The sequence below is a fragment of the Peromyscus eremicus genome, chromosome 16_21 (genome assembly GCF_949786415.1).
Source record: "Peromyscus eremicus chromosome 16_21, PerEre_H2_v1, whole genome shotgun sequence".
In the NCBI taxonomy this organism is placed as follows: domain Eukaryota; kingdom Metazoa; phylum Chordata; class Mammalia; order Rodentia; family Cricetidae; genus Peromyscus; species Peromyscus eremicus.
The window spans coordinates 7,502,286-7,644,444 of record NC_081432.1 but is presented as its reverse complement, the minus strand read 5'-3'; the positions used below and the strand labels follow the sequence as shown (position 1 = coordinate 7,644,444).

General features: G+C 50.0%; 5 protein-coding genes and 1 pseudogene across 5 annotated transcripts in view; 5 read left to right on the top strand and 1 right to left on the bottom strand.

Annotated features, from left to right (window-relative positions):
- The window catches only part of Tff1 (trefoil factor 1), a 30,431-nt gene extending 10,170 nt beyond the window's left edge, over positions 1-20,261 (top strand). Inside the window, exon 3 of the mRNA XM_059243888.1 lies at positions 20,197-20,261. Coding sequence (XP_059099871.1) covers positions 20,197-20,261 — 65 coding nt within the window. The remainder of the gene's footprint in view (positions 1-20,196) is intronic.
- A 103-nt stretch (positions 20,262-20,364) lies between these two features.
- On the top strand, positions 20,365-29,874 carry LOC131893796 (trefoil factor 2). Its single transcript, XM_059243887.1, has 4 exons — positions 20,365-20,443; positions 21,007-21,156; positions 22,022-22,168; positions 29,810-29,874. Exons 1-4 carry the CDS (start codon positions 20,365-20,367, stop codon positions 29,872-29,874), a joined length of 441 nt encoding a protein of 146 aa, XP_059099870.1.
- Positions 29,875-29,977: 103 nt separating this feature from the next.
- On the top strand, positions 29,978-39,657 carry LOC131893794 (trefoil factor 2-like; annotated as a pseudogene).
- A 103-nt stretch (positions 39,658-39,760) lies between these two features.
- On the top strand, positions 39,761-41,633 carry LOC131893793 (trefoil factor 2-like). Its single transcript, XM_059243885.1, has 3 exons — positions 39,761-39,839; positions 40,405-40,554; positions 41,413-41,633. The coding sequence occupies exons 1-3, from the start codon at positions 39,761-39,763 to the stop codon at positions 41,631-41,633; spliced, it is 450 nt and encodes a 149-aa protein (XP_059099868.1).
- A 14,725-nt stretch (positions 41,634-56,358) lies between these two features.
- On the top strand, positions 56,359-58,945 carry Tff3 (trefoil factor 3). The gene is made up of 3 exons (XM_059243884.1): positions 56,359-56,440; positions 58,301-58,447; positions 58,854-58,945. The coding sequence occupies exons 1-3, from the start codon at positions 56,359-56,361 to the stop codon at positions 58,943-58,945; spliced, it is 321 nt and encodes a 106-aa protein (XP_059099867.1).
- A 9,639-nt stretch (positions 58,946-68,584) lies between these two features.
- Positions 68,585-126,994, bottom strand: Abcg1 (ATP binding cassette subfamily G member 1). The gene is made up of 15 exons (XM_059281635.1): positions 126,876-126,994; positions 120,170-120,413; positions 91,477-91,594; positions 88,734-88,866; positions 85,621-85,671; positions 80,980-81,125; positions 79,489-79,612; positions 79,029-79,143; positions 77,176-77,324; positions 76,963-77,064; positions 75,990-76,158; positions 74,451-74,551; positions 74,105-74,263; positions 72,382-72,500; positions 68,585-71,311 (listed from the first exon to the last, which is right to left on the bottom strand). Exons 1-15 carry the CDS (start codon positions 126,915-126,917, stop codon positions 71,083-71,085), a joined length of 2,001 nt encoding a protein of 666 aa, XP_059137618.1. The 5' UTR covers positions 126,918-126,994; the 3' UTR covers positions 68,585-71,082.
- Positions 126,995-142,159: the final 15,165 nt, after the last annotated feature.

The window sequence follows — 142,159 nt, the reverse complement described above, 5'->3', positions numbered from 1 at the left end:
CTGAATTACTTTATTAGTGGCTCTCAGATCTGTCAGAATTCTCCAATTACCAGACTTCTTTCTAATAACAAATATGGAAGAATTCCAAGGGCTGGTAGATGCTGTGGGATGTTCTGTATGGCAAATGTGTTGCTAATTAGTCAATAAATAAAACACTGATTGGCCATTGGGTAGGCAGGAAGTGTAGGCGGGACAAGGAGGAGAATAAAGCTGGGAAGTGGAAGGCTGAGTCAGAGAGACACTGCCAGCCGCCACGATGACAAACAGCATGTGAAGATGCCGGTAAGCCACGAGCCACGTGGCAAGGTATAGATTAATGGAAATGGATTAATTTAAGCTGTAAGAACAGTTAGCAAGAAGCCTGCCATGGCCATACAGTTTGTAACCAATATAAGTCTCTGTGTTTACTTGGTCAGGTCTGAGGCTGTAGGACTGGCAGGTGATAGAGATTTGTCCTGACTGTGGGCCAGGCAGGAAAACTCTAGCTACAGGTAGATTCTTCATTGTGTTGAGCATTTAACTGCTCTTAAAGCTTGTAGTTTTGTAGTTTCTCTTTTGTCAGAGGCCATTGTCCAACCCAGACAGGTTTATCAGTTAGCCATTTTAAAGGTAAGGCTGTTGATACCTGAGAGTTCAATAGCATTTGTTCTCTGTTTATGTACAACCTGAATGGTTGGTGGCTGTTTTTTTTATAGTATCTTATAATGTTATTCCTAGAAACATGCATTGGTCTGCATTCCATTTCTGAGACTGCAGAAATTTTAATCTGGGTATTCCACTGCTGTAACAGATCTCAGCCCCAAAGATTCACTGCTACATTTTCCACATATGGCTTAAGCCTTCCTCTCTGTCCTTCTGGCCCTATGTGATGGGAGCCATAAGCCTAAGTGACCCTTGACACACATGCTGCCATATCTGGGCTTCTCTCCTCTTTTCCTAGATCTAGGCCTTGCTTAAGTCTCCATAGCACCAGAACCTCTTCTCAGAAATCAGGTGACTGTGCTGCAGTTAGGCAGTTAGGCAAGAATAGATAATCCCCATAGCAACATATTCTGTTGGCTGAACAACCCATGACTAAGAAAGTCCCCTCCCTGCTTACACTTCCCCTTACCCTCACCTATATATGCCTTAAGAGGAAAATAAAATTTTGGAGCTTGATCAGACATCCTGTCTTGCTCTCATTCTTTGTGTCTCTTATCCCTCTCATTCACCGCCCCCCCCCCCCAGGTCTGTGGGGCGTTTACCCAACCACCCCCACAGTTTCCCCAGAGTTTTCTTGAGTGCGAGCAGCAGGAAATATTAGATAGAAGGATTTATTGCAGAGAATATCGCGGAGATAAACAGATAGAAAATAAAGGATAGCCTCGAGAGGGCCTGGAACCTATTCCAACGGGCCCGACTGTCTCTGCCCCAGGGTTTTTAATAGAGATGCCAAGGGGTGGAGCAAAAGACCTCCTCCCCCAGCACAGCTAAGTGCAGACCATCCCAGACACCTGCACTCAGGTCCGTGGTCTAATCATCCTCTATGAGGACCTGCTGAGTAAAGCCACGAGGAACCCGAGAATGGGCTCCCACAGGTCCCCCTTTCTTAATATATAAAAAATAACTATAATGGCTTACAGCAATCTCCATAGCTGTTACACCTCCCAGTATGGGAGTAGAGGATGATATAGATGGCATTTCTCTTTTGAATTAGGTCCAAGGTGACTACAGCAGTCTTAGCTGCCTCAAGCCCTTTCTAAGCCAAAAACTCTTAAGGTAACTACAAACTTAAAGAATCCCTTAGCTTCATCATTACCATTAACAGGTTAACATAAACATTGCTATACATAGCCACAATTCTCTGTCTTACAACTCAAAGCAAACTCTTAACAGAACCATTTGAATTAGCATATATGGTGCTATATATAGTTAACAATTTTCTCCGTCTTACAACTTTAACTCAATCATTTGAATTTTCTTGTTAACAGAACATAGGAAAAACTTCGATGTATTCACATCAAACTTAAATATTTCCTTAACTCCACAAAACCAGGGTGCATTAATATCAATAGGGTAAATATAATTTCTGCAAACATAATTCAACCTCATAACTCCTCCTTTTCTTTATAATTTTTTAAACAAAATCTCAAACCTAGTTAGAAGAACCCAAACTCATACAATTCCTACAAACCCATATTGAAAAGCAATCTTCTCAATCTAACCATTAACACTTTGAGAACTTAGCAAAACATCCAAAAGCAGTTTCTTAATAAAACTCTTTACACTTTAAAAGCAGTCTCTTAATATACCCCATTTGCATTTCTTACTAACAAAAACATGACATTAATCCACTCAAACAACTTTTGAAATTAGACTAAGGAATATTAACTCTCCCCCTTTTCTTTATAATTTAGGCAAAATCTCAAGCCTAGTTAGAAAACCCAAACTTTTCCATTTAAACAGTTCCATTTGTAACACAAACCAGTTCCATAAGTAATTTCATTTTTACATAAACAGTTCCACAAAACAATTGCATTTTTAACACAGAATTCATGAATCACCAATTAATAAAGCATATATGCATACACATCTTGACTCTAGGTAGAAATAATAAATTTCTTTATTTAAACAGTTCCATTTTTAACCCAATTCCAGAAAACAGTTCCTAGGTCATTACTATAAGTAAACTCAAAATTGTCCCATTGCAATGAAATCTCTACTATTCATTTCATTTCTTAAGTCCCAAAATTCAAATGATAAATTCTGGTACGAGCCTTCCAAATATGAAGAAATCCATAACCAAAGTCTTTTTGTAATTTTATCTCATTTTAAGTTCAAAAAGTTCAAACAAGAAATAAATTCTGGTATCAGGCTTTCACTTCCAAATATGAAGAGACTTTTTACAACCAAAACTTTTTGCAGTTAATAATTTTAGTTCAAACAAGCGTCTCTGCAACTTTGGTTCTCACAGACCGACCTTTTTAGGTACAGTAGTAGTCTAAACTGCACCGTTTTTTGATGTTAGCTCAGGTTTTTCTGTGTTGCGTCGATTTTCCATGGATCTCAGCTGCGGATGCCTTGTGCTGGTTCTGGCGTCCACCATTCTTAGTTTCTTAGCGGCTTTTGGAGCTTTTGAAAAACCGCTCAGACTGCCTGCTTTGCAGTCTCCTAGGACACTAACTTCTGTGTCCCAGGTTCTTTCACCATATACATTAAAAATAGACTCACACTTAACATTTACACTTTTTCACAAACTCACATATAACCTTTTTTGCCTTGCAAAGCATTTAGACTCACATTCAACATTCTACAAACTCACATATAACATTAACATGTACTTATTTATACTCCTTAAGGAAACTAGAGAACTACTTTAGCAAATATATTTCTTATTACTTCTTATATACTAATATTCATTCCATCTTATTTCTTATTTAAACTTACATTTACAGCTAACATCTTTACTTCTTACAAGCTTATCACTACATGTCTTAAGACTACCTTAGATATTTCTTGCAAGCTTATATTCTTAAATGAACTCTATAGATCTATTTTACAAACTTATACAGGGCTACCATTAGCATATATTTAACTTAGCAAACACCTAAAGATTTCTTAACACAGATCTAACAAGATAATTTTTACAAACTCACATATCTTATTTTCATCTTTTTCTATTTCTTACTCTTAATTATTAGTACTATCTCTATTAGACAGATTCTCTTAACTAGACAGGAAGTATGTACATCATTTCTAAAGTTTAGAGTTTATAGTCAGCTTTGTTATAAAGCACTGGGATTTAGTGAGTGTTGTTGTTATAGAATTGTGATAGTTGTTGCTAGGGGACTGTAACCTTCCCAGGATGACGCCACACTCCAAAGTTGCCAGTTCTCTCAGTCGTTCCGGACCGGCAGAGATGCACTGTCAGCGGTAGACGGTTTTTAACTAGAGGCTGTCCCTTCACCCAAATTCATAATAGTTCCCCTAAGTACTTCAATTCAGACAAACATTTCTATTATAGCAGTACTCTTGGTTTGCTCTACCGAAAAAACTTCATTTCATACTGAGGGTGAAATTACCATATTTAGCTGCTGTAAGGTCTTTGCCAAATACCGCACAGCTATTAGGTGATATAAAGTATTTTTCCAAAGGAGCTAGTAAAGCCAAAAGCGGCACAGCTCCAAACTCTATTTCCTCACTGTTTGCATTAACCAGTGACAAAACCTCAGAAACACTAATTGAGCCACTTTCATTCTGGTTCCATTGTAGGAACATCATTGGAGCTGACCTTTCTTAGTTCCAAGCTCCTTACGAAACGCTCCGGTAATCACCGAGCTTCATTCTCCTCTTGTGAAAAAACACAAACATGTCCTCGACCCCATATTAACACAGGATCGGGACCCTTCCACAATCCCGAGCAGGGATCTTTCCATTTCGCATTACCATCAGCTAAAGGACCAGGAAGATTGGAGTGAACTCTAATATGGCCCACAAAGCATGGCAGCTTTCTTTTGTAGATAGCATAAGTTTCCTTCATATCTAAGACAACGTTCAGTGTATAAACTGCTTTCCCTTGTTTTAAGGATTTTAAAGTGGCTCGTTTGCTCTTATAGGTAGCTTTCTGTCATCCAACTACCGTTAAAACTTTGCACAGCTATTAGGGTAAATAAGTCATTTTACCAACCCCCAAACCGAGAAGTGCCTAGTTCCATATCCTTTCAATGTTTCATTGGAACTGACACTTAAAACTCTTAGATGATTTTCCTCCTTATTCTTTTAAAAGCTGTATTTTAAAGTTTACCATGAACGTATTTTCGAGCTGACAAAAGTGTTTCAGGGCAATGTTGCCATCTTTAGCAGAAAAACTACCTTTCCCAGAATGCATTTCCCTTATATCAGTCCATAATAGTATCAGTCCCTTAAATCAGTCCTTTATATCATTTCCCTTATATCAGTCATTTCCCATAGTTCTTTTTGGGTCTGAGAGTCAACTTTTAAGTTCTTTTTTACCAGACTTGCTTACAAATTCTTGCCCGGGAGGTTTGAACAAAGTTTTTTGCTTTTGCAATGGGAGATTTGAACAGGCATTTTACATTTTCAATTATGGGACATTGGGAGGTTTCTGGTCTCTCCTCAGCTGGCTTTAACAGGTGTCTCTCCTTTAATTGACACTGGCCCCCAAATCAGAACTGCACCTGCCTCGTTAGTGCGCATTGAGGTGGGCAATTTCTGATAGCAACTTTCCTCGGGGCTTGTGTTTGTCTTAGCCAGTCAGTGAAAAACATTCACAACAGAGTTTTTTCATAGCTCTTTCAGAGAGATTTTCTCCCATTGATCTATCTCATTTTGCTTGTTCCTTCCTTCCCCAGATGCAGAGCTTCAAGTATCTGCAGCTCTGTACCTCTGCTAGCTGCCCTTGGAAGTAGGGCCTTTTTTTTCTCCCCCCTGAATCTGCCTCAAATTCTAGCAGCTTTTTCAGGTCATATTTTTCTGGGGAGGAATCGGTCCCTTCTGTTTCTTTAGAGTCTTTTTCCCAAACAGTTCCCAGTTTGGTCTCAGTTTATCCCCTCTACCCCAGAAACAGTTTCCGACACTACAGTGGCGGCTTTCCCTGCTACTGAAGGTAGGGGCTTTAGTCTGTTTGTTTTCGGGGTCTGTGTGGTTTGCGTACAGACTGAAAATCTAACAAGGAAGGTTTTTGCCATTTCTAAACTCCCATTAGGACAGGCATTTTGTTTCATTAGGCCTTCACCTGGCCCAGTCCCCCAGTGGGTTGTGTTTGTCTGTCTGAGTGCTCAAGGACAGAGCTTATGCCAGAGGCAATCACCCCTTAGGGCTACACTCCCTCATCTGATTGGGAGTTAGTTGAAACAAAGCTTTTCTCAAAGAGATGCTTTCTCTGACAGAAAAGAAAGCTTTACTAGTTCTGTTCTGCCCTGGCTGGGCTCTTTCCCCAGACAGCGTTCTGACTCAGCAGCACAACTGCTTCAGACACAGTTCAGCTTTACTGTTTTTCCCAGAAAGGTCCTTTCTCTGATAGAAAAGCTTTTTTCTCAGGTCTTTTTTTTTTCAGCTGTGGACCTATCAACCCGGGACTTGTAGGAAAGTGGACAACTGTGCCGTTCCCACTGGCTTTAGTTTTGTTCATTGGCAATCTTCCCCTGGGTCCTGCACCTTCCTGCCTCAGCTCTGTGCTCCAGGAAGTTTACCACTGCAGGAACCCTAGTATCCCCGAAATGCACCCCAACTCAGAGACGCTGGCCAGTCCCTCTGGGTTTTTGGTCAGAAGCGAGGATACAATGCTAACAGTTTGCATTGCTTCAGGGGATCTTTGCATTAGGACCATTAGGAGCACTTTTTCATTCTGAAATGCTCAACTCAGAAACAAAACCCTTGATGCCTCAGCTCGGTTGTAACTGAAAAGCTTGGCTTTTTTGCTTTTCTCAGGTAAAGTTTCTGGCCCTTTTGGGCTCTCTGTAGCTCTTTACCCACACTCTCCCAAGCATTTCCCTCAGGGTACTCTGACCCACTGTCTTTTACTGGCTTGAAGAGACAGAGCTTAGAAGAGGTTTTTAGGAACTTGTCCCTGCCTCCTGCATTGCAGGGACAATTTTTAAGGCTTGAAAAACAGAACTTGGAGGTTTTGCTGTCTTAAGAGGTTTGTTGTTTTTCCCTTAGAGCTAATCACAGGTGGTCCCCATACTAATCTTCAGGTGATTCTAATTTTTGTCCTGAGAATGAGTTCTGAAAGGCTTTAGTTTTTAAGTTTGAGAGCTTTTGAGAAAGATGAAGGCTTTTTAGAGTTTTTTTCCCCAAAATTTTCCAAGAAAAGCTTTAAGAGAAAGGTTTTTCTCCCCCAAGAGAAAGAGCAACTTTTCCCAAAACTTCCCAACTTTAAACTGACTTCTTACACCCCCATTTTTGCCTCAGGGAGAAATCACTTTCTCCTGCCGCTTGGACTTAGCATTTCAGCTGTCCCCAGGACAGAAGCTTCCATAGGAAACTTATTCTTCCCCATAAGCTTGAAGAAGAGCTTTTTTACTACCCAAATAGCCCAAAGAAAGATTTTTTCCCCCCAGTTTGCATTCAGAGCCCCCAAGTTAGAAAATTGAAGAGTTTTTCTGTCTAGTTGCCTTACTTATTTTTTCCTACACAATCTTACACTTCTAAGTTTTTCCTACACTATTTTACTACCCTATGCCTTATACTTATTTTTCACAGATAGAAATTGAGAAAGGGATAGAAGATAGAAAATTTTGACAGAAGAGAATTTCGCTGCAGCATCGGACATCCTTCCAGTCCGCTTTCCTTTTCTCTCGAGGATAAAACCCCTGCCTCTCAAAAATATATATAAAAAATATATATTTTCCATAACACCGGCATGCCTCATCCACTGGCAGGGCTGAACTCAGCACTTTCGCCAAAAACTCTGTAATAAAACTATTATTTTCCTTTATCTTTAGTCCCTATTACTTTGTCTTTAGTCCCTGTTCATTTGTCTTTAGTCCCCCCTTTTTTTAGTCCCCTTTTTTTTAAGTCCCCTTTTTTTTCTTTTTTCTTTAGTCCCTGTTCATGGCGCCATTCTGTGGGGCATTTACCCAACCACCCCCACAGTTTCCCCAGAGTTTTCTTGAGTGCGAGCAGCAGGAAATATTAGATAGAAGGATTTATTGCGGAGAATATCGCGGAGATAAACAGATAGAAAATAAAGGATAGCCTCGAGAGGGCCTGGAACCTATTCCAACGGGCCCCGACTGTCTCTGCCCCAGGGTTTTTAATAGAGATGCCAAGGGGTGGAGCAAAAGACCTCCTCCCCCAGCACAGCTAAGTGCAGACCATCCCAGACACCTGCACTCAGGTCCGTGGTCTAATCATCCTTTATGAGGACCTGCTGAGTAAAGCCACGAGGAACCCGAGAATGGGCTCCCACACAGGTCCCTGTTAAAGACCCTGCTGGCCAGGGCACCTATGCATTCAATCCATCTCAAACTCTGTTTTATCTGAGATAGGGTTCCAATCCCTAGAAATTGGACATCTACCTCTTGAAGAGGCCAATTTGGATACCATGATTTTGGTGTAATTATAGTCACATCCACATCTGTGTCTACCAGGCCCTCCAGAACAATGCTATTAATTCATACTCTAAACTTTGGTCTTTGTTCATTTATGGAAGTTTGCCAAATATTCACTTTATGGTGTTTTTTTTTGGAATTTTTGATCCATCTATCAGAGTTGTTCTATCATCCAGTGCAGTATTGCTTTTTACATTAGACACTGGGTTATTTAATTGTCCTGGAGAGGAATTTCCTCCACAATGGCTAGAAATGTTTGGACTATGTCTAGTTTGGGGGCCTGTGTGAGGCCCCCAGAGGCATTTCCCACCAGTAAAGGTTGTCTCATATATCTATTGTTGGTCTACATTCATCGACCCAATGCCAGCCTTTGCCACATCTTTTGGCTGTTTTCCCTGGTTCTGGAAGTTTCCCCCAAGCATTTAAAGCTGTTGTATGGCATAGGGACACTGTATTCTCATGAAAAGTAGCTTGTGCATTTCTATCAGCAAATGTCCCTCACCAAGAATTTGATCTTGGGAGATCTCAAAACCTCTGATCTTACCTTGCTGATCCAGGAGCCTAGCTTTCTCTCTCAACTAGCCTTTCCATTGTAACTGCTAGCTATATTCTAGAACAGTTGAGATTAACTGATTTCAGTCATCTGGTATGATTCTATTTGTAAAAGGCCACATATTTAACATTTGTTTTACATATGTTGAGTGTATACCATAGGTGACCACTGCTTCCTAAAAAAATGTTTTTTAAAATCTCTCATAAGAATAGGTTGCAAAATATGTTCCAGTATGGCTCAGGACGTTTATCATCTGCTGACTTTTCACGAATGGTGACAGGATAAGCCATTGTATAAGAGCTATCTGGTGATGTTATGACTTTTATGGCCTTGCCCTTCTGCTCATCAGATTCATTGTCATCTTTACTGAGAGATTCTTTCAGAGCTTGTAACCAAGCACCTAGGGTCTGTTGCAGCATTTGAACCTCCTCTGTTGTAAAGAATTCTAGAGAGTTCATGGAATCATGCAACTATTTATGTTGGTCCAAGATCACAGCATCCAAAACCATGAGGTAGCCAATAGAGGGGGCATATGTGCATCCCAGGTCTTAAGGGTTCCAGGTGGCCATGCCCCAGGGGCAGGTGCCTCAAGGTCATAGGCAGGTGTAACAGCTACAGCTGCCTCACTAGGGGCAATGCTTCAGGGTATGGCTCAAACAGTCACCCACTACAGGCAACCAAATGAAAGAACACAGTCCTCTCTTTGAAACATCTTCACTTCTGCTAAGGGAGCCACACTAATGCCTTTACTGCTCCTGACAGAAACTGGCTTAGGATGTGAGCCCACAGTCACATATCTGAATGAGTTAATAAAAAAACAGTGTGGTCATGCATCAAACCCACCCCCAGCAAACAAAAGAACTGGAAAATAGAATAAGAGCCAAGAGATGCAGAGGCTCAAAGTCCCCTCCTCACCGTAGTTCTAACACAGCCCAAATAAAGAGACACTGGGCCATTGGGGGCTGCCAATGCCACTGCTGGTCTGGTATGGCCATGACAGATGAGCAGACTCATTGAGGGATCACAGGTGTCACTACCTCTAAGAGCTCTCATGGGGTGAGGAAAGGGTCCTTTTGGAGGCAGCTAGCCCACTAGGGAGCACAACAAAGAAGGCTGGAGCATCTGGATCCCTCCTCCCACAAGACTCCTGGGTGCTTAATGTACATGGTTCCCAAAAGGAAGAGGGGAGGACTGAACCCTGTGGGGCCCTCACTTTCTTTATATTAGTCAGACACCAGGATGAGGAGTAGAGAGATGAGAGCAGCCAGGAGAAGTACTTGGAACAGAAGGAACCTGTCCCCTATAACAAGTGTACACAGTCATCCCTCAGTGTCCCTGGGAGACATGCTCTAGAAGCTTCCAAGGACAACAAAGTCTGTGAACTCTCAATACCCTTAGATGGAATGGTGTGGTAACCTGCACACGATCTATGTTGTCCTCTTACATGGCTGAAATCACCTGTTACTCAAAATACCAGCAACTGTGGAAGCATAGTCCTAAATAGCGGTGTTACCACATCTTTTAGGAAATGATGACAAGGAAAAGGGTCTGTGCATACTCAGAATCAGAGCTCATGATTACCGGCAGCTGACGGCACCCATGCTCTGCAATCACATATTCTGTGTCATGCATGTGCTGTTAGGATTGGAGGGACGCTCTTTCCCTCTCCAGTATGTCTGGAGACTACCTAATCATACAGTCTGCATTTGTTATTTATCTTGTTGCTGTAAGAAAACACCTAACCAAAGCTACTTGAGGAAGGAGAGGTGTGTTTGAGCTCACAGTTGCAGGGCACACAGTCCATCCTGGTGGGAAAGGCATGGTGGCGAGAGCTGAGGGGTCACATTGCATCCGCAGTCAGGAAGCAGAGAGAGCTGCATGCTTCCACTCACCCAGCTTTCTTCTTTCTATTCAGTCCAAGACTAGCCCCAAGAACGGTGTCTTTCACAGTTATGGTAGGTCTTCCCACATTGGTTAACCTAATCTAGAAACTTCTTCATGGGCATGCCCAGAGATTTGTTTCCATGGTGATTCTAAATCTGCCAAGTTGACAATTACTTTTTTATGGCTGTCTGACCAAGGCAGTTTATAGAAGGAAATGTTTGTTGGACTTAAATTTCCAAAGGGATGAGTCCATCACGTCAGGGAGGAGGCAGAGAAGCAAGCTGCAGATGTGGTGTCAGGAGCTCCCATCTTCAAAAGCAAGCATGGAACAGAGAGAGCAAACCGGAAGTGGTACAAGGCTTTTAATTTCAAGTGACGTACTTCCTCCAGCAAAGCCACATCCACTTCCTAAACCTCCCCAAAGACTGACACCAACTAGGGACCAAGTGTTCAAATACCCCAAAGGGGGTATTTTCACTCACACCACCATAGCCCCTGCTGCTGGTGAGAAGTGAACTGTCTTTGGTAGGATCCCATAAACCCCAGATTGGGGATTTCATAAACCCCAGATTGGGAATAATCTACACAGCTTCTTTGGGCCACAGTCCTGGGACAAAGAGCTGAGAGTCTGCATCATGCCCTGAACTCTCACATTGTGCTGAGCCATGGGTGAAGTGACAGCTCCAGTGTCCTCTAGAGTCCAACCAGCAGGTATGCCTCATGCTGTCTTCTCCTAGTAATTCTTCAGTGGCAAGAAGGGGGCTTCCCATGACATCTTGCAGTTGGCCTGTTCCTTGGGTACCCACCTCCCACACCTCCCCTTCTTTCTCACTTAGCTTTCACTCATGGAGAATGAGGAAAAGTATTCCCTTTCCAAACTCTCTCAGCTAGAGGTGGTCCTGATCCAAGGGGGCATCTGTGTGAAGGCTGTGGGGAAGGAACTTAGGAATTTTCTACCTTGTTGAAGAAAGAGTGCCCTCTGACTCCCTGGACATCCCTGAAGCTTGCCTGTGGCTGCTATGGTAATGAAGGTATAAAGTGTTTTAGGCAGCCATTCTGTGATAATGAGGAAGAGCCCAGAGCTAGAGCCTGGACTTCCTCAAGCTATTGACTTGACCTCCCCACCACACACTCCCACACTTTGTGTTAAGTAAACTAGAGTGCTGCTAGAGCTGAAATCACTGCAGGTTGGGATTTCCATTGGAACTCAGCACATTCCTAACGCCAGCATCATCCTTCATAGTTGATGAAACTGTGGTTCAGTTTTGGGCAATGGCAGGTGCACTCCTGAGGTGAACAGATTTGGCAAGTCATATGGCCAGTGTGCCTGGCAGATCAAGGTAACTGAAGATAGATGGATTTTTTTTGGGGGGGGGGGCTAGGATCAGTATGTCTGCTTCCTACACTCAACCATCATGAAGGGTGTGGTCTGATGGTACAAATACATGGTGAATGTAGGTGAAGCCATCAGAGATTTCTTTTAGACTGTAGAGCCTGTACAGAATGGGAGCTGAAGCTGACCTAAGAGCCATCCTACCTCCAAAGTGCACAATCCCACAGCAAGCTGAGCTGCTGATGGCATCTGACACCAGTTCCTTAGGACTGGACACACTCGACACAGACCTTCTTTTGTAAAGCTGTAATGCACTGTTTGCATCCTGGTCTACCTGCTGATGGGGATCTGTGCTATGTGGGATCCTCCTTCCAGTTCTCATGAGAGAGTCTCCACTCCCAAGAAACAGTGCTTGGATTTTGCTTTTGAATTTCCTATTCCTTTCACAAACAGCATTACTGATAAAGCCACACTGCAGACCAGAATCCCATCTGAGGGGTGAATGTGTGCAAACTTTAATTTAAATTTAGTGCAAACCATTAATAATATAAATGCTTATGCTCTTTTTCTAAAAGATTTTACGTGTGTGTGTGTGTGTGTGTGTGTGTGTGTGTGTGTGTGTGTGAGACCTGTGTGCAGCTGCCTCAGGAGGCCAGAAGAAGGAGTCAGATCCCCAAGAGCTAGAGTGACAGGCAGTTATGAGCTATCTGCTGTGAGTCCTGGGCGCTGGATTTGGATCTTCTGCAAGAGCAGCAAGCACTCTTTATTGCTCACCCAGCTCTCCAGCTCCAGCTGGTTTTCTTTAGCAGCTGTAGAGAGAGCCCTAGGGTGCTCCATGGCTGTGCAAATTACTGGCATAAACACACATGTTGGTGCAAAGCCCTGGGAATGGTTTTTATTTTAAAATCGTATTTCAGTGAAATTGCTCTTTAGGCTCCTTGTCTTGTCGGAGTATGAGTTAGCTCTCCTCATGGCAGTGGAAACTCCCCCCACTGCCAGGACCACTGCTGTGCTATCTATTTAATTAAAGCAAACTGTTCCACCTTCCATGCACTTAAAGATCACGATTACAGCCATTCTTTCAAACACTGTGACTCGTTTCTAAAGGCAGAGTTTCCATTGGCATACACAATGACACACCCCCTAAGTACAGGGTGGCATGGCTGTGTACACAGGCCACCTCCTTGGGGATGCAGAAACAAGGTTCTGATTTTGAACAGCAATTAGTACCACAGTGCTGTTTAAGCTATTGATGATGAAAGCTAATAGTGTGTTGTGCAATTGCCGCGTCACCCAGTCATTAATCTTTGCAGCTGGATCGATCCTGGGGCGCACCCATTCTTTGTGGACAGAGCTCTGCTCTGTACTCACAGCCCCTCTGCTTTTCCGGCTTCTGTCCCCTACTTTGCAAGGAGGAAGTCAGCTTGCCGTCTATCGGCTTGTGCAGAATTCTCAGAATCGAGGACTTAAAAAAAAATTAAGATCCATTCAAACTAAAACACCTTCAACAGGTGCTGGAAGACATAACCCCCATGGTGGAATAAGTCAGACCCAGACACTTCCTCTTCATTTAAGTCTTCTTGAAGTCTGCCAGCACAGTCACACATGGGCAACCGATGCTGGCCCAGGGAACGGTTCCACAAATAAATCGCTTTGGAAACAGCAACAAGATGAATGAGAAGAAGTCACTGTCTCCAAATGCAGGCAGCTCAAAGGCACTAGAGTTGGGCTTCAGATTGTGGATCTGGGGGCCTGGAGGACAAACTCAGCCCATCCTAAGTCAGCCTGGTGGCTCAAACCTGAAATCACAGCTATTCGGGAGGCTGAGGCAGGAGGATCACTACCAGTTCAAGGCCATCCTAGGAAACGTAGTGACTTGGAGCCCCAGGGCCCTGATCAATGCACTCATCAAAGGTTTGGTGGTACAGTTGATTGCTGTCATTTCAGACTGGCTAACTCTCCTATGAATGGGAAGTCCGTAGAACTGAAGAAGCGTCAGTGTAGGCAGTGGGCACCCAGAGACGTGTGTGAGCGGTGAGTGACACACACGCCTAAGACGTGTTCCTTGTGGACGGTAAGCTGGTAATGTCTAAAATGTTGCACATGTCAAGGAGAAGGAAGGAGTCAGAAAGACAGACATGATGGAAAGGGTCAGGCGTCCATGTCAGTAATCACTGCTATGCTGGAAGTTGAGGCAGGAGCATGATGAGTTCAAGGCCCGTATGGGCTACAGAATGAGTTCAAGACCAGACCAACTACCTTGTTGAGACTTGTCTCAAAAGAAAACATACAATATAGGCTGGGATATGGTCAGTGGTGGAGTGCTTGCCGTGTACATGGATGGGCCCTAGAATCCCCAGCTCTGAAGAAATGGTGGGGATGGCATGGGGGGGGTGGTGAAATGGGTCACAGCTTTGCCTTGCCTGTGGCAACCTCACACCTGGGATCCTCTGGAGTGGCATTAGGGCCATGTGTGCTCAGCCTAACATTCGGAGTAGTAGCCCGGTGCTTTGTGGGTCACGGCGGTGACCAGGTATCCTTACCCGAGGCAGAGGTGAATTGAGAGCATGGCTCATGCTCTCGCTTGGACCTTTGACTTGAGTCTCCGCTCTGGTGCTTGAGACCACCAACTGGGGCAGGGAAGCACCCATGAGTGTCCCATTAAGGGTTCAGGTGTTCCCTTCCGGGCACCTGGGCCCCAGAGAGGGCTGTTAAAATCTTCTCCTCCATCTCTACTGTGCACTGAGGGTAACACAACACACCGTGTAGTTTGTACCCTCGCTTGGTCTGTGAGCCCTGCTGCTCCAGAGCACTGAATCCAGATAACACCCCACACAACCCCTAGGCTTCTCTTCAGGGTTAAACTGAGGCTCAGACCAGGAACTAAAGTTCAAGTCAAGTTGTGGCTTTTGATCGTGTTTGTAGGGTCATTTGTAACATTGGAGAATGATAGCGCTAACTTAAGAAAACATCCTTGACTGTGTGAAGGCGGAGAGGGGCCACGTGTTGAACTATTTACCTCTTGGGAGCCTGGCAGGAAACATAAGCTAAGGAGGAAGACTCAATCAACCTGGCAAGTGCCAGCCATGGAGTTTCCTGAAAGGTTTTGACAGCTACCAAGCAGATTGTGGTCACGGGTCCAAGGACAAAGAATAGATGTGTCTTAACCTCTTTTCTCAGTTCTTAACACTGAGCTGGTCTTTTCTGAGCGGCAGACAGATTCAATTAGGCAAAGCCATCACATTCACACACACATACACACACACACACACACACACACACACACATACACACACACACACACACACACACACACACACACACACACACACACACGTGCTGGGCAGGGTGTGAACCTCATCGGAGTTGGTAGAGAGCGTGGAAGGGCCTGTCTGAACACGTTCAGGAGGTGAATCCATTCAGTCTGAGAAAGGACAATATTTCATGTGGCTTTCTATATGCTGTCAAGTCAGCATGGCGGAGTCTCGAGAGCACTAGTGGGAGCCGGGCTGTTCCTGGGCTAGAGACAAAGGCTTTGCTACTTACTATCGAGCAAGCAGCACAAACCAAATCCTTGGATCTGAAACCACCTCCCCAAGATGACAGGCTCAGGGGGGAACCCCCAGACACAATAAATTATGTCTTAGGGCGGAACCCTGCCCTTGGGGACCCTTTGCTCTGGGAGAGACATCTTATCTACCTCCCAAGGTTATCTGCTCCACAAACATCCCTGAAGATAGTACAAAGATAAGACTGTATAGCTTTCTGGTGAGGGAGGGACCCCTTTCTAGAGTTATGGTGCTGGTCAGACACCTTTCACCCAAAGTAGAAGTGAGAACAGTGAGTTTGTGACTCACACTCACGGATGGGAGAGAAGGACGCAGCACACAGGCAGGGCCACATGGCGAGGCGCTCAGGCTGGTGTGAATGGGATCCAGGCTCTGCAGTGTCAAGGGGCGATGGCCAGTGTTTCTGTAGATGGACTGGATTAATGTCTTTAAGCTGTTCTGTGGGTGGGAAGTGGGCTGGAGACCCAACCAGCAACTTTTGGATGAGCAGGGAACAGGGGACTGGTCCTTTGAAGAGAAGTACCTGTAAGCAGGAGGAAGTGGCACTTGTGTCCGAGCCATTCACAAATCCCAAATCCAACCAGGATTCATTGAATCCTTCAACATTGAACATTAAGTTTAGGATTTATGCCATGGGAGCAGCTCTTCACACGCAAGACCTAGAACCATGAGCCAAATAAACCCCACCTGCTGTAAACAGCTTTTGCCAGCTGTTCCGCTGCAGCAAAACGCCAAGTCATTGACATACTGGCCTGAACCCACAGCACTAAGGGTCCTGAACAGGGTGTCAGGAGGGAGAAACAGAGATGAGAAATAAAGAAGACAAGAGATCAAGAAGACAAAAGAAATGACTGGGCCTCGTGCATAAGCTGGTGACTTAAGCCAAGCATGTTTATTAAGAAGCACAGCATCCTATATATTATTTGCAAGGGTCCAGGGGCGGGTGCAGGGGGGACAGATGACAAAATCAGCAGAGAGCTAAATCAGATAATGCTGGCAAAGAGAACACAGGATACCCCAGACATAGCTGCCTTAGGACTGATAACCACAACCCAGGGAGAAGAAGCTGCCACCTTGAGTCCTCGGAGGCCGTGGCTGCAGCCATAGACCAGCCTTCTCAAGTCCACTCCTGGACAAGGACACAGAACTAAAGTTCCTTCTGAGAAAGTCATGGGTCAGTCTGGCTTCCTGCAGTGTACAAACCAAATAAGAAACTGTGCAGATTCTATCAAGCTGTACATTGAAAGCTAGCAGAACTGAGCAGGTGCCACAACTGAGTCAACCCAGCCTGAGGGTTGGGGAGAAGCACTGGATGGGGCAATGTGGAGAAGCTTCAGCCTGGATTCCATGTGAAGTTCCTTGGAGGACAGGTTTGCAAATAGCAACTTCCTCTGGACGTCTAATAACAACCCTCTATTTTGAGTTTTCACAGAGTATAGTGCTCTGATTTGGGCCAGCCTTTTGAATTCATAGTTCCATCGCTCCTGCTTTTCATTGTTTTCAGGAAAAAATCAGCCATTATTTATGCGATGGCTTTCCTGGCCAGTTTAAGAATTTTCTTAATTATCATTTCCCAGTAATTTGATATATGTTTTTTTTTTCCTTTGAACTTATCTTCCTTAAAGTTATTTGAGTTTCTGGTATTTGTGTATTTTTATCTTTCTAATGACCGTTGGATGTATTTTCTTGCTTTGTTGTGTGTATAGTAGATTTTGATTTTTGTGTTTACACATTGTCATGGTTTGAGTCTGAAAAGTCTTCCACAGGCTCGAATGTTTGGTCACTTAATGGACATCTGGTTTGGGAGGCTGTAGAACATATGAGAAATAATGCCTACCTGGTGGAGCTAGGCTACTAGGAGAGGCTGTGAAGGAACATCACCTTCTATTTTAGCCTGAGCCCTCTGATTCCTGGTCTGGATGCCACATGAAGACTCCGCCCCACACTCTCACGTCCATGGAGTCGATACAACACGCTTGCCTTCTTTGCTATTATGTGCTGAAACCTTCCTCAAACTGTGAGTCAAAGTTAACATTTGCTCCCTGGATTTGCTTCTGTCAATACGTTATCACTCCAAGAGGGAAATTAACTAATAGAAGACTTAGTATGGAGAGAAATGTTATGATTAAACCTGACCTCATGGGTCACACCTTTGCTACTTGTTCAAGAACAATGTAGAAGAGTTTGTAGATGACATTAGACAAATCCTAGAGTCCTGCTAGCAGAAATTAATGAGACATTCTGGCAGGAGTTCAGAATCCCTGCCAGAATATAGATAAAAATGTTCACAGTGAACATGCTCATGGGAGCTCAGATGAGAAGAAACCTTCTTTGGAATTGAGTGAGAGTCCGTTGGTTTCTATTCTGTTAAAGAATTTGGACACATTCTGCCCATGTCCTAAACAATCACGTGAATCTGAATTCAAAGGCATGGACTAATTTTCTCTGGTGGTGGAAATTTCAAGACAAGATAATACTCAGGCTGTGGCATGGCTGTTGCTTGATGCTTTTATCCAAATTTAGGGTGAGAATCCAGAGCAAAAAGCAAAGCAAAGCGACAAGAACCATGTGAAGTTTGGCAAGGAAAGGAATGCAATAATATTGAAAGTTGTACACAAAGCAAGGTTGGAGGAAGCATCCAATTGTCAAGGAGTTTAGTGCCATTCGAAAAAGCCCTCACACTCTGCACTGGACCAGGAGAGAAGGTGACTGAAGGGCTGGATCCCGCCCTCCAAATACTCCTGAGTGTATCATGGCAGACTCACTTGAAAGACTTTCATTAGAATGAAGAGTCACTGCAAAGGGAGTCATTGACAGGATAGAGTCCCCAGGCCCTGCTGTTCAAACAGAGCCATGCAAGAAAAGGGTTCCCAGGTTCAGCTGTGAGGCACTTGGGGGTCATGGTAGCAGTGGTCCCAGAGATCATGGTTACCTATCAGTCTTGGTCACTGCTTTTATAAAATGCAGCATGTAAAAATCATGGGACCATGGAGGCTTGTTCCAAGTTTCCAAGATAAAAATCCTGTGAGGCTAGGCAGGTGTCTCTGAAGAGAGGCAGTTAAAATCCACAGCATCTTCCTTGTGGAACACAGGAAGATGCTCACAGGAAGATGCTGCCTTCTTCCTGTTGAGGAGGGCCTCACAAGGAACTGGCCCTGTGGACACCTTCATCTTGTGTTTCCAACCTCCAGAAGTCTGAGTACACATGAGCACTGTCAAAGCCCGGGTCTCTGGTCTTTTGTCCTGGCAACCAGAGCAAGCTAACTCAGGCAGCTCATTTACTTGCAGAAGAGCTTGATTCTTTCAAGACCTGCTTTGAAGTTCAGCTAGAATGGGTCTGGAGCACCCCCACTCTGGAATCGGTCAGTCAGTTCCTATGCTGTGCCTCTGAGTCTCTAACCCATTCTTGGGAGGCTCATAGACTTCCTCCAGCGGGATAGAGTCCACATGATTCTAGACTATAAGAACCACAGCACATGTTCAGCTCAGCCCCCTGGCCACCATTCCTTCCTCAATATCCCGTTTGACTGGCCTTCGGGTCAAGGCAGTTAAGGATTTGCCTAAGAACTCAGGTGACTCCCATTCACATTCTGGGGTTACATTTTCTCCCTTCTCCTACCTAGCTACACTGGTTCTGGCCTGAGCCTGGCAGCTCCTAATTCTCACATCTCTGCAACTTAACTAGAGAACTGGGCCAAGTTTGGTCTCCCCACTTCCAGGAAGAAAACGGGGCGGTGGGGGATTTACCTGGTTTTTCTTTTCGTGCATCCTTGTCATTGGAGAGTGTTTTAGAATCCAGTACTAGAGAGGTTGGTCTGAATCTCTTTCTATGTGGGCAGAAGGAGATGCCAGAGTTCCCATTTGTTAATATTCCTGGATGGATAGACACTGTCACCCTCAAGGTGTGTGTGGGGGGATATGATGGGGGTGGGGAGAAGGTGAAGAGTAGATGTGAGAAGAACCACATCTCTGCAGAGTCATGACTGATCTAAGAGAAGGCACTGAGGATTCAGGTCTGCCTGTAGAGCCTGGGATGAGGCCAAGGCTTTCAGATTCTGAATCCCGGTCACTGATTCTGTAGCCTGTCACCCACAGCTGGACACATCCCTTCAGCCCCAAGGAACACACACAGTCCCTCTCCTCTTTACTCTGTCATTTCCCCTTTGAGTTCTCATGAACCCCTGGCTTTTGTTCTCTGTGTCCAGTTTACAAAGGCCTTCTCCAGGGTGTCTCACTGTGGACATCTCAGTGCTGGGCACCATCCGAGGGAATGCAAAGGATGCCCGTGGGACAAAGGATGTCCAACTTCAGGGGTGATAAAAACTGCCTGTCCAGACTGCTCCTTAGGGCCCTGTCATCTGGTCTCTGTGGACACAGTCCTGAGGCTGGAAGGGAACAAGGTGAGGGAGGGTAAGTTCTGAATCAGGGGTGCAAACTACGTACACTGAAGGTGCCTCCCATAGTCCTGTGATTCCCCAACCCCAGAAACCTCTTATAGGGAATGTTCTTCTCTGTGCTGTTCATTTCCCATATAGCCTCACTACAAATATTAACAAAAAATTAGATGTCACTATGATAGTCACAAACTTTATCCAGGCTAACACATGGCTAATCCCTTCCTGGGTGTGACCCTGAGAGAGCCCAGCTCCAGCTGCACATGTGGCCCATTCCTCACGTCAGTAGCCTGGCAGGACCCTGCTTCCTGCTAAGGGCAGGGGGCAGCTATGCTTATGGAGGCCAGCCTGACCCAGCCTGGAAGCCTTGTGTGACTGCACTCTCAAGATTTTCTCCCACCTCCTCCAGGCCTCCACGTGGAGCTATGTCAGCTCTTCAGCACAAAGGATCCAGAGGGCTGGGGCCACTGGTAGGGGGTGGTTATCAGAGCCATTGAGCAAACAGAGAGGAGCCAATAAAACACCAGCCGATGGGAACAGGACATTCTGCAGGCTGCCCAGGTACAGCGGAGCAGACATGGGACCTCGAGGCGCCCCTCTCCTGGCAGTGGTCCTGGTCTTGGGGGTGTATGCTCTGGTGGAGGGCCAGAAACCCTGTAAGTAAAAGTCTAAGGCTGACCCCTCGGGTGGGAGGTGAAACCTGTTTGAGTCCCCATGAGTGGTGGGCTGTGGGTCACCCATCACCTGTACTAGGTGGGGTTTTTCTAGATGTTCCCTCAAAGGACAAAGGCAGGTGACAGTTTGCAAGGAGCTAGACAGCACCCTGCAGTCTGGGTGCTGCTGCTGTGTGGGGCTCAACCAGGGACTCTTATTCAGAAGGGCCAGGTCCACAGCTGTCAGCCTGGGTAGGAGGACAGCAGGGCCTGCTGCCCTGGGCTCATCTTGCTCACTTCTACCTTGATCTCTGCCCAGGTCCACAGGGCCATCATCTTTACAGAAGGTTTGTGTGGCCTTGTTTCCGTTTTTAACAACTGAAGCTGTTTCTATAAAATCCTGTGGTTTCCTCAGGAGGAAGTCAGACAGCTCTAACATGAGCAAAATAAGACCCCATGTCACTCCTGGGGACATTAGGACTTTGGGGGTCCCTGAGGGCCAAGAGCAGGTTGAGGCAGGCATATAGGACCTAGACAGGGTGGACCATGGATGGATCTATCCACAGCTCCCTGCCAGTGCTCTAGGATGACACCACATAACAGAAAGAACTGTGGCTTCCCGGGCATCACTACCGACCAGTGCTTCGATCTCGGATGTTGCTTTGACTCCAGCGTTGGTGGGGTCCCCTGGTGTTTCCACCCACTTCCAAAACAAGGTAAACTTTGGAGATCCGGCACCTCCTTCCAGCTTTCAGTTTAGGGCCGGGCCCTGGGCAAGGTCTAGAGCAAGTTCTTGGAAGCCTGGTTGTCTGTCTAGAGCTAGCCCAAGTTTATGAAAAGGAAGCCTTAGTGCCTCTTCTAGACCTTCCCTGACACCCCCATTCCCTGTATCTACACTTGCCTGTGAGCAGACCTAAATGTTTTCCACTTTATATATAAAACCATAGTTCCAAAGAAGCTTTGGAAAGGAAATAGAGACATCGGGTAAGATGGCATCACCATCCTTGCAAACAGACTTCAGACTTTAAGAAGGGTGTTGAGGCTTCTGGCAGCCTTTTTCAGAATGTGTTTCAAGCCAGGGCAAACTGTGAATACAGTTTGTGTGTGTGTCCACCCAGGCATGGACCTTGCTGTTGGGGTACACTCATGATAGGGAATTTTATCCCCAGGGTTCAGTGTACTTAAAAAAACAAAACAAAACAAAAAAAAACCCAGGTAGGTGGGTGGCCATGTGCTAGGTCCCTTTCACAATCACGTATGTCAAGCCTACTCTGGGCTGGGCACAGTGGGCTACTCACATTTCACAGAGCTCAACCCTGAGTCCAGAAAGGGTGATATGGTTTTTCCCAAGGTTCCGGTTCTGCAGATATTCCCACCTGTGATGACCTCCCTACACTCGTGTCCTCCTGTGGGAAGCACAGCCAGTCCCTAGCTATTACTGTGCTGAGAGATACCAACCCAAGGAGCTCCTTGGGACACACTGAGGGTGCAACTCCAGTGTCTCTGGGAAGGTGGGACTGGTGGCCCTCAGTGAGTGGCTAGCCTGACAGAGTCTTGTATGCTGCTTCCCCCCATAACCAGAATCAGAGCAGTGTGTCATGGAAGTGTCAGCCCGAAAGAACTGTGGGTACCCGGGCATCAGCCCTGAGAATTGCACTGTTCGAAACTGCTGCTTTTCCAACCTGATCTTTGAGGTGCCCTGGTGTTTCTACCCACAGTCTGTGGAAGGTAAATGGTGGCAGATGGGGGCCCACCTGGGGCCTGGCATGAGCTGCTCCCATCCCCTCTCACCTGCTGAGGATCCCTCCTGTCTGTCTGTGTGTGTGTGTGTGTGTGTGTGTGTGTGTGTGTGTATACTTTCACAGGTGTGTGGAGGCTGGAGTATGATATGGAATGTCTCCCTTAGCCCCTCTCCACCAGGGTCACTCTTTGAATTTAGAGTTCACTGATTGGGTAGGCTGGCTGGACAGTGAGCTCCAGGGGTCTGTCTAGGTCCACCCCAACCGACTCCCAACAGGAAGGTTATAACATGTCCCACCACACCTGCCTTTTTGTGTGGGTTCAGGGGTTCTGAACTCTGACACTCAGGCATGGGCAGCAGGTGTTTTACTGATTGAGTGACCCCCGGGTGGTTGTTGTGTGACCACACACACTGGTCCACAGGTTCCTTTGGGAAATTTCTAGTGTTTGGGGAGAACAGGCCCTCAGAGAATGCTGAGGCTTGGGTGTCATCCTTTCCCATTTTGTCCTTCCTCGGCACCTGTTGGTTATGAGGCGGCCACACTTCTGAGCTCAGGCACTTGTGGCTCCTTGGCATGCTTACCAACCACCCTGCATTTTCACCTCCAGATTGCCATTACTGAGAGGTCGTGCTGTCCTGCCGCTGGTTCCCTGGGAGCTGCAAGACAGAGGAAAAAGGTCTCATTTGGACTCCATCAATTTCTGAGTTTTGATAAACCATCCTGACCCTGTGCAGTGGCCAGAGACGGCATTTTTCCTAGTAAAGGAAACCTTTAAAATCTGGCAAATTTTATTTTGGTTTCATTGAGGCAGATGGATGATGGCAGTGTGTATGTGAATGTGTGAGTATGTCCAGGAGTGTGTGTGTGCATGTGTGCGTGCACGCTCGCATGCTTGGATGTGACTACATGGTGTGCACAAGTGTGTGAATACGTGCATGTTTGTGAATACATTGGTGTGTGCATGTGTGAACCACAGTGTATGAATGTGTGCATGCACCCATGTGTAAGAGGTACAGACTCAACACCCTTTCATCCCCTCTGAGAGCAGTAAGCCCCTGGAGACACTTCAGGGCACTGCAGCAATGTCAATGTTCTGCATCTGTGAACTTCAGAACCCACCATCTCTAGGGTCTGTGCACTCAGTTCTCTTTAAAGAACTCAAAGGACTCTGACCTCTGACCTGAGAGGAGCAACACGTGATTTCTGACTACAGGTCCCCAAACCCGTCACTTTCACCAAATGCTCCACGAGCTACTCACTTTTGACATGGGTCCGTGTCCACTGGTTGCCTCCCCTTCCTGATGTGAACAAGAGCAGGAGGACCTGGAGCCTGGGCCTGCATCCTGAACAGTGTTTCTTGGCCAGAGAGCATCCTTAATAACAGCTCAAATGGAAGTTACTGAAAGAGGAAACAGTGTTTCCACGGGGCAGCTCTGGGCAGGGAGGCTCCAGCACAACCTTTCCTCACAGCATTGTGTAAGGCATTGGTCCTAAACCTGTGGGTCGTGACCTCATTGACAAACGTCTATCTCCAAAGATATTCACATTATGGTTCATAACAGTAGCAACATTACTGTGACCAAGTAGCATCAACATATTTGGTTGTTGGGGGTCAGCACAACATAGGAACTGTATTAAAGGGTCCCGGCATCAGGGAGGGTGAGAACCACTGCTCTAAGGGCTGTTGATGGTATCCAGTGGGGCCAGGAGGGTGCCATGATGGCAGAAGGTTGGCTTCTGAGACATTTTTCATCTCCTTTCCTTTCCCCAGTCCAAGGCAACTGGTTAGCGCCACCCAGTGGCCGACTTCTGCTGCATGGGTAATCCTAAGGCCTGGACCACTGGTTTGCCCCACTCCAACCCTCCTCCTCCTTGGGAAACAGTAGAGAAAGGATGACTCCCTGTCCTGAGCCCTCATACTCAGCTGTGGCCGTCCAAGAGCAGTGTGAGAGTTTGCTTTTCTGTTGCCATGAGAAAACACTGGCCAAAAACACCTTGGGAGGAAAGGGTTTGTTTGGCTTATACATTCCTATAATGGTCCATTATGAAAGGCAGTCAGGACAGGAACTCACACAGGGCAGGAACCTGGAGGCAGGAGCTGATGCAGAGGCCACGAAGGGGTGCTGGTTACTGGCTTGCTCCTCCTGGCTTGCCCAGCCTGCTTCCTTATACCCCCCAGGACCACCTGCCCAGGTGTGGCAGCACCCACACTGAGCCAGGTGCCCCCAACACCAATCACCAATCAAGACATGCCCCACAAGCTCGCCCACAGGCTGATCTGACAGAGGCATCTTGTCAGCAGACCTTCTCCTGTAGAAATGACCCTAGCCTGTGTCAAGTTGACAAAACACAATCCAGCTGTCTCTGCTGGTCACAGGCTTGGCATCTGCTCAGTCTCTCCTAATCAATCTTGCCCCACACTATGCCTTAGCTGACTGTGTGGCATCTTGCAGACTTCAGATTGTGTCAGCCCCTGCCTTCCCCAGAGGGCCACCACCAGGCTCCTCCTGTTTCTGGAGCAATAGTGACTCTTGATTAAACAAACAAACAAATAAAAAAAAAAACCCAGATTCGCTCTCCCCCTTAATGCCACCCCTCATTGTTTCCTCTTCCTCATGTCTCTGTCCCCCTAAGATCCCTCAGCGGCTTCTGCCTTCTCTGCCAGTCCTTCTGTGCTATCTGCCTTCACAGGCTTCCACTGTGCCCACAGTCTCATGGGGTATCTCTGAGAAGCCCAAAAGGCAGGGCCTGGTAGGAGGGTCTCACAGCCGTCCATCTTACAAGAAGCAGATGAACAAGGGATTTGGGAGCCTCAATTTACCTACTGTGGCTCTGTGGGTGGGTCTTGGACTTGCCCATGTGTCCCTGCTTCTTGGTCATAGCACCCTTTCCCTTTCAATACTGTAAGCTGTCACCCTTCCCAACCCCCCCACTCCCCGGAACCCCCTTCCCTCAACCCTCGTCCACACCCACCACCACCCCTGCCCTGTGCCTGTGGAAACAACCCTGGGAGGGTGTCCTGGCTGTCCACAGGATAGCTTCGGCTTCCAGGTTAGTCAAATAGTTTGGGAAAAGGAGAATCCCGTTGCTCCACAGCCCTGCTGAAGGGGCACACCCCAAACCCTCTGGGTCTCCTGGAGGCTCTGAGGACAGGACACACAGTCCCCGGTCACAACTGCCAGGTTTCACCCAAAGGCTCATGGCCAGTAACCTCATATTTATATTTTTGCTCAGCATTCAGTTATTGTTTGACACTCGGACAGCTCAATAAAAAACGTGCTGAAGAAGGAAGGGCCAATTCATTTCTTCAGAGTCCTGCCCGGGATTGCCCACCAGGCAGCCACTGTTCTCTGGTGCCCTCTGCTGGCCAACTCAGGGAGCAGTCTGCCTCCAAGCTTCTCAGTAGCCAACCAGCTGCCAGGCACCCTGTCAGGTAGGTAACCAACCAGCGCCTTTTCGCTAGTGGAACTCGTAAGGGTAATAGTAATACCATGGAGTTTTATTGAAATCAGATGTATTGATGAGTGAGTGGTGTGCATTAAAATTTAAGTAAGTAGTCGGGTGGTGATGGCGCATGTCTTTAATCCCAGCACTCGGGAGGCAGAGGCAGGCAGATCTCTGAGTTCGAGCCCAGCCTGGTCTACAGATGGAGTTCCAGGACAGCAGGGGCTACATAGAGAAACCCTGTCTCAAAAGACAAAACTAATAAAAGGGAAGTAAATTCAGCAAGTGTGACAAATAAATATTATTTAAGTCAAGCACAGACTATCATTTTGTCCCCCAAGCAGAGTCCTGTGTCTACTACCCTGTGTCCACTGCCTGCCCCTCCAAGAACCAGGTAATCAACTTCCTTTCTCCCTGGCTCCACCTCCTTTAGAGCTTCCTGGAGGTGTATCCTGCAGCCAGTGAGTGTGCTTTCTCACAGAGCCCCGCCCTCCTTGCATGTAAGGAAGCTTCATTCTTCACTATCACTGAGCATCAGGGCAATGTGATGTGTTTGGGTGAGCTTTGAGTAGTGTCCAGATCTCAGTTAGGAAGGAAGCTGCCAGGAGCCCGTGGGTCCAAGTCTTTGGACTGTCTTTGGTAAATAATTGATCACTGGGATAAAATCCATCATTTTGAGGGCTCTGTTGAACTTGATAAGAGTCAGGACAATTGAGTTTGCACTGTTCTCCAGCCCACCTGCCATGGGCGAGTGGATCGGATGCTCTCTGTGTTGATCCAGCCCTTGGCTTTATCAGTGCATGTGATAGGACAGCTCCTTTTCATCATAATTTAATTATCTTAGTTAACGAATGGTGTTGGGCATCTCATGGGCTTATTTTTTAAGTTTTTTTTTTTTTTATAATATCCTCTGGCAAAGTGTGTAGATGTAACCAACGGTCTTATTAAATAAGAAACACAGAACCAATGCAAAGAAGAAAGCCAAGAGGTCAGAGCTAAGAGCCTTACCCGCCTGCTGCAGCTAGCCTCTTCAGCCAAGAGACCTCTCCGAAAGAGAGCTACTTCCTGTCTGTTTGTCTTTATATAGACTTTCTGTTCTGCCTTCTCATTGGTTGTAAAACCAACCACATGACTGCCTCGTCACTGTCTGTTGGCTATATCCTTGAACACACAGAGATCTACCTAGCTCTGCCTACCAAGTGCTGGGATTAAAGGCGTGTGCCATGAACGCCTAGCTCTGCTATGGCTTGCTATTAGCTCTGACCCCCAGGCAACTTTATTTATTAATATATAAATAAAATCACATTTCAGTACAGATAAAATATCACCATAAAAGTGTCTGTGTAGATAGTTCATTTTTACTTTCTTAACATGAAAAAATTATTTTTAGTTGGTCATGCAGATACCAGCGGCAGAAGAGCTTGATTCTTTCAAGACCTGCTTTGAAGTTCAGCTAGAATGGGCCTGGAGCACCCCCACTCTGGAATCGGTCAGTCAGTTCCTATGCTGTGCCTCTGAGTCTCTAACCCATCCGTGGGTGGCTCATAGACTTCTTCCTCAGGCAGGGTAGAGTCCACATGATTCTAGAATATAAGAACCACAGCGCATGTTCAGTTCAGCCCCCTGGCCACCATTCCTTCTTCAATATCCCTTTTGACTGGCCTTCGGGTCAAGGCAGTTAAGGATTTGCCTAAGAACTCAGGTGACTCCCATTCACATTCTGGGGTTGCATTTTCTCCCTTCTCTTACCTAGCTACACTGGTTCTGGCCTGAGCCTGGCAGCTCCTAATTCTCACATCTCTGCAACTTAACTAGAGAACTGGGCCAAGTTTGGTCTCCCCACCTCCAGGAAGAATTCGGGGTGGTGGGGATTTGCCTGGTTGCTCCTCTCTCGTGCATGCCTGTTGTTTGACAGTGTTTTAGAATCCAGTACTAGAGAGGTTAGTCTGAATCTCTTTCTATGTGGGCAGAAGGAGATGCTTGGCTAGTACCCAAGGAGTTCCCATTTGTTAATATTCCTGGATGGATAGACACTGTCACCCTCAAAGTGTGTGTGTGGGGACATGATGGGGGTGGGGAGAAGGTGAAGAGTAGATGTGAGAAGAACCACATCCCTTCAGAGTCATGGCTTCTCTAAGAGAATGCAGGGAAAGCTTGCATGGAGGTTTGCATAACCACGTTTTTGAGTGGGTGTGAACCCCAAGGCAGGAGGCAGCCAGGTGCCCCTGGAGTTGTAGCAGGGTGTGTGAGCCCTGTGGAAGCCAGGCTGGAGGAGAAGGGTGCAGACAGAGGGAGAGCTGAGTGGCTATGGATTAGAGGGTTAGGATTTAGGAAGCAGCTGCTGTGGCAGCCATATAGAAAGAGCTAGAAGTGAGAACATACTGAATAGAAGACACTTGTGTTTTGTTTTTGTACAGTCCAGGTTCTAAGTGAGAGTGCAAGGGGGAGTCCTAGAGTCCAGGAGAAGATACAGAAGATACAGAGCAGGGCAGGCATGAGTCTGGATGTGATATGCAGTACTGAAGCCATTTAAGATGGTACCAAGCTTTGGTTCAATGACCTTGGGAATGAGTCCGTGATGCCGGAGGCAGGTCAGGGAACCCAAGTGGGGCAGGTGCAGTAGATATGGTACAGCTCAGAGCCTGCATCCCACAGTACCCACCAGCTTTTGCACAAGTAGAAACTGAAGCCTTGAGATCATCCTGAGTCTCTGTTGTGGGACTACAGTCTGGTTCTATAGATACGGCTGTCTACTGTTGTACCCTCAGCTCCACATCAAAACAGATGCAATGGTTATCTGTAGGGCACAGGCTTCTACAGAGGAGGAAGGGGCGGGTGCTTAAGGGGAGCGGCAGAGTAGGGTGAGTGTCTCCTCAGCGGACAGGGGACTTCAGAAGAACCTCTGGCGGGGCAGGAGGACTTGGGTTATTATGTGGACCAGAGGGAGGAAGGAATGAGAATGTTTGAGATAATGGGTGATGGATCAGCTCGTAAATTTGATGATTGTCCTAGTTTCTTTTGCTGCCAAAAGAAACTTGGACAGCAAAGGGATTATTTGGCTTCCACTGCTCTATCAGAGTCAGTCATTGAGGGAAGTCAGGGCAGGACCTCTAAGCAGGAACCCGGAGGCCAGAACTAAAGCTGAGACCATGTAGAAATGCTGCTTGCTGGCTGGCTCCCGAAGGCTTGCTCAGCCTGCTTTCTTATAGAAGCAGGACCATGGTTTCCTCTTGCCAGATGACCCTGGCATGTGTCAAGTTGACAACAAAACAAAACAGCCAACACCTAGCAAGAATGTGAAGGTGTGGTGGGGCGTGCTGCAGAGAAATGGACTCCTGCTGGGTTTTCAGGACTGAGGGCAAAGACTCAGGAGAGGCACTGAGGATTCAGGTTTGCCCATAACGCCTGGGATGAGGCCAAGGCTTTCAGATTCTGAATCCTGGTCACTGATTCTGTAGCCTGTCACCCACAGCTAGACACATCCCTTCAACCCCAAGGAACACACACAGTCCCTCTCTCCTCTTTACTCTGTCATTTCCCCTTTGAGTTCTCATGAACCCCTGGCTTTTGTTCTCTGTGTCCAGTTTACAAAGGCCTTCTCCAGGGTGTCTCACTGTGGACATCTCAGTGCTGGGCACCATCCAAGGGAATGCAAAGGATGCCCGTGGGACAAAGGATGTCCAATTTCAGGGGTGATAAAAACTGCCTGTCCCAACAGCTCCTTAGGGCCCTGTCATCTGGTCTCTGTGGACACAGTCCTGAGGCTGGCAGGGAACAAGGTGAGGGAGGGTAAGCTCTGCATCAGGGGTTAGAAACTAGGTATCCTGAAGGTGCCTCCCACAGTCCTGAGAGATTGTCAATCCCAGAAGGCTCTTGTATGGAATGTTCTTCTCTGTGCTGTTCATTTCCCATATAGCCTCACTACAAATATTAAAAAAAGTCAGACGTTACTTTGAGAGCCACAAACTTTATTCAGGCTAACACATGGCTAATCCCTTCCTGGGTGTGACCCTGAGAGAGCCCAGCTCCAGCTGCACATGTGGCCCATTCCCCACGTCAGTAGCCTGGCAGGACCCTGCTTCCTGCTAAGGGCAGGGGGCAGCTATGCTTATGGAGGCCAGCCTGACCCAGCCTGGAAGCCTTGTGTGACTGCACTCTCAAGATTTTCTCCCACCTCCTCCAGGCCTCCACGTGGAGCTATGTCAGCTCTTCAGCACAAGGGATCCAGAGGGCTGGGGCCACTGGTAGGGGGTGGTTATCAGAGCCATTGAGCAAACAGAGAGGAGCCAATAAAACACCAGCCAGTGGGAATAGGACATTCTGCAGGCTGCCCAGGTACAGAGGAGCAGACATGGGACCTCGAGGTGCCCCTCTCCTGGCAGTGGTCCTGGTCTTGGGGGTGTATGCTCTGGTGGAGGGCGAGAAACCCTGTAAGTAAAAGTCTAAGGCTGACCCCTCGGGTGGGAGGTGAAACCTGTTTGAGTCCCCATGAGTGGTGGGCTGTGGGTCACCCATCACCTGTACTAGGTGGGGTTTTTCTAGATGTTCCCTCAAGGGACAAAGGCAGGTGACAGTTTGCAAGGAGCTAGACAGCACCCTGCAGTCTGGGTGCTGCTGCTGTGTGGGGCTCAACCAGGGACTCTTATTCAGAAGGGCCATGTCCACAGCTGTCAGCCTGGGTAGGAGGACAGCAGGGCCTGCTGCCCTGGGCCCATCTTGCTCACTTCTACCTTGATCTCTGCCCAGGTCCACAGGGCCATCATCTTTACAGAAGGTTTGTGTGGCCTTGTTTCCGTTTTTAACAACTGAAGCTGTTTCTATAAAATCCTGTGGTTTCCTCAGGAGGAAGTCAGACAACTCTAACGTGGGCAAAATAAGACCCCATGTCACTCCTGGGGACAGGGGACTTTGGGGGGTCCCTGAGGGCCAAGAGCAGGTTGAGGCAGGCCTATGGCACCCTGGACAGGTTGGATCATGGATGGATCTATCTATAGCTCCCTGCCAGTGCTCTAGGATGACACCACACAACAGAAAGAACTGTGGCTTCCCGGGCATCACTACCGACCAGTGCTTCGATCTCAGATGTTGCTTTGACTCCAGCGTTGGTGGGGTCCCTGGTGTTTCCACCCACTTCCAAAACAAGGTAAACTTTGGAGATCCGGCACCTCCTTCCAGCTTTCAGTTTAGGGCCGGGCCCTGGGCAAGGTCTAGAGCAAGTTCTTGGAAGCCTGGTTGTCTGTCTAGAGCTAGCCCAAGTTTATGAAAAGGAAGTCTTAGTGCCTCTTCTAGACCTTCCCTGACACCCCCATGCCCTGTATCTACACTTGCCTGTGAGCAGACCTAAATGTTTTCCACTTTATATATAAAACCATAGTTCCAAAGAAGCTTTGGAAAGGACATGGAGACATCGGGTAAGATGGCATCACCATCCTTGCAAACAGACTTCAGGCTTTAAGAAGGGTATTGAGGCTTCTGGCAACCTTTTTCAGAATGTGTTTCAAGCCAGGGCAAACTGTGAATACAGTTTGTGTATGTGTCCACCCAGGCATGGACCTTGCTGTTGGGGTACACTCATTATAGGGAATTTTGTCCCCAGGGTTCAGTGTAGTTTAAAAAAAACAAAACAACAACAACAACAAAAAAAAAACCAAAAAACAAAAAACAGGTAGGTGGGTTGCCATGTGCTAGGTCCCTTTCACAATCAGGTATGTCAAGCCTATTCTGGGCTGGGCACAGTGGGCTACTCACATTTCACAGAGCTGAGCACTCAGTCCAGAAAGGGTGACATGGTTTTTCCCAAGGTTCCGGTTCTGCAGATATTCCCACCTTTTCTGACCTCCCTACACTCGTGTCCTCCTGTGGGAAGCACAGCCAGTCCCTAGCTATTACTGTGCTGAGAGATACCAACCCAAGGAGCTCCTTGGGACACACTGAGGCTGCAACTCCAGTGTCTCTGGGAAGGTGGGACTGGTGGCCTTCAGTGAGCGGCTAGCCTGACAGAGTCTTGTATGCTGCTTCCCCCCATAACCAGAATCAGAGCAGTGTGTCATGGAAGTGTCAGCCCGAAAGAACTGTGGGTACCCGGGCATCAGCCCTGAGAATTGCACTGTTCGAAACTGCTGCTTTTCCAACCTGGTCTTTGAGGTGCCCTGGTGTTTCTTCCCACAGTCTGTGGAAGGTAAATGGTGGCAGATGGGGGCCCACCTGGGGCCTGGCATGAGCTGCTCCCATCCCCTGCTGAGGACCCCTCGTGTGTGTGTGTGTGTGTGTGTGTGTGTGTGTGTGTGTGTGTGTGTACATTTACAGGTATGTGGAGGCTGGAGTATGATATGGAATGTCTCCCTTAGCCCCTCTCCACCAGGTCACTCTTTGAATTTAGAGTTCACTGATTGGGTAGGCTGGCTGGACAGTGAGCTCCAGGGTTCTGTCTATGTCCACCCCAACCGACTCCCAACAGGAAGGTTATAACATGTCCCACCACACCTGCCTTTTTGTGTGGGTTCAGGGGTTCTGAGCTCTGACACTCAGGCATGGGCAGCAGGTGTTTTACTGGTTGAGCGACACCCGGGTGGTTGTTGTGTGACCACACACACTGGTCCGCAGGTTCCTCTGGGAAATTTCTAGTGTTTGGGGAGAACAAGCCCTCAGAGAATGCCGAGGCTGGGGTGTCATCCTTTCCCATTTTGTCCTTCCTCGGCACCTGTTGGTTATGAACCGGCCACACTTCTGAGCGCAGGCACTCGTGGCTCCTTGGCATGCTTACCAACCACCCTGCTTTTCCACCTCCAGATTGCCATTACTGAGAGGTCGTGCTGTCCAGCCGCTGGTTCCCTGGGAGCTGCAAGCCAGAGGAAAAAGGTCTCAGTTGGACTTCATCAATTTCTGAGTTTTCATAAATCATCCTGACCCTGTGCAGTGGCCAGAGACGGCATTTTTCCTAGTAAAGGAAACCTTTAAAATCTGGCAAATTTTATTTTGGTTTCATTGAGGCAGATGGACGATGGCAGTGTGTATGTGAATGTGTGAGTATGTCCGGGAGCGTGTGTGTGCGTGTCTCAGAAGCCAACCTTCTGCCATCCCGGCACCCTCCTGGCCCCACTGGATACCATCAACAGCCCTTAGAGCAGTGGTTCTCACCCTCCCTGATGCCGGGACCCTTTAATACAGTTCCTATGTTGTGCTGACCCCCAACAAACAAATATGTTGATGCTACTTGCTCGCGTGCTTGGGTGTGACTACATGGTGTGCACAAGTGTGTGGATAAGTGAATGTTTGTGAATACATTGGTGTGTGCATGTGTGAACCACAGTGTATGAATGTGGGCATGCACCCATGTGTAAGAGCTACAGACTCAACACCCTTTCATCCCCTCTGAGAGCAGTAAGACAATGGACACTTCAGGGCACTACAGCAATGTCAGTGTTCTGCATCTGTGAACTTCAGAACCCACCATCTCTAGGGTCTGTACACTCGGTTCTCTTTAAAGAATTCAAAGGACTCTGACCTCTGACCTGAGAGGAGCAACACATGATTTCTGATCACAATTCCCCAAACCCGTCACTTTCACCAAATGCTCCACGAGCTACTCACTTTTGACATGGGTCCGTGTCCACTGGTTGCCTCCCCTTCCTGATGTGAACAAGAGCAGGGAGGGCCTGGAGCCTGGGCCTGCATCCTGAACAGTGTTTCTTGGCCAGAGAGCATCCTTAATAACAGCTCAAACGGAAGTTACTGAAAGAGAAAACAGTGTTTCCACGGGGCAGCTCTGGGCAGGGAGGCTCCAGCACAACCTTTCCTCACAGCATTGTGTAAGGCATTGGTCCTAAACCTGTGGGTCGTGACCTCATTGACAAACGTCTATCTCCAAAGATATTCACATTATGGTTCATAACAGTCATAAAATTACGGTTACCAAGTAGCATCAACATATTTGGTTGTTGGGGTCAGCACAACATAGGAACTGTATTAAAGGGTCCCGGCATCAGGGAGGGTGAGAACCACTGCTCTAAGGGCTGTTGATGGTATCCAGTGGGGCCAGGAGGGTGCCGGGGTGGAAGAAGGTTGGCTTCTGAGACATTTTTCATCTCCTTTCCTTTCCCAGTCCAAGGCAACTGGTTAGCGCCCCCCAGTGGCCGACTTCTGCTGCATGGGTTAATCCTAAGGTCTGGACCACTGGTTTGCCCCACTCCAACCCTCCTCCTCCTTGGGAAACAAAAGAGAAAGGATGGCTCCCTGTCCTGAGCCCTCATACTCAGCTGTGGCCGTCCAAGAGCAGTGTGAGAGTTTGCTTTTCTGTTGCCATGAGAAAACACTGGCCAAAAACACCTTGGGAGGAAAGGGTTTATTTGGCTTATACATTCCTATAATGGTCCATTATGAAAGGAAGTCAGGACAGGAACTCACACAGGGCAGGAACCTGGAGGCAGGAGCTGATGCAGAGGCCATGGAGGGGTGCTGCTTACTGGCTTGCTACTCCTGGCTTGCCCAGCCTGCTTCCTTATACCCCCAGGACCACCTGTCCAGGTGTGGCAGCACCCACACTGAGCCGGGTGCCCCCAACACCAATCACCAATCAAGACATGCCCCACAAGCTCGCCCACAGGCTGATCTGACAGAGGCATCTTGTCAGCAGACCTTCTTCTGCCGAAATGACCCTAGCCTGTGTTAAGTTGACAAAACACAGCCCAGCTGTATGTGCTGGTCACAGGCTTGGCGTCTGCTCAGTCTCTCATGAATCTTCTTGCCCCACACTATGCCTTAGCTGACTGTGTGGCATCTTGCAGACTTCAGATTGTGTCAGGCCCTGCCTTCTCCAGAGGGCCACCACCAGGCTCCTACTGTCTCTGGAGCAACAGTGACTCTTGATTAAAAAACAAACAAACAAAAAAAAAACCAGCCTCTCTCTCCTCTTTAACCCCGCCCCCCCATTGTTTCCTCTTCCTCATGTCTCTGTTCCCCTAAGATCCCTCAGCGGCTTCTGCCTTCTCTGCCAGTCCTTCTGTGCCATCTGCCTTCACAGGCATCCACTGTGCCCACAGTCTCATGGGGTATCTCTGAGAAGTCCAAAAGGCAGGGCCTGGTAGGAGGGTCTTACAGCCATCAATCTTACAAGAAGCAGATGAACAAGGGATTTGGGAGCCTCAGTTTTTCTGCTCTGGCTCTGTGGGTGGGTCTTGGACTTGCCCATGTGTCCCTTCTCCTTGGTCATAGCACCCTTTGCCCTTCAATACTGTAAGCTGTCACCCTTCCCAACCCCCCCACTCCTCGGAACCCCCTTCCCTCAACCCTCGTCCACCCCTATCACCACCCCTGCCCTGTGCCTGTGGAAACAACCCTGGGAGGGTGTCCCGGCTGTCCACGGGATAGCTTCGGCTTCCACGTTAGTCAAATAGTTTGGGGAAAGGAGAATCCTGTTGCTCCACAGCCCTGCTGGAAGGGGCACACCCCAAACCCTCTGGGTCTCCTGGAGGCTCTGAGGACAGGACGCACAGTCCCCGGTCACAACTGCCAGGTTTCACCCAAAGGCCCATGGCCAGTAACCTCATATTTATATTTTTGCTCAGCATTCAGTTATTGTTTGACACTCGGACAGCTCAATAAAAAACGTGCTGAAGAAGGAAGGGCCACTTATTTCTCCAGAGTCCTGCCTGGGATTGCCCACGGGGCAGCCACTGTTCTCTGGTGCCCTCTGCTGGCCAACTCAGGGAGCAGTCTGCCTCCAAGCTTCTCAGTAGCCAACCAGCTGCCAGGCACCCTGTCAGGTAGGTAACCAACCCAGCGCCTTTTCGCTAGTGGAACTCGTAAGGGTAATAGTAATACCATGGAGTTTTATTGAAATCAGATGTATTGATGAGTGAGTGGTGTGCATTAAAATTTAAGTAAGTAGTCGGGTGGTGATGGCGCATGTCTTTAATCCCAGCACTCGGGAAGCAGAGGCAGGCAGATCTCTGAGTTCGAGCCCAGCCTGGTCTACAGATGGAGTTCCAGGACAGCAGGGGCTACATAGAGAAACCCTGTCTCAAAAGACAAAACTAATAAAAGGGAAGTAAATTCAGCAAGTGTGACAAATATACACAATTGGGTAAATATTATTTAAGTCAAGCACAGACTATCATTTTGTCCCCCAAGCAGAGTCCTGTGTCTACTACCCTGTGTTCACTGCCTGCCCCTCCAAGAACCAGGTAATCAACTTCCTTTCTCCCTGGCTCCACCTCCTTTAGAGCTTCCTGGAGGTGTATCCTGCAGCCAGTGAGTGTGCTTTCTCACAGAGACCCGCCCTCCTTGCATGTAAGGAAGCTTCATTCTTCACTATCACTGAGCATCAGGGCGATGTGATGTGTTTGGGTGAGCTTTGAGTAGTGTCCAGATCTCAGTTAGGAAGGAAGCTGCCAGGAGCCCCTGGGTCCAAGTCTTTGGACTGACTTTGGTAAATAATTGATCACTGGGATAAAATCCATCATTTTGAGGGCTCTGTTGAACTTGATAAGAGTCAGGACAATTGAGTTTGCACTGTTCTCCAGCCCACCTGCCATGGGCGAGTGGATCGGATGCTCTCTGTGTTGATCCAGCCCTTGGCTTTATCAGTGCATGTGATAGGACAGCTCCTTTTCATTATAACTTAATTTTCTTAGTTAACGAATGGTGTTGAGCATCTCATGGGCTTATTTTTTAAGTTTTTTTTTTTAATAATATCCTCTGGCAAAGTGTGTAGATGTAACCAACCGTCTTATTAAATAAGAAACACAGAACCAATGCAAAGAAGAAAGCCAAGAGATCAGAGCTAAGAGCCTTACCCGCCTGCTGCAGCTAGCCTCTTCAGCCAAGAGACCTCTCCGAAAGAGAGCTACTTCCTGTCTGTTTGTCTTTATATAGACTTTCTGTTCTGCCTTCTCACTGGTTGTAAAACCAACCACATGACTGCCTCGTCACTGTCTGTTGGCTATATCCTTGAACACACAGAGATCTACCTAGCTCTGCCTACCAAGTGCTGGGATTAAAGGCGTGCGCCATGAACGCCTAGCTCTGCTATGGCTTGCTATTAGCTCTGACCCCCAGGCAACTTTATTTATTAATATATAAATAAAATCACATTTCAGTACAGATAAAATATCACCATAAAAGTGTCTGTGTAGATAGTTCATTTTTACTTTCTTAACATGAAAAAATTATTTTTAGTTGGTCATGCAGATACCAGCGGCAGAAGAGCTTGATTCTTTCAAGACCTGCTTTGAAGTTCAGCTAGAATGGGCCTGGAGCACCCCCACTCTGGAATCGGTCAGTCAGTTCCTATGCTGTGCCTCTGAGTCTCTAACCCATCCGTGGGTGGCTCATAGACTTCTTCCTCAGGCAGGGTAGAGTCCACATGATTCTAGAATATAAGAACCACAGCGCATGCTCAGTTCAGCCCCCTGGCCACCATTCCTTCTTCAATATCCCTTTTGACTGGCCTTCGGGTCAAGGCAGTTAAGGATTTGCCTAAGAACTCAGGTGACTCCCATTCACATTCTGGGGTTGCATTTTCTCCCTTCTCCTACCTAGCTACACTGGTTCTGGCCTGAGCCTGGCAGCTCCTAATTCTCACATCTCTGCAACCTAACTAGAGAACCGGGCCAAGTTTGGTCTCCCCACTTCCAGGAAGAAAACGGGGCGGTGGGGATTTGCCTGGTTGCTCCTCTCTCGTGCATGCCTGTTGTTTGACAGTGTTTTAGAATCCAGTACTAGAGAGGTTGGTCTGAATCTCTTTCTATGTGGGCAGAAGGAGATGCCTGGCTAGTACCCAGAGTTCCCATTTGTTAATATTCCTGGATGGATAGACACTGTCACCCTCAAGGTGTGTGTGTGTGGGGACATGATGGGGGTGGGGAGAAGGTGAAGAGTAGATGTGAGAAGAACCACATCTCTGCAGAGTCATGGCTTCTCTAAGAGAATGCAGGGAAAGCTTGCATGGAGGCTTGCATAACCACGTTTTTGAGTGGGTGTGAACCCCAAGGCAGGAGGCAGCCGGGTGCCCCTGGAGTTGTAGCAGGGTGTGTGAGCCCTGTGGAAGCCAGGCTGGAGGAGAAGGGTGTGGACAGAGGGAGAGGTGAGTGGCTATGGATTAGAGGGTTAGGATTTAGGAAGCAGCTGCTGTGGCAGCCATATAGAAAGAGCTAGAAGTGAGAACATACTGAATAGAAGACACTTGTGTTTTGTTTTTGTACAGTCCAGGTTCTAAGTGAGAGTGCAAGGGGGAGTCCTAGAGTCCAGGAGAAGATACAGAAGATACAGAGCAGGGCAGGCATGAGTCTGGATGTGATATGCAGTACTGAAGCCATTTAAGATGGTACCAAGCTTTGGTTCAATGACCTTGGGAATGAGTCCGTGATGCCGGAGGCAGGTCAGGGAACCCAAGTGGGGCAGGTGCAGTAGATATGGTACAGCTCAGAGCCTGCATCCCACAGTACCCACCAGCTTTTGCACAAGTAGAAACTGAAGCCTTGAGATCATCCTGAGTCTCTGTGGTGGGACTACAGTCTGGTTCTATAGATATGGCTGTCTACTGTTGTACCCTCAGCTCCACATCAAAACAGATGCAATGGTTATCTGTAGGGCACAGGCTTCTACAGAGGAGGAAGGGGCGGGTGCTTAAGGGGAGCGGCAGAGTAGGGTGAGTGTCTCCTCAGCGGACAGGGGACTTCAGAAGAACCTCTGGCGGGGCAGGAGGACTTGGGTTATTATGTGGACCAGAGGGAGGAAGGAATGAGAATGTTTGAGATAATGGGTGATGGATCAGCTCGTAAATTTGATGATTGTCCTAGTTTCTTTTGCTGCCCAAAGAAACTTGGACAGCAAAGGGATTATTTGGCTTCCACAGCTCTATCACAGTCAGTCATTGAGGGAAGTCAGGGCAGGACCTCCAAGCAGGAACCCGGAGGCCAGAACTAAAGCTGAGACCATGTAGAAATGCTGCTTGCTGGCTGGCTCCCGAAGGCTTGCTCAGCCTGCTTTCTTATAGAAGCAGGACCATGGTTTCCTCTTGCCAGATGGACCTGGCATGTGTCAAGTTGACAACAAACCAAAACAGCCAACACCTAGCAAGAGTGTGAAGGTGTGGTGGGGGTGCTGCAGAGAAGTGGACTCCTGCTGGGTTTTCAGGACTGAGGGCGAAGACTCAGGAGAGGCACTGAGGATTCAGGTTTGCCCATAACGCCTGGGATGAGGCCAAGGCTTTCAGATTCTGAATCCCGGTCACTGATTCTGTAGCCTGTCACCCACAGCAGGACACATCCCTTCAGCCCCAAGGAACACACACAGTCCCTCTCCTCTTTACTCTGTCATTTCCCCTTTGAGTTCTCATGAAGCCCTGGCTTTTGTTCTCTGTGTCCAGTTTACAAAGGCCTTCTCCAGGGTGTCTCACTGTGGACATCTCAGTGCTGGGCACCATCCGAGGGAATGCAAAGGATGCCCGTGGGACAAAGGATGTCCAACTTCAGGGGTGATAAAAACTGCCTGTCCAGACTGCTCCTTAGGGCCCTGTCATCTGGTCTCTGTGGACACAGTCCTGAGGCTGGCAGGGAACAAGGTGAGGGAGGGTAAGCTCTGCATCAGGGGTTAGAAACTAGGTATCCTGAAGGTGCCTCCCACAGTCCTGAGAGATTGTCAATCCCAGAAGGCTCTTGTATGGAATGTCCTTCTCTGTGCTGTTCATTTCCCATATAGCCTCACTACAAATATTAAAAAAAAGTCAGACGTTACTTTGAGAGCCACAAACTTTATCCAGGCTAACACATGGCTAATCCCTTCCTGGGTGTGACCCTGAGAGAGCCCAGCTCCAGCTGCACATGTGGCCCATTCCCCACGTCAGTAGCCTGGCAGGACCCTGCTTCCTGCCAAGGGCAGGGGGCAGCTATGCTTATGGAGGCCAGCCTGACCCAGCCTGGAAGCCTTGTGTGACTGCACTCTCAAGATTTTCTCCCACCTCCTCCAGGCCTCCACGTGGAGCTATGTCAGCTCTTCAGCACAAAGGATCCAGAGGGCTGGGGCCACTGGTAGGGGCTGGTTATCAGAGCCATTGAGCAAACAGAAAGGAGCCAATAAAACACCAGCCAGTGGGAATAGGACATTCTGCAGGCTGCCCAGGTACAGAGGAGCAGACATGGGACCTCGAGGCGCCCCTCTCCTGGCAGTGGTCCTGGTCTTGGGGGTGTATGCTCTGGTGGAGGGCCAGAAACCCTGTAAGTAAAAGTCCAGGGCTGACCCCTCGGGTGGGAGGTGAAACCTGTTTGAGTCCCCATGAGTGGTGGGCTGTGGGTCACCCATCACCTGTACTAGGTGGGGTTTTTCTAGCTGTTCCCTCAAAGGACAAAGGCAGGGTGACAGTTTGCAAGGAGCTAGACAGCACCCTGCAGTCTGGGTGCTGCTGCTGTGTGGGGCTCAACCAGGGACTCTTATTCAGAAGGGCCATGTCCACAGCTGTCAGCCTGGGTAGGAGGACAGCAGGGCCTGCTGCCCTGGGCCCATCTTGCTCACTTCTGCCTTGATCTCTGCCCAGGTCCACAGGGCCATCATCTTTACAGAAGGTTTGTGTGGCCTTGTTTCGGGTTTTAACAACTGACGCTGTTTCTATAAAATCCTGTGGTTTCCTCAGGAGGAAGTCAGACAACTCTAACGTGGGCAAAAAAAGACCCCATCTCACTCCTGGGGACAGGGGACTTTGGGGGGTCCCTGAGGGCCCAGAGCAGGTTGAGGCAGGCCTATGGCACCCTGGACAGGTTGGATCTTGGATGGATCTATCTATAGCTCCCTGCCAGTGCTCTAGGATGATACCACAGAACAGAAGGACCTGTGGCTACCTGGGCATCACCAGTGACCAGTGCTTCGATCTCGGATGTTGCTTTGACTCCAGCGTTGGTGGGGTCCCCTGGTGTTTCCACCCACTTCCAAACCAAGGTAAACTTTGGAGATCCTGGACTTCCTTCCAGATGTCAGCTTAGGACCGGGCCCTGGGCAAGGTCTAGCGCAAGTTCTTGGAATCCTTGATGTCTAGAGCTAGCCCAGGCTTATGAAAAGGAAGCCTTAGTGTCTCTTCTAGACCTTCCCTGCCACCCCTATACTCTGTATCTACACTTGTCTGTGAGCAGACGTAAATGTTGTCCCCCTAGATTTAAAACCATAATTTCAAAGAAGCTTTGGAAAGGAAATAGAGGTGTTTTGTGTAAGATGGCATCACCACCCTTGCAAACAGACTTCAGATGTTAAGAAGGGTGTTGAGGCTTCTGGCAGCTTCTTTTGAAATGTGTTTCAAGCCAGGGCAAACTGTGAATACAGTATGCACAAGGCTAGCTATGTGTGTGTCCACTGCAGGCATGGACCTTACCACCGGGGCACACTCATGATAGGGAATTTTCTCCCCAGACTTCAGTGTACTTTAAAGGATAACTGGGAAGTTGGGTGGCCATGTGCTAGGTCCTTTTCATCATCAGTATCTTCAGGCCTGTGATGGGCTTGGTACAGTGGGCTACTCACATTTCACAGAGCTGAACCCTGAGTCCAGAAAGGGTGATATGGTTTTTCCCAAGGCTCCGATTCTGCAGATATTCCCACCTTTTCTGACCTCCCTACACTCGTGTCCTCCTGTGGGAAGCACAGCCAGTCCCTAGCTATTACTGTGCTGAGAGATACCAACCCAAGGAGCTCCTTGGGACACACTGAGGCTGTAACTCCAGTGTCTCTGGGAAGGTGGGACTGGTGGCCCTCAGTGAGCGGCTAGCCTGACAATGTCCTGTGTGCTGTTCCCCCCATGACCAGAATCACAACAGTGTGTCATGGAAGAGTCAGCCCGAAAGAATTGTGGGTACCCAGGCATGAGCCCTGAGGAGTGTGCTGCTCGACAGTGCTGCATTTCCAACCTGAGCTCTGAGGTACCCTGGTGTTTCTTCCCACAGTCTGTGGAAGGTAAATGGTTTTTTTTGGGGGGGTGTCCACCCGGGGCCTGGCATGAGCTGCTCCCATCCCCTCCCACCTGCTGAGGACCCCTCCTGTGTGTGTGTGTGTGTGTGTGTGTGTGTGTGTGTGTGTGTACATTTACAGGTGTGTGGAGGCTGGAGTATGATATGGAATGTCTCCCTTAGCCCCTCTCCACCAGGTCCCTCTTTGAACTTAGAGTTCACTGATTGGGTAGGCTGGCTGGACAGTGAGCTAAAGGGGTCTGTCTACGTACAACCCAACTCACTCCCAACAGGAAGGTTATAGACATGTCCCACCACACCTGCCTTTTTGTGTGGATTCAGGGGCTCAGAACTCTGATACTCATGTATGGGCAGCAGGTGTTTTACTGATTGAGTCATCTGCCAGTTGTTTGTTCTGTGACCACACACACTGGTCAGCAGGTTCCTCTGGGAAATTTCTAGTGTTTGGGGAGAACAGGCCCTCAGAGAATGCCGAGGCTTGGGTGTCATCCTTTCCCATTTTGTCCTTCCTCAGCATCTGTTGGTTATGAGCCGGCCACATTTCTGAGTGCAGGCACTCATGGCTCCTTGGCATGCTTACCAACCACCCTGCTTTTCCACCTCCAGATTGCCATTACTGAGAGGTCGTGCTGTCCAGCCGCTGGTTCCCTGGGAGCTGCAAGCCAGAAGAAAAAGGTCTCAGTTGGACTCCATCAATTTCTGAGTTTCATAAATCATCCTGACCCTGTGCAGTGGCCAGAGACGGCATTTTTCCTAGTAAAAGAAAACTTTAAAATCTGGCAAATTTTATTTTGGTTTCATTGAGGTAGATGGACGATGGCAGTGTGTATGTGAATGTGTGAGTATGTCCGGGAGTGTGTGTGTGTGTGTGTGTGTGTGTGTGTGTGTGTGTGTGTGTGTGTGTTTGGGTGTGACTACATGGTGTGTACATGAGTATATGCACAAGTGTGTGAATACGTGCATGTTTGTGAATACATTGGTGTGTGCATGTGTGAACCACAGTGTATGAATGTGTGCATGCACACATGTGTAAGAGGTACAGACTCAACACCCTTTCATCCCCTCTGAGAGCAGTAAGCCCCTGGAGACACTTCAGGGCACTGCAGCAATGTCAGTGTTCTGCATCTGTGAACTTCAGAACCCACCATCTCTAGGGTCTGTACACTCAGTTCTCTTTAAAGAACTCAAAGGACTCTGACCTCTGACCTGAGAGGAGCAACACGTGATTTCTGATCACAATTCCCCAAACCCGTCACTTTCACCAAATGCTCCACGAGCTACTCACTTTTAACATGGGTCCGTGTCCACGGGTTGCCTCCCCTTCCTCACGGCATTGTGTAAGGCATTGGTCCTAAACTGTGGGTCATGACCTCATTGACAAACCTCTATCTCCAAAGATATTCACATTATGGTTCATAACAGTAATAAAATTACTGTTACCAAGTAGCATCAACATATTTGGTTGTTGGGGTCAGCACAACATAGGAACTGTATTAAAGGGTCCCAGCATCAGGGAGGGTGAGAACCACTGCTCTAAGCGCTGTTGATGGTATCCATCTGGGGCCAGGAGGGTGCCATGATGGCAGAAGGTTGGCTTCTGAGAAATTTTTCATCTCCTTTCGTTTCCCAAGCCCAAGGCAACTGGTTAGCGCCACCCAGTGGCCGACTTCTGCTGCCTGGGTTAATCCTAAGGTCTGGACCACTGGTTTGCCCCACTCCAACCCTCCTCCTCCTTGGGAAACAGTAGAGAAAGGATGACTCCCTTTCCGGAGACCTCATACTCAGCTGTGGCCGTCCAAGAGCAGTGTAAGAGTTTGCTTTTCTGTTGCCATGAGAAAACACTGGCCAAAAACACCTTGGGAGGAAAGGCTTTATTTGGCTTATACATTCCTATAATGGTCCATTATGAAAGGAAGTCAGGACAGGAACTCACACAGGGTAGGAACCTGGAGGCAGGAGCTGATGCAGAGGCCATGGAGGGGTGCTGCTTACTGGCTTGCTCCCCCTGCCTTGCCCAGCCTGCTTCCTTATACATGCCAGGACCACCTGTCCAGGTGTGGCATCACCCACACTGAGCCGGGTGCCCCCAACACCAATCACCAATCAACACATGCCCCACAAGCTCGCCCACAGGCTGATCTGACAGAGGCATCTTGTCAGTAGACCTTCTTCTGCCGAAATGACCCTAGCCTGTGTCAAGTTGACAAAACACAGTCCAGCTGTCTCTGCTGGTCACAGGCTTGGCGTCTGCTCAGTCTCTCCTAATCTTTCTTGCCCCACACTATGCCTTAGCTGACTGTGTGGCATCTTGCAGACTTCAGATTATGTCAGCCCCTGCCTTCCCCAGAGGGCCACCACCAGGCTCCTCCTGTTTCTGGAGCAATAGTGACTCTTGATTAAACAAACAAACAAATAAAAAAAAACCCAGATTCTCTCTCCCCCTTAACCCCATCCCTCATTGTTTCCTCTTCCTCATGTCTCTGTCCCCCTAAGATCCCTCAGCGGCTTCTGCCTTCTCTGCCAGTCCTTCTGTGCCATCTGCCTTCACAGGCATCTACTGTGCCCACAGTCTCATGGCCTACCTCTGAGAAGCCCATAAGGCAGGGCCTGGTAGGAGGGTCTTGCAGCCGTCAATCTTACAAGAAGCAGATGAACAAAGGATTTGGGAGCCTCAGTTTTTCTGCTCTGGCTCTGTGGGTGGGTCTTGGACTTGCCCATGTGTCCCTTCTCCTTGGTCATAGCACCCTTTGCCCTTCAATACTGTAAGCTGTCACCCTTCCCAAACCCCCCCCCACTCCCCGGAACCCCCTTCCCTCAACCCTCGTCCACACCTACCACCACCCCTGCCCTGTGCCTGTGGAAACAACCCTGGGAGGGTGTCCTGGCTGTCCACAGGATAGCTTCGGCTTCCAGGTTAGTCAAATAGTTTGGGAAAAGGAGAATCCCGTTGCTCCACAGCCCTGCTGGAAGGGGCACACCCCAAACCCTCTGGGTCTCCTGGAGTCTCTGAGGACAGGACACACAGTCCCCGGTCACAACTGCCAGGTTTCACCCAAAGGCCCATGGCCAGTAACCTCATATTTATATTTTTGCTCAGCATTCAGTTATTGTTTGACACTCGGGCAGCATAATAAAAAACGTGCTGAAGAAGGAAGGACCAATTCATTTCTCCAGAGTCCTGCCTGGGATTGCCCACGGGGCAGCCACTGTTCTCTGGTGCCCTCTGCTGGCCAACTCAGGGAGCAGTCTGCCTCCAAGCTTCTCAGTAGCCAACCAGCTGCCAGGCACCCTGTCAGGTAGGTAACCAACCCAGCGCCTTTTCGCTAGTGGAACTCGTAAGGGTAATAGTAATACCATGGAGTTTTATTGAAATCAGATGTATTGATGAGTGAGTGATGTGCATTAAAATTTAAGTAAGTAGTCGGGTGGTGGTGGCACATGTCTTTAATCCCAGCACCGGGGAGGCAGAGGCAGGCAGATATCTGAGTTCAAGCCCAGCCTCCCTGTGTCCACTGCCTGCCTCTCCAAGAACCAGGTAATCAACTTCCTTTCTCCCTGGCTCCTACTCTTTTAGAGCTTCCTGGAGATGTATCCTGCAGCCAGTGAGTGTGCTTTCTCACAGAGACCTGCCCTCCCTGCATGTAAGGAAGCTTCATTCTGTACTATCACTGAGCATCAGGGCATGGTGATGTGTTTGGATGGGCGTTGAGTAGTGTCCAGATCTCAGTTAGGAAGGAAGCTGCCAGGATCCCCTGGGCCCAAGTCTTTGGACTGACTTTGGTAAATAATTGATCTCTTGCATAAACACCCATCATTTTGATGCATCTGTTGAACTTGATAAGAGTCAGGACAATTGAGGTCGCACTGTTCTCCAGCCCACCTGCCATGGGTGAGGGGACTGGATGCTCTCTGTGTTCATCCAGCCCTCGGCTTTATCAGTGCGTGTGATTGACAGCTCCCTTTTATCATAACTTACTTTTCTCAGTTAACGAATGGTGTTGGGCAACTCATGGGCTTATTTTTTAAGGTTTTTTTTTTTTTTATAGGAGCCTCTGGCAAAGTGTCTGTCTAGATAGCTCGTTTTTACTTTCTTAACATTAAAATATTATTTTTAGTTGGTCATGCACATACCAATGGCAGTATGTGGAGTTTAAGGGACAACTGAGGGGAGTTGGTTCTCTCTCCTACCATCATGTGAGTCCTGGGGATTGAACTCAGGTCCTCAGGCTTTGCAGCAATTGCCTTTTCCCACTGAGCCATCTTGCCAGTGCCAGCGTATACATTTTTAATCATGTGCTTTGTCTTTTTGCTGCTCGTGTTTTTACATCCCACATAGAACTTCTCTGGCAGAGCCCAGGGTGGTGGGTCACCCTGTAATCTTTGCCCTTGAGAGTCTGAGGGCGGGTGGTGGCTGCGAGGGGGAAGCCAGCCTTGGCTGCAGAGTTCCAGGCCAGGCCAGGTTTACACCCAACAAACAAACAAGTCCCCTGTGTGGTGTGGTGAACAGGTATCTTCTTCTGGTCCATGACTCATCCTTGTGTTTACTTTGGCAGTCTCTGGCAAAGAGTAAATCCTTCTAATTTTGATGAAATCCAGGGGTGTGTTTGTGTGTGTTTGTGTGTGTGTGTGTGTTTGTGTGTGTGTGTGTGTGTGTGTGTGTGTGTGTGTATGGTGTGTATTTGTGTGATTCACTCTCTATGTCCTGTCTAAAAACATCTGTCTAACCCAAGGCGCAAACACTTCCTGTTACATCTTCTGGGGGGAATCCATGTCCTCAATGGCCACATCTCCTGTGTGAGAGCTCCTAGGGAGATCTGTGGGTTTTTTTGTCATTTCCTCCAGGGCAGTCATTGCAGTGTGAGGACTTCTTGGTGTGTGAAACTCTTGGGATTCCCAGACACTCTAAGCATGGAGACCCAGTGCTCCTCAGAACTGCTGCTTGCCTGGCATCCTTCAGCCTATGAATCTGCTGGGACAGTCCTGTGGAGATGTCGTCTTCTGAGGGATTCATCCATCTCACCCAATTTTTTGTTTTCAGGTTTACTGACTATCATCGTATGTGTGTTGGTCACATTGCCACGTCATGTGCCCAGAGGTCAGAGAGCAAGTCTGTGGGGCCGGGTCTCTCCTTCCACACAGGGACCCCAGGGATCGAACTCAGACTGCCCAGCTTGAGTGGCAACGGCCTGTATCCCTTGAGTCATCTTGCTGGCCCACTGCTCTATTAAAATGTCAGTATTTCCTGGTTTTGTCAAGCCTGATCATAAAGTGACTATAACATTTCCACTTTATAGAGTTTACTGTTTTCTTTGTGAACAAACACACCATTAAATGCTGGAAATGTAAGAGGTTGTGTTATTTCAGGATTAGAGTTTGATACGCATAATCATAGGCTCAGCTTCCTGATTACACTCTGTAAATATGTTATGTAAATACATTTTGTCCAGTTAGCTTCTCTTATCTCAGTGTTTTCTCTGCCGATGGTGCTTCTGGACCATTTCTATCCCAACCCCATCATTCCTGGATTACTGGGCAGATGGGCTTTCTCCAGCCCCCACAGCAGGATGCCTGGTGTTGTCATACCTTGGCTGTAGACGGTCACACACAGCGTCCTTCTTTGTCATGTCCCATACTGTGGTTGTTGTCATACCTTGGCTGTAGACAGTCACACACAGCGTCCTTCTTTGTCATGTCCCATACTGTGGTTGTTGTCGTACCTTGGCTGTAGACGGTCACACACAGCGTTCTTCTTTGTCATGTCCCCTACTGTGGTTGCCTGACTTCTGCTTTGTCTGATATCAAAATGGCAGCCCCTGCTCCCAGCTCTGAGGCCTGGGAGCTCAATCACCTCTGGTTATTGGGTGTTTTAAAATCCTTGCTTGGTAATCCACTAAATGCTGACGGGGAATGGACTGCTGGTCAGGAAACACACAAGACCTAGTGAGGAGGAGAATGACAGACAGTAACCCTCATGGAGATAAAACCGCACAGGCGCCTAGGATTTTCCAACAGGCCAGTTCTCCCGCAAATTGACTCAAAACTCTTCTACAGCGTAGCAAAGTGTCTCCAAAAAGAAAAACAGGATCCTGATATAGATTATATTTTTGATGAAACGTCTCAACACTCTTTTCGTTCCATTTTATGCCACGCCACAACTCCCTGTCTGCGACTTTAGGTGATTTTTGCAAGGGTTTGAAGGTCAGGTGATTTCTGCAAGGGAGGAGTGTTAGGTCAGGAAGGGTGGGCACCCCTGGCTCCTCATGCTCCCCAACCTTATCACCCAGAAACCTCCTAATGACCCATGAGTTACTTATCAGCTCTTCTGCTTTATGGCTCCATTGTTTGCCATGTAGCTGGGCACACAAGAGTATCAGTTATCGTCTAAATAGCCCTCATAGCAGCAGAGGGAGCCGGTCCAGCATACGGCTTGCTGCTGCTTTACCGGGGTCTGTCAAGACAGTGTGCCAAGCAACTGTACCGCCTTGGAGACAATGTTCTAATCCCCTGGGAGCCCCATGGCTGCCCAGATTCAGGCAATCACTGATGACTAATGTCTGCCTTTACAGTATAGGGCTGGGGCACACAATTCCGATGTGTGTGCTGTGGGCCAGGGCATCAATGTTTATTACCCAAGCTTTATTTATTCTGCTCACTGTACCCCCTGCAAAGGTTACCCTCTGTCTTGTGGGTCTTGAGGTGAGCAAGGGGCAGCTCCACCTTCCCCTATAAGAAGAGGCTCGGGACAGAAACTCAAAGACAACTGTGGCCAAAGCTCTGCCCAGGGAAGGAAGTCACTGTGGTGTGAAGAGCGGGCCTTGGTCAGCACAGTGGGGTGAGTCTAACTGGCCCCATGGTAAGGGCCGGTGGAGTTGGCTGTATGAGATGGCCATAACCATATGAGTGACAGGGGCATGCTGGTCTCCTGTCCACCGTATGGCTCTTCCATACATCCTACCACCATTGTGTTTTGTCTGACTATGACAAGTGGCCTTGTAAAGCCCCAAGCCCAATAAGTCCTTCATCCTTGGAGTCAGAGGTTCTCAACCTGTGGGCCTTGACTTCTCTACTGACCTTTTCACACAGGTCATCTAAGACCATCAGAAAACACAGTTATTTATCTTACAATTAATAACAGAAGCAAAATTACAGTTAAAGTCATGAAGCAGCAATGAAAATAATTTTGTGGTTGGGTGTCACCACAACACAAGGAACTGTATTAAAGGGCCGCAGCACTGGGAAGGTTGAGAACCATTATTTTAAGTTGTTTCAAGGATTTAGACACATTGATGACCCAGTAACTAAACAGAGTTCTCTGCTTTTCCACTTCTCTCAAAAGAGGACATGAGTCTCCCTTTGGGGGAAGCCCTTCTTGTAGACCCAACCACCTGTTTAACTCTTGGAGGTTTTTTTTTTTTCTGTGACGTCTTCTATAAATATGAAATTATGATATTAGCATCTAGTGAGATTTGTCCTGCCTTTCTCCTGTCAGTTATCATGATTACCATCTTCTTCCTCCTTTTCTTCCTATTCCTCCTCCTCCTCTTTTCAAAACGTACTTTAGATATAGCAATACAATTCACATACAACAGGACAATAAATAGAATGATTTGATATAGTTTTAAACAGAAGAAAAAGGGGAATTTTCAGGTTATAAAACTCCTACTCCTGGAACAAATTTTTAAAATATTGTTTTTTTTCCTTAGTGTGCCAGTATGACAAATGTATCCAGAGACTAGTCGTATCTAATTCCTATCACACTAATGGTCACTGGAATTAAAAAGAAACTTGGCCAGTTACATCAACCCTGGTGGCAGCACCAGGTGGCACAGAGGGGCAGTACCCCGCTAAACAAACGTGAACGGTGCAGGCCGTAACTGCTGGGTCTGGGCTCTTGAGAGGGTGCTTCCAGTCTGGGGCTCTGTCGGCACATAGCGGAGTCTTAGTCCTCTGGATCGCCCCATGTCCCGTGCCTTAGTACCATCTCCTGTCACTTACTTTTCTTGTCCCTCTATCACACCCCCTCTGCTCAGCAGAGCCAGCTCGGGGCCACCTTAGCTTCTCCCCGATGAAGTGATGTGCTAGTCCCAAGGCCACAGAGCCCTGTTCTTTCCTTTCAACCTACAGCACATGTTGTCAAATGAATGCATCAACCACCCAATCCTTCCCAATAGATCAAGCTACCCAAGGGCAGGGACCCCGTGGGTGGAATTGCTACCTGGGGTCAGGATTTGAGATGCCCTGCCACAGCTAGCATTTTATCAACAGTGGCCACCAGGTCCTCTTCAGTATCTTCCACAACACCTGGCTGGAGACTGCACATGGCGATGGCTATAATAAATATTGACTGTTTGTCCTGTGCTCAATAGTATTTCTGCCAGCAGGAACTCAGCAAATATTAACTCACTGGTAAAACTCCCCAAGTCATATAAAAACCAGTTGGCCACGAGGGCTCTGGGTGTGTGGCTAATCTGTGAGGGACCTTGGTGGGCAGGTGTGGAAAACGGGGCTATTAAGGCCTAGAGACCATGCCGGTGCAGTTGTGACCAGGAGTGAGTTGACCCCAGGTCTCACAGTTGGCTTCAGTTCTGTGGTGGGGTTAGCCAGCAGGTGAGTGAGTGCCAGGAGAGAAAGCGTCCTGGAGACACGGGCATTCCAGTGAGTGGGAAGAGATTCAAGGTCGTTGTCTCTTAATGAACTAAGAGTCACACAGCAAAGTGGTCGGAGTCCCCAGCGTAGCAGCCTGGGAGGTGGAGGCTGTGAGGCAATTCTCCCTCAGGCAGAGGAAGCCAGCAAGCCTGTCCTGAAAGCCAGTACAGCGGTGCCTGACATGAGACCCTGTGGTCACTGGAGGACTTAGTCTAGCTGGACACATCCTTTCTGTGGCTGTGACCCATACCTTTCCTAAGGTTGTGTCTGCATTCTGTCTCCCCTGAACTCAAAACCCTGTCTGCTGGCCTGTAGAGCTGACCGTTGCCGGCGCTGTTGGAGACCAACAATTCTGGTACCAAATGTGGTGGATTTTGTGACATGCGAGGGATACTCCCCCACCCCCACCCCACCTGCTCTTATTTCATGATGCACACAGTTGGCACCTGTCCTACTGTGTCAACAGACACTCTGCAGTCATCTGTTGGCTCTTGGGACAGTGGGTAGCAGTTTCCTAGAACTCAGAACAGCCACCTCGCTTTGCCGTGTGTGACCCACTGAGCTGGCTCCTAGCAATGACAACACACCAGGGTGCCCTTGGTCCAGAGACTAGAAGTACTGAAGGTAATCCCCTCCTCTACCCCAGGTTTGCTAAGCTGTTCCTTAGTCCTTGCTCCCCGCCAGCTCAGGAACGCAGCCTGGGCTCCGAGCAGACTTGATGCATCAGCTAATATAGTCTAAGACAACGTCTTAGAAATACACCGTTGACCAGTTAGTGGCTGTGCAAACATCGTGCGGGCCACTCTCATACATAGACTAGACGGCACATTCACTCAGTGTGTTCTCCTGATTCCATGGACACAGTCAACACGCGATGAACCAGCGTAGCACAGCATGCCACAGCAAATGCACTCTAGTTAGCAGAAGGAATAGACTTGTACTAGATTCCTGTCAACTTGACACAAGCTAGAGTCATCAGAGAGGAGGGAGCCTCAGTGGAGAAAATGCCTCCATGAGATCCAGATGTAAGGCTTGGGTCTCGTCCTGCATCTTAAGAGTTATACCTGATTTTTTTTTAAACCTGTTTTCTTCAGAATCCATTAGCGAATGGGGCCATTTTCCTTTTGGTTTCTGGGCCAAGGAGTGCCTGATGCTGAAGGTCAGGCATCCTGCACTTGATGGCTGAGGAAAGAAGTAGGCTTTACACCAACTTCACCATAAACACATGGATGGCATGACACCAGGACAATTTCAACTCCATCGGCATCCCATGAGGCCGTCCTACTGTCCTGCTGCTGCTGCTGCTGAGTGAATCATTTCCCAGGACATGGTCATCAGAGGATGACCCAGCTGGTCATTCGAGACTCCCTGGCTCCACCGCCTCCCACTGTAGTTGGGATTTGTTCAATGTAAACTTTAATTGTTTCAAGTGTATTTCTTCAAACAGTGTGGACCACAGCGGCCGTCTACAGGGATCCTGGCTTTTGCTTTACCTGTCTTGATGCCTCATAATAAAGAAATGGAATTCTGAAAGTGCTTTCTCTGCCACTGTCCTTGTTGGTGTCTCTGTTGCTGTGACAAAACACGGACTACAAGAGATTTGGGGAAGAAATGACGTCATCTTACACTTTAGAGTCCGTCATCAAGGGAAGCCAAGGCGGGTGGAACTCAAGGCAGGAACTTGCAGGCCTGAGAGGTCACAAGGGGACAGAGGCTTCCTGGCTTGCTTCCCTGGCTTGCCCAGCTTGCTTAATTGTATGGCCCAGGCCCACCTGCCTAGGGACAGTACCGCCCACAGTGGACCGGTCCATCCTACATCAACTTGCAGTTAAGAAAATGCCTCACAGGCATGCCACAGTCGGGTGGAGGCAATTCTTCAGTTGAGGTTCTCTCTTCCCGGGTCTGTCAGGACAACTGGAGCTAATGATGACAACCATTTTCCTCCTCCCTCCCAGAAGCAGCTCCGAAAATACAGTGTCTCATTCCCACGCTTATTTATAAGCATCAGATGGTAATGTTTGCTGGGTTTTTTTTAATGACCAAAAATGATGTGCAATGTTTTCCATTTATACTCATATTTAATTTTTGAAACCCCTGTGTATCAATAAAAGTAGATCTGATACATTCACACAAACATGGGTCTAACATGCCTTGGATTCTCCATCGACAGGCAATTAGGTGTGTTGTTTTCAATTTCTTCCTATGGAAACGCAGGCTTCTTCAGCGTAGATTGTTGTTAACGTGCCTGACACAGTGGGAGTCAATCACACTCTCAACGCACCCACACCCGCGTGCAGGCAAAGGTGTGCCGACTCTGGTTTTGTGATTCTGAATGGCGAACTGAAGCTGGCCTCTTAGCTGTATTTATAGTGTATTTCCCTTTTTTGTGTGTGTCTTTTTAAAAATCATATTGTATTTTCCCTATTTTCAATGTAGGTTCTTTACAAATTCTAGATCAGAGATCTAGGTTTCAAGTGTTTCCTGTAAAGTTTCAGAATGTCCACGATGGTGTGGAAGCAGACAGCTCCTGAAGCACCGCTCTGTATGCAGTGTTAGAGGTCATGGGGTCGTCCGACTTTTCATTCTAAAAAGTCAGCGTAGTCACCATGGAGGGAGAGACAAAACAGACGTTTGAGGCTGACCTCCACCAGAGGGTGGGTCAGCAGAGGGAGGTGAGCAGAGGGGAGGTGAGCAGAGGGGAGGCCAGCAGAGGTGAGATGAGCAGAGGGGAGGCCAGCAGAGGTGAGATGAGCAGAGGGGAGGCCAGCAGAGGGGAGGTCAGCAGAGGGGAGATGAGCAGAGGGGAAGCCACTAGAAGGGAGGCCAGCAGAGGGGAGGCCAGCAGAGGGGAGGCCAGCAGAGGGGAGGTCAGCAGAGGGGAGGCCAGCAGAGATGAGCCATGGAAAGCACCAAATGCTCGGGACCTTCCTGCCAGAAACAGAGGCTGAAGTGGCCTCAGAGCCTCTGGCTGCTGTAGAAAGGACCAGGAGAGATGGTTCACCTGACAGAGACTTGGCTCTCCAACCTGGACGCCCACGAGTCCAAGATCAAGGTGTTGGCAGAGCACTGACCTCTGCATAGACTCTGGGCAGGAGACTTTGTTTTGTTGAGACAGGGTCTCACTACACAGCTCTGGCTATTCTGGAACTTACTGTGTAGACCAGGCTGGCCTGGAACTCACAGAGATCCACCTGTCTCTGCTTTTCCACTGCTGGGATTAAAGGCGTGTGCCACCATACCCAGCTCAAGGGCAGGGGACATTTTTGCTGCTCTTCACTCCTGGTGGCTGTTTCTTGGCACTCCTTGGCTTGTGAACTTGTCCCTCCTGCCTCTGTCCCATTGTTACATGGCCATCTTCTCCCATGTTGCTGCTCACATTGTCCTGTCTCTGTGTCTTTTCCTCCTCTTAAAAGGCTGTCCATCAGTTGGAGTTATGGCCACCTTTACTCCTGTATCATGCTGTCACTGTTCACTGAATTACATCCACAAGAACCTTACTTCTAAACAAAGTCACAGGCCAAGGATACTGACCAGCACATTTGAAAATCCCCATGACACCACCTTGGTTCACAGAGAGAGGAAGTCTGGTACCCTAGAGAGGCAGCGGCTCATCTGGGTTGCTGGTGGGCAGCCCTCGTGCATAGGGGTTCCCCATGCCGTCTCTCCAGGGCTTCGATCCCACACCTGCAGTTTTGCTTTTGTGAACGTCTGAGAAAAGCTGTGTGCCTCCTGGTCTGGTAGGGAAGGGCTCTTGGCTTCCCTGAAGATTCAAGGCCACCGCAAGGCCGCAGACTCCTCTGAGGTGGCTCCTGTCGCTGGGTGGTAAGAGCTATGAACCTGCAGGGGAAAGGCGGGGCAGTGTGTGTGTGTGATGCAGCGCCCTGCTGCTCGGCTGTCAGCTGCTGTGTTTTAGCCTTATCTCTGTTCCAGAAGGTGTCCCTGGGAGATGATTCCGATGCCACAGCCCCGCCCACCTACAGCCATCTGGAGCCAGGGATGCCTGTGGGGAGTCCCCTAGGGCGGCCAAAGCCAGGGCCCTGAGTGTTCTCTAAGCTGGCCATTGTTTTCCTAGAACACCAGGACCTATGCCTTCCTGACAGTGGTGGGTGGATACTGTCTTCATACTCAAGGCTGGGGATGCAGCCCTAGGTGGGGATCACCTTCTGCAGCTAGTACATCGCATTTACATTTATCCCCAAAAGACAGGGGTACCTCCTGAACCCGCCATGGTTGTTTGCTTCCCCCAACATCCACATCTAGGTCCTGATGACTCAAAAGGGCCTGGGAGGCTAGAGAAGAATTCACAGGGAGGGAGGGCCACGCCTAGCGCAGCTGCAGAACGAGTGACAGGTGGCCAGCAGGAATTCCTGGTGACGACGACGACGACGACGACGACACTGCCTTCATCCTCCACCTATCTGCTGGCTCCGATAACCGAGAGTGGAAACTTGAGAAAAGGGAGAGGCGGCACCATGTTCAGCCTTCACCTGCCTCAAGGACTGTATTATTGTGGGATGCTGATAAGTGTCCCCAAGCAGGCGGTGCCACTCCCGATGCCCTTCTGACCCTTACTCATCGAGTGAACTCATACCCAGGCCTCAAAACCCAGGTAGATCTCACCTCATCCTGACAACTCTTACATGTCACAGTTCCCGACCTAAGCCTTTTCACTCCTCTCCAGGCTGTGATCCCTGAGGGCTCTGCTGGTTGTCGTGAGGTCCCTGTATCTGCAGGCTGTCTCTGGTCTTTGATCCAGACTCTGGGTACTTCATGCTCTCCCCATATGGGAGGCTGCATCTCTGATGCCAGGACCAGCCTTCAGGCTTCCACTGGCCAGTCAGTGAAGGATGACTCCTGGACACCCCTTTAGGGACCCATTCTCATACTGGCTCAACGCGGATGCCAAGTCTGAGCCGTCAGATGGAGTCATTTTACAGGATGATGTACAAATGTGCTGGACGGTTCTCAGGTGGTCCCTGTGAAAGCACATGGATGTCACAATGCTGGTCGGTGAGGACCAGGCAAAGGAAGATCTCCGTTGAACTAATGGCTAGCCCCAGCTGCTGGAGCAATTTCACGTGAACTCTGTCAGACTTGAGAAACTGTCTTGTTCCTTCAGAAGCCAGGTCTCCTTGTCCTAGCCTCAGCCTCACAGGCTGTTCAAGGCTGGTTTCCAATGTTGACCATTTATTGAAAGAAAGGCAAGGCAGACTGGACAAAAATGAAGAGTCTGAATATGCTTGGGTTAAAAATCTTCTTAGGAGGGGCTGGAGGGGTGACTCAGTGGTGAAGAGCACTGGCTGCTCTTCCAGAGGACCCAAGTTCAAGTCCCAGCACCCACATAGTGCCTCCCAATTGTCTGTAACTCCAGTTCTAGAGGATCTGATGTCTCTTCTGACTTCTGCATGCCCCTGCGCACGCGCGCGCACACACACACACACACACACACACACACACACACACGCATGCACGCACGCGCGCGCACACACACATAATTAAGTAAGTAAATTAAAAAAAATCCACTTGGCTCTAGAGACGAGAGGTGCTGAAAATAGATGTCTTTAGACAGACGGGGGGGGGGCTTTCTATTATTTTATTTAAAAAACCAAACATATACTATTTTTATTAAAATACGTTGAATAACTGCATTTTAGGTATTTATTAAAGCATAGCTAATAATAATAAATGGCTTTTTTGGGGAAAGCTAGAGTTTCCACCTTTAAGAGTGATAGATGCTGGAGACCCAGGGACCCAACTTAGTTGTCATATGCGTTTCAGGTGTCAGTGGTACTGTGAACTAAGTGGCCCAGGGTCCTCTGCATTGCTCCTGTAAGGTGACTGAGACCACGAGACTAAATGTCCCTTGCAGCCTCACAGACCCTTCTTCCAGACTAGGTTCATACAGTGATTGACAGACCCAGGCTGGACTCTGCAGTGGCTGTCCCACCCCTTCTCATTCCTCCCTCCCCACTCCATCCCCCAACTTAGGATAGGGGAGGAGTCTTCTGGAATTCACAGGACAGAAGGTGGTGGAGCTAGAGGCCAGAGTCCACAGGACCCAGCAAACATATGGGTATAAAAGGGCCTTTCTTGTGACCCTGCACATCCTGTGTGCTGATCCTCAAGCTTGCCTGCTGCCATGGAGACCAGAGCCCTCTGGCTAATGCTGCTGGTCCTGCTTGCGGGGTCCTCTGGGGTAGCTTCGGAGTATGTTGGCCTGTGTAAGTACCTATCTGCTACCCTTGGAACTAGGCTGGAACCTCTCAGCAGGGGGAGGGACACAGAAGACCTGCTTACCTTCTACATCAATTTAATTTACCAGGCACATGCTTTCTTACAGAAATCCTACAGAGTGTCTCTTTGTGTCCCATTTCACAGTCAAGTTAATGGAGGCTCAGAGAAATTGAACATACTTCTCTCCTCTTCAGAGTCTGCAGCGGGGTTGGAGCCAAAGCTGGGGTGGGAGGGCTGGCAGGTGCTCATCCTTTCTCATTTCCTTCTTTGCTGGAGATTTCTGAACAGTGGTGGTCTTTACACACCCTCCCGGCAAGTTACCAGAACAAAAAAAAAAAAAAAAAAAGAAAAAGAAAAAGAAAAAACAGTTGAGAAGGCAGTGGAAGCTCCAGATGATTTACAGAAACCACTGAATCACAGTGCTGGGTGAGAGGTGGCCAAGCTCGGAGACAGGTCACACCTGACCAGGGTGAAGACAGTAGGTCTCCTGGGGAGCTGTGAAACTCTGCATGTCAGCTATGTAAGAGCATCTCAGAGCTGGAGCCAGGTTGAAGTTTCAAAAGGTCCCGTAGGTCCCTGGGTCAGGGTCTGGAGTAGCCGAGGAAGGCGTGATGGACCCGCTGCAGTGGGGGAGATGAGGAAGGTTGCTGGGTTTCCACGTTGTTCGTGAGGGAAATCAGTTAGCCTATGAAAGGAGGCAGGTTTTCGGGGCACGTAAGCAAAAGCGTATGGTCTTGAAGCAGGAATGCAGGAGATGGAGGAAGCTCACAGCGCAGACAGGACGAGCTAGCCACCCTGTGGTGGAGAGCTACAGCAGAGACATTGGAATAGTTCACATGGTGATCTTCCCCATGGGACACTTTCCGCTGGGGAGGGGACAGTTCTTTTTTTTCCTTTTTTTTTTTTTCATTTTTCTTTAAGAAATTTTCTACTCACTCTACATATCACCCACAGATCCCACCTCCTCCCTCCTCCCACCCATCCCCTGCCCTCCCTCCCAAGCACCCCCACATCTCCACATCCCCCAAATCAAGGTCTCCCATGGGGAGTCAGCAGAGCCCTGCACACTGAGCCTAGGCAGGTCCAAGGAGGGGATAGTTCTTATAGAGCAAACAAAGAAGGGACCCTTGTTTTAAGGTTCAGGGGCCCCTGGATTCCTGGGATCCTGTCAGCTGGAGGGCATTTAGCCCTGTTTATGATTTCCTGACCAGGTGTGATGAATAAGCCAAAAGAGGGACCCTAGGCAAAAGGCCCAGTTCTTTGGGTTAGCATTCAGTGGTGCAGGCAGACCACAGCTATCCTTCCAAATCCACGAGTGCACAGCAAGATCAAGGGCCAGCCTGGGCTACATGAGATTCTGTCTCAAAAAAGAAAAAAAAAACCCACAAGATTTATCCTGAGTCAAACATGAGTAGCTACAGCCAGGAAACTGTCCCATCCACCATGCAAGGCATTCCCTGAGTACACTCATGGGGATGTCAGGGATACAGCAGAGTGGGGAGGGGGGGGATCATGGGATGTTATCTGATGGCATTCTTAGCTTTGGAGTTGGTGGCAGCTAGGGGTCTGTTAAGGCAACACATCCCAGAGGTTTCACCTGCTAGTCGAAGGATGCTAGGCACAGCGATGGTTGGAACCAGCGACAGCCCGGGATGATTTTAGCTCAGTATTCCCATTTTCCACTGTCAGTTCATTTGATAATGAACTGCTTTTCTTTAGACATCCCCCACAGGGCAAGACTGTGGCTATCTTTGAATTCAGGAGGAAGGGTGGAGGGGGTTCCACAGGAAGCAAGAAAGTAGCCCCACACATGCCGTCTGGCAGCTGACTGGATTCTGTTTGGACAGCTCCAAGCCAGTGTATGGTCCCGGCAAAAGTCAGGGTGGACTGCGGTTACCCCAAAGTCACACAAGAGCAGTGCAACAACCGTGGCTGCTGCTTCGACTCCAGCATCCCGAATGTGCCCTGGTGCTTCAAGCCTCTGCAGGAGACAGGTAAGCTCAGCTGGTGGTACCCAGGGCGGCCCTGTCCTCCCACGTGGCTGGGCCTTAGCGGGAACCAGCATTGACACTGTGCCTTGGTGGAAGCCTCACATGGGAGACCTCATATCAGGGGCTTTGTGCCCGGGGCAGCCAGTGGCCAGTGGCTGGCCCTTTCTATAAAATATAAACATGTGTTCTGAGGGCCAGGGAGATGACTCAGTCAGTAGAATGCTTCCCACACAAGCATGAGGTCATGAGTTTGATTCACAAAACCATGTTAAAAAGCCTGGTGCGGTGGTCCGTGCTTGGACCCTCATCACTGGGGAGGGAGAGGCATACAGATCCCTGGGCCTTGCTGGCCAGCTAGCCTAGCCTAACTGGAGAGTTTCAGACCAGTGAGAGACCCCCATCACAATAGGCAAGGTACGACTAGTGATAAAGGTGCTTGCTGCCCAGACTGATGACGTGGATTCAATTCCTGAAACCCACATAGCGGTGGAGGAGAATTGACGATCCACCAAGTCACCTTCTGACGTCCACCTGTGCACTGGCATGCCTCCCCTGCACATATGCACACACACAGAGTAAATAAATGTAGATATACACATACATGAACACACACACACACACACACACACACACACACATGCTCGGTGGAAACTGGTGTGAAACATGGACACCATGGAGCTGTGGAAGTGGGCTGATTCTGAGCCTGTTTTTAGCAAGCTAGTCATCTCTAGTCCCTAGATGACATGCTCACAGCAGACCAGTAGCCAGGTGACTGTGCTTGTGCCCTGGCTCCTCCCCACTCTTGTTCCTGCCTCTCTTATCCCCTCCCTGGGTGGAGCTGGTTGCAGGGCAAGTACCCTGAGAATCCCTGGGTAGGGCCGTGTGCAAACAGCAGATGGCCAGGCACACGGGTGGCTTGACAATCCTGTTTTACCCAGGCCGCAACCTACCACATCTTAGGGGGGCCATCTACTGTGAGCCATCTGTCACATCCAAATGCTGGCTCACCTTCTAAGAGGCTGTATCTCTACAAGGCATTGTCCTGGGCTGGCACTTAAAGGAGCCAGATGTGCTCTTTGGCCTGGGTAACAGATGGCTGAGCCCCAGCTGAATGGAAGTGTGCCATGTACAGGCTCCTTCTCCCTCCGCAGAGCCCAGGAGGACTGAGTATAGTCAGGAGCAGTGGCAGGAGCTAGCCACTGCCCCATGATTGGCAGGTCACTTGCCTCTGGCTCCCTTCTAGGTATCATTTCACATGCCCTCTGCCAGGACCACCGGGGGTCCAGTTATCTGGTTTGGCGGTGCCAGGGAGGATGCACAGTGTCTCTTGCGGGCTTTGGGGGGAACACGTTTCCCCTGTGACCAGAGAAGAAGGCAGCCAGGTGCTGGCCTGGCCAGGCAGCCCTGGGTGGGGATGACTGGACTCACCTTGACCCTTTCCTTCCTTCCTTCCCAGAATGCACATTTTGAAGCCACCCAGGCTCTGGAAAGGGGGCTCTGCACCCTGGACACTTGTTGGCGGTGGTGGCCGAGGGCAACACTCATCCCTGCTCTGCTCTCTCTGCTGCTGGCCAATCTAGGAGCCTGGAGTCCTGAAGAATAAAGACCCCAACTCAGCACAAGGCTGCTCTGATTGCTGAGACCTCTGCTCTTGCGTTTATTTCTGCGTGCCACTCTTGGGGTGAGGGTGGGGGGGTGAAGGGTCACACTTCACTGAGGAGAGGGTGTCCCAGGCCCATGGGGAACTGACCCTGAGTTGTCATAACACACTAAGAGCAAGAGCCTCAAGCCAGGAGCCCTCTGTTGTTGTGATGAAACACTCTGACCCAAATCAACTCAGGGGCAGAAGGGTTTATCTGGCTTATACTTCCAGGTCACAGTCCCATCCCTGAGGGAAGTCACAGCAGGAAATTGAATCAGAAACCATAAAGGATGCCTCCTGCTGGCACAGTCTTGGAATCATGCTTAGTTGACTTGCTTATAAAGCCCAGTCCTTCCCCATCGCAAGGCGCCCCCCCCCACCTCCCCACCCCCCCACCCCCGTGCCCAGGGATGGTGCCGTCCACAGTTGTCTGGACCCCTTTATATCAACTAACAAGTAAGACAATCCCCGCCCCACCCCAAGACAGGCCAATCTGATCTGGGCAGGGCCTCAAGTGAGACGGCTTTCTCAGGTGACTCTAGGCTGTGTCAAATTGAGTTAGAGCTAACTAGGACAGTAGGCAGGTGGAGCCTTCTACAGCACATTTCCTCTGTAAGATGAGAAAAAGGACAAGGAGAAGATAGAGGAGGAGGAGGAGGAGGAGGAGGAGGAGGAGGAGGAGGAGGAGGAGGAGGAGGAAGAAGAAGAAGAAGAAGAAGAAGAAGAAGAAGAAGAAGAAGAAGAAGAAGAAGAAGAAGAAGAAACACCTCTTCTGCAAGATTTACAAATCTTTATGCCTTCCTTGGAAAGAAAGCAAACTAAGAAAGCCATCATATATTCTGGCCTGGTTTGTATTTATCTACAGTCAAATTTAACATTGGCCACACTGTAGGTGGCATTTTTTTTCTAATAGACAGCAGTGGTCTCACATCCCTGCCCAGTGTCCACAGCCTCTAGGCTGTTGGTCCCCCTCTCTTCATTTCCTGGTGAGGCTTTTCTCTGCACTCACTATGGGAAAGTTTGAAGGTGGAATCCCCTGGATGTGCTGCAAGGCTGATCCTTAGCCCTACTCCCACAGGGGACCCTCTTGAGGCCATACCATTCATGTTGCTGTATGCCCCAATTACAGACAACATTGCTTCTCACTAAGCTGAGGTTCCGTGGTTTCTTGGAAAAGACCTTCGTCCCCTGAAACACCACTGCACTGGGAATGATGATTCAAGGTGATTTGGGGCCAGTCACATTGAAAAAATATCAGACTGTTACAGTGACTGTGACACCCATGATGCACAGGGGAAAACGTTGGGAACCCACTCCTTATAAGACCATCAGAGTAAACTCTGGAGACATGTTTGAGCCTGTATGGTAGGCAAAGCTCCTGCCTCCTTGGCTCCTACCTGCTTTTATAAATAAAGGTTTATTGGAAGCAGGGCCAGGATTACAGTGTCAAAGTAGGGCACTGTTATCCAAGTGCAGAATTTTGACATTTTGTTCATTGCATATTTCTACATTACTTTTGATTTTTAAAATCCTGATATCTATCTTGATGGCTGATTTTCCTGTGCATTTCCATGCAAAGTGAACACTTTACACCGCACTTGACCCTGGTCCCCACCCTGCTTAGTGACCTTGGACTTGGGGCCCTCACCATTAGAGCTCTGGGCACATCAGAAGTGAGATGTCACTGCCCTAAGCTCACATACAACAGGATACAACAGGAAGTCTTCCCACAGGCACTGTGTCCCAAAACCCCGACACAGAGGGAGGTTGTCAGGGTGTCTTTGTTTAGAACCCAAAGGGGCCCCTCTAGCTGTCCACCTGCAAAGCTCAGGAAGGACACTTTTAGGTTCACATCACCCTTAACTACTAAGCCATGTCTCCAGCCTGAATTTCAGTTTTAAATGGGATCTCGAGATATTTTCTTGACCACTGAGCTCTGTGGTGTCCCCTGCACACTGTCATGTGAGGTAAGTGCCTGGCTTCCTTCACGCACATCCCTGCTCTGCTTGGTGAAGGGAGGGACCCACGGGAACTGGTCAGTAAACCCAAGCATAGGGCCAAGCTTCTCGAGTGTCCCATTGCAGAGACGTCACCTCAGTGTCAAGAAACCCGATTAAAGAGGTCCCGGAGAATAAGAGAACATGGTCACAGAGGCCCGCCCCCATGAGGGAGTCAGCAGTCCCTGGACCTGCTGTGGCGAATGGAGAGACAGAGGGGGAAGCCCCAGGCCAGGGTCAACAGCGCAGGGCCTTCCAGGCTGGCAGGATGGGCCAGGTTCTGTCTCCTTTCCACAACTGGTTGACTTTGGAGGTTAAGCACCCCAAGCCTTTAGAAAACCTCTCCAATTTGTAAAGTCTGTGTTTGCATTATACAAATAAAATGCAAAGACAGCGGCTGTTTGTAACGATCTACGGGATCTGAACTTCACGGTTCCAGCTTGGCTGTATTAACCAACCTGTCATTGTTCATCCACACTGGCCACCCTCCTATCCGAAGCTTATAGAAGAAACCCGCATCTTGTCACTCTCTGGTCCTTAGTCAAGCCAGGAGGTCGCTGTCACTCTGAGGGGAGCACCCCTTCTCTGTGGGACAGGTGCAGTGGACTTGCTTTGCTCTCCTGGGGGTGCAGCAGGCTTGGTCCCCACCTCCCTTTTCTTGCACCACCCACCCGTCTACCTCTGCCTGGCCCTCTCTGACCATGGGAACTCAGGATGCTACCCTCCTTCCTCAGGGTCTCGGGGAGGGGGTAGAGTGGTGTGGGCTCAGCTGAAGGCAATCTGGCAACATTCCAGGAACCGTGGCGTTCACACTAGAATTTCTGGGAGTGTCTTCCAGGCCTAAATGAAGCCCGCTGTGAGCCCACCAGTTACTGAATCAGAACCGTGAATAAAACTCACATGGCTTCACACTGTCCTCTGCTGGCAGCCTGGAGTGGCTGCTGCTTCTCACCTCTTGGCCTCTTTCTAGCTTCCTAAAATTCCTAAAATCCCCTGCCTCCTGACAGAGTCCAACCCGGGGCCAGACATTTCCTTGGGTGGCTTTGCACTGTGCGGTGTCCTAGGCTTGTTTATATCCTCTGACACTGTCACTTGAGCCAGCGGGGTGCTGAGACCTTCCTGGCTGTAGTTGGCAAGCCCAGGGTCACCCTACAGCATGCCTGTGATCTCCTGTGGGAGCCGTGGGACACACGTTGGCCAAAGATAGGTATCTCCCATCCAAGCCCATTTTTGGGCTGTTACCTATCTAGGGCTTGGGGTGGATTGGGGCTCAGAGACATAGTCTCACTGTATTGCCCTGTGGGTGTTTGGAAACTTGGGGTGAATTTCTGAGTGTCATGGGAACATGGGGACAAGGCTGGCTTTAAGTCAATACAAGGTCAGAGATGGCAGGAGTCTGCAATGTGCCAAGTGTCCTCCCATAGGCTGCTGCCTCTGTCTGTGACGATCCAGGATCCTGTCTGCTCATGGTGGCTGCAAACCTGTTGTCATGATTTGAAGCCATGATTTGAACTTGCTCTGTGCTGCATCCTGACATAGGTTATGTCCTAATTTGCTCCTCCGTTGCTGTGACAAACACCATGACCAAAAACAACCTGGGGAGGAAAAGGTTGATTTGGTTTAGATGTTATAGTCCATCACTGAAAGAACTCAAGGCAAGAACCTAGACACAAGAACTGAAGCAGAGGCCATGGAGAGATGCTGTTAACTGGCCTGCTCCGCATGGCTTGCTCAGCCTGCTTTCTTATATAACCCATGACCACTTGCCTAGGGGTGGCACCACCCACAGTGGGCTGGGCCCTCCCATATCAATCAGTAATCAATAAAATACCCCACTGATTTGCCCACAGGCCAATCTGAGGGAAGCATTTTCTCAACTGAGGTTTCTGTTCTGGTGGAAGATCCACCTCAACTCCCCTCCCCCCATCTCTTTCCCCAAACCCGCCCCCTCAAAGCCCACCAAACACAGCTTCTCCCCCAGAGATGCTCAAGACCACTCCTATAGGGTATTTAAACTGCATCCCAGAAAACAGACACGTGGTGTTTCAGTCTCTCGTCCCTGTCTCCTCTCTGGAGAATCACCTGGGAACGCTTTACCCATTAAACTGGGGCTTTTTCTGATTTGGTCTGATTTGGCTTGCTGTGTCGGCAGAGAGGCTTATAGGGATGCAAAAACCTTTCAGTTTCCTCTTCCCAGACAATTCAACCTCATGTCAAGTTGACAATAAATAAATAAATAAATAAATAAGGAGGAGCCAAGGCAGGTTGTTTTGTTTTCTGGCTTATTGTTTCCTGCATTTACCTCGCATGGAGCTACAGGCAAGGTGTCCATTCCAGTGTAGTGATGCCCACACGACACAGTTGCCTGCTCAGCCTGCCAGGGCTCCTGCTTTCAATGATTTTGTGCAGGGGCTCTGGCACCCAGGTCCCTCATTACATCCTCTAGGGTGTGGACATGCCAGTACATAGTCATTAGATAGCTTACCCTTCACTTCTCGTACTTCATAGGAATGTATGTAGTTTTCAAAAGTTTGTGTGCAGACCTGATTATGGAATGTGATGTGGAGGGGAAGGAGTACTGTGTGTGTGTGTGTGTGTGTGTGTGTGTGTGTGTGTGTGTGTGTGTTAGCTGGGGTTCTCTAGAGGAACAGAATGCATGTATATTATAAAAGGGGATTCAGTAAATTGGCTTATACCATGGAGGTACTTGGGAGTCAGGGACAGAAGGGTCACTACAAATTCAAAGCCAACCTGGTCTAGACAATGAGTTATAGGCTGGGCAGGGCTACATAGTGAGACCCTGCTTCAAGCAAGCAAAACAAACAAACAAACAAAAAACAACAACAACAAAAAACCCCAAAAAACTCAACCCCCCAAAATGAACGGTGTGATTATCAACCACCCCACGCCCCGCCCCGCCCCAACACACACACACACACACACACACACACACACACACACACACACACACACAATCAGTTTCCCACTCAGGCAGAATCTGAATTTCTGCTCTGAGATTTGAGTGTGCGCTGCCAGAGGTCCTGCCCATTGCTTCTGAGGTGGCTCGTCCCCTTCCAGGCTGCCCGTGTTCTATTTCTAGCCTTCCCTCTGGGCACAGCGATTACTAGCTGCTTTTCTCTGCAGCTGTCCTTGCCCGAATTGGCCTGGTCACAGCAGCCTTTCCAACTTGTGGCCCCACCTCCCTAACCCTGCCCCTAACCCTAATCTGCTCCGCTTGTCATCCAGATCTGCTCCACACACTGTGAGTGTGCGGCCCCAGTGACCACTAGAGGGCACACTTGGGCACTCACATGCATTTGTCATTGTCCTTTCAAAGCAGGATGCATCTCACCCAGCAAAGGATGTGGCACTCAGGTCCCCTAGGAGGGGAGACTGTGCTGGTGACACCCCAGAACAGTTTGCCGGGAGCTTTCAGAGATGCTGTGTGTGCTTTGGGGAGGAAGGTTTGGACCTTCCTAATGGTCCTCAACATTCCTAATGCTGTGACCCTTTAATAAAGTTCCTCATGTGGTGGTGACCCCCAACCATAAAATTATTTTCATTGCTACTTTATAACCGTAGTTTTGGTACTTTGATGAATCATATGTAAATATCTGTGTTTTCCAATGGCCTTAAGCGATGACCCACAGGTTGAGAACCACAGTTTTTGACCAGCACTGCTGCATTGAGAGAGATCTCATTGAAGGAGCTGTGGGTTCATGCCAAGGTTTACTGTTCTGTCTTTGGTGTTGTGTTGGATAGTTTTATGTCAACTTGACATAAACTAAAGTCATTTGAGAGGAGGGAGCCTCAATTAAGAAAATGCCTCCATAAGATTGGGCTGTAGGCAAGCCTGTAGGGTATTTTCTTAATTAGTGAGAGGGGAAGGGCCAGCTCACTGTGGGTGATGCCATCCCTGGGCTGGTGGTCCTGGGTGCTGTAAGAAAGCAGGCTGAGCAAGCCATGAGGAGCAAGCCAGTAAGCAGCACCCCTCCATGGCCTCTGCGTCAGCTCCTGCCTCCAGGATCCTGCCCTGTTTGAGTTCCTGTCCTGACTTCCTTCAGTGATGAACAGTGATGTGGAAGTGTAAGCCAGATGAACCATTTCTTCCTAAGTTGCTTTGTTCATGGTGTTTCATCACAGCAACAGAAACCCTAAGACAGGAGTGGACTTATGCCCTTTGCAAGATCTCAGGGTAGAAAGGCTGTTCCAGAATGAGTCTTGGTGACATTACTCCTGAGCCATATCTGTGGACCTGAAAGGCACAGTGGTGGGAGTGTCTTGGTAGCATCTTAGGCACAACTCTGAGTTGTACCTGTGCCTCCCTGACACCTGAAGCCTTACAGAGCAGGGTACAGGCTTGTGTAGCTCTGCATTTGTATCCAACACGGGGACCTTTCTGCTTGCTCTCCTGGCTCTCTGCTTTGCAGTGATCATCTAAGCTAGAGGGACCTGGGGCTGCACCCAATGATGACCAGGAGGGAGGAGACATGTGGCTAGACTATTGTCTCCCTTTGATGCCAGGAGATAGTCCTGAGGATACAAAGGCATCAGGGTCCAGGGCCTAGCCTATGTCCCTTGGAATCAATCATGCAAACTGCACATAGAATTGGCTTCCTCGCTGGCCTCTAGCACCCTGCAAAGGCTGCAAATATCTGCTAGAGGAAGGGTCTGTGTTGGCATAGAGACAATGGGAAGTGGAGCTCAAGACCAACTCTCTTCTCTCCAGGATGCAAGCAGGAAGGGGCAGGGCACTGAATGGTCACTGGGAAGCTTAAGACTCACACTTCGGGAGTGTGGCATCTCCTCATGGAATCTCGGGTACCTACACCCAACCGGTCCAGTCGCGATTATCCATGGCCAACCACGATCAGAAAATATTGAAGCTACTTTTGGAGGGAGACCATATTTGCCCCACTTTAATTACAGCATATTGTCAAGACCACTCTAATTATGGCTAATGCGGTTAATCACTTGCTGTCTTTAATTGAGAAATAACCTTGTCATGGGTATATCAGAGTGCATCTGGGGGCATCTGCAGCAGCCCTGAGATGCAGGCATCCCCTAAGGTTCTGAGTGTATTCCCTCAGAGGGTTTATTTCAGAACTACCATAGAAGGCTCAACCCTGTAGTGTGAGGTGACCTCAGGAGAACAGGTGGCCTGGTGAAGCAAAAGGATGCAGGGAGAAATGAACAGAAGCACAGAACCAGGAGGGCATGCCTATGCCCGGGCCACACTCAACAATGAATAGGACCGCACACCCTCACCAGGCCACACTCACCATGCTCACTTGGCACCCTTCCTCCCATGTTGTAGGACACCGCAGGAGCCACTGGCCTATACCTTTCTGACCTACCTATCAGGGTCTCTGTTCTGTGTCCTAGAGGTGGGCGCAAGGTGTAGGTGGAGATGTTGGCCCTAGGCCGCAGCTGCTCTTTAAAGATGAATTCCAGCAGATCACCTGGCTAAGAACTGAGGGAGCCCAGATCTCAAGCAGCCCACCCTCAGCCACGTGAGGCCTGCCTGGCTGGCTAGTAGCTGCTTCCCAGAACCTGAGCCTAAGCCTGAAACCTCTCTCTTGCAGAAGCAGAGCCCTGAGCAGGGCACTCCCTGATGTAGCTGCCCCAATCCTGGGACATGAGGAGAAATGGGCAGGGCTGTCTTGGCTATGCCTGTGGGGTTGCGGTGGTGGCGGCCTTCATGTTCCAGTGCCTCACCTGGTGCTGCTGGAGACCATGGCCACATGATCAGAGCAGAGGACATGGGTCAGGCATCGAGGGGAACACAACCTAAAGAGAGATGCCTAGAAAGTGCTGGAGAGAGCAGGCCGACTCTACAGTGAGTGGGTCCCACCATGCAGCCAATCAGAACTCCTACCAGGCGGACACAGACATCTTCAGACAGTGCACCCATGGATTTGACTCAGGGAAACACAAACCACTAGGAGCATTTGACACCGAATGCATGTAAAAATTTTATATAAAATATTTTATTAGCAGTCTTTATTTCTTCCAAGTATCTAACTTTATATCGACACAATCCGCTCCTCAAGCTCCCCTGCTGGGTTCTGCTGGCCTTTCCATCACACTCTCATTTAGCTGGTGTTTGTCAACAGCCTCGATGGGTTTTCCATTGGCCTTCCGTCTCCTGTGCCACAGGCATGGATGAATTTTCTCTTTCCTCCTTGGAGTAAAGGTAATGGGGAAAGGCTCAGAGGCTGGTGTGCTACCGACACGAAGGGAAAAAAAATCACAGAATAATACTCTCTGTCACGTGTGGGAGCAGGCCTGCGCGTGTGCACATACGAGCATGCCCATGAGTGTATGTGCAAATTCATGTGTAGACACCCGAGCACAAGTGAGTAGACACCAGTGTCTCTGACCTGAGGGGAGAGTCTAGCACCTACGGTGTGCAGTGCTCATGGGCTCACCTCCTCTCTGGAAGAATCCCTGGAGAGTTCAACTCTCTCTTGACAAAGGGTAGACGAGGAAGCGAGGAAGCGGGAGAGGCTGGGGGAGGAGGCAGGATGGGATGGACAGCAGAGGGGGCTGGACAGAGGACAGCAGCCCCACCCATGCACCCAGCCTTTTCTGAACCTCAGCCCGGCAGGGCCCCGCAGGCCTCCCTCTCTGACGAGGTCCCTGCAAATGCTGTCTCTGGACTTCAGTTTTTACCTCTGCTAACATGAGGAGGTGGTATAGCCTTTAACCTGATGGAATCCTTCAACTGAAGGAACTCAACTGGGGATAAAAGGAAGGCCTGGGTCCTTAGAGTCACATGGAACCCAATTGCAAGGGAAGTCTGACTTAAACATCAGTGTCAGGAAGGGTGCACACTGCCGGATACCTCCTACCATGACGGAGACAAACGGACAGAGGAAGAAAAGGGAATGCTCTAGAAATCCAGACCGCATCTCTGGAATCCAGGCTATATGTGGTGGTAAGCAGAGCCACACTCCAGGGCACCTGCGGACACTGGATGAGGGACAAGAATGTAGCATCCCCTAGTATGGCTGTTAGCCTTCCTCAAGTCTGCAGAACAAGTGAGCAATGCTGTCCTGTGGGGTGACTTCTGACCCCTTGCCTGTTCTGGTCAGTATTCTTTAACAACTGCCCTCGTCACCCTGCCCGTCAGCAGCCTACCAGCTCTTGTATCATGAGCTCGGACTCCACCCAATGGAAGGACCCCATCACACCCTCATTTACTTAGGGATGGTGACAAGCTGTTCACAGTAGCGAGGAGAAACCTGGACAGGAAAGAACTCCTCCAGAGGGTGAGGCACTCTCCCAGATTTGAAACATGGCCCACTCTGCCTCTTTGATTGACAGCAGAACAGTCTCAATGGAGAAAGTCAGCTCCTGGCAGATCCTGCTGAGCATGACCCAGTACACTAACCCATACTCACCCAGTGTGAGTCTCAGATCTGACCACCCAACTCCCATTCCTTTTAATGCACACTTTCCCATCAGTCAGTAGGCATCCTCTCTGGATGCGATGTAATGCCTAACATCTTGAAATTAAATGAACACTTTTTTTTTCAATGAAGACTTTTTATAAAGGCGAATCGTGTCCCTGGTTAAAAGCTGAATCTAGAAGGCAATGCCATGTTTGTATAGAACAAGCAAACTGAAAATTACATTGTAATATGCATTTCAATTGTGTTCTCTATAAAAGATCTAGGAGTGAAAAAAATAAAAAGAATCTCTAAATATTTTCAAAGCACATCCATGCGTTAAGTAAAATTCGGACCCTTATCGTTCCCTACAAGTAAGATATGAAAGCTTCAAGGCCACGACCGAGGGATCTCAGGACCTGTCAGAACATGATCTAGTGCAGTTACTTACTGGTGTGGAAACCGGGGCTCACAGGGGTAAACGGACCTACCCATACAAATATACAGGCTTTCACAGGAGACTCCATCCCAGAGTGGCAGTGCTCCAGAAGCAAGCATCTGCGTTTTCCTAAAGGGGACATCCATGGCACCTCCCCTTCCTATTAGCCGGCCTGCCCCTCACCGATGCCCCACGGCCTCCCTCCCCCTCTTATTTCAAGGGACACACCCAATGTGTCCCCAGGCCGGCTTCCCAGGCTCAATGGAGGTAGTTAATGTGATTCATGAAGAAAGGGGAAAAATGTTCTTTAAAAACTGACAAAGTTAATCTACGTACTTCTTGGGCAAAATGAAAGTGGCCAGAAAACTAGGAAGAAATCATCTATGTTGCTTAAAATAGAAGCACATGAAAAAGGAAGGTCCGGGAAGGGCCTGCCAACATCTCCCTCAGCCCTGTTGGCATCCTTCTCAGTCCCTGCTGGCCCAGCGCAGCTGGTGTGGTGCTCTCCCTCGCCTGGAGCCCACGTCTGACCCTCTGTGGTTGTGTCTGTGAGTCCCACTCGGTGACTATATGGGACTCTTCTTTTTCTAAGCAAACACACCTTTCACACCCTGAATCAGTCCTCAAGAAGTACTGGAAAGATACAATCTCTCAAAATGAGTGAAATTTATCGACTTTGGCTCGGAAGGTGACTTCATCAGAAATAAACTTTAGCTCATCAGAGACGAATTTTAGAAAGATGAGACCATAAGAAATGACAGTCATCAAGCGGAGTCCCGCCATGTGTGGACTTTTCCCCACCAAGATATCCACCTCTCCGGGGGACCAACATGGCCAACACTCCTCATCCAGGAGGAGTCTGCTGAGGAAGCCTCTTGTCCCCAGCTGGATCGCAGGATGACACTCTGTGCCAGCTGTATTTTAAATCCTGCATGTAAAAAACTCCAACCGTCCTACATCTTCCTAGTTAAAGCTAGAAAAGGAAAAGAACAGTTCCAACCCGGCGGGCAGAGGTGCTGAACACTGGTCACCACCGACCTGCGACCTGCGTGGCCTCCAGGTTGGGTTGGGAGAGTCTGTGTCACCAGGAGCAGGCACACTGCTGCCTCCCAGCAGTGCCCTTGGGCACAATGTCTGCTTTGCCTCCTTGCTGGCCTGCGGGTGTTTTACCTCTCGGCCCGGATTTTGTATCTCAGGACAAAATAGGCAATGAGCCGCAGGGAGACGAAGAAAATGCCTAAGACGATGAAGTCCAGGTACAGTTTGGCATTCTCCACATCCAGCTCCCGCAGGATGGCCTCTGACTTCTGGAAGTGGCATGTCTCGGCAATGTCACAGTGCAGATCCTCCCGGTCCAAGCCATAGATGGAGAGGATGACTCCCTCGAAGCCATATCTAGGGAGAGGAGTGCCGGGTGTGAAGGGCATCCATTGCGGAACGTCACTCTGCTGGCTCTCCACCCTCAGGGGCCCCCTTCCCCGAACTGCTTCCTGACCTCACAGCCATCTTCCTAAGACAACTCTCTAGAACCCTCCTACCCTTGTTCCCAATCCTGTTTCTTCCAAGGCCACCAGGAAAAATGTAAAATGGAATGAACCGTGTTTTATCCATTCGGGCAATAATAAAAAAAAAAAAAAAAAAAAAAATTGGCTTCCTTCCAGTCCTGCACACCTTTTCACTTTTATGTCTAGCTATGGGTTGGATATCCTGGCAAGAACACCGGAGCATTTAAATCAAGCCCTTTTGGTCCAGTCTTGTCTTGCAGGACAAAAGCACCAATCTTCAGAAGAAAGGCGCTGGTCTCCGGTTTCCCAGGATTGGCAAGCGCGCGGGCAGCTGAAACTCTGTACAAGGGCTTTGTGTCTGTCTTGTTCTCCTGAACAATGTAGCGGGGGCCTAAGCTGACACTCCAGGAAAGCAGCACTTGTTCCCAGGGCGGACCTTTGTGATCAGGGAAATGGCTGCAGCTGGGGGTGGGGGTGAGGACACAGGCCCAAGTCCTAAGGATGGACACTGACCGCCCAGGGAATGGCCGGCCAGTGTGCAGGGCCACTCAGCAGAGGGATGGGATTTTGGTAGACCCTGGACCCAAGGAGCCAGAAAACACCAGCTGGAAGGCACTGGGATTTGTCAGCGAGGGCACAGTGCACCTTGTTGTGCTTTGTTTACGTTTTATAGTCAGGATCTCATTGTGGCATTTTTTTTTTTAACATAAAATATAGGCACACCCTTGGAAATGCCCAGAATGTGAGGGCATGCCAAAGCATCTTCAGAATAGGAGTCGATATGCACTTGTGTGTACTGGAAGGGTGAGGCACAAAACTAAGGAAAACACAAAGGCATATTCTTGGAGTCGGGATGCAGATTTAGTGGGCAGCCAAGTGGTGGTTGTTCTGAGTCCCTCCTCCAACACCACTCACTCGGTTCCGGGGGCTGCCCTTCCCACCACCACTGCCCACACGTACCTGACATAGGAGATATAGGACATCCACTGTAGGTAGGCTGGGATCGTGTCAAAGCTGACGAAGAATCCCGAGAAGAGCAGGACAGGGATGGCCGTCACAGGACCCACGAACGTTGCGACCTGGAAGCGAGACAGGGACATGAAGAGTACTCACTAGATGGGGCAGAGGATATCCCACCCAATCCCGTGACCCTGAGGACATCCCCTGTGGTTGGAGAGGAGGAATCTCAAAGGGCTAGAGTCTCACTGAGCTGGCCAAGACCAGGATGGTGGCCGAGAATGTCCTCTGGCAGGGCCAGAAGTCAATCTCCTGAAGAGGGGCCCTGAAACCCCAGGCGAGGAAGGGGACTGAAGAAAATGAACATTATTTCCTGAGGGCAGAGGCCAACACTTTCTGGGAATGGTCTCTGAGGGGCTGTAGTGAGAATTTATAGCCGTTGCTGATGCTGACAATTGGGTAGGGCCACCTCTCTGGGGGTTCCACCTAGAGGTAGAGATACTGTCACCAACCTACAGTGGCACCAAATGCCAGAGCCAGGTTTCAAGGACCCCATGGGACCCACTGGAAGGCCCCTCCTCTTGAGTCTTGCTGTCCCTGAGAGCTAAGAGCAGCACCTGGCAGGCTAGCAAGCAGCTGTTCCCACTGGCCAGACTCCGAGGGAAAGATTCTAGGGTGCAGGTGTGATGTGCATGTTGTGTGTGGTGTGCATGTTGTATGTACATGAGCTTAAAGGACATCCATCACCCAGTCAGATACACCCTCTGGGGTCCACAGCTCTTGGGGGAGAGGCAGAGAAGGGTCTGAGAAGGTGAGATGGGGGGGGGGGGTCAACACAGGGGATAAAGCCATCTATGAAAACAGTATGGTTCTGATGTCTGGGTGGCACTGACTGGGTACATGGGCTATACTGAGATAGGAGGTCTACATGGGGGTGACATGTTATTCTGTGGGCCTGATTTGGGACTGGTATGTCCCAGGCCCTTCTTCGGAGTGTTATCTTCTTGTAACAATGCCATGAGGCAGATACCATGGCTACTCCCACCTCTTAGTGAGGACCCTGGACCCTGGAGGCCAGGAAGCCATTGTTGAGGACACTGGAGATGAACTGGGAAGTATATGGCACCCAGGAGCCCTTGGAACATGGCTTGGAACCTCAAGAGCCTAAAGTGGCTTTGGCTTGTTAAGGACAGGGAGGCAACTGGAGTTGGAGATGAGACCAGGTTTCTAAGAGACAGAGAAGATATGAAGCTCAGGGTAGGTGAGGAGTAGGTACCCACCACTGGTGTGCCAAAGAGTGGTCCAGTGGACCTACAGGGGCCAGCAGAGAGGGATGGAGAGCTTGGCCTCTAAGACAGCTGTATAATGCCAACCAAGCAAGGCATCTCTGGTCCTTAGTCTTCCCTACCTGTAAAATGGGGTCCTGGGGTGTACTTGGTACTAGATATGCTGACACTCAGAAAGCACTGTAGGGTACTCATGTCTAGGCATGTGCAGGGTGTAGGCACGGCCACTCTGCAAGTCTCCTACTTCTCAGTAAGAATGCCATCCTGACCACTGGGGCAATGTCATTTTTTTCCCCTATGAGTACAGCTTTGTGAAAAGTTCTGGAAGTTCAAGACAGAATCGAGGGTATGGGGATCACTGAGCCTCAGAGGGGAGTGGTCTCCTTAGACCGAGGAGGCCGAGGGAAGCCCAGTGCTGTTCAGCACCTCCTTGGCTGTACCTGCAGAGATGTGGAGGCAGCTCCAATCAGCAGGCCTAAGGACTGGGCCACCAGGGAGGTCATGGTGCCAAGGGCAGCGAACAGCACGAAGCGTACGGCGTCTGACGGCTGTGATGTCATCCAGTACACGATGCTGCAGTAGGCCACGGGAAACATGATCTGAAAGGACAGAGCCGGTGTCCCTGGGGGCTCCACTTGTCCCGCCAGTGGACAGTGGCAGACCCCACAGATCCCACCAAATTCTGCTTTGCCTCTTGACAGAATACTAGTGGAAACCAGTCCCACCCAGCTCTGTGGGTGTGGAGAATTCCGGTCCCCTAGGGCCAGTCACTAGTGGCTCACATACCTGGAAGGGGACATCAGCCATGGTCTTGGCCAGGTAGTAGGCCTTCAGGCTGTACCAATAATTCAGGTGCTCTCGGAGGAAGACACTCATCTCGAGGGGAACTAGGAGATGAAGGGAGAAGAGAATGGTTGGATGAGCACAGCTAAAGAGTCAGATGTGAGGGATGGAGAGCTTGGCCTCTAAGACAGCTGTATAATGCCAACCAAGCAAGGCATCTCTGGTCCTTAGTCTTCCCTACCTGTAAAATGGGGTCCTGGGGTGTACTTGGTACTAGATATGCTGACACTCAGAAAGCACTGTAGGGTACTCATGTCTAGGCATGTGCAGGGTGTAGGCACGGCCACTCTGCAAGTCTCCTTGGGCCTTGGGCTGAGTCCTAGTGGTTCTGACCTATGTCACAATATGGGCCAACACTCCAGTACTCAGACTTTAAACAAAAGATGGAACCAGATTCATTGGTTTGGAAAAAGAAAATCACTAGCCATTTCTCTAATCTCAAGAGTTACGGGGTGGGCTGAATGAGAAATGTCCCACATAGGCTCATGTATGTGAACACTTGGTCCCCAGTTGGTGGCGCTGTTTGGGGAGGTTATGGAATTTTTAGGAGGCAGAGCCTTGCTGGAGGAAGTGCATCACTGGAGGGTGGGATTTAAGGATTTATAGCCTCAACCTACTTCCTGTTTTCGCTCCCTGCTTCATGTAGACAGACATGTGTCTGCAGGTATGCCGCGCCTTCCCTGCCATTACGGATGCTGGCTCTGGAGCTGTACACCCAAATCAAGGCTTTCTTCCTTCATTTGCTTTTGGTTGTGATATTTTATCACAGTGGCAAAAATGAAACTGATTCAAGTGGTCACATGAAGATCCAGAGTGGACCATGTCCCTGAGAACACCAAGTGTCCCCGTGGTGGCTAGCAGGATGGTTCTGACCAGCCCTATCCCTGCTGGGTTCATCAGATCTCTAACCCCTAGCTTTCTGCTTTTGTACCTAGCACCCAGAGTGGCCACAGCTGAATAGCTGAACTCCACTGGTCAGGTAGGGACAGCCAGCAAGCCCGATCTAAGGGTCTCTTGAGGAGCAAACTTTGGGGAATTTCTCTCCATTGCCTTCCACCATGACTAGCTGCCTTTCATTGAAATTTGATCATTTGTACTAAACACGTTATTTTCATGAGTATGTGTGAGTGTGAGTATATGCCATATGTGGGGAAGGACCCACAGAGACCAGAGGCATTGGATCCCCTGGAGATAAAGTTTATAGGTGGTTGTGAGTCATTCGACATAGGTGATAGGAATCAAGTCCTGGTCCTATGAAAGGGCAGGCAGCATGTGTTCCTAACCACTCAGCCATCTCCCCAACTCATTATACAATACCTTCTTATCCAATAGCAAATACAAGACAACCTGTTTTGTCAACATACAAAGGTTGAGTTTGAAGCATCAAGGCACTGTATGCTACAGAAGTCATGCCTGGTCAAGACAAGGCCCCAGCCCCCATGCCTCGGTAGGCATCCCAGCGAGAAGGGAAGGGACACTCACAAGTCAGGACCGTGGGCATGAGGGCTGCAAACATGAGGAAGAGCATGGAGAAGAAGAGGAAGCCGGAGTTGCTCAGGACCTTCTTGGCTTCGTTCCCGATCCCCAGGTACAGCAGGCCAATGAGCAGGCCGATCCCGATGTGCGAGGTGATTCGCAGGTGTGTCAGGACCTAAGGGCAGGCACAGCTCTCATCCAGGGCACAGGTGTGAGAGAACAAGCCCAAGACCACTGGAGGCATCGGTTGTGACTCCCATGACAGCAGATCATATGAGCCACCTTCCCTTTCTTTCAGGGAAATAATCATAGGTGCACACACACACACACACACACACACACACACACACACACATCCGCATGTACACCCCCCCCCCCACCATGTCAAGTCATGTACCACGGAAACAGATCACTATGCTTTGTTGCTTCTTCTCAAAGCTGGCAAACAAGGCTGGTCTCCCTCCAGAGGAGACAAAGCCATGGTGGGGATGACTCTGCTGGAGCCTCTCATCCTGAGCTGTGGCTTGGGTTGCGATAAGCATGGGCCCATGCATGGTAAGTTACAGATATCCCACATCAGGGCCCTGAGGCTACACTGGACTTCAGCCACCCCAGGCAGGCTGCCTTGTGCCCACTGGACGGGTGGTACAAGCAAACTTGCATCATCCTCTGCCTCCCTCTCTGCATGATTCCAATCCTCTGCCTTTCCTCTAGCACTTCTATGAATGTCCATATTGGGGTTATCCTTTGTTTGGGATTTGGAGTGAGAAGATAGATGGGGGCCATGCCCACCTCGACCCACAGCACATACATGACACCAGCAAGACACACACTGGGTCTTGTGGATACAGGTACCTTGGGGCCTTTTGTTACTGCAGTACAACAGTACGAGCTGACTGATACAAACTGAGGAACAGCAACCTCAAAGTGTGTTTGGGGTGCGTGTGTGAGGAAACAGACCTATCGAGGACACCCTTACCGAGTCCCGCATGATGCTGAGGAAGGTCCTCTTGAAGAGGATGCAGAATTGAGTGAGGCAGCTGGCCGAGAAGCTGTGGCAGCCTTCCATGGAGGCAGAGTCCTGAGGACACACAGTGAAGGGGATGAGTGAGCCTCCTGCCCATCCTCCTTGTTCTGGAAGGACCCTGCAGGACCCATCTCCAGACCACTCCAATCCCTTCACCTGCTTTACCTCCTCAGCAGGCCGGTGCCAAAGAAATGGGTTCACGTCTGTGTCGCCCCCGAGATCCCTCTTATAGTCAGAGTCACACATGCCCTCCCGCACGGCTCTCACCAGGCGGCTGTTCTGATCACCATATTCACCTGACGCCACTTCCATGACTGCAGGAGACACAGAAAAGGTGACGTGAGACGGGGACTCCTGGGAAGAAGCATGACAGTGCTGATGGGAACCGAGGATCTCTGTCACTTTGTGCTAGCAAGGTCCATACGGTAATGAGAATGCTTTACAATGAGTTATGGTGGTTCCTGAGAGCCACGGCAGTGGGTTGCTGATTGACTAATCTTCGTTCACAACCCCCACAGTAAGCCATGCATGGTGTCAGGAGACCAGAAATGCAAACACACAAATGTGCATCATGCTGTCGGCTCACCCAGGACGAAAGGAACTCATGCATCTATGCCATGACCATGTGTACACCGTACATTGAATGCCTGCTCTGGACCAGCATGGGCTAGAGTGTGAGGAAGCTGGGCTCCTTGCTCATGTGCTGAATAAAAGGGGCAATGAATGGTCCACGGGGAAGGACTGCCCACAGCCCACAGGGTCCACTGCTCGGAGGCTGGGGACCATGGGCCACACCCCTCACCTCTAAGCAAGCAGCTTCTCCCCTGGTTTTCCTTACTTGCTTCCTCTGTCCATCCTGGACCCCGTCAAAGTTCCCTCTGCCTAGACTACTTCTGTGGCTGCTGACTGGTCCCCACTCACCCCATGGTAACGACAGTTTGTTGTTGTCTAGAGACCTCTGTGACCGGTTCCTTCCTCCACCACCTCCCCGCATAGCACAGCCCTCATCTCTAGACCTTGCTGCTGATGTCCAAAGACCCCTCCTCTCCTGGACCCTGCAGCAAACTAGCAACTCCCTTTTCTAAGTGGCATACCAGGCTGAAGCCAGGACACATCGGGCCCCTCTGGAAAAGCGTCACTTGCCACACCAAGTAAGTCCCCAGCACTGCCGGTCCATCTCTGGACTCTGTGGGGGTATTCACACTACTTCTAAGTGCTGCAGGTCCCGCCTTTCCTTCAGAGGTCCGTCAGAGGAGAGAAACCCCTCTGGGAAGGGGCCTCCTCAAATCACCAGACACCTGCCATCTTCCCACGACCCATGGGATCCTCCCTCCTGCTTGTCCTCCTCTCTGGCTTCCACTCCCCTCCCCTGCTCAGCAGGACTGACTGCCCGCTCTCCTCTCTTATTCTCTTGGGAGGGAATGAGCCAGCTACAAACAAGATCTTTCTCTTGGCTTTTAAATATGCCCAGTTCTTCCCTTCACGCAGCACTTTCCCTCACCTGTCTCCTCCTGTCTCCTCCCCACCTTGTAGCAGTATGCTTCTTGTGGGTGAGGAACATTCCCAGGAACAAGGACCCCTGAACACAATTTGGGAAATGACATATGGAGCCCTGGGAGCTGAGTGGCCAGATGTTTGAAAGAAATACAGCTGTAGGAGAAAAGCCACACAGGAGGGTTGTCCAGCTGGGGTCTCTGAGTGGCCCTGAGTAGCAAGGTGCTTACAGAGAAGCAGTCATGGATGTAGCGTTGGCCCTAAGTCTAGTGGCCAGTGTCCCCATAGAGGGGATGCCTAAGAGGCAGAGGGCAAGGCCAAGCAAAGACAGGGCAGAGCCTGGTCACTGGACAAGTCCTCCTGGGAGAGAGGCCTGCCTGAGGTTCTCACAGGTACCACCACAGGATGGCCCCATCCCATTGGTGAGACACGGCAGTAACTCCAGACTTAGGCATCAGATCTCAGTGGAACACACAAGACTGGGAGAGATTCCCTTTCCTTCCAGCTGGGTGGGCTCTACTCACCAAAGTCTGCAGGGTTGTGGTAGGTAGGGCAGTTCAGACCCAAATCCCTCAAATACGGCACGAGATTCGAGACCTTCCCCCGGTATACACACTGTCCTTGACTTAGGACATAAAGCTGAGGGAGAGGAAGAGAGAAAGGCATCATTCACAGCCTCCCCTTCTGTGTAAATCAATGGAGGCTCTCACTTCTGTCAATCGTCCGTCAGCCAGCCTGCCCATTGGTCAGCCAGCTTGTCAGTCAACCGGTCAACAAGTTATTCAACCAGTCAGTCATTAGTCAGTCAGCCAACCAGCTAGTTAACCAGCCAGTCAGCTAATTACCCTGAAAACCGGTAGAAAGAATAAGGATCCAGGATCTAATTTTCCCAGGCTGCCTCAGCCCCATGAGAGATCTTGGGATGGAATCTGGGATGGAGACTGAGGTCAAGTACATGGACAAGGGTGGGGCCCGTGTACCTACCTGGTCAAAGAGCTCAAAGAGCTTGGCGCTGGGCTGGTGGATGGTGCAGACGATGGACCGGCCGCCCTGGGCCAGCCCTTTCATCAGGGACACCACCTGGAAGCAGGAAGCGCTGTCCAGGCCACTGTAAGTCAAAGACACCACGAGATGCTGAGAATGTGAGGGACAAGCCTAGTGCTCCGGGTCTTGGGGGGAACTGGGCAGTCACTGCTGAGGGAGGGCATGTCGTAGGACCTGTGGCTGCACCCCCAAGGTCATGCTCTTCTCAGCCTGTGTAACTGTTCAAGGGTGGCGGCACTTTGGTGGGAGCTGTGTGTGCTGTATGTCACTCCTGGCAAGAATGCGGAAGCCCAGCAGATTCCTGAAGGACTGGTGTGGAATGGGGGAGGGGATTCCCCACCTGCCTTGGCAAGAGACATCAGAACTGTCTGGGTAAATACTGGGCTCCAAATTAAGCAGTGAGGCCTGGCAGTCAGTCGTTGCAATCCCACACCCTTTGGCCCACTTGGGGGCTGTTAGAGGGAGTGGGCTGGGCTGTGGCTGTGCTCCTTCTGAGGTTTTATTGACTATATCGATGCCTTTGGTGCGGAGGCGGCATCTTGAGGTATGCAGGGTTTAGCCAGGATCTGGCACTCCTGGGTGAATTCTCCTCTCTCCTGCTTGAACACTCCCAACCCATCTTGATTCTACTATGGAGCTCCCAACAAGGGGAGTGAGTCACAGCTGGGACCCCTGAGCACTCGCTGTCCCCCAGGGCAGGGAGCCTGTGAGAGGCTCTCCTAATCACCACCCACTGTGGGCCAGGCACACAGCGGAGCTGAGGTGGAGGTGGACCCTCCCTGGGATGCTGGAGAAGGCTCTCAAGTTCAGCGGGCATCCACGAGATGAGCACACAGTGGGGAGGAGATGACCAAGTCTGGATAAAGTCAGTCAGGACAAACCCCATGCGGCCGGCCTACTCTGTTGGGAATGCCTGAATACAACATGCTTGGAAGAAAGGTGGGCTGACTAACTAGTGACCAGTGTGCTCTGGAGTCAGGACTGGAGACCAGCATCTCCCCAGATGTAAGCAGGTGTGTCCAGGACAGAAGTCAGGAATCCCATGGTCACACAAAGGCAGTGAGCCACTCAAAATGGAAGCGGGTACTTAAAACACAACACAGCAGGCCCCTTCCTCAGAACACGCCACCACACTAGCCTTCAGGGTACTATACCACCGGTAACTCGGGAACAAGGGAGAGATGCGCACTACGGGGCTGTTTCCAAACTCCGACCATCTCTCCACATTCAGTACCCCACGATCCAAGCACACACAAGCCTCTGAGCCAGTGGCTTTGTCCTGCCATCCCACAGATGGGGCAGTGTCTTATAGCTCCTCCAAGGCCATACCAAGATGGCAGGGCTGCCGCTAAGAACCCCAGAACAGACTCTAGAAGGGACTCTTGCCTGTCCTTCCCTGGTCACCAGTGCAGACACCAGACACAGGCTTACCTGGTGGGCTCATCGAAGAACATGACAGGAGGGTTGTTGACCAGCTCCAGTGCAATGGCCAGCCGCTTCCGCTGGCCCCCCGAGAGGCTCCCCGTCCGTGTATTGGCACAGGGCAGCAAGCCCAATGCCGTCAGGATCTCCTTGACCTATGGGCAACAAAACCATATCTCTATTAGGAAACACCCTTCCAACCTCATGGCTATAAGGAACATATGCTGAGCTCTGTGGGATGCCCTGCCCTGCTGGGCACAACCTCACTAGTCCATACACAGATGTCTACACTGCTGGGCTATCCCAGGCCATCCCAAGTGAGTGGCAGGTGCTGCCTCTCTGGACCTGTGGTCCTGGCCGGAGAGACAGGCAGAACTGTTGAGAGGCAAGAAGTAGCATTGTGAGTTCAAGTCAAGGGCTGGAGTCTTTACTCAGCCTCCGGCTGATGACTCAATGTCATCCTTTACTTCTAAGCTGAGCCTAACATCTGGTGCAAAAAAAAATGTCCTATAAATATCTGATCAATGGATAGATTAATAAACATATAAGTGGATGGATGATCAGGTCACTGACCATCAAATGCAGTTAATGACTGCAAAGTGCCCTGTTGGAACACTTGGCACACAGTAAGTACCCCCAACAGTTATCACCCATGTTTCTCGTCTCACATGGAGCATGTGAGCAAATTCCCTCCAAGCTCCCTAGCACACACCCTGAACTAGCCCTGTCAGGAGGTCACTTGAGACTATGAACAGGTGAGTGGCTCAAGGCAGCAAACAGATCTGTGTTCTAAGTGACACAGAGGTCACCCTGTGCTCAGGGCTCTGGGAGGAAGGCTGGGAATAGAGACAGGCAGTTAGTTGTGTGCAGGGTCCTCTGCTTGTCCCGGGACGGTGACCTAGTGTTGTCTCAGGGAACAAACAGGTCAGCAGGCTCTTGGGAAGCAGAGGCTCGTCCATTTGCCACATCCCTGCCAGGCTTCTCTCCAGGGGGTTCAGTGATTCCCTCCAGAGTTTGCCCAGAGGCAGGACAGCTCTGAAGCAGCCGGTCCCTGGTGGCCATACCAGAAGGACCTTGGCCAGTGGCTTCTCTGGGGAGATGAGGTCATCCAAGAGGAGGAGAACTCATAAAGAAGAAAATTTTCCACTCTGGACTTCTGAATTATTTATGCGTGGCCAGGACAGACTGAAACTCGGGTGGCAGAACCACCTGGAACCCAGTGCTGGTGGGGCTGGGAGCAGGTGCAGTGTGGGGCTAGGGACCCGGGATCAAGTCCTGTTCTGCCTCTTCTTGCCAATGCCTTCAACCCGGCACTGCCGTCTCCTTCTGGAATGCCATGCCTCCGAGAGATGGATGTCAGCCTGGGAACAGCTTCCGTGTGGCTGTCCGGGAAGGACCAGAGAGGCAGCCCACAGTGGACGGGCCTTTCTTGTTGGCATTTTTGCTTCTTGCCACAATGTCTGCTGGTCTTCCAACACAAGGTTTCCAGGCTCTTACAGACAGCTGGCTGAGCCGGCAGCATGGCGGGGGGTCATTTCCTCTGTGGGGACACTCCCTACACTAAGTGCACCCCCTTTTCTTCACTGTCATGGAAGGGAAGTGGAAATAGAGGCCACCAGCTGGTGGCTGTCCTTCTGGCCACATGACCATATTTCTACAACCATCAGGCCTGGCCCATTCTCTCCAGCCTTTTCTCAGAAGTAATACTATCCAGGTTGGTTTTGGTTTAAAAGTAGTCAGAAAGAAAAAAAAAAAAAAAAACAAACCAACAACAGGGTCATTTTTAAAAAATATGTTTCCCTAAATAAGCAAACAAACAAAAAACAAAGCAAAACATCCCCACGGTCACTTGTAATTCAAGTCCTCCTGGGACCTCACTGTCTAGGGATGGTCTCAGCAGCCCGAGACTGGCCCATGGCAACCTCCCTCTCAAGGAAGCAGCTGTACCAGAGAGCTCCTCAGAGCCAAGGTGCCTTTTCTGGGAAACAAGGGAGTCTGTGAACAACATACTCCATGATGTACTAGAACACTCCATTCCATTGTTCTTCCACGTGCTATACACGGCATTCACCAAGGTACTGCCGGGGCTGCCGGGAAATGAGTCAGGGGAGCCTCCCGCTGCAAATCTGTCCTTGAGACGTCTGTTACTGGCTCTTGGAAGAGGCACATTTCTTGGACCAGGATGATGGAGGCTGTGCACATGTAAGAGTCCTGTCAGTCTGAGGCCTCACTATGACTTTTCCCAGAAGGCTCCAGGCTTCTCCAAAGGATGCAGCAGCAGAACGGGCTCCTGAGGCCTGACCAGCACCCAGAAGAGGGACCGGCAGCTAGACTCTGGCAGTAACAAACAGCATCACAGGGAAAGATGGCACGGGAGGCCAAGTGCCTGCCTCACTGTGGTCATCCGCTCAGAGTCCTGAGTCATATGACGTCCACATGGGGCAAAGCTGGCCACAGAGCCACAGCTGTGGAGAAATAGCCCTGCCTCCATCTCTCCATCCTGCATTCACATTGATTTCATCGACTTCAAGACTTGAGCCTGAGTGGCTGGTGGATGGGAGTGACCAAGGATGGAAGGTGGTCCGGGAACAACCACAGTCATCTGATCAGTCGCCAGGAGCCACAAGAGCTCCACCTGGACTCGCTTCTGGCTTCTGCCAATCCCACTGCTGTTCCAGCCGGTGGCCTTCCTTCTCAGCAGCGGAAGTTGGGATGCAGGGGCAGGGAAGTGCTGGGGCAGGCTCAGATAAAGGATGGAGGACCCTGTCCGTTGGTGCAGGTCATCTCAGGCTCAGCTTGGCACACCGTGTTCTGACGCTTGGTTTCCTCTCTTTCCTTTCTAGAGCTTTCTTTCGTCATCCCAACAGTTGCTTGACTTGAGTCAGCTCAGGCTGCCATGACAGAGTATCCCATGTGGGCATAGACACTGGAAATGCCACCTCAGAGTCTGACTGCTGGTTGGTCAAGCTCAAGGCATGGTGGCGCTGGTTCTTCCCCGCCCCTCCTGACTCCTCCCTCCCGGGCTTGCAGATGGTGTTTTCTCCCCGAGTATGCTTCTGTGCCGACCTCCTCTTCTTGTAAGGACACAGTGAGATTGGATCAGAGCCATCCCAATGACCTCTGAGTTATCTTAATCATCTCTGCAAACAGCCTGTTAACTCTGAAGTACTGGGGTTAGAATTTCAGCACATCCTCGTGTGTGTGTGTGTGTGTGTGTGTGTGTGTGTGTGTGTTGTGTGTGTGTGTAGTGTCAGCTCCTATACTGTCTCTTCTTGTGTTCTTCTCAGGGACAGTGCAGGTGTGGGGGATGGGTGGTGGTGTCCTTCTAAGTCACATTATTCAGAAAAGACTGGCGACTACAGAGGCTCTGGAGCTCACCCTCACGACAAGGTCACAAGCCCCATTCTGCTGCCTACATGTCGTCCCTGAACTTTCCACATCGTCTCTGCGTCGGGTACAAATGGTCAGTTTCTTTCCCTGAATCTCAGAATAAGAGAATTCCGCAGGAAACGTTTTCGGTAGTTCCAGTGAGCTGTTTTCACTTCAGAAGAAAGTTCTTCCTCTCTGCACTGCACACCCTACTACCACGCTAGAGAATCCCAAGACTGTGAGGGTCTTGTGAGAAAGGGGAAGAGGAACCCTCAGGCTGTCCAGAGCTGCTTTTCCACAGCCGGCCTTAAATCTACATTCTAGGCAGTAAAAGGAGGAAGCATGTGAACAGAATTATAAAAAAAAAAAAAAAAAAAAAAAAAAAAAAAAAAAAAAAAACCAAAAAAAAAAAACAAAGAAAACCCACTTCCTTACGTAAGTATTTAATGATGTCCAACTAAATGATGTATCTCACATCATGCTATCGATGTCCCTGGCAACTCCCTGGCATCTGCACTACCCCCATTTCCTGGCCTTGGAATGTACCAGGAGGCAGAGATAACATCATGTAAGGGGGAGGGGCTTCTGCTACATTCATCTACAGAGTATCCCAGGAGCACTAGCACCAGAAATGAGGAGGATGGCTGAGCCACTCTAGGGTAGTCTGTGAACAAGGTTGATCTGCATGACCTCCTGGGGCTCCTGGTGGGTCCTGCTTGCTTCCTTCCCCGTTCCTTAAGGGTTCAGGGAGCCAGGAAAACTGGTAAAAGGGAGGAGAAGAGTCTCAGATAGGCTGGGAATGTTTTTATCTTCTTTTTGAAAAGCTGCTTAATAACACATAAGAGTTCAATTTCTCCTTGCAAAGGTATGTGGGTGGTGGAGGGGGTTATTTTTAAACCAATGACTAAACCATCTCCATTGTCAGCATTTCACAAAAATTTATTTTAATCTAAAATGTATTAAACACCCAAGGGGGTGGAGCCCTTGGCCAGGCCCTGGGGCTGGCATCTTCTGGCCATGGGGGGGGCGGGGCTAAGGCTGCATACTGCCGGATCTACATGTCAATCTAGCCCTAGAACCATCTCTCCTGGACTCCAGCCATTGCACCCTGCCACACACTTTCTGATGCCCCCATCTCCCACATACACACCCAAGGAGAGGCAAAGAACATCAACAGAGAAAAATCTAGAAGAGAGGAATAGGTAGGTCCTCCCCACCCCGGTCTCCACATGTGCTCCCATCACACTCTGGACCACACGTGACTTGGAGCATCACACTCACCATCTCCCGTCTGCCTTCATCCTTCTCCTGCAGCTTCAGATGTGCAGACACCTGTAGGCAATAAGGACAACAGTGAGGTGGCTTCTGGAAGGAGGCGTCTCATGGGATCCGAGCCAGGTCTAGGGGTCAAACCATGGTTCAAAGCCACACCATGGTGCAAAGACACACCATGGTCCAGGATCCCATCAACTTTTTAAGCTGCTTGATGGAATCACAAGACCCAAGAGAGATGAGCTTCCCACTCCTGGGAGAGCTCTGTGGGTCTGCTAGGCTTCTTGGTATCTTAGGTGTCCCCATGAGATGTCTCTGTTCCAGCACAGAGACAAGGAAACCCTAGGCAGCAGGGTTTGAAGACAGTCTGGGAGGGGACCAGTAGAGCATTCAGGACCTCCACAAATCAAGTGATAAACCATTGCTGACTTGAAGTTGCCACTTTGGGAGGATCTGCAGATAGTAGGTGTGGGACGGTGGGATGAACTTCCTGGTTGTTTTACTCAGATCCTGTTTACCAGTGTAGAATGGGGTCCCCAGCCTTGCCTGGTGAAACCCCAAGACAGAATCACCTAGCCCAGGTTTAGCCCTGTTTCAGTTATATCAGACTCTGTGTTCTTGGGCACATCTGGGCCTCAGTTTCTTCACCAGCACAAAAATAAGCTTAAAATCTACCTCATTAATTGGTTAAGTTGCTGAAGGGATCAGATCAGAGACTCAGAGGCAAGAGAGGGGACTGAGGAGGAGGTCTCAGGCCTCAGAGTGGGTCAAGGGTGGGCCTACATCACCTCTACAAGGCCAGCTGCCTGTCTTGTGACACTAAGTGTCACCACGACCTGTCAGGATGGACATGAGGCACACACACACACACACACACACACACACACACACACACACACGTACAATTGCTGTAGGTCAGTAGCCAGTGGCCAGGAAGTAGGATCCATGGAAGACAGGATCTTGAGAGGTAGAAAGTTTAAAGAGAAACATCCTCAAAGGTGCTGTGAAAGCCCCTGACTGAGGATCTAACTGTACGTGATTCTGAAAATAGATGTATTTCACAGCAAGACCTAGAGGAGTCACAATCACCACAGAAGAAAAAACGGTGGAGCTGGAGAGTCCAGAGATAGTTCTCACACCAGCAACCACACGGTCCACCAGGGACTCACCAAGAGCTATAATCAGGCCACCCAACACACAGAGGGCCACTCGGGACTCACAGGAGCAGGCAAGCACATGAAGGCTGAGACTTGAGGCGAGGGAAACCTTCTCAGTAGGCTGCCCACCCTGGTCTGGGTGTAAACCCTTCTGCATCCTCTTAGCCCGCCAAGGCCCCAGTGGAAGCCAGGCAGGCAGGCAGATCTCCCTAGAGTGACTATCATGGGCTGGGTGGTGGTGTCCCCTTACTCCATACCAGGGCAGAAGAGCTAAAGTAACCATTACTGCCGGGCCCTCTCCTTCTGTTTCCCCACAAAGCAGGTCAAGGGGCAGATCCCAGATCTGAAATCGTAACCCACTTTCCTTTACTGAGCTAAGACTCCTTTGAAATCACACAAAGTGCTGTGCGGTGGCCACTGTCTGGGCTTTGCCCATTCCAAGTCATGAATGTGAGGGCAGGACCTCTCCATGTAAGGCCACCAATATGAACATCTCATCTGCTAAGTGATGTGCAGAGTCTCTGACAATGTCCTCTTCAGGACCAGGGAAGGCACAATCCTACTGGGACTCCAGGCAGTGCCACCGAGAAAGCAGAGAAACGGTGTCAGCTAGGCACAACGTGCCATCACAAGCAGAGGCTACCAACCAGAGCTGAGCGTTGGTTTGTAAATTACCCTTTAATGAGAGACAGTCTAGAGGCTTCTCCTACCCACAATGAGATCACGTGGGCTGTCACTGACTGTGGGGTAGGCCTCTATTAAAAAAAAAATGATTGCAGAAGCCCAGAGTTCTTGCATTGGTGGGGACACCGTGCAAAGAACACAGCCTGGCTGTTCTGGAAACCTAGGATACTGGCATCATCTGGACACTTGCATGGCCCCAGAGGGAAAGGTATTTTTAAACTCCTCCTGGACTTACACACTGGAGTCTCCTGTGAAGATACGGTGAGCAGATATAGTAGGAGTGGAAAGAACCATGCAGACCCAGAAGGACAACACGAATGAGCCTCGAGGTCAAGGTTTGACCCCGCCTTCCTGTGCTACTCATTCACTATTCCGGCAACAGACGGGGGAATAGTCTCATAGACAAGGAAGCCATGGCCAAGGCGCTAACGCTACATCACAGAGGGAGGTAGAGTTCGGTGGTGAAGCTCGGAGACCCTGGAGCTGCTTCAGAGTTCCCACATGGTGCCGGAAAGCCTGCAGCCCCGACTCACGGCTTAACTCCCAGAGGCTCCTCTCACTCCTGCTCCTTACAGACGGCATAGCCTAGACCCTGTGGGTGCCCAGCAATGGCTGACTCTGTCTTTCACCTGGCATATGGGTGAGTCTGAGGAAGCTCTCAGAGAACTAGCAATCCGCCAAAGACAGAACTCTTCAAGGACAGTGATGGAGGCTATGGCTGCTAGGTTATATGATCTTGACATAGGCTAGAGTCATCGGGAAAGAGGGAGCCTCAACTGAGAAAACAGCCCTATCAGATTGGCTTGTGGGCAAGCTCCACCCCTGGGCTGGTGGTCCTGGGTTCTATAAGAAAGCAGGCTGTGCAAGTCATGAGGAGTAAGACTGTAAGCAGCACCCCTCCATGGCTTCTGCATCAGCTCCTGCCTCCAGGATCTTGCCCCACCCTAGATGATGGACTACAATTATAAGCTGACACAAACTGCCCCCCCCCATCATGCTTTTGGTCATGGTGTTTTATTACAACAACAGAAACCCTAATTAAGCAGAAGGGAAGTTGGGGAAATAGGAAGGCAGTTTCCATGAAAACAGTCATTCAACTTAGTGATTAATAATCTCAGAAACTTGATTGTGACTTTGCCAAAGGAGAGCCTAGTCTCTGGGATTATGTTCCACACAGCTGTGTAAGCAGCCAGCCTGGGGAGGTAGCTCTGAGAGAGGGAGTGAACCGTATGTGGCCGGGAGCAGCAAGTCTGCGCTGTGCCGAGGGCAGGGGTAGCTCACCATCATGGCCTCCTGAACGGTGAGGTGAGGCAGCAGCATGTCATCCTGCATGATGTAGCAAGACACCTTCCGGAAGCAGCGCAAGTCCCGGGGCATGCCATTGATGAGGACTGCCCCCTTCATGCCTGTCTCCCTGCAAAGACAAGGAGAGGTAGCTGTCAGCCAGCTCCTTCGGTATCCCATCTTCGGGTGGCTCGGAGAAGCAAACTAGAGAGGGGGCCTCCCTACCTCCTGGGCTCTTCCCAGCAGAACCATTCACCATGGTGACAGGATGGGGCAGAGGGACCAGAGACCCAGAGCACCACACTAGCACTCTGCCGGGAGCAAGTGGCCAGCAGGGAGACAAGCCACACACCAGGCCTCTCCCAAATGGCATGTGTATCACACCAGATGGAAATGGCTTCTTTTCTTTGTCTACTGCACAAACATGCCTGGGGATGCCCCTCGACACAGCCACAGGGCGAGGATATACACCACTGGCTACTCTATCTGCAGCCCAGACTACGTCAGCTACTCCAGGATCACAGGAGCACCCAGCAGGTGCCTCAGGCTCAGGTGGCTCAGAGAAGCATCCCAGCCACGACAGTTCAGCCCCAAGACTGGTCCTGATGCAAGGGGAGAACCTTCTGACTGCAGGTCGGGAGGTTGGGAGCCTCTTGTGTCCTGACAGGGATGGAGGGCCACTGCCCCAGCTGCCACCCTGTCAGCTCCTCATGCATGTGCACGCTTGGTCTTCTGCCTCTCAGGTACCTCTAAGTGCCAGCAGAGCTGCCTTCCAGGGACCCCCTATCTTCCTTTCCTCCCAAGGACACATCTTTGTAGTTCTGCCTCCCTGTGGCCAGGGAGAAGAGTAGCATTATAGAACCCGTGGGGACTAATAGAATCATTCTGGGTTCCAGCTTCCCGTGGCCCACTGTCAAGGCTGAGGGCCTTGTAGTGGGCCCTACTTTCCTCCCAGGCAATGATCAGCTCCCCTGGCTTCCTCTGGGTACCCAGCCTGGCAGGGCTGCCTCTGCATCTCTGGAATGCACAAGCACCCTGGTCCTCTAGGAACTGCTGTGGTGTTCGGAAAAATAGCCCCCTCCCCCCCATGCCCCACTTGGCGCCCTCCCTGTCTTGACCCTGGGAGTTGAGAATTTGGTTTTGATCTTTAGATGTAACTGCATTGAAGAAGAACTTGTCACAGTGACGGTTTTGAAAATCATAATCTCTGATATTAAGAAGCAATTCAGAGCTCTAAGGAATGGTGAGCTTTATTTCCCCACCTCACCCCAGTAATTGAAATCATTAGTATTACAGGTGTTCATCATTATTCTCAGCAACTATATTATATTCTGGCTTGCATCTGAAATGTCCCTCACAGGGTGTGCTTGACTTCTTGGTCGCCAGCTTGTGGTATTGAAGTGGGAGGCTGTGGGGCCTGGGTGGTAGAGGTGGGTCACCGAGGACAGGCCTTTAAAGGCTGAAGCCTGGATCTGCCTCTGGCTCCACTCTATCTGCTTCCGGGGCAGTGCCAGGAAGTGAGAAGGCCTCCCTGTGGAAGCCCTCCAGCTTCCACAAACCAAGCTGCTTCAGCTGCCATGCTTTTTCCCATGACTGTGCCCTCCGAGACTGTGAGCCAAACAGACCCTTGCTCCCTCAAGTTGCTTCGGCAACAGGGATTTGGCCACAGGAACAGGAAAGTAAGCGACACATTCTAGGTAGATACTGAAGCCACACAGAGTTTTGTACACTATATGGACCATGACTTTTTCTATGCTACGTGTATTAAAGCTTAATTTATAAATGAAGCATGGTAAGAGATTAATAAAACAATTGTAATGTGTCATAATAAAATTGTCAACATTTTCATCTTTGTGCTTTGGGGACATGATTAAGAAAAACAAGGGTCCCTTGAACAAAACCCCACATCTCTCAGGCCAATCTCATAGCCTAGACAGTTAACAGGCATAGAGTGTGGCTACACTGATCCATGTCCTAGATGGGACAAAAATGGCATCAGATTTCATCAGATTTGTTTTAAAAAGATGTATGCAAGTAAAGTATGAATTGTTTAGAATGGAATTTGAATTCTTTTGGTCCATGGTTAACTATGGATTATTGTTGCTGCCACTCCTTGCTCTGTGAGAACGGAAGAACAAGATTTCAGAAGACCATTCTTAAGCACTTCAAAAGCTTCCATTTTAGAATCATTCACAGATGAATGACTTTGGTGTGACCTTGGCAAGGGTGATCCCTAATGTCCTGAACAACCATAGAGACTACAGGCCTTGGACATGGCAGCTCCTCATTCTTTCCTGTTACACCTTGTCTAACGTTTGTCCAGCATGCCTCCCTACTGGCTCTCTGTCTTCCGATTATTGCTCTTCCAGATCTTGACCTTGGTACATTTTCCTGTCCAGAGGGTAAACTGAGGGAGGAGCTAATTAGGAAGCGGCTTGTCCCCCTGCCTGTGCTCTCTTCTTCATGGCCTGTGGTGCAGCCACCAGCAGGTGCAGGCTTTCTGCACTGTCTTCTCTGTCCTGTTTCCCTCCTGGATTCTCCAGCTCTGGACACACACAACATGCACCGTACACACACATAGAGGCACATATGCACACATGTGCTCTGTTTCTCAGGAGCCCATGTGAACAGAGCTTTAGCTTCTGGTAGCAAATGCTGTACATGACAGAATGGTCCTTGTGACGACTGCCCTGGAGTGGCTCCACCCCTCACACAGCTTTCTCCGCTGGCATCTGCTCACCTGTATCCCGCCAGAATGTTCATGAGCGTGGACTTCCCAGCTCCAGACGGACCCATGATGGCCACCAGCTCTCCACTGTTGAATTTCCCAGAGATCCCTTTCAAAAGGGTCTTGTATCCTGCAAAACGCAGATTGGATTCATTTTTCTAGTTGTTGCATGCTTTGTTAGGCCTCAGTCCTGAAGCCAAAGGCAGAGTCTCCCACAGTGCAGTATGAAAGACTTAGGGTGGCGTTCTAGGCCAGAAGCAGACCTTGTGTCTGCTTTACACTACTGTCTGCTTCCCAGAATGACCTCACACTGTATATCCACGATCGCAGCACATGCATATTGCTCAGGGTTTGCAGAGCACTTGCCCAAATGGCATCTAAGTTTAGGAAATCCACCATTCCCATCTCAAAAGGAAGACAGGTGGACAGAGCCCACTCAACACTGGACCAATGGCCATTTTCTCAGCCCGATGTGGTGCCCAGGTGCCTGTACCGACAGGCAATTATCTCAGCATTTCATCTGTGAGCTTTTTACTTACCCCTTCTAGGCTTACACAAACACAAACACAAGTAATTTGTACACAATTCACAAGCAATTGCTTTATGATTAAATAATATAATCAATGCATTGTTAATTCCTCTATGAATGATTGAAAGGGCTTATTGTCACAGAGTCACATCAAATATCTAGGGAATGTCTGCCAAGTGTCTTCTGCCAGGATCTTTAGAAAAGGGGGGGTAGGCGTGGGGGGTACACATCCGAAACAAAGTCAGAACACTGCAGTTTTCAAGTAGACCGTGGAAATGTGCTATAAATGATAAATGGGAAGCCATTGGTTCGGAGATAAAGATGCCAACTCAGACATGTCCCTTGGCATGGTGTCAGATAAGAGCCCACCCCAGCGTGACAGGCAAACACTACATTTTAGCTCCTGTGCATAATGTCTAAAGAGACCTCATGAGCCAGGGACATGTGGAGAACTTGCCTGGTCTTCCCAAGTCTCCAGAGAGCACCCAAATTCACAGATCTGAGAAAGCTCCACCCCAAAGGAACATTCTACCCACAGTCTTACTGTCTCTCACAGATGGGACACTTGGACATTCCCAACCTGTCACCAGGTGCCACCTTAATTTGGACAAGGAGTCCCTGGAGCCTTGTTTAAGCGAGGCAGAGAGAAGCGGAAGCTAGAGCCAGGAAGCCTGAGGCTCTGAGACTGAATCATTAAGCAGAGGAGGTTGGCTGTCAGCTGTCGCCCCAGAGGGCTGAGAATCATCCCAGTGGGAAAAGGGGCCCAGGAACAAAAGGGAGGGGCACCGAGGGAAGCTCTGAGCTGTGGAGGAACCCAGTTTCCCTATATAACGGCATGGGAGAGCAGAAGATGAATAAGTGGGAAAGGGCAGGAACTGTGTGTCTTCAGTGGACAGACAGACGAGCAGATGGGCAGACAGAAGTACAGAAGAGTCAGGCAGACACTCTTTCTACACAAAGCCAAGCTCCCTGACCTGCAGGCTCATCAGACAGAGTTCTGCCACCTGGGGACAGATGTGGACCTCCAGGGGCCCCGAGTGACATCACCAAGGGAGTGGTAAATGCCCAGGCGCCTGCTCATTACTATACTTATCTATCTAGGCTGGAGTTGGGGTTACTGTCGAGCAAAGGAGCAGCTTCAGGCTGCCTCTACTCCAAGACGAACACTCAGCCCCTGCTGAGCCCCCATGAGCTGGAAGCTGCTCAAAGCTGGAGATGGGTCGCTGAGATGGCCACCAGCTGAGGGAAAGCCAAACATGGTGCAAGTTCCCTCTGGATAGCTCACATGAGAAAAACACATAGATGGCTGGACACAGCTGGGCTCCCAGCCCCTTGATCAACAGATGGGCATGTATGACCAGGTCTAGAAGCCACCTCACACTTCTCCTAACATGGCAGGCACCTGTTTTCACACAGCCAGGGCAGAAGCAGATAGTTTCTTCTCTTAGGAATCAAGACCACAGTCCTTTGCCTATGAACAAATCAGTCCTTCCTCTTTTTCCCCCTTATCCATTTTCGTGTGCATGTGTATATGCGTGTTTGCATGTGCATAGAGGCATGCACGTATGTGGAGGACAGAGGTGGATGCTGGGAATCATTCTCCTTCACTCTTGCACCTTACTGAGGCAGGATCTGTCTGTCAATCAAACCCAGACATCATGGGCATTGCTAGTCTTGCTCTACCTAGCTTGCACTGGGGATCCCCTCTCTCGGCCTCCCTAGACAGAAATTACAAGGGAGCCAGCCATGTCCACCCAGCATTTACGTGACTTCTGAGGTTCCAAACTCTGTCCTTCAGAGGAAGTCCTTGGACCACTGAGCCACTTCCCTAGCCCAAGCCTTTCCTCTTTCGCCAGGAAACCACTCCCTAATAATCCCATGAGCCTCTGCTGGCCACGTGAGACTCTCCCCGGCTAAGCTACACCTCTCACAGGACAGCACCTCCAGGATGAGCTAATGCTATGCCGGAAAGCAGAAGCTGTGCTCAAGTGGAATGCAAGCGCTGTCTCCATCCCCTGCACTAACAGCGCTTCCCAAACCGCACCTTCTCCGTCCACCAACTAAGGGGACGCGGGTGGTGTAACTCAGGATCGGGACTACCTTTCTTGTTTTTGTGGCCTGTGGCCTGTGGCCTGCTGAGTGTTCCAGAAGGCAGCTTGGCTTACCTGGGTTGGACCTGGCGCCAGCTTTGCCCAAACTATTCGGTTTGCCTGCCACCGTATTCTATTCTTCTGTGCATTTTGCACACGTAGAAGGATTCAGAGAGGGCTGACGATGGCCAACTCTACCCAGCAGCGCAGCCAAGGAAACAGGGTACCACCGCTTCAGGCAGCCTGAGTTAGTTCGCAGACCTGGGGCCACCTGCCTCTGTGCCAGCCTGGACAGAGCAACCTGCAGGTCTCAGCAGCCATTCCTCTCCTGACTCCCCCCACCCGGGAGCAGACTCAGTGCCCACCGAGTGCAGCTGCTCAATGCAGTCATAAAACATGCCGGGTGTGTTATTCCCTTACTGGTGCCTGTGGTCCAAGGCCACGCTATGGCACTGAATGTCAAAGGCCTCTCTTCACTTCAAGTAAAGGGCGTAATCCACATAGACATCCTGTGGATGACATCACATCATGTCCATGTGGATTAAGGATCCTGACTGTGTCCGGGGTACATGCAGGACACCAGCTCCAACCAAGAAGCACTCACGAGATTAGACAGTTCCAACCAGCTGCTTAGAGCTCTGATCATTTTCATGGAACTAAAACCATTCCTGGGAGGCCCGGGAGTCACAAGGGCTTCTCTGTACAGGGGGCTGTCCATCTGGAAGAAATCCTGTCCCCAGCATCTGCCCCAAGGTTGGCTTGTAGCTGTGAGAGCCTGCCACCACCACGGTGATGGATGGACACTCCCAGCAGGCAGTCTCTGCCAATTGGCACTCCCAGGGCCCAGCGCAGAGGTCACGCCATGAGTGGCAGCTGGAAAACCCACCCCTGAGGAAGGAAAGGGAGATGTGTGTCTTGACAGCATGCTATTAGTATCTTTGCAGGTGAGGCACCATTGTAGACTTCTGGGGAGCAAGCTGTCCCCAGATGGAATGCAATCCACTTCTATGACCTCAGCACCCCCAAAGAAGGGGGCAGCACTTGGCTGTTTCGGGGGAAGAGAGAAGTTTCAGAGGCCCAGACCTTCCAGGGGCCTCAGAGGAGTGTCCAACACTGCCTCTAGGTCCAACTACCTCACAGCCCAGGCCACTTAGTTCCACCCACTCGTCCTGGGACAGCAGAGAGACAGGTTAGGAAGTAGATGCCTGACAGATGACAAAAGCTGGCAGCCAGACTCCCTGTGGAGCCAGACAGTCAGAAGTCACATGCTAAGAGGCCAGTTCCCAGTGTGTGGACCCCTGAGTCTCGGGGCTGGAGCTAGGAGAACCTGAATGTGGTCGGGAAAGCAGGACCACTCCCAACCTAGGCAGAAGTGTGGCCAAGCCCTGAATAAAGAAAAACAATGCAAATAAGACAAATAAAGACCATCCGCTAGGCCTTGGGAGGCTGAGGATTTCTTCCTATCTATATAATTGAGCCCCAGGCAGGGAAGAGAAGACCAGCAAACCTCAATGTTAACAGCATGCCAGCCTACTGGGGCCCTCTTCCCATCATACCCACCGGAAAGAGCTCTTGGCGAGTCTGCCTTATGTCCATGTACACACACTCTGTGTACACGCTGCCCAGCATGTGCACAGGGACATTCTCCGTCTATACATGAACACACCGTGTGCACTTACGTGCCTGCAGCTTATTATAAACACCATGGATGCAACCTCTCCCCCTCCACTGTGTTCGCACTCATCCATCACAGACACACCACACACACCTAAAGCACACAGGCTGAGTACAGACAGGCTAAGTCCTCAGACCACAGCCTGGCCATCCCTGGCCCAGCCTGGAGGAAGCTGGCAGTCACTCGCATCCACCCACACGAAACAGCTTTCCATTATACAGAATTTGTATGCTTCTGAAAGCAAAGATAGCCTCCCTCCAAGCTTCTAAGCCTGGCTCGAACAATCTGAAACACAGTTCCTATGGTCCAAATGATGCCACAGCACCAGTGAGGACTCCAGATAGTCTCTAAATGCCACATCAATCTTAACCTGAAGGCTATCTAGCTGTCCCGGCCTCCACACCTAAGGCCCAAACTGCCTCTGTGTAAGCCAGCGGTCCCTAGAATGAGCCTAACCTCACCTCCAGATTCTCCTGCTCATCTCCCCACTCTCTCAGCTCCTACCTGGAGGGATCTGGCTCCAGAACAGACTGTCTGCCTTTCCTGATGCTTCACACTCCCTCCTCAAGAGTAAATACAATACCCAAAAGACAAAGGTACACATTCTTTTGTTCTTATTATTAATATTATTTCATCATTATATATGTGTGAGTGTTTTGCCTGCATGTATGTCTGTACACCACGTGTATGCCTGGTGCCCATGGAAGCCAGAAGAGGGAGGGATTCAGATCCCTTGGAACGGGTGGTTGTGAATCACCATATTGGTGCTCGGAATAGGACTCAAGTCCCCTGGAAGGGCAGCCAGTGCTCCTAACTGCTGAGCTATCTTTCCAGCCCCGAGGTACATAATCTTGCAATACCTGGTGGCATTCCTTTCTTACCCTCTTTTGGGGGCTTCTCCCCCAGTGCCCAAGGACCTTCTGAACTGCCGATCAGCTGGAGCATGAGACAAACCTAACCCTGCCAATCAAATTGACGCTCTTGGCATTCTGTGCTTTCTGAAGGACAAAGGGGCTTTGGAGCAATGGCAGTGGTGGACATGGGATCTGGAACATTGTCGTGGTAACAGAAATGTGGCCCTCAAGGTGTACAGGGTCCTAGTTGTCAAAGTCACAGGGAACCAGTGCCAGAGGAAAACACTGTGATCTGTGCCCAGATGTGCAAACAACACACTGGTCCATCGGCTGTCCTCTCTTTGGAAGAGGAGTAGGTCCTCTGTCGGCCTGTGGAAATCCACCAGGGGCTGAAGCAGTGGGGTAGCTGCAGAGCAGGGAGCCCTGTGCCCCTCTGTCCCCAGCTCTACTTTACAGGCTTAACAGTGGTCACCTGAGCCCTCCAATTGGCTGTCCTGACCAATGGTTCCCGTTTCCTGCCCCTCACCATCTGCTGCTGTGGATTCCTTGGGCCCGAGGTGTAAGCAGAAGCCCTTCCCCATCTACCTTCTCGCCTGGACCCAGTATTTCTAGTTGCACTATGCACAGGGTAACATCAAGAAGTGAAAGAGCATAAAATATATTAGTAAACAGGGAGAAAATGGCCTCGAGTCTCCCTACACCCTCATGAGGCGAGCACTCCCTCCTCGCTTCAAACTTTCCTCTATCTTCATTGCCGACAGCTGGCCAACCCACTAGGCAGCTTCCATTTTGGGCCCTAGGAAACAGGCAGAGAGGCCCTCCACACACCTCTTTCCCTGTGAGGCTCCACTCTGGATGCCGAGGCACACAACAGCATCTGCCAGGTGGGTGTGCTTCAATGACATCATCGCTCTCCAATGGGATTCAAGGGCTCTTTGTGTAGAAGGTTCATGGACGAACCGGAAGTCACATAGTTACTGGTGAGGTCACATAATTACTGGTGAGGTCACATAGTTGCGGTGATAATTTGTTTGTGCTCTCACAAATAAAGCTTGCCTGAAGATCAGAGTGAGGAGCTAACCACTAGAGGCCAGGCAGTGGTAGTACACACCTTTACTCCCAGCACTGGGGAGGAGGAAACAGGAAGTGATATGGTGAGGTGGAGAGAGGGAGTGATAAGGCAGGGTGGAGACAGGAGCATGGCCCCTTGCAGGCTGAGGATTTGGTAGAGGTTAGAAGTCTCTCTAGTGGCTGGCTCCTTTACTGATCTTTCAGCATTTACCTGATATCTGGCTCTGAGTTTTTATTATTGACACCAATTAGGATTCATGCTACACATAGTTATAGTACCTCACTCTGGACCTAGCTTAACTCAGCCCAGTTTTTCAACTTCCATCTTAACACGGTAACTAAAGGATGTGCTGGTTCACCTAGTCTGGGCCTTTGGTTTGTCCCTAGCTCAGCATGTTCTGCCAAACGACCCTTTCCCCACTGCAAGGCCTGCTGGGAAAGCCTCCCTTGATTCAGACCAGGACCCACGTATGCCCTCAGAGTAGCCTGTGAACATGCATACGCCTTGCCCTCTGCACGTTGAGGCTCTGACAGCATCTGATGTGGCATGCCAGGACATGGAAGGTGCCCTGCAGAACTGTGGCGGTGGCTGCTGGCACAAGTCTCCCTTCCATGGCAACACCAGACACTGGCTTCCCTGTCCTATCCCAACACACTTGGCTTGCAATGACATCAGGAGGGGCGCTTTCTTCTGACAGCCTTTCCAGATGTGACACCAAAACTGGGTTAAAATCTGAGTGGTGAGCCAGGCCAGGCAGCACACACCTAAAATCCCAACAACTCAGGATGTTGAGGATGGAAGACCACAAGTTCAAGGCCTTGCAAGGGCATCTTTTGTTGTTGTTGTTTTTCGAGACAGGGTTTCTCTGTGGAGTTTTGGTGCCTGTCCTGGATCTCGCTTTGTAGACCAGGCTGGCCTCGAACTCACAGAGATCCACCTGGCACTGCCTCCCGAGTGCTGGGATTAAAGGCATACACCACCACTGCCCCGCTTGCATGGGCATTTAATGAGACTCTGACTCAAAACAGAAATTAGTAAAAAGGAATGTGGCCAGGGATGTGGCTCAGTGCAAGAGTGTCTGTCCAGCAAGCGTGAAGCCCTGGGTTCAAAACCCAGTGCTACAAAGAAAGCAGTAAACTAGAACCCAAGTTCCAAACTTCAGAACTCAGAGGAAGGGCCTAGGGAGAAAGGCCAGGCAGGACTAGGCTGACCTCCACCCTACAGTCACCAAGTCAATCAGACTCTTGTGCTTCCACGCACCTCTTCTGTGAATAAAGGTTTGTCTTGTGACACATGTCAGAGTTGAGTGACATCAGAGCCACGCTCCACTGGAGCGCAAATACGGTACAGCTTCTAGAAGCCAGTCTGGGCTGGTAAGCACTGAGCCTGAGTGTTTACATCGTGAGGTTTCCCAGCAGAAAGCATCAGCCCACCACTCACTGCTCTCCATCTCCTTGCAGCCATGGACAGCTAGAGAAAAGATACCCAGGTAAGCTGTATGTGGGTCATGTCTGCATTTCAGGGACATGTACAGGAATGGCCACTTGAAGTGCTGCTTCCAGACCTGGTTTCAACAACCTGCCATCAGGGTGGAGGTGGCGGTTTCCTGGGCCCACCCCCTGGACCACCCTCCCCTTGCTGCTCCGAGTGAGGCAGACATAGGGAGAACACCTTATAAGATTAAGCAGCCACTCTGAAAGAAGCATCCCTCAGAAGGCCTGCTCACCTGGGGAGCTCTAGGGTGGCCCATCTAGGAGCTCAGGCTCCATGGTGGACTCAGCATCTTCCACTTCCGCTCTCTTCCCGGAATCCCACGATCTTTCCACAGAACCAACTCTACCTGCTTCAGCCCGTGGCTCTGCGCCTACTTTTCATCCATCACTCCTTAATATCCCCTCAGTTCTCCATCTGGTCACAGGCTCCCTAACATGTGTTGGCCAGAACTAGTTTTATGCCCCCCGGAAAGCACATGAATTTGATAAGGTGACTGTCCACACTCCCAGCCTAGCTTACACATCATAAGACCTGGGACAGCTCCATGTGTTTCTACTGTCCATGCTTTTTCCTTTGTCGTTTGGAGACAGGGATACCTACTTCGCACCTGGTGCTACTGAGACACAGTGGGAAAGTCACAAAGCATTTGACATATGGCTGGGCCCCACAGTCCCTTTCTGTCACTACCCACACCTTCACCCACAGCAGCCCCTTTCCTCTAGGCTAATGGTCCACAACACCCATCTGTCCCCTTAGTGTCTTGGCCATTTCACCCTCCTAGGGAGTCCAATTAGTAAGTCACATAGATGGGCCAGGTCCTAATCGCACCTCTCACCCCAGAAAAGGACAAGAGTAAGTTCATGGGACTGTGTTTGGGGTTAGGTAAGTCAAGACACACAGGATGGCCTGTGTTTGGGATCCACTATCGCCCCGTGTCTCAATCCCTCCTCTTGAGGCTGAAAATATAACTCAGTTACTATGGATGTTCCTGATCCAACTCACGTTCATTCCTGGGATAGCCTTCAGCTACAGCAGGAAAAGGCCTAATTGCAAGGGAGATAAAAAATAGCTAGTAGTGTCTGAAGCTCGGTGACAGTGGCTGAGAGGTGTTCGTGTTAGTGGAACCACGGAAATGTCACTGATGAAGGCTTGCACCAACAGCAAGTGTGACCCCATCACTGAACTGTAACAGTGAACCCGTAGCTGCAGGGAGAGCTGTGGCTGGGCTGAAAGGACGTCCTCAGGTTGTTCTTGGCCAGTTCTCCCTGGGATGTCCCTGAGCCATCTTTAGAACATTTTTTATGAGCCAGTGAGCTAGTGTGCACACCATGACTGCCAGACCCAGGAGTCTGAGCCTCCTCAGGCAGGAAGAAAACTGAGTCCAGCAAGACATTGGGCATCTTAGGATAGCAAGACACTGGGCATCTCAGGATAGTGAGATGCAATGGGCAGGGGCGAGTCAGTAAGATGCTTGCAGGCAAGCATGAGGACCTGAGTTCAAGCACTAGAACCCACACCAAAAAGTGCAGTGGTATGCACTTACAATCCCAGTGCTGGGGAAAGCTCAAGGCAGGCAGATTCCCGGGGCTTGCCAGGTAGTCAGCCAGCCTAGTGTACTGGGAAAGCCCCAGGACAGGGAAAGATAGGCTGAGCCTTACAAAGGAATGGTATATGAGAAAGGCACTAAAAGTTCATCTCTGGTCTCTGTATTCACACACACACACACACACACACACACACACACACGCACACACATATGCACGCACACACTTGCATACACATGCACACACGCAGACACGCACCTCCCTCTGCCCAGGTCAACAGGTATCAAGGCTATGCTATTCCCAGAAAACATGACTTTAATAGGTTTTACCCCGAGTTAGCAGGGCAATGGAGTTTATCTCAGGTACCATCAACATGCCTAACTAGAAGCCACCAGCTTCTCCATCATCAGCTCCTCTCCTGTCTCAGACCTAAAACTCAAAGTCTCTTTGAGCCTCCGCTGCCTGGAGGATCAAAGGTGAACAAATACATTGCCTTATTTCATTCTTGATGCACGCTACAAGGACACGTTTAATACGCTAACGTCAGAGTAGAGAAAGGCCAAAGTGAGTTTCTCTAAGCACCACACCACGTCCCTAGGAAAGCCCGAACCCAGACAGAGTCACCTCTGTGAGAGACCAGGAGAGAACAGCCGATGTGCTTCATACTGAGGGATGAAGGGGATAGGGTCTCAGGAAAAACTGGCAAGAAAAAGAAGTCCTGGGAAACTTACAAGACTCAAGAGGCCTCTCCCTGAGTCTATAAAAGCAGTGAACTCCTGCTGGGGAAGAGGGACTCTTAGGTGGATTGTTCAGGAGCCTCCAGAGAGGCACCCTCTGTGACTTGTCACACAGAATGGGGTGACCATTGAACGACACTACTGTCTGAATCGCCCATATGCCTACATAACTCCTTACACGCTCCGCTCACTAACCCCAATAAACTCAGTTCACCAAGCCAATGTGTGTCACCATCAGTTCATTCTGTTGTCGGTGCCCTATCTGAGGCAGCTAGTTAGTTAGCTTTAACTGTCAACTTGGCACACCCTAGAGTCCTCTGAGAAGGGAGTCTCCATGGAGGGACGGCTCAGATCAGACTGGTCTGTGGGTATCATCTGTGGGGACTGTCTTGTTAATCGATGTAGGAGGGTCTTGCCCACTGTGGGTGGTTCCATTCCCTAGTCGGGTAGTCCTGGGCTGTATAAGAAAGCAGGCTGAGTGTGACTCTGCAATCAACTATCCAAGCAGTGTTTCTCAGTGGTTTCTGCTTCCGCTCCTGCCCTGACTTCCCTCAGTGATGACCTACGACCTGGAAGTGTAAGCAGCCAAACAAACACTTTCCTAAGTTGCTCTTCTCAGAGTGTTTTTAGCACAGCCACAGGAAGGAAACCAGAACACAGGGCGAACAGTGTTTGATCGCATCTCCTCAGGAAAACTCACGAGACAACCAGCCCGTTTCCAGTCTGAAGCGCATACCCCAGTTCTTCCTGAGCCTCAGTCACTCCTCACAGCAGTCTCCAACCCTGCCCCACACGTAACCTCTACTGAATTCTTTATTCTCCTGTTTTTTTCTCTTTTTCCTGTTTAACTCTATTGATCCTTAAAGAGTTTAAGTCATTTGTGCATATTTCTGGAATTTATATAAATGGCGCCGTATTGCTGGTCCCTGGGGTGGTTTCTCACAATGTACTTACAGTCTCAGTGCTGGGGAAATCTTAAGACAGGCAGATTCCTGGGGCTTGCCAGTTAGTCAGTCTAGCCTACTGGGAAAACCCAAGATAGTGAAAGAAAAAAAAATACATACATACACACACACACACACACACATTCCAAGAGACTAGGCTCTGCTTCTTTACACAACTCTAAAATATTCCATGGTGAGTGTATCTGTAGTTTGCTAACTAATGCTTCTTTCTAGTGATAACACATGGTGTTCAGCGTGGACAATGTGCTCACCTCAGTCTGGGGCGCTTCAGTAGCTGAAGGAACCTTCAGTGTTGAGCACTGACTGCCAGGTCACTCATCATGGGCCTCAACCACAAGAGTCACCACAGCAAAGGACTCCATCTTCCTGTCTCTGGGCTGTAGCCCCATTTCTCCTGCCTGTGACACATGGCCTATTTCAGGCTAATGCTGGAAGCCCCGTCGTCACCAGGTCCTGCATATGCCACACTGTGCCTCAACAGCTCTAAGCCTGCTGTGTGTTAAGCCTTCACCTGGTCCCTGTGGAGACTCTCCTTGCATCTGAACCAGCCATCTGCCTCCACATTTAGGATAACATCTCTATAGTTGTGTGAAGTCTACTGTACGCCTCAAGAATTAATATTAGTAATTAAAACTGGACTAAAGGGGGTGGGCTAAAGAAATGGCCCAATAGTTAGGAGCATTTGCTGCTCCTGCAGAGACCAGGAGTTTGGTTCCCAGCACCTAGGTTGGAAAACCCCTAACTACCTGTACCTCCAGCTCCAGGGGACCAATGCCTTCCTCTGGCTTCTGTGGGTACCAACGCACAGACACATACATGAAAATAAAAGCATATAATTAAAAGCATTGGAATAAAGGAACTAGAGATTGCCAAAGGTCATAAAAGTCAAATTCTGCAGTAGCTGGCGAATTCAAAGGACACGAAGGTCATATTACTTGTCATTTATTGTAACTCAATCAGTTCTGATGCTGGAGAAAGATACAAACATGCCCACCTATGTTCCTGACAGTGGATTCACAGCGCTCTGCAATCTACAAAATAAGCATAGCTGGACAAGGGTCTTTACTAACTTAAAGAAATGTTTACATTATAAACACACTGCGTGTGCGTACACACACACACATCACTGTATACACACACACACACACACACACACACACACACACACATACGTCACTGTATTGTAAGATGACGCTTTTCACTTTCTGTAGGTCAAAATTACAAAGAAAGTGAAATCCTCATGTAGTTGTTTTTCATGACTTCAGGGAGTTGAAGCTATGACTGTAATCAATCCCTTCCACCTCCCTCCCCCTCCCTCCCCCCTCTCTCCCTCTCTCTTCTATCTCCCTCTCCTCTCTCTTTGCCCTGGAGCAGACCTGCTTTGGTTATTGCTTGTGCACATGGACCGAGATTGATTTATGAAATATTTATTAACAAGTGAATTACTAGAGCAGCTTGGCTGTTCCACCAGGATCTCTCAGAACTGAAATGCCTCACTAATAATTCCTCCCAGAGTTATTCTAGACCCACGGAAGATTCTAAGAAGCTGCTTCCCACAGACACTCCCTGTAGGAGTCCTCCAGTTCAGTTCTTTGAAGCGTTTGCATGGCTGATTCACAAATCGAGAGGCCCCGCATCTAGAATGGGGAGAAACCCCCACATTGGCACTAATTGAGGAGAAGTGGCCCCCTTCCACTGCCTCTTCACTTTAGCCATCCACACCTGCACAGAGTACGGTCCCTGCCCTGCCCTGCCCTCTCCGGGATGTTCCTGCTGGGACACAGATCTTGATCAACTTCGAGGCCATCCCAAGAAGAGGCAGATGGAGGGTTGTGTACTGTTGAACCAGCCCTTTGGCTGGCTTTATCCCGGCCCTTCTGTCATCACACCCCCACCACACTTCCCTGTGAAGACAGTCTCCAGAAAGCGGAAGTCTCAGGAACAGACAGGGAAATGCAGGTTGCCCCCATCTCAGGGCTGCTCCCTCTGGCTCTGGTGGGACTCCCACATGTATATCCAGGCTCTGGGCTTCCCCGTGCCTCCTTCTCAGGAATAGCATGCTGGCTTCAGTCTTGTTTCTGGGCTGCTAGCTGCCCTGTCCTCCTCCTGTCCCCATGGTTGGCCAGGGAGGCCACCTGGCCTGGGCTTCATTGCAAGTACCAAGAGCCATCCACATACAGAAGGCCCAGGTGGCCCAGGAAGCGTCCCTGGGGCAGCCTCTGGAGTATACAGACGGGGTCAGGACTCTCCCTTTCCCCAGTGGTCCCGGCTGAGAAGACAGGAGCTTTCCAGTTCCTTAAGCCTTTGTATAGCTGCAGCCCTTATTCCTCCAGTCACCTGACGGACTGGACGGCGGTTCACGGGGAGCTTCATCTCCCTAAGCAAACTGTCCTTCCTTTGGTTGCTTGGTCTGCCACCTTTCAGAGGTTCTGTGACCCAGGCACTTATTTCATCCCACCCACTCCCTGCTACAGAGCATGGCCATGGAGACGTTTTTAGGAGGCCTGGGGTTGTACCAAGGGACACAGGGTTCATCAAACAGCCACATTCCCTCTGGGTACCTGACGCCTTCTCAGGGCCCTTTGGACAGCGATGGGCCAGCGACTGAGGAGTGCCCTTGCCAGGCATGGGGTGTTCACACCCGTTTCTCACCCACCCCTCTGAGTTACCTTCTGGGACCTCCATCAGGCCCTGAGCTGGCTCTGTATGTGAAGGTACTTCCCCTATGAAAAAGGGCACCCGGAGCCTCCAGGGGGGGTTTTCCACACTTTTCTTGGTAGGGACATGGGTTGCTTGTAAACAGCCCCAGCTCTCCATCAGCAGGAGTAAGAAGAAGGCTCCATTGTCGTCCACCCCCGCCCCCCCCGCAACACCCCCGCTCCGGCACACTAGAACCAGTGTGGCCATATCTATGGTCCAAGTACAATCTCTAAAATTCAGGGATTATGATCCTTACACATTAGAATTCACCATTATGTAAATAAGGAAAAACTGAAGTTCACTGCCCAAGAGTGAGAACTGCAAAGTTAGACAATATGGTAATCAGGCTGCAGGAGAGCCCGCCCGTCCGGGACTTCTGCTGCAGCATTTTGCTGGCAGGGCACTGGCTGTGCTACCTGCAAGCTTTCGTTTGGGTTCTGTTTTTCTTTCGTGCTAGGCGCTGAACTCAGTGCCTGATAAGGAAGTGTTCTACCTCTGACCCATGCCCCAACTCTGCCTGTTTCTTATCTGATCCAAAGAGTCTAGAACAGAGGACTGTGGGGATGTCTACTGCCCTGTCCTGATGTGTTACAGTCAAGTTCTGAGAAGCTGGCTTAGTAGAGCTGGGCACTGAGAGAGACTGATGAGGCATGGGGTCTGGATGGCATCTTCTCAACACTAGCCAGCCCCTGCCTGCATGCCATGACACATTCCCACCCTGGGGCCACCTGAGGCTCTGCAAAGGGTTCTGACACTTGCAACAGAGGGTGAGTTTTCTTCTAGCCAAAGATCAAGAGGGTTTAGAGATGAAAACCAAGAACTCCCCAGTTGGAATGGTCCTCTAGGCTTCCCTCCTGCTCCTTCTGACGGGACAGGGCCCTGGAATTCTGCGACAGATGAGTCTCCTCCACTCACAGAGCATCCTCTGTGGCCGTTCTCAGTGCTAGTTGGCAGGCAGGGATGGAGATCATCTGGAGCTTCGGCAACATTCTTCCCAAACTGGTAGATGGAGCCCCCTCCCCACAAAGGGGCACTACAACTGCTCATTCAAGTCCACACAAAGGGGAGTTAGAATGCACCTCTGGTCTCAGTGAGACAGAAATAAAATCTACACTCTCTTAAGTAACAGCAACAGGAACTGCTGAACCAGGTGTTTTGTCCCACCAAGATGCCCTGGGGACAATGATCCTCAGCCCAAGTCACCAGGAAGGAATAGGGCTGAGCAGGTCCTTGGGTTCTCAGTGAATCAGCACTGGGCCCTCCCCTCCCTTGGAGGGCAGCTTCTGCATCTCTCTCTCTGATCCTCTGGTGTCTTCCAGGGCTGGAGGAGCTGCTGACATGGAGGAGCTGCCTGGACCACTGTGAGTAAGACCCCGACCTCCCCTGACTCCAGGGGAGTGATAAGCAGGGACACTCCCTGACTGTTTCTCAAAGGATCAAGTGTGGCTCCCAAGTGGCCATGCACTCCTCACTGATCTGACAGAGTTCTCCACCGACAGGGTCTGCATCGCCAGGGGGATGGGAATTCCCACTGCTGCGTGTTCCATAACTCAGATGCGCTGGAGTAGCACAAAGTCAACTGCATTCCAAGCCCTGGAGACACCACACCAGCAAAAGAAATTCACAACACACAAACAGCTTCATGGGTCACTGCTTTGCTGTGTCCACTCTGAAGGGCTATGGGTATAGGACTGTGGAGCAAAACGGATGTGCTCCTGGGGGCCATGAGCCCTCTCTGGAGAAAGCCACATTGTTAGTCTGTTACTATTTATGCTGCTTACCTTCACTGTTTCATGCCAGGGTCAAGTTCTATCTAGATGGGTCTTACCTCAGCCATGGCCTCATGCAATCCCGGATAGCTATGCAAACAGCCCAGCAGAAAACTGTAAACTTACTTAGAATATTGTAAACGTTTGGGAAAAAAAAATTCAAACTTGGTTGTGGAATTCTCAAGCATGAACTCTACAGATGACCATGTCCAAAGGTTGGACACATGCCTGTGAAGGGCTTTAGTGTCTTCTCTCGGGGTCCAGGTTTGAAAAGCCACTTTTTCCCTAAGGGAATCTCGAAAAGTCAAAGTATAGGGTGAGAACGGCATGTGCCTCTAGAACTTTCTACCTCAGCCCTGGCCTCCCAAGTCCCGGGACTTTTCTTCCTCTTCTACACTGTCCTTGACAGGCCAGTCTATGAAGCAAGCACAGCGCTGTGGCATTGATTCCCTAGGGAACACACAGGCCTCTGGGTCTGACCTCCCCATGGAATATGTCCTGGTACACCACCACCCCACTTCCACCTGTGGCAAGCTTGCTGCTGTCCTGGGGGTAGGAGGGGATCTATTGCACCCGAATGTCTTGATCAGTGGGTGCTGAGAGCTGGTAAGTCAGCCTGGGCTCCATTAGCATCTTAGGTGGCAAGATGCTCTACCCATGCTCAATGCTCTACCCATGCTCAATACTCTACCCATGCTCAGTGCTCTACCCATGCTCAGTGCTCTACCCATGCTCAATACTCTACCCATGCTCAGTGCTCTACCCATGCTCAATGCTCTACCCACGCTCAATGCTCTCACCACATACCTATGAAATCTAGAATGTAAGGTTTTCAAAGACCCATATACCTCCTTGCCAGACCTAAAGAGTGCTAGGGCAGAGGCCACAGACACCCATGCCAATCAAATTCCTTCTAAGCCTGCCCACAGCCTGATGCCCTCTTCCATCTGTCCCTGTGCCCTCAGTCCTGTGGGTGGAGCTGAAGGTCATGCCGGCCACGTGTGAGTAAATGTGGAATATTCTGGCCTTGGTTGTTTGTTCTCCCCAAGCGTGGCTTCCAGGTGTCACCTGGGAAGACCTGCTGGGGGCCTCCACCCTTTGAAACATCCAAAACTCACCAAACTTGTCTCCAGGTTCACTACTTCCTCCTTACTGAACGCTACTGCAAGCACCAAGCCCATGAGTGTTCGAGGTTACTGGTGGCCATGATCCTAGGTGATCAGTGACTGTTTCACATGACCTCAAGGGGCAAACAGGAGGAACTTAGGAGTCAAATCACGCTGGGCTTTGCCTTGGGGTCTCTCCTGTCATTAGCAGGGTCTCTGAAACTTCATACTGTGATCTCTTCTTTGATTGGGTAGAGATGGTGCTTTACAGGGTTGCTGGGGAACAGCCTGGCTGGCATCCTCTCCTGCCCGAACACTGTATCACCATCCTCAGCTGCTTTCTCTTCCTACAAAACCCAGCTCCCTTCACAGCCCATGATGAACACACACAGGGTGTCATGGGGTGTCATCATCACACACTGCTTCTCTAGGTCTGATTTGAGGGATGAGGTGCTAGAAATCTGGACATCACCAGACACTCCCAAACGACAAGAAGAACATTCTAGAACTTTCATGTCCCGCTCCTTGACTCTGAAGATACCATTGGACCAAGGCTCCTTACTTGAGTGCCACAAACATCTGCCTGTGGGGGCTGCATGGTAGGCTGTTCCAACAACGAAGCCTACTCTAGAAGTACATGTTACACGTAGACATACTGAGTCAGAGTAGAGATTGGTCCAGGGCTTGGCAGGTAGCAGCCCCCATCACTTTGGTTCTACCCCATACAGACGTGTGACCTTGGCCAGGTCTTGAACACATCTCTGGTGACAGATGAAGTGGTGGCACATGGGGCTTTGAGGACACATGGCCCATGAAAGGCTGAGCCATGATCTGCCAGCAATCATGCATGGGCGCTTTGACTTCTAACGCCTAAAATCACAGCAAACTTGCTTTCAGAATGACTAGAGGGCTTTGACTCCATTGCATTGATTCTATCATTATTGGTTTCTGATGTCACACACAATACTGTTTATTCACTTCATCCTGTAGAACACAACACTCTGGAGGTGTCAAGCTGTTTGACCCACTAAGATATGGCTTATTGCTGCTCTGATTCCCTCTCTGTCTTATAGAGAATTTTAAACTCACCCAGTGTCCTGCTGGTGAGTTGAGGAGTGAGTTTCACACCTACATTCCCAACCACTGGCCTCCTCATTTGGCCTTTTCCTTGACTTCCTGGGAGGGCATTAAATGGTGTTAAGACTTGGAGCCATTTTATTAAGAAAAAAAGACAGAGAAGTGAAATTCAAAATGTAGTTTAATTTATTTTAGCCTTTGTTAAAAAGAACTGCATTTTCTATAAATTTTGTAAGGTTGCAGAACTTCCTGTAAACATTCGCAAACCCTGGCCTTGGGTGTTGCGGCTGCCTCTAGGCCATCACCACTGCTGTTCCCATTGCAGCTGCCAGTTAGAGAGTGGGTATAGCTCTCTCACGTTCACTCATGAAGATCCAGCCACAAGACAAAAATACACAGGGCCTGATAGTCTCACATCCTCCCCAAGATGACCTACATTAACCTCTCTCAGGAGGCAGATTCTGAAGTGTAATGTTGCTTACCCAGCTCCGTTTCTACGGTGGAAATTTCCACCCAGCCACTCACAAATGCCGATGCTTAATATAAATAGTCTCCAAGATGCAAAACTCATCATTCAATGACCTGAAAGTTCTCAGAGGGCCTCTCAGGTGTGACACAGCTATGACCTGTCCTGTATAGGGCAGTGCCAACTCCCAAGTAAGACGTGTTTATCAATGCTCTGAAAGGAAGGCTGATTCCATTCTGATATTCGCCACCAGGAAGCCACCAGCCTAAGTCTTAGAAAAGGCAGCTGTGAATCTCTGAGAAGAATGTGACTGGAGTGGTTAAGGACAGAGACCCATCCCTGGTGGTCCTAATGAGCCATGCTCAGCCACCTGCCCCCAATATGCTGATTAAAGAGACAAAATAATAGTGAAAAGTAGAGATTATATTAGTCAATATAGCCTCATCCAGAGAAACAAACAAAGAGGCCCTGTGACCCCCCCAAGTCCCCCTTCAGGGCTCTGACAAGAGGCTCAGATGTAAGTAGAGGGTAAGAGGTATGACTTTAAGCAGTCCTGGTCAATGTGTTTTGCCACCCATCACTGTCTGGGCTCTGGGCTCTCCTGCACGGTGGTCTGATACATCAGAACTCTGTGAAATGCAGCTCTGGGGGACAAGTTCCTCTTTGGCGTTTCCCTTCCCCCAGTCTGAGATTCTTGGGGGGGCAAGAATTCCAATGTCTTGGGGACCACGGTTAAAGTCCGATGGCCAGAGGGAAGGGCATAACGTCTCCAGGAAGCTCCCTCAGTCTACTCAGGGAACAGAGGGCTCAGAGTCCTGTGTGGCACAAGGCTCCCAGCCCAGCCTCTCTGTCCCTCACTGGATGGAGCAAAGGACACCTCCACACAGGGTTCCGGACATGCACTCGCGTTATTACTGTGTGTGTCGGTGTCTTCAGCAACGCTGCAGTTATCACAAACCCACACTTCCTTCTTTTGACAGGGGTTTCCGCCCACCTCCCCCCCACAAACCCCCAGGAAACAGAAGGGGGTTCAGTATGTCACTGCTACTCTCCACCATCAAGCTCCAGCTTCCTTTAGTCCGCTGTCAGTTCAGAGAATTTACACTTCGGGGCTATCGTCTCTCTTGCAAAAGGTTAACTCTACAACCACACACACACAAAAAAAACCGAAGTGGAGATGCAAGCGAGGAAAACTCAAGCCAGAGAAAGTCACCAGCCCCAAAGGGTCGCTTCGCATTTGGGCATGCGCCCCAAAGGTTGAGCAGACCATATGTAAGATAGTGTTTAGCACTTCACAAGGTGCCTAAATTAAGCCCAAAGGAGCCATCAGGCTGGTGTCTCAAGAAGGCCTTGGTCCCCAGGGAGGGCATGACATGGCTCCTCCTATTCCACCCATGTCCTGGGCCTTCCATGTACCCAAGTGAGAGAAACCATGCTTTTCTTACATCTGTGGGTTCACAGACATAGCCACAGACGCTACAAAAAAACATGAACTCCTGGAGTTCAGCTACTGTTCATTCTCTGCCATGCCCAGGATGGAAGTGACTCAGCTGGGGCAGGGAAGCCCTCCGGATTCCAGCTGCTGGCTTTGTAGATCCACAAACCAGTCTCAAAGGGAAATTCCAAGATTTGGGGACCCACCCTGGTCCTTTTCCAGAGCAGGTCATAGAGAGGAGGTCTGCCTCTTAGGCCTTCCCCTGCTCTGAACTTGAAGCAAATCAGACCATTTCCAAGGAGTCCCAGACCAGCAGTGTCTGTTGGAAAAAGGGGTCCCGTGGAGCTGTGAGCTGTCTTTGACTTTGAACAGCAGTTTGGAAGCCCCCCACCCCCCCACTCACCCTCCCCTCAACCCCTGCCCACACGTGCAAGTCTGATCAAAACTTCAAGGGCACAGCCAGCACGCAGAAAAGCCTGAAGCAATCTGGTATCTGCTGTGTTATTCCCACCCAGCCACATGCCCCCAATTAAGCTTAAACAGGAAACAACCCTGTATATCAAAACATTCATCCAGAAATATGTCCTGCTTCATCTGCTTCAGCGCCTTCCTGTTGGAAGAGTTCTCGGTTCCGGGTGCCTTCTGGACCTGGGGTGGAGCGTGTGACCAGGGGCTTTGCACTCTGCAGGAAGGCCTAGCATCAGGACCACTTGAGCCCCCTAGAGAGGCAATATTGTCTTCTTAGCAACAGCGCTGGGTGCGCGCAGCCAATAGCGCAGCTCCTCGCTGCTTCCAGTTGGAGGTTACTAGCGAGCATTGACCGATAGTAACCCCAACGCTGGCGTCTGTGGCGGGCAGGCGCGCCCTGCGCCTGCGCAGCAGCTCACACCTGCCCCGCCTGCACCTGAACACTGGAGGAGGCAGCAGCGCGTTGCTGTGTCTCCTTCCAGTCATTGAGAATTCAGTTTCCTAAGAATTCAAAAATCCTGCAGGCAGCCTCCACTGAGCCTGCAGCTAGGGTTACTTGCGAGCTATGGAGCCGGTGTGTCCTGGCCGCCTGTTGGATGCGCGCAGAACCACAGAAGGAAGGGAGGGGTGTTCTAAGTAATAAAACGCCGTGATAGTGCTGTCACTTGGCCAGTGCCTCCATTACTGGGTCATGTAGATGGCAGTCGGCTGGAATGAACTATTCTCTCATTCATATTCATATTCTCCCTCTCTCTCTCATCTTGGGATCAAGCAGAGATCCAACATGTCCCGCAGGCAGTGATGGGGGTTCTGGACTCTGGGCAGACGTTAAAGCTGCTGCCTGCCCAAACCGGAACTTTTTTTTTTTTTTTTTCCAGGACCTCCATTGACAGTAGGTAAAGAGACCTTCGTGTGGACACCTGGCAGTGTTTATCTCCTGAGCAAGAACATGACACGGGCCATCTTATGTGGGTCTGGGCCTCCCGAAACATTTTGAAGCAGTGAGTTTAAGCTCTGGGGTAATGAGACAACGTGAGAAAGCAAACAGTAAATAAACATCAGCTATTTTTAATTGCAAGCAAGCACGACTCCCTGAAAAGCGGGAGAAGAGGTGCAAGACTGAGATCTCCCACAATCCGTGCTGGGGTGCCTGGCCCGGGCACTTCTGGGCAGAGCCCCCAGTTGCCACATGACAGACACAGAGCAGGTGACTCATGCTACTTCTCCACTGAGCGCCACCCTTGCCAGTTACAGAGAGCAAGAATCTTCTGGGAGGAGTGCTGGTCTCTGCCCTGCGACCCACAAGTGTCACTGTGCTGTGGGATCACAAAGCCAACTGGGACCTCCTTTCTCCACTGGCCACATGTTCCTCTATCATGCGGCTGCCCACCCTGAGGCACTCGGTTACTGTTTTGTCCCTGGTCCGTTTCTTACACTGTCCAGTTTGTGAGCCCATTTCAAGACCAAGATGACTTGTTCCACGGAGTTCCAGAGGCAGGACCTGGGTCCACTCAGGAGCTAAGGCTGATTTTTAGCTCACAAGCATTTTCTAAGAATGAGCCTTGTGCAAGCACGTCCATGCTGTCCAGGAGTCTCAGTTCCTGGTGATTGAAGTGACCCAACAGGTTGACTCATGGGGAGGGATGGTGCAGATAGCTTGCCCCCACACATGGGAGTTCAGACTGGGACAGGCCCAAGGCTGCGGTTGGCTCCAAGGTCTAGATTCTAAACATAGGTCTTGACTGGATATAATCATAGCCTTGACAGTCCTTCTAGCATATCTGACTTTTGACACGGAGTGCCATTTACCCCACTGCCACAGAGGTGGCTCACAACGCAGCTGGTTCAGTGGGAAGTGAAACTCCTGGTTCTGAGTCAGCCACCAGCCATCCTGGACTCTGAAAAGCCCTTTGACCCCGTTTTTCTCACGGGGGCAAAGCACCAGCATCAGGCATACCTGATTTGAAGATGCATTTTCCTTTACACAGTAGGGAGTTTCCTCTGCATTGTCTCATGAGGAACGTGCCTCATGACCATTACCTCGATTGTGTGGTGTCGTCTTAACGATGTTTCATCTGACCCACATGGTTACCTCTTTTCCTTAAATAAGGGAATCTGTTGATGCTAGAAGTGAACTCAAAGGGAGCAGGTGTGTGGTTACTAAACATTATTTTCCTGCCAGTTCATAAACAAAAGAAACGGTTTTATGTTCAGCCAAGCTGTCAGCTGTGGTTATTTCTTGAACCAGGAGACCCGGCTTCAGTTTAAAAGGACTTTCGTCTCAGAAGGTGGAGGTTTCTGGATACAAGCCCACACTGAGGTGCTAAATGCAAGCAGGACATAGGGCAAGCATGGCAAGAATGTCCTTGGAAAATGAAATGGTGACACCAACACCCGTCGTCAAGCAGTGGTGCACAAGCCTGCAAAGCCACCCTGCCGAGGCCAGATGGCTCAAGAACAGGGACATTCTTGGGAAAATGACAACGAGGTCGCATGCCCAAATAAAGAAACTGCCAAACAGAGCACTCAGGAAAATAAGAACTCAGGGCCAATGTCATCAGGGCGTCTGATCCATGTCCAGAGGTGTCAGCCCTGACCACACAATGCTTTGGAAACACATACCTCTCACTCCAGATCTCAGCTGGAGACAGCTAGCTTCTCACGTGGGGAACTAAAGGGAAAAGCTGTGCCAGCCAGAAGACCCTGGATGCTGACACTAAAATCTAGCAAGTCAATGGCACTCAGCACTCACCACTCTTGAGTCTGTCCTGAGAGTCGCCCATTATTAACAGTTCCTCAAATTCTATTTGTACCACTAAAGAAGTTCCTTATCACCAAGGGTGCTGCCCTCAGGACCTGGAACAGATGGCCCACCCATCTGTCCCCAGGAGTTACCAAATCCTGAAGAGCTAAGAACTGGCCTCTGGGTTCACCAAGGCAACAGATGGCTATTGGGGTGCTCTCTGAAACACTTAAGCCACAACAAGACTCTCTACAAGCAGTCTGGGACTATACACTGCCTGAGAGGGTTAGCTAGGACTCCAAATAAAGCAGTGTGTTAAAAACAATTTCCTTTTGGACCCAAAAGAAAGCCTAGCACAAGACAGGCCATGAGGCTCAAAAGAATTCTCCCACGCTAGGGGACTGTGAATCCCCCTGGAAACCTGAGCAACCCATCCCTGTCTTGGGGCTCTCTGGAACCTTCCCTTTTGGGGCTGGGCTCGCCTTCCCATCCCCATTCTTGGGCACTTGGTTCAAGTCCAAGCTTCCTAATGGAATTCCTGAAAGGGGTTTATTAATGGCACATTCCACTCATTTCAGCCAGCCTGTAATGACAAGCCTTGTGAAATGGTGATGGAAATTAAGAGAAAGCAGACCTTCATTTGAGAAGGGTGTTTAAAGGTCTTTTATAACTCAGAAGCAAACCAATACAGATAATCGGGCTTGGAGCTGCCCGGACTGCTTAACTCCTTCCTAGTTTTTCTGGCAGGGTTGAAACTGGGGGACTCAGTTGCAGCATAGACTGTGGTGTATTCTCCTCTGTCCACAAAGTGTGGCATGCGGAGACATGGCCAGGCCAGGCCAGGCCAGGCTGAAGGACAGTAAAGAAAATGTGCCAAAGCCCCAGGTGTGATCGCGTTTGTTCCCAACCTAAACTTCACCAGGTGATCTTTGCAGGTGAATTCAATTCCGAAGAGCCATGTCATTTGCTGGGGAGGGCATGTTCCCTACCATCAGCTCCCTTCACTGGCAAGGGCACAGAACAGGCGCATCTCTCCAGAGGAGGATGGAATTGCAAAGCCCTCCAGATAGCTTTATTAATGGTGCATCCAAACAGGACCATGAGACAGGAACCAAGGCAGCCACTAATAACTCCATCTGTACGGTAGTTATCCAGGGCGAATCCCCCCTGAGGGGCAACACCTAGGAGGTTCCTTGTGGGTCGCCAATCTTAGTTTGAAATCCCACAGGTATGGTTTCAGGTTGGTCTTTTCCTACAGTCATGACCTTGAGATGGGTAGAGGGGTCAGAACCCCTCCTGAAACAGCCTTATGAGCCACGCAAGCTGAGGAAGTTCCCGCATTCAGCCAGCTATGACGCCCTTGGGTGGCAGAGGGGACAGTCCACAGGGCACTCCCGCCATTCTATCTGCAACATGAGCCATCACGCCCTAATGAAAAGGAGACCACTGTGTGGGTGGCGTGAGCCTCCATCACTCCCACTGTCTCTGTTTTACCATGTGTATTCTCTCTAGGGGGACCCTCGGCCTGGGCTGCCTTCCGGAGTCACTCTGGCCTGAGGGGTAGACTGCTCGCATCAGGCCCCTACCACAACAGCCAGTGTGACGGCACCAAAGGCGAGATTGTTCCGAGTCATTTGTCCCATCAGCCCACACTACGTGAGTGGGTTCCTTGAGGGAGAGTAATTACCAGATCAGAAGCCGGTGAGATGCTCCTCAGGGTGTGCTGCGTCCTCCCGAGACTAGCTCCTTTCACAATTATGTTCCCTACCAGGAATCTATTACATGATCTAGTTTTTCCTCCAAAGACATCATTAATCATAAGATGAAAACCTACGTACAATTGAAAATACATGTTTGGTTAAGTACCACTGTCAGTGCTTAGCAGTCTGTCAAGCTCCCAGATGTTAGAGAGTTAGAATGACCTCCCCCCCAAAGCTACGGATACGTCCCTTCCCAAATTCCTTTCCTCCCAGCAGAACAAATTTTACATCCTCTCACCCTGCCTGCTTTCTTTAAGATGACAATGTATTTATAGTGCTATTGTCTTCAGAAGGCCCAGTGTGGTAGCACCACATTCTGGGAGAACTCGTGGAAGGAAGTGGTTTCCGTGGGGGTCTACAGAGGGCTCCAGCATCTATCTGGGTAATGGAAGAGAACAGCTGGGCCCCCTCTCTGGCTTTGACTTTGGACAAAGAGCCTCTGCTCCTGGACTCCTGTCGCCTTTACCGATCTACAAATCTGACAGGTTCTCAGAGCTCCTCATTCTTACAAGTCGGGAGCTGTTCCTCCAGCAGGGCTGTGGCAGCCAGCCCCAGAGTTCCAGTCAGTCCCAGCACATCAGGGTGAATTCTAAAAGCCAACAACCAATCAGCTTGATATACAGACAGCAAAACTAATCAGGTGGCAGCATAGGAGACATGGCTTCTACTCTGAAGGTCACCTTGGAGCCACACAGAGCAGATGACAGATCCAAAATCACGATGCTGGAGGAGGAGAAATGGAAAAGAGTAGCCAGGATATGACCCCACAGCTCCAGTTACTGCTGGAACCTGTGAGGGTCCCCAGCCATTGGAGGGGCAAAACAGCAAAGGGCCCTCATGGGGGACAAGGGAAGCAGAATTTGTGGGCATTCAGGAGCAGAGGTGTGGAGTGGGGAGGGGAGGGGATGTGGGGGAAGGGGAGGGAGTCCAGAGGTATGTGGAGCATGTCAGCCAGCCAGATGCCTGGTCCTAGGTAAAATGTCCACTTTATGGATTCCTGCTACTGTGGCTGTTCCGAGTTGAGGAAACTGAACCCCTAGGTTCAGAGTCACCAGGGTGTAGCACTGACTGGTGCCGAGAGAGAAGTTACAGGGGTGTTTGCAGAGCATGCTGCTCACAGCTGGTGGGACGAATGACTGGACTTCCTTCCTGTAGCCCAATGGACTATTTCCCAGGGTACCCGAGCCTCCAGTAAGAGCCCCATTTCCCTGCTAACTGCAGGAGGATGACCCATATGGCTCAGAACTAGGCAAGGCCCGGCCGCTTCACAGAGTTGGCCATCACCACCATGGTCTCAGGACCCCCTCTCTCTAGGTCAGGAGTATGGCCAAGCCCCTTAACCACTCTTTGCCTTAGTTGCCCCTGATTTCAGTGAGAAGGAGGCGGGCACTTCTCTTCACTTTCTTCTTAACTTCATACTGACACAGTCAAGCATATAGACTCCGAGTTGTAGGTCTAGCAACTAGGGAAGGACAAGGCACAAAGTGGGGAGGGTGGGCACCTCAGAGATGCCACTGCAGAGGAGGAAAAGAACTAGGGAAGAGGTCAGCGAGCCACACCTCGCCAGTTGAGAATCCCCAAAACAGGGACACACCAGACTGAGCATGTCTGTCATCCCCTCTGACTCACGGGTAAGTCCCGCAGGGTTCCTGTTCGACTCCTCCCGTGCCTGAACCCACAGAGGTTATTACAGGGCAAGTGGCCACCTGGCTGAATGTCCGTCCACCAAGGCACTGAGAAGGGACACTTGTTGGCTGACTCTGATGGTGAATGGGGCCTGTTTACTCTCAGAGGACGTGAGGTGGACACAGCACCTGGAGGGCTGCCCCTCCTGGGCCAAGACTGGTGTGCTGGGTTTCAACTCAAGATGCTGTGATGGTTCCTCGGATGCCAGCTTGACAGGGTTTAGAATGGCCACGGAAACAAGTATCCGGGCATTTCCGTGAGTGATTACCCAGATGATGTTCATGAAAGTGGGGAGACCCACCCTAAACATGGTCAGCACTGTTCCACAGGCTGGGGTCCCGGACTTCATAAAAAGGAGAGCTGCACACCCACATTCCCCTCTCTGCTTCCTGACTGTGACTGCAGCTGACCAGCTGCCTCACACTCTGGCTGCTGTCCCTTCCCTGCCAGGATGAGCTGGACCCTGGACCTGGGAGCCCAAACAGACCCTTTCTTCCTTAAGTTCTTCCTGTCAGGTATTTTGTTGCAGCAAATGAAAAAAGAAGCTAACACACCAGGCTTCCAACATTTGAACCCCCACATGGCACACCACCTTCACCTACGCATGGGTTTTTTTCAGCATGGGATTTTTTGTTCGTTTTTTTTGTTTTTTGTTTTGTTTTTCGAGACAGGGTTTCTCTGTGTAGCTTTGCGCCTTTCCTGGAACTCACTCTGTAGACCATGCTGGCCTGGAACTCACAGAGATCCACCTGGCTCTGCCTCCCAAGTGCTGGGATTAAAGGCGTGTGCTGCCACCACCACCCGGCCATAGCATGGGTTTTCAAACCCCCTCACAACAACACCTCCAAGGCCATACACAACGCATGTGCAGAGATCACTGTGTGCCTCACAGGTCTGCCATGGCTTACCTACATCAAGCAGGGAGTCCCAATGGTACATTTTTCTGTAAAATCTATATATGCCTACCTTGTCGTTCTAGCAGGCTCCACAGAATGGGCCTGAGGCTAAGCCTGGTGCACTTTCCTTCTTAACAAAACAGGCTGCCATCTGGGAATGTGAGTATCAGGTAACAGTGCCCTACAATCAGCCCTTGAGAGGGGATAGGGCCTGTTCCTGGTTGTGCAAACCCAGACATAATCGTTCACAACCACCAGGCTCAGAGGTCCTGGGGACTGGCTTCTCAAGTTTCCAAAATTTTGTTTACCGCCAGGACCAGATTGGCCCTGCAAATGATCTCACAGGCTTAGCTTCGAGAGGCAGAAAAAACAAAACAAAGAGAAGAAAAGAGAAGATGAAAACCAAAAGGATCTAACTTAGTCCTCTTAAAAAGAAAGGCTGCACCAATATTTAAGAGCACCCCCACTTAAAAATCCAGTGGCACCTGATTCTCTTTGGATGGCCCACGTGCCTTTCTGACTTCCGACTTGCACAAGGTGATTCAGTAGACGGCAGGGACTGCCTGGTCTGTTCCACAGCTACCCCACTTCTACAAACAGCAGACTAGACTGGGAACCAAGAACCAGCCAGAAAAGCGTGTGCACTCAAACCTCACTAAGCCTAGAGAAGGTGGCCAGGCAACTGGGACACTGGGACTGTCAGTCCCAAGCCCCTTCAGCATGTGACAGGGTTCCTCATCATATGGCACTCCAGGGGCCTCCTGTGGCCACAGCTCATTTTATGAAAGGCTGGTTTTTTTGTTTGTTTGTTTGTTTGTTTGTTTTTTTAAATTGGCCACCAGCAGCACCACCACACACTGAAGAACCCTCCCAAGATCTCAAAAACAGTTGGTTCCCAGAAAGGCCATGCCAGACCCTGGAATGTTCTTGAACAACTGAGACTTGGGAGGCAACACACACTTTCTCTGAAATGGTGGAGAACTATCCCACCTTGAAAGACAGGCATAAGCTGAGTGTTCTCTAGGGAGGACTCTCAGAACATAAGCACACACACTAGCAACAGGCACACCCCGATGCTGGGTGAGCGCTGTGCAAGACTTAATCCAGGCCCCAAGACTGGAAATCAAGATACTTTCTGAGCACTACCAGTGGAAATTTCCATGTGACCAAATGTGACAAGTCACAATCAAAATACAGATGCATGAGAAAGACCCATAAAATCACCTTCCGGTGTGTATATCATAAGCTGTCCAAGAAACAGATGAATGTCATGGTTACGTTTGGGTCCTGTCCCCAAGGTACCTCATTATGGATATGTACATATTCTCTAAATCCAAAATATATATATATGCAGCCAGAAACATTTCTGGTCCCAAGCATTTCCCACAAGGGACACTTAATCTGTAACAACATCACCCAAGCTTAGAGCCACTTTGAGATTGTCCAATCCAACCTGTGTGTTTCACAGAAGAGAAGTCAGCTGTGGATCGGCGAGAGAAAATTAGCCAAGGCAGGGCTGCACTGGAAGAGAACATATCTCAACTTCCAACTGAAGACCGAGCCTCTCCCCAAGCGACCTGTGGCTTCCTTTACAGGCTCCCCCAAGCACAACCACCGAGTCGGGGGCCTCCCTCCTTACCTTTCTTCCTCCACCAGGGCCCCTCGGGAACGGAATAGGAAAGGTCCTTGAATTCAATGTTCACAGCTGCCCTCCGAGGCAAGGAGGAAAAGCGCTGGGCCTCTGTGAAGTTGTTGTCCACCTTCTTCAGATGCCCGTTGAGCAGGTCCGTCTCAACGTCATCCACATTGCTGGACACGACCTCGTCCACCGACACGCACACGGACTTGGGCTCCGTCATTGCTGCAGAGTAGCTGCTGGCATTCTGGAAGGCAAAGTGGGGGCAGTGAGATGTGCTGTGTGCTCCTTGGAGAGAAGGACCATCAAGAGACTCGCCGCTGGGCTCGGGGTCATTGATTATCCATAGAGATACTTTGTATACTTTGAGAGTACCTTTGTCCCCAGAGGGGAGAGAGGCCACCTGCGGGAACTGTCCCAGCTAGTCATCACTTTTGCTTCTAGTAAAAAGACACCAAAGATAAGATACTAAACACATCTACAGTCTTCTTTAAGAATCACAAAATCCGATCATAAAACTTTAATAAGTGACTCGCTTTTCTCTATAAAGAAGGGATGAGCCACCGTGGAAGGCCACCTCTTTCCAGTCTACTCATAAAAACTTCAGTGAAGAGACATGAGGTTACAACTGAAAACGGCTTATTTAAAGTGAGCTGTAGTCACGTGCTCCTGTGTCATCGCTGACGTGTCTAGGACAGCATTATTAAAGGGCTGGCTTTGTGGGGGCTGGCCATATTTTAGTGTCACATTTTTCTAGATTCCTGTAATTCACTCTCATTGTATCTTTCCAGTAATATTGGAGGGCTGGAGTAGTTTGTACATTTTCTCTGTTATACAGGCAAAGAAACTGAGGCACAGACGACTTAAAACACAGTGAGGTGCTTCCTGTATTACAAAGGCACCCCGTAGCCAGCATAGGCCGGCTACGGACAAATGCTGCAGCACTATATTACACGCAGAGCCCATAGCTTTAGCTTTAAAGCCTTTCACAAGGAATGAAATGCATGTAGTGGGTGGGCCAAGACCCAGGAGTATTTATGCAAAGCAAGGGGTTTGCTTTTCTAATGGCTTGGCAACCATGGCCTGATCAATAAGCTTTAGGAGCCTCCAAACAGAACAGAGCCCTAAGGGGACAAGCTGTACTAAAGTGTTTCTAGCTGTCTCTGAAGCTGGGGGTAACGTCCAAAAGTGTGGGTCTTCTGCAGGCTCAGCTAGTTGCTGATAGCCTATAGGGAGAGCCCACCCCTCACCACTTAGGGTCACCAAGGCTACTGCCCACCCCAGGACTGGTGAGGCATGGCTGTAGTCTTCTGATCTAGAGAGGACACACATGCCATTCTTCTTCTGTTGATTTATTAACTATTTCTCAAATAGTGCTTATTATTTATTATTATTTCTTTAAAAAAATAAAACTGTAGTGGATTATCTGCAGAAAGTCTCATAAAGGGCTGAGGAGGTGACTTGGTTGGTTGGATATACTTGCCTAGCATGCACAAATCCCTGGGTACCTCCCAAGCACCCTCTAACTCTAGCTTTGGGGAAGTAGAGGAAGGAGGATCAGAAGTTCAAATTCATCCTCGGCTGCATAGTGAGTTCGAGGCCAGTCTGGCTACACAAGACCCTACCTCAAGGAAAAACAAGCAACCCAACAACAAAATCTTTAAAGTCAAGCCTCCCATCCACCCACCCACTGAGAACATGCAATCATAGAATCATAGAAGAGCTGGGTTTACTATCATTGTGGCATTTGGGGGTTTAGAGCCTAATGGTAAGCTTGGGGGTAGGCTTTGGATACTTAATACAAATGGGGCATGACACCGGGCAGTGGTGGCACACGCCTTTAATCCCAGCATTCGGGAGGCAGAGACAGGCAGATCTTTGTGAGTTCGAGGACAGCCTGGTCTACAGAGCAAGATCCAGGAAAGGCGCAAAGCTACACAGAGAAACCCTGTCTCGAAAAAACCAAACCAAACCAAAACAAAACAAAAAAAACAAAAACAAAACAAAACAAAAAACAAATGGGGCATGAAAGAGGCAGATTCAGATATTCAGAATCTCTTGGTGATGGAAAAAGGAGCTTGCACTTAAGAAAAAGATGTGTGAACTGCAAATACACACCCACCTTCATGAGCATCTCCTAAGTCTCACTGACACTCCTACCAAGTGAATGGAAATAAAGGTGCAGAGGGAATTCTTGAAATCTAGCTTGGGGCAGCAGCCATGAGGCATGAATGCTCTTTCCAGTACCAACGTAAGTAAGTTCATGTGTGCCCAGAACTACGCCTGTGCTGAGACCAATGGAGAACCCTAACCCAGCCTCTGTGTACACTCATCGGGTGCCTTCCCTGAAAGGCCTCTTGAAGGGGTAGGTCACTCTGTCATAGCTCATTGGTCCCACAGGAATGCACCCATGCAACTCAGAACTTATCCAACAGGCACAGGGACCTTCCCGAGACCCTTTGCGGCTGTCATGGCAGGTTCATAACTACAAGGGTTGTGGAGGAGCCTGGGAAGCACCAGGTGCTGGTTTTAGGGGCAGCACCAAGGCAGTCAGCTGAGGCCTGGTCCCTCCCACCCCACCCTGCCTTGAAGGGGAGGTACTGCAAGCTTGGCTCCAACCCTAAGAGAGTCAAGCCCTTCTCCATCATGGCCTCCTGAGCTCTACCCCTCAGGTTCCAGCTGCTGTTCCTTCTTCCTCTCCACAGGTCCCCACCATAGGTGTCCAACCCCAAGGAAGCCAAGAAGGGATGGATTCCTTCCCTGTTGAAACCCGAAGGAACAAGGGGCCTCCCAGCCATCACCACACTCACTGGCTGTGGCAGATATCAGACAGACATCAGGCCTTCTCCCCGGACCCCAAACCTATCTGTGCACACGTCCATTCCCTTGACAGACTGAACACCAGATAAAGCCAATCAGCGAGCCAGACACAGACATGGACTCTGGCCCTAACACGCTCAAGTTCAAGACTGAGCCCAGGGGAGAAAACAACCATCACAACAGGATTAAGTAAAGGCCATGGAGGCGTATAAGATGCAGACCAGACCCTGAGGTGGGGGCCTAGAACAAGGTCTCTGTCTGCAGAAACGGTCCAGGCTGAGATTAGCAAGATGAGGTGGGGGCGGGGCTTTGTATGCCACGCTCTCTGCAGGGGGCCTCTGTGAACAGTGAGTGTGGAATGTGGAGACCTAGACCTACAGCAGAATCAACCAGAATGTGGGTTGGGGTTCAGGGTGGGAGAGGAGGGCAGAAAGCAGGGCACTTGGCGTAGATGAGATGAGAGAGGCCAACTTTAGAAAGAGATACAAAGATCAACAGGGACCCAGAGAGGGACCCCCGAGCCTGGAGCTCCAGGCTCAGAAGACTGTAGCAATCACCTGCAGAGCTAGGGATGGGAGAGCTTAACCGGCAGGTGGTAACGGGGCTGGAGCCCATTGCACCAGCCAGCAGACCAAGCTGGGTGACTAAACTGAGTAGCGAGGGAGGAAGAAGCAGCCGGAGTCAGCTACTTAAGATGTGAAGTGTTCAAGAATAAGACCACGTGCGCGTGCTTGCTAGGCAAGTGACTGTCAACAACAGTGACTAAGATTCAGCATGCTTAGTCCCCTCCAGCCTGCAGCCTGTGCTCTTAGCCTTTGCAGAGTACCGGGGGGGAGGGGGGGAAAGGGGGCAAGAAAGCATCAAAGTTCCCCATCTGGCTCAGGACCCCTCACTCAGGAGGGGTCCAGCTCCCGGAGACTTCCGAGTCTGAGCTGGCCTTCTCTCGCCCAGCCATTTGAGCACCGCTCACTGCGGACAGCCTAGGTGCCGGGTGAACTGTCTTGTAGAGTAACATGCACAGCAAACAGGAACTCATGCAGCCTCCCTGCCCCGTCCCCCCCTCAGCAAGGACAGCGGGGCCCCACCCTTCCTCCACTGGTGTCCAGTGGCCTCACCCAATTAATAAAATCATGAAAACCTATGTGATGAGACAGTGGCCTGTCACTCCAAAATAGACCAGCTCTCTGGAAACACATCCCCCGATGAGAGCTGCTGGCTGGCAATGTAGGTTACAGCGAGCTCTGCCTCAGCCTCCTGAGCTCATTAAAAATGAAACAAATACCTATGCCCTCCTGCTGTCTCCATTGGCTGCGACGTTTCCCTACCTTCCTGTCTGGACACTGTGCCCTCTCCTCATGGAATGTGTTTTGCTGAGAGGACAGATGGTGAAGGGAGGAAGTCCATTTCTGGGGACTTGGTGCGGAGGGGGACCTTGTTGGGACCGTTGCTGGGGGCTGTTCAAGAGAATGCTTCCCTGGCACAGGGGTAGAGTGTTGAGTGAGGGCTGCACAGATGCTGGACATCTGGAGACACCGGAGTAGTGGGGTAAGGTCACACACAGCCAGCAAGCCTTCCCCTCTGGGAGACCCCTACACTGGGAGGCATTCGGAGACAGGAACTACTCTCAGCACACTGGAGTGGGGATCGCTCTCTCTTCTTTGTGTTTCCTCCCTGCCCAACAAGGATGCTCACCTCAGGACATCCTGGGCCCATCAGAAGAGAACATGCTAACCCATAATCACAGCAAGTCCCCACAGGAAAAGTGTCCAAATGTCACACCCTGAGCTAAGCTTAAAGGGCAGGTTATACTTGAGTGACCACTCACGATGCCACAAAGCTCTTGGGGGACACATGCCCACCTTGTGTGTCCCTGCAATCTCAGGGACCCTAGTACTGCCGGAGCTCTGGCCACCCTCCAGGGTTTCCTCCAGACTTGTAGCTCACTCAGCCAGCACCGGCAGGATCCCAGGGCAGGGGAGACTAAAAAGCAAATCTTGAGGTCTCGTTATAGCTAAGATAGGACATTAAAAATAATTAACCTGGTCTTCGTTTTGTGCCTAGAGCACCTGGTATTCCTAGCCATTGCTACCTCCTACTCCCAGCCAGGTCCCAACCAGGCTGGCCTTGTTTGACAGACAAGATCGGTGGACCCAGAGTGGTATGACCACAGGCAGATAGACATTTTTAAATTAAAACAAAGTGCCAGATTTCCAGGAAGAAAATTCTCTTCATAAATATATCAATAGATTGCCGGGGAGGGGGGAGATCAAGCCCAGCCATTATGATATCTGTAACCTCACAGCAGAGGTCCGGGCTGTATCAAGCCATAATGTTATAAATCAGCATAAAAACCTGTATCCTACAACATTCTGGCTCATTTACCCACATGTCCAAGCCAGTTCTAAATGATGGCATGTCCCGTGCAGAGAGAATCCACCAAACTTCCTCTATTTGCAATGATCATCAATTATCTTAATTTTCCATTGCCAGCATAATCCTCACATTGATAGATAAGTGTGCAAGGGACAATTTTTCAGTGTCACCCAAGCAATCAACTAGATAAAAGCAAATATATATCTTGAGGAGAAGCGATTCCTGTTTTCATTGACTCTGACATGTCAGAACCAGAGCACACCCCAAGGATGGGAATCCACTGGGGGGGGGGGGATCTTCCCGCCCACCTCACCCCACCCCCTGCTAACCACCACTCCTGTGCATCTTAGCTCCACTCTGTCGGTTTACACAAAATCATTACATAATGAGTCGGCGGGCTGGGCTCGAGGCGAGTTCTACAGTAACCTGTTTGGAATCACAGGATGCAGTTGTCAGAGCAGAGCATGCGCACAAAGCCTGATGCTTTTTTTTCCCTCTAGAGCTCAAAGCAAGAGGTAACTGTCGGTCAAATCCTACTGAGCCTTGCTGACTTCAAATACAGGATGCTAAAAATGAAATAAAGGGGAGGGACTGTGCAATGTGGGCAGAGATAGGGACGACTCGGGTGGGAATACGGAGGGCTTGCTGTTTGTACTCCACACAGTCTGAAATCAGCTTAAGAGGATATTATCCGCAATGTCCGCTTGTTAGGCGGAGCCGGTAGGGCCAAGTGTGAGACCAGACGGGCGGTGGGCTGTGTGGTTTTATTGTATGTTCGCTTTTTTTCCGGGTGCATTGAGGCACCGCGTAAGAAAAGATGCTTGCCCACCTCTGGGAAACAGCACTTGTCTAGCAATTAATTCAGTAGCACCCGGTTTTTGCCCTAGAACTGGTACCTGGGATGGGGGTGGGGGAGTTAAATGCCCACACCCTGTCCTCACCCCTGCAGGGATCTGGGCTCACCCTTCTCTGTCACCCCTGGGACTCTGCCACCTTCCCCACCCCCCCGAGAGTAGCTGTCCCTGGGGAGCGCAGAACAGGCTCCGTTTCGTGGGGCACAGCTCCTCTTTTTGTCCCCCACTATGCCCAGCACTCCGGAGGGTGGCGCAAGAAGTCCCCGCCACCCGCCTGCCCCGCACAACTCCCCAGGGAGATCCGACCCTCCCTGCCCTCGGGCTGGGCCTGTAGTCCCTTCCAAGTGCGCTCTCACGTCCCGAACCCCTCACTCAGAGGCGGACGAGTCAAGGCCATCTGTCCACTTGTGAGGCTGCTAGCTGCCCCGCGCCCCACTCCGGGTCCCTCCACCTTCCTGGCGCCCTAAACCAGTGCAGAAGCATCCTGAGACTCCAGGTGGCCGGGGTGGAGGCGAGCAGAGCAGGGCACCTCTCCAGGGCGCCCCGGGTCAGCGCCCAGAGGACGCGCTCCTAGGCGGCTGGTGTGAGCACCAGTGTACGGGGCTTTGTGTTTCCCTAGAAGATAAAAACCCAGCCCTGAGCGCAAAGGATGTGAGACTCACCATGGCGGTGCCGACCGAGAAAGCGGCCATCAGACAGGCCATGCCCCGGGGGCGGCGGCAGCAGCGGCGGCGGCGGGGAGGAGGCTGCGGGCGGCGGGGACGAGGTTGCAGGAACGAGGCTGCGCTTGCTCCAGCTCCACTACCGTGCTCTGCTTGGGTTCCGACTGCGCCCTGGCCCCGCCCAGGCCCACGATTGGTCCGCGCGAAAGGGGCGGGGCGCCGACAGGTGCGCGTGCTCTTGTTTTGCTCCTGTTGCAGAGAGGCTGGAGGATGCCCTAGACTGGGAGCCATCTGCTAGGCCTCTAGCTGGGTCCTACCACATGGGCATGGCAACCCTGGTACAGGGATCTCCACAGGGGCTGGGCCAGCGCAACTCTAGGCGAGCCAGTGGGGGCACCATACAAACCACGGGGTCCTTGTTTAGGAAACCTCCTGGGGGTAGCTTGAGGAGCTAAGGAGCTGGAGGAAAGCAGGTCGCTCTTCTTTTGCCTTTGTTATGCACCGGAAGCCCCGGGGAACAAGAGAAAGGGAGAGGCCTGCTTCAAGGTCCACCCAGCAGCTCTAGTGTGGGGTGACCCCTACCGAGCAGCATGGGCCTTCATACAGGTAGCACCTCCATCAGCACCACTCCATCCCCAAATAAGCCACAGGTGTGTTTCCTGTGTCTTACACAGCCATGTTCTTGTACCCAGCATCTACTGAAGCCCGCTATTATTTGTAAGTGGGTCATGTCTAATGACTGTGATGGCATTCTTTAATCCCAACTGCAGATACTAAGCTAAGGCTTCTGCTGAAGCAATTTTCTGTCACCCTCAGCATCCTCAGCCACCTGCCCCAACATTTGGGTGTGCCAGGACACTTCCTGCTGTCCTAGAACGGGTCAGGCGAATGGGTGTCACACTATCAGATCCTTGACCCCAATTGGCCAAGGTTTTCCCTAGAAGGGAAAGTGGACGTGGCTGAGTTTGGAGGGAAGAGGATAGGCGTCCATGCCTGAGGGGCTGATGTCCCTACCTGGTGTCAAGAAGGCTGACAACGCCAGAGCTTTCTGGAAAAGTTATGAAGACAAACCTCCCAGGGGATGAGAAAGGTTTCGGGGGCTTGGGTCTGCTGTTTGCCCTGGTGTCCACCACTGCTCCAGAGGCAGCCCAGATGGACAAGAGGAGATCTGGAACAACGTGCAGCAGAAAGACCGTGACATCAACATGCCTATTCACATGATATATTTGCAGATATCTGTTCTCTGCCTGGTATCTACTATTCCCATTTCCAGAAGTCTGCTCAGAATTTTCTTCTGGAAATTTTATTTCTCAAGTCCCCGCCCCCCCAACCCTACACTCCCATTTCTATGCCGTTTGATTCATGCACAGTTAGTCAACCTTCAGTACAAACAGAGGCCAGTGGCTTCAGTCACCAAATAGCCTCAATGCAGCCTGGCCCAGAGGATGGTCAGGAGCTGAAGATGGGAGGCAGTGCTTTCTGGGCTTCTGAGAAGGAGCCGGAGTCAGCATGGAGCCTGAGGAGGAAGCCAGAGAGGGCAGACATCCATGCATGAGGTCCTCATTGATGTGTCTCAGGCCACTGAACACACGTGTATACATGGGTAGTGATCCTCTTGACCACGATGGAACCAAGTGATGGGTGCTTTCTAGCTACAAACAAGTATCTATTTGCACTGTTTTCTAATGGCATTCTACTCATGTCCAAGCAGGGAATAAGTGAGTTGTAGAGTTGGACAGACTTGTCTTAAATGATAGAAAGCCAGCTTTGACTGGTGTAGTACATTGCTGTCTGTAGTGGAAATGTTCAGGGACAACAGTTTCAGGACTGATGGGGCCAAGGACAAGTATACACACACACACACCACACACACACACCACACACACACCACATACACACACACACACACACACACACACACACCTCACTTTCTCCATAGCTCCACCTTTATGCAGTGGCTTGTCTCTGGGAATGTCACCTTCCTCCAGTTCCCCCTTCCTTCCAGCTGCACCCAGTCATATGGCCAATGGTGCCCAGTCTGGATGGGCCCTCCCAGCCTGCGCCATACAGAAAGAAAACTCAAGTAGCTGAATCCCGAGGTACCACAGAAGACTCGGCAGCCTGGGTGTTTTGTTTCACTGGAGACCTTCTAACAACAGGTGTGGGTACCAGGCCAGCCAATGTGAAGGGGGCGCAGAATAGCACTGTCCAGTCCGGACACAACCCCAATGGGGATTTCTACCAAGACATGACCATAGATGGGCCTGATTAGCCCTGAGGACTTCTGGTAGGAAGCCACTTCCTGTTTTAGTAAGAAGGCTGTCCATTATTAAATACTGTCATCCTTGATGTCTTTGGGAGATTGGTTCCCAGACCCCTATCCAATGCCAAAATCTGTGGGAGCTCATATCCCTCATATGCAAGGATGCAGGGTTTGCTTATAACCCACCCATTCCCTCCTGTGTACTCTGGACCATCTCTGATGCACTTCTAACATGATGCAATCACACCTAATAAGATGCAAATGTCATTTTAATGCTGGTAGTACATAGAGGAAGGCTTCTTAAACTGTGGGTCCACGCTCCATCTGGAGCTGCATGACTGAATGTGTGGGTCATGGAGAAGTCGGCAAAAGTTAGTTCAAAAATCAAAAACATAATAAACCCAAGGTGTGTTTGTCAACAGTCCCCTGTGTGGCATCACAGACATCACCACATATTTGATCCTCAACATACAACACACACACACACACACACACACACACACACACACACACACACACGCGCGCGCGCGCGCGCGCGCGCGCGCACACACACACACACGCCGTCATACTACCCAGTGCTGCCTGAAACACTTTATTTCAGATTTCAGGTTACTGAATGTTGAGTTTTTACCATGCATACAAAGTTGTGGGCTCTCACGGAAACATAATGGTTTAATTATGGGAAACAACGTCTCTTAATATTTTCCTGCCCACTGTGGGAGGTGCCATTCCCTAGGTTTGGGTCCTGAACTGATAGGGAAGGAGAGAGAGAGAGAGAGAGAGAGAGAGAGAGAGAGAGAGAGAGAGAGAGAGAGCCAAGCACTAAAAGCATTCATGCATTATGCATCCATTCCTTTCTGCTCTTGACTATGGATGTGATGGTGCTAGCTGATTTAAGTTCCTGCTGCCTTGGCTTTTCTGCTATGAGAAACTGGAACCTGGAATTGTGAGCAGAAGTAGACCTTTTTCCCTTTGAGTTGTGTTTTGCTTTTATAATAGTGGGAACTGAAATCTGGGCCTCATGAGTGTTGGACAAAGAGTTCTACCACTGAGATACACCTCAGCCTTCCCTGAGCTGATTTTTGTCAGTGTGTTTTGTCACAGCCACAGAAATGAGACTGGGACAACATGTAGGTATCAAGTCCATATACCTTGGGGTTGGATTAAGTTAGAAGCAGATTTCTCTCCTTTGTACCCAAATTTGCTTTCCTCTTTAATAAATGGTAAGATGATATATGTAATGAATTGTTTTAAAATAAAGTTGTCATTTACCATCCATAACTGTTTGATTTATATACCTATTTCATAAAATTACATACCCACAGTCATGGAAAAATGTCTCAGCTGAAAAAGGGTAGTGAGTAAAAGAAAAAAATCAAGAAGAAGCTTACTTTAAAGAACAGCATACCGATTGCTCTCAGTCACAAGGCTATGTGGTCGGTTGGCTCCTGTCTGGCACCCCAGGCCCCAGTGAGGCAACCAAGCTATGAGCCATCTGTTCAGGCCCCTGTGCCTCAGCTCAGTGTCCACACACCCAGTTCTCCAGCAAGGCTTGGCAGGACATGCCTCCTGCCCCTCCTTCTCTGGACGTGTGCCAGTTTCTCAGCATCCTTTGTGAAATGCTGGGCCTGCTATGAAATGCTATTTAATGTGGTCTGATCAAGACCGGCAGAGTGGCCAGCATAGCCCATTCTAAAATCTGGATGCTCTATTGTGCTAGCACAGCCCAACCGGGGTTGATGGTGTGGGCAGCTGCAGCAGCCAGGTGGCCTTGAGCGACTTCCAGCCAGCCAGGGCCAGGTCAAGGCCAAGAACTGCTGCTCTTACTCTCCTCTGTGGCAGACATGTGTCGTGTTGGGGTTTCACAGCCTGAGTTCAGGCTTCACACTTATGTCTAATAAACGTGTCCCTCCATCTCATACCATCTCCATGCCCAGGCTCCATGATGGTCCCTGTATGATAATGACTATGTAGTCATCACAAGCCCAAACCTGTATCCATGGCCACTGCCTTGATACCTGTGGTGCTCAGAGGTCAACAGCACCTCCAATATTTGACTTCAGTCACTCACTGTCCTTCACATATGGACTCCCACTGGTCTGGTGTGCACCTTGTACTACAAACCTCATACTAAGGAACATACAGTTTCTCCATGCTGGACAGGTAGCTGCTGAGAACTGGTGCAATGGTTGTTCCTGAGACCTTTCTGGAGGCACACTGGACCTGTTGCTGGGACTCTTCGAGTGTCCCTTTCCTGGAAAGTCCCAGCACCAGTTCTCTTGTCTGTCCTCAACCAGCCAAGGAGAGCTCACATGAGTTGTCTTTCATGACTATAGATAGCCTTCTTTGCAGTCGGGTGATGTGACTTTCAACACTGAGCCGGAGTTGGCTTTGTGGGGAGCAGGGCATGCTTCTCTGGGTGGATGTGGGAGAACTCCCATGGCCCACTTTCTTCTATTGGCTGTAGAGCTGTCAATCAATGGCTCACTTTCCTCTGTTGGCTGTAGAGCTGTGTCAATACGAGCAACTCTTCCTGACTAAGATTCTGACTTGGGCTCTACAGATCCAGATGTGCTGGATGCCAGTGTTGTTCTCAGCACTGGAGACATGGGTGAACCACACAGAATCCCACCCTCAAGGGACAGTAAGGTTTTAAAAGGCAAATACATAACTCTGATTCCTTCCAGGAGCCCAGCACTCTAGGGGCATCTCAACTTAGGGTGGGGGCTGTCCTGTGTGTGGTTCAGCCAGAGGTAAGGTGAGGATGTGGGTCTCTCATCCCTGGCATCCTTATCCTTTCAAGTCCACCCTCCAGGCATCCATCCTGGGGACTTGATCTCTGCGGCTATCTCCTGCAAGCTGCTTCACCCCCATGTGGTATTCTTGTAACCTGTGTCAGCTGTAGCAGTCATCCTTCCTGGATATGAGCCTCAAAGTCCAGGTATGTTTATCCATAGCCAGGTTCCCACCATAGGACAGTAATGGATTCTGCCTGGGCTAGAGTGTGTGAATCAAGATTATACCCCAGTCTCTCCCTTAGTCAAGATGGATATGTGGCTGTCAGTGTAGACACAGCATGCCAGTGCAGATACATACCTGTTGATGTAGACACATGCCTCTCTTTGCAGTATAGACACATCTCTGCCAGTGTGGACACTGTCCATCCATGTGGACACACACCTTCGGGTATGTGTGAGTGTAGACACATGCTGGCCAGCATGGACTGGTACCTGTCCTGCTATTGTGTGTTTCCTTGGGTGCTGGGGACATTTCCTCCCTTGGCCACCCTCCATATTTTGAAGGAAAACACAAAACTGAAGAAAGCCAGCCCCTGTGTGCCCTAAGCATTTTGCACACTGCCCATGATGGTATTTGGCATGGCAGATTACAAGGCTGTCTCCTTTTCTCCAAAGCCTCAAGCCTGGACAGAGCGCTGGTCCTGGGGAAGGTGTTTGCATGGGCGCGTACCAAAGCCACCCTTCACTCCCACTCCCTACCACACCTCACAAACATCCAGATGAATCCCTTTGTCCCCAGCACAGATAGGCAGTTCGAAGGTCAGGGGTGTAAGCTGTGGAGAGGAAAGAGTAGGCACAGGGCATGTGGGAAGAGCCTGGAAGGCAGAGATGGACAGGTGTTTTCAGGGAATGAGAACATACATATAACATATTTTTCAGACAAAGTAAGAGGCAAGCTGCTCTCTGCTAAGAGCTTGTTTCTATTCTTCTCGTTAGCCTGGAACTTGGGATGACTGGGAAAGATCCAAAAACTGGAATCTTCAAACGAAGGAAGAGGAAGTAATGATTGGCAATGAGATGACCTTCTGAGAGGAAGATTGGGACAAATATGCCAGGGATGGACCCTGGAAACTTCCTGGAGGCCACTTCCCACACATAATTAGAACCTCCGGTCCTCTATAAAAGGTCCTTGCTCAGAAAGCATTGGTAACCTACATTGGCACACTTCTAACCTAACTCTAGGAACACACTCCACTCAGAGCAGTCAGCATCCAAGGCTCCAGCATTGCTGGGACCCATAGATTTATAAAGCCAGGGGGTCTTCAGATCTTGAGAGACTAGCCTGGTCCCCAGAAGGAATCTTCATGCCAGATACAGTGGCCCTCTTGTTTGCCCTAAGGACAGTATAAGCTGAGAACAAGTGAAGGGGGTGGCCCCATCTCCCCAGGGGACTCCTTGCAAGAGCTCCTCGATGTCTGGAAACATGCACCCTCTCTAGCTGGTTTTCCCTATCCATCATCCTGAGCAAAGTTTAATTTATGAGTTAGGCTCAGTGAGACATAAACAACAGTGACCCGTAATGCCGTTACAATGCACAGTTGCAGTGATACACGGCCATGAAAGCTATCCACGTGGCCACTTTCCCCTGAAAGGGTTAACGCAACCAGACTACCACAGTTCCCACAGCTGACCAGCACAAAGGCCAGGGAGCAGAGACAGAGACTGAATCTTGAAGCTGTGCTTTAGTTACCGAGCTGGTGGTCTGGGGAAGCAGTGGACTGACACCCTGAAAAGCTGCCTCGTCTGGTCTCCAGCCTGCAGGTTTCAAAGGGAGGGGACCAAGGCAGTCAGTCATTCTGGAGCTCCAGCTCCCCATTCTGGTCATGTGGTCAGTCGTCAACTATCTCTGAGACCTGTTGTCTGTGTCTGTCTTGTTATCCACCCCGTACTCTTCCACCGCTCGCCGCCGCATGTCTGAGCTTGGGCCCTCTGTGGACCACCGGGTCTAGTTAGTGTCGGCTGGTGTCAACCCTGGGCCCTCCAGGCTGGAGAGTTCTCCAGGCTGGAGAGGTAGCACAGAGCAAGCCAGTCACCATTAGTGTGTATGCTCTGAGCAACTAATGACATTTATGTGTGGATACGGAATGGAATATGAAAGTACTTCTACCATATCCCTTATCTCTGTCATTAAGATGAATAATAAATGTTTTCAGAGCACAGGCAGTGGTGGGTAACTGAAACTTCACAATAATAAGTTCACAGTTGTCTTCTTCCCCATGGTTTAAACACATCTCTTCTACATTGTTTGACAATTTCATACTTCCATACAATGTATCTTGATGCTATCTATCCCGATCCCCCCTCCCCGCTTTTACCACTCATACTCAATAGTGCTAGGGATAACAGCCAGTGTGACAAAGCAAGAAGAAGAAATAAAGGGCACAGAGATTGCATCTGTACTTTCACATAAAGTGCCTGTCTGCACAGGGAATTCACAAAACACCCCTGGAGTGATAACTTCACCAGGGTTGTGAGCCACAAGCCAAACATAGGAGGAAAAAAGAAAAAAAAAACAATCTATCTTTATATTCTAGAAAGGAAGGCATGGATGCTGACAGTAAAAATGCTTCAGCATTTACAAAGCTGCTTAAGCACAGCTACAACGTGTAAACCTCGCAAAACAGACCCAGGCTTCGCGTAACACCAACTTCAAACTCTGCTTAAAAGTCAGACTGTAAAACGTTTAAAAAAAAAAAAACAGGAGAGAAAAAAATTAGGTTCCGGGGCCAGACAAATAATTCTTAATTCAATTCACAAAGAGAACGATCTGTAAAATGAGCCAACTAACTGGGCTCATCCAAACAAAACTGTTGATTCTGAGAAAGGGCTCAGTTAAAGTCCAGAAGATGAGTCCTAGACCAGCGGAAAGTGTCTACAAACCTCACAGCCCATGAAGGGCTGGAGCTGAGAATAAAGAATCCTCGAAGGCTGGAGGTAAATAGTCACTTAGATTATAAAGTAAGCAAAATGTACCAGCATTTTGTGGAAGGTTGCCAGATACCAATGAGGCTAGAAGTCCAACCTCATTAACCACTCCAGAAACGCACGTCAAAACACAATGAGATGATAATAGTCCGCACCTATCCAAATGCTTAAATAAAAAAAAACACTGGGATTCCAAGGACAACAACCCCGGGTGTTAGGATGTGAAAGCCCCGTCACTCAGGCGTTGCTGGAGATGTGCACAGCACAGACACTCCAGAAAAGCCTGATGGTCTCTTAAAAAGCTCATACAATTGCCATCCAACCCAGTCCTATACTACAGAGACATGGAAAGTCCTATCTGCACAAAGCCCTGGACACCTATACTTAAAGCAGATTTCTTTGTGATAACCAGACATTGGAAACAGCCCAGTTGTTGCTCATACCGGAGAGTTAGGCTTTGGTTCACCTAGGGGCAAAGAATACTATGCAGCGAGAACTCTGGAAACAAGACATAGACTGAATCAATCTCCAGAGAATTCACCGGGAAAAAGCGGGTCCCATGAATATATGCTGTAACATTCTTGAAATGAAGGTGTGAGACAGATGGGCCATGTTGGGGACTGGGCTTAAGAAGGAAATGGAGGTAGAGGGGGAGTGGATGTGGCTATAACAAAGTGACAGAAGGAATCCCTTTAGGGTGATGTGTTCCATCTCTAGGCTGTTGTCAATGACAATTTCCTGATTGTGACATTATGATAACTGTGCAAGAAGTTACTGTTGAAGAAACTCGGGCAAAGGCTGGGTGGCTGGTTTCACTGCTCTTTCTTAAACCTTCAATATGAACCGAAATCACCTCAAAAAATAAAAGTTCAACATCTGAAAAGTCACAGGACACTGAGGGGAGACTCACCCCCAGTCTGGGGAGAATAGACATCACATGGGGTATCGGGACACGGTAAAGGAGCTGCTGGAAGATAGGGAAGGAAGGTACCAGGCTAGCCAGGACCTGACTGGGTGCGTTCTGGGTCAGTATTGAAAGCTACACTACCCAACTGCTAAGAAGGCCATAGCACAGGGACACACTCATTGGACCCATCCTTAACTGGTTAGGGGTTGGTGAGAAGGCTGGATGCAATGGCTGTCCCTGAAGACGTCTCTGGAAGGGCATTGGACCTGTTTCTGGGACCTTCCAGGGAAGGAACAACCCAAAAGGTCACATCAGCATTGCTGCTTTGCCAGCTCCCTACAGATACCAACATCCCTGTGGCAGGGACCCCTAGATGTCTAACTTGATTAGACCCATCCATACCACACCAAGTACAAAGGTCCTCACCCCACAGATCAAGTCCTCAGGGGCCCCTTTTCTCCTCATTTTCTTCAGTTTGTTCTCACTGGGACACTGATGTTTGTCCCTGCTTTCTTCCTGCACCTCTCACTGTATTCGCTGACTGACTTATAGAAGTCATAGATCTTTGCATTGCAGTTAAAATCCCCACGATTCTTTGCTGCCTAAACTGGGACCCACAATTTATGCATTCCCTGACCGCATCTAGTTAGTGGTCAGGGAAACATTTAATTTTTTTTCTTTTACTAAAAATCATTTCGCCTTAGGCTTAGTTACTTCTTGCTACACGGCACTGTGACAAATCATCTCTGCTACCCATTCTAGGACTCTGCAAGTCACCCAGGAAAGGAGACCCTCCCTTTTAGGTGGGACAGGATTCCACTTTTCACTTCTGCAGACAGGCAAAGCAAACCCCAAGGCACCCACGAGGGTTCCGTTCCGCTTCTGTTTTTCTGCTTTGTGGAGAACAGTTTTAAAATGAGCCTGAGGCAGTCACGTGTGTGCGGGCATTGCCCAATGGAGGTGTCTCTGCACCGGCAGGAAGGGCCGAGGTTACTCCAGGGCAGTTCTGAGGCAAACAAGACCTAGTTCACAACTCCAGAGCCACAGGCTGAAATCCCCCTGTGACCTGTTGTCACACTCTCACTTAGCCAGTGCCTTGTGAACATGGCAGGCTGTTTTAACACACACACACACACACACACACACACACACACACACACACACACACACGCTCTAAACTAGTGGTTCTCAACCTGAGGGTTGTGACCCCTTCGGGAGCCGACCAACCTTTCCACAGGGATTGCCTATCAGATATCCTGCATATCAGATATTTACACTACGACTCGTAGCACTAGCAGAATTACAGTTATGAAGTAGCGATGAAAATCCTTTTGTGGTTGAGGGTCATCTTAAGTCTCACAAAATGTCGTGTGTTCTGCTGTGTAAGTTGGCCAGGAAGATTGTCTGAACCACCTCGCTCCAGATATCCATTTGCGCTTCCAGAACGAGCACCCAGTGTTTTTTCAACTCTATTCTCACTGAAGCACTCTTTGCACCCACCTTACCCAGCTTTTCCATTTAAGCATGTCACCATTATTTCTAGGTCTTTGACTGCTAGCTCCATTCGCTGTACCATACTCGACTTTCAGACTCCAAGCACACAGGCCCTGTCTGCCAGAAAAGGAACGTGACCTGTCACCCAGGGCCGAGTTGCCTCTCACCCATTGAATGCTGCTGTCTACAATGGTTTCCTCTCTCTGGGCATCATTTCTTAGAGCTAATGTTACTCAATACCAGAAACCCAGATGGTAGATGCAATATCTCCCACTGCACTGAGGTCATTGGCCTGTGACTCAGAGTCAGGGGATGCCAGCCCTCTCCCACAGCCAATTTGGGAGCCCATGGAAGGCAAGGCTGGAAGTGTGACAATAAGTGACTTCTGCCACTTCCCTTGAATTGGCCTGTCCACAAGGAAGATCACCAACCCACCCAATTACATAATGAGAGTAAAGTGTTCATGATTTTTAAAATTGATCTGAATTGACCTTGTTGGGTTTTGTGGATTTGTTGTTGTTGTTGTTGTTGTTGTTATTGTTTTAATACATTTTGTTGAGACAGGGTCTCACTAAGCAGCCCCGGTCGGCCCAGAACTCTCAGTGTAGATCAGGCTGGCTTCAATTGGTGACAATCTCATGAACAGAGCTACAGAGTGTGCTCTAAATTCCATCCTCTTAAAAGTTAAGGTGGCATCACGAACAGCATTGTGTGTGTCTGTGATGAAGATAAGTGACATCCACGTTAGCCAAGACGGAGGCTTTTGTTTGCTACTGAAGCAGTTGCCTGGAGGGGGTCCTTTAAGGATTTTGGGTGCTACAGACAATCCCACAGACACATGCTTAGTGTGCAGGTGGGGCTGGGCGAGGAAGTCCTGAGCCTAGAAAAGAGCCCAGAGTCCCTCCATGCCCATGCTGCACAGCTCTTACCTGATGCACTCCAAATGCTTTCTGTTTCATTAGACTGTTTCTGATCTCAAGCCAAGGAAGATGGAAAGTGATGCTTGGGCTGTGGGGCAGCTGTGTCCAGGAAGGAAGTAGGGGAGAAAATGGCAGTCAGTCTAGGACGTAGCTGGGAAACAGAGTCAGTAAGGGCTACGCTACGGGGCCCTGAGGAGGGCATGGTGATGCTCACTATCCCCAACGCCTTTCTAAGCTAATGTTACCAGGACAAACTCATCCTCTATGGTTTGAATTCATCCCACCAGAGTCCATGTGTTCGAATACGGCATGTGGGGCCTGCAGGTGACAAGGCCATCTGAGCTCTGTCTTCCTAGATGGGTCAATGGCCTTACTGTGAAAGTGGGCTTCTGGGGAAAGGGTGGGCTTGACCCCTCCCCTCCCTTTCTTACCTCCTGGACTCCTGCCTCTAGAATAGTGAAGTAATACAGTTGTGTATTTAAGGTCTATCCAGTCTAAGGTATTCCACTACAGCAGCACAAAACAGACCCAGACACTAACCTGCCCCGGCCTTGCCCCTAGCTGCAGACCAGCACCTCATCATCCCCATGCTGCCCCTGTACAGTTCAGTGTGGCCACGCATGCCTCCTTCATCTGTCCCTCACAGACCAAGCTGTCAGGCCGTTGCTCCCCAGTCACTCTGCTCTGGAGCTGGCCAGACATTCTGCCCTGATCACACACATACACAAAGACACAAACGATAAAATGATGAATGGGCACTGAACACACAGAAATTCGTTTTTCTTATTCCTCCCAATGCAAGATGTATAGAAAGACCTTGACCCAGCATTTACATGTTCAGTGTGGTAAGGAGCCAAGAGATGACTTGCAGTCTACAGAGGATGTGTGTGGGATCTGTGCAAATGCCACACACTTGATACAGAGGACATGACGTCTGTGTCCTGAGAGTACCTTGATCCCACCCCTACAGAGGCCAAGAGATGGCCATGCACAGGAAAACAACTCCACTAGCGTGGTGTGGCAGGCCATTCTGTCTCCACAGAGCAGAGCTGAAGGTCTGTTGACTCCTCTGTCCTCCTCAAACGTCTCTAAAACTCACTCTGTCACCAAGACATCAGCTTCCAAAGGTTTTTGTCTTTGGGAATCATGGAAACTTCAAGCTGAACTTTAGGATCTTTACAGAATGTGCTGGAATACTGAGGGAAGAGCCCTGAGTTGCTGTCATGAGATCTCGGTGGCCCTCAACCTCTCATCACCCAGGCCCCAGTACCCCTCCGTGTTCTGCAGTTCACGCAGACGGCACGGTCAGCTCCTCGGCCCATGGGCGATGCCTCCCATCTGTGCCAGAGCGCCAGCCATCCCTACACAGACTTGCTAGTGCTTCCGTGGGCGTTTTTGTTTAGAATGCAGCACACACTTTCCCATCGGGTGGGGGTTAGGTTCCCAGGCCGGCCCATAAAAGCCCTGTTTTGTTCTATTCGCAGAGTGTGGCACTGTGACTCTCTGTGATGCCGAGCTGTGGAAGTCAGTGTGGAGAGCTGTGTGGTGCTGCATCTGTGGGAAAAGATGCCACATCCAGGCTCCTGGAGGAGAGGCCCAGGCTCTCTCTCCACCCCAGCCCAAGACTCTGGCTGCTGAGGCCCCAATCGTCTAGGATCCACTTGCTTCGGGTGGTGTTTGGTGTACAGCCAGCGAGGCACAACACCCAGACAGCATCCCAGGAATGACGGCAGTGCCAGGGCCAGGGAGGGGACATGGGGAAGGACAGGTGAGAAGAGCCACGTCTCAGGCCAGGCATCCATTGCAGCAGAACTGCACAGTCCATTGCACAGTTAGTACTGTGATTTCTCAAGGTCTAGACATGGGTGCTGTGCAAGTTTTAAAACCCCTCCACTGACAAAATGGTGAAGTGAACCAGAGAGAGCTGCTGGCCAGCACCAAGGACCAACCCAGGGGAGGAGGAGGCGAAGAGGCTCATCTTGCATGCCTAGTCTCATCGATTGGTCATCATTTGACCCAAATCCACACTCAGCGGGACCCAGAGCCCTGATCGATTAGTGATGTCTACGATGGGAGAGGGCAGGGTGGTGTGCTGGGTATTTGTTGAGTCTCTCACTGGAGAAGGCAGGATCTCTTATGGTTTTAGGACAACACCCCCTCTCCCCCTCAGAAAGATGTCCTCTTACACACAAGCAAACACCTGTGTCCCTTTCAGAGCCCATGTGTCACATGACATCTGTGCAGTGTTAGGGGGTCAAAAAGTAGTTACGACTGGAGAGACGTCTCAGTGGTTAAGAGACCTGACTGCTCTTCCAGAGGACCCAGCTTTGATTCCCAGCACCCACGTAGTGGCTCACAACCCTGTGTAACTTCAATTCTACGGGGTCTAATGCCCTCCTCTACCCTCGGCAGGCATCACATCAGCCACTTACATCCATGTAGGCAGAACACCCAAACACACAAGATAAAACAACTTAAAAACAAGTTATACTCTGGGGAAAAAGTTATACTCTTGCTTCCTGTGCAGGTAGTCAGGTGCTGCCCCAATAACTGAAATCATGTGTGGAAATTTACATTTCTTGATTCAAGTATCCAGACAATCCCTGCTACAAAGTGTGTGCGCAGCCACTGTGAATCCCACCTGACTTTCCACCATTATTTTATCTCTTCATGCCTTGTGCTCCTGAGATATTAACATATCCCAGAAACATTGTCACCAAAATGTTACAGTTCTACCATTATTTCTTTATTTCTGATAGAGTCTCCTATTTCCCACGGGAGTTTGAGGCTAGCCCCCAAACTCTGTATGTAGTTGAAGATAATGTTGAACTCCTGGCTCTCCTGCTCCTGCATCCTGAGTGCTGGGACTCAGGCCAGCACCACCACACCCAGTTATGGGAGGTGCTGACGATGGAGCCAAGCTTAGCTCACACAGGCGAGCACTGCATGAACTGAGGCACATTCCCAGCCCACGATCCTAACGCCATTTAAAAGTGTTCCTCACTTGCAACTACCCCCTAAAACACTGAGTGTCAGTGTTTCAGGGAACTTCCCCATAGCCTTTGGGGAATATTTCAAGTATCTCAAGGATAGTGAGTCCCGGGGATTTCAACACACAGGACGCCTCACTGTGGATGGATCCATGGCCTCCTCTGCTCAGTACTGACAGGGGATGCAATCCAGAAGCATCCACAAGCCTGCAACCAGCTCTCTGAAGACCTGCATGTGCAGAGTTCAGAACTCAGCTAGAATAGGGGCTCCGGACTTTGCAGATGTCAGCGTACCACTGAAACCAACTTTCATGCTTTTACATTTAAAAAGAACCTTTAAGTCAGTTCACTGAGCTCAACACATGTGAGGAAATGCCATGCGGGGCGTGTTTCTGAGGGAAGGAGGGACAGGTGGACGGGTGCACAGAGAGAAGGGAGATGGAAGAGGAGACTGTCTGGTCCAAGCCCTTCCTGCTGGCCTTGTCTGACCTCCTCCTTTAAGTCCTCAGCGGCAGCCACAGCCCCGGCTGTGCAGGGGAAAGTCTCAGGCTTAGTCAGCATCAGCGGAGAGCCCCCCTCTAACCTCCAGCTGCTGGTTGGCACAATGGAGGCCATGTGATCTGAAGCTGAGCGCAGTTTCTCATTTGGCCTTGTCACTGAGGCTCCTGGTAGCCCTTCTCTTCCTACGGAGGAAAACCCGGCACCCTCTGGGGCTCTTCCTACCCCCCAAATCCAAAGCAGGCCCTGGCAGCTTTCACAGTGAGCAGCCACTGAGTGTAAAGCAGGGGTGGAGGGGAGTGGGCAGGGGAAGGAGTGTGTGCCCCGGCAGGGGCCATCCTTTGCCTTCACTGGCCTTAGGAGGTTAGGAGAGTATGAATACAGGCTTCAGGTCGGCGCTGAGACTGGCTTGTTTATAATCCGGACCTGTACCCAGGCTTTGCCAGTTCACTCTCGAGAGCAAAGGATGCTTGTTTCCACCTCGGAAGA

Excerpts from the sequence above, each read along its gene's own strand:
- LOC131893793 (XM_059243885.1), top strand. The coding sequence starts at position 39,761 with ATGGGACCTCGAGGCGCCCCTCTCCTGGCAGTGGTCCTGGTCTTGGGG. Across the intron at positions 39,840-40,404 it reads GGTGGAGGGCCAGAAACCCT|CTCCCTGCCAGTGCTCTAGG; the intron begins GTAAGTAAAAGT and ends ATCTATCTATAG. Across the intron at positions 40,555-41,412 it reads CCACCCACTTCCAAACCAAG|AATCACAACAGTGTGTCATG; the intron begins GTAAACTTTGGA and ends CCCCATGACCAG.
- LOC131893796 (XM_059243887.1), top strand. The coding sequence starts at position 20,365 with ATGGGACCTCGAGGCGCCCCTCTCCTGGCAGTGGTCCTGGTCTTGGGG. Across the intron at positions 20,444-21,006 it reads GGTGGAGGGCCAGAAACCCT|CTCCCTGCCAGTGCTCTAGG; the intron begins GTAAGTAAAAGT and ends ATCTATCCACAG. Across the intron at positions 22,169-29,809 it reads CTACCCACAGTCTGTGGAAG|GCCTCCACGTGGAGCTATGT; the intron begins GTAAATGGTGGC and ends CACCTCCTCCAG.
- Tff3 (XM_059243884.1), top strand. The coding sequence starts at position 56,359 with ATGGAGACCAGAGCCCTCTGGCTAATGCTGCTGGTCCTGCTTGCGGGG. Across the intron at positions 56,441-58,300 it reads TTCGGAGTATGTTGGCCTGT|CTCCAAGCCAGTGTATGGTC; the intron begins GTAAGTACCTAT and ends CTGTTTGGACAG. Across the intron at positions 58,448-58,853 it reads CAAGCCTCTGCAGGAGACAG|GCAAGGTACGACTAGTGATA; the intron begins GTAAGCTCAGCT and ends CCATCACAATAG.
- Abcg1 (XM_059281635.1), bottom strand. The coding sequence starts at position 126,917 with ATGGCCTGTCTGATGGCCGCTTTCTCGGTCGGCACCGCCATG. Across the intron at positions 85,672-88,733 it reads CCGTTCAGGAGGCCATGATG|GTGTCTGCACATCTGAAGCT; the intron begins GTGAGCTACCCC and ends TATTGCCTACAG. Across the intron at positions 77,325-79,028 it reads CCACAACCCTGCAGACTTTG|TCATGGAAGTGGCGTCAGGT; the intron begins GTGAGTAGAGCC and ends TGTCTCCTGCAG.